This window comes from Heptranchias perlo, chromosome 2 (genome assembly GCF_035084215.1).
Source record: "Heptranchias perlo isolate sHepPer1 chromosome 2, sHepPer1.hap1, whole genome shotgun sequence".
NCBI classification, from domain to species: Eukaryota; Metazoa; Chordata; class Chondrichthyes; order Hexanchiformes; family Hexanchidae; genus Heptranchias; species Heptranchias perlo.
The window spans coordinates 159759348-159903526 of record NC_090326.1 but is presented as its reverse complement, the minus strand read 5'-3'; the positions used below and the strand labels follow the sequence as shown (position 1 = coordinate 159903526).

The window sequence follows — 144179 nt, the reverse complement described above, 5'->3', positions numbered from 1 at the left end:
AACTCCAGAGAGTATAGGCTCATTCTACTCAATCTCTACTCATAGGACAACCCTCTCATCCCAGGAATCAATCTAGTGAACCTTCGTTGCACCGCCTCTAAGGCAAGTATATCCTTCCTTAGCTAAGGAGACCAAAATTTGCACACAGTACTCCACGTGTGGTCTCACCAAAGCCCTGTACAATTGCAGCAAGGCTTCCTTACTCTTGTACTCCAACCTCCTTGTAATAAAGGCTAACATACCATTTGCCTTCCTAATTGCTTGCTGCACCTGCATGTTAACTTTCTGTGTTTTGTGTACAAGGATAACAGAGGGGCCAGGCTTTCCTTGTGGGGCCTGGAGGGGCACCCTGTAAGACTTGAACATAGAAGCTGAATTATGTGTGCATGCCCTGGTCCAAGTATTCCCCACCCTCTAATCCTGCTTCATCTGAAGATTCCACTTGGTCCTGGCTACAGGAGATCAACTAGTTCTTTTTTTTTGAGTTTTAGCTGGGTTTTCTTGGGAAGGAAGCTGACTCAGTGGAAGGCCCACATTCTACAGAATGAGTACACCACATCAAATAAAAAGAGATTAAAAAGAACCATTCTTCAAATGATTCTACCATTTGCTGCCGCTCACTGTGACATTTTCTAGGGCTCAAAAAAAAATGCACATTTTTTTCTCGAAATCTACGCTCTGCTAATGGATTGTGGGTTTGAAATGTACATTTCCTGAGTGAGAATGAACAAGAATCAGCCAATCGTGAAGCACATTATGAGAATGGCCTTTCAACCATTCTCAAGCAGTGAAGAAGCCACAGAACTACATTAATGTGGAAAAATGTATTAGTGGGGTGTTACATCGAGTTACATCGAAACTACAGCACAGAAAAAGGCCATTCGGCCCAACTGGTCTAAGCCAACGTTTATGCTCCCCCGAGCCTCCTCCCTCCCTACTTTATCTAACCCTATCAACACACCCTTCTATTCCTTTCTCCCTGCTGTGCTTATCTCGTTTCCCCTTAAATGCATCTATGCTATTATTCTCAACTATTCCTTGTGGTAGCGAGTTCCACATTCTTCCCACTCTTTGGGTAAAGAAGTTTCTCCTGAATTCCCTATTGGATTTGTTAGCAACTATTTTATATTTATGACCTCTAGTTTTTGACTCCTCACAAGTGGAAATATTTTCTCTACATCATTATCTTGAAGACCTCAATCGGGTCACTCCTCAGCCTTCTCTTTTCTAGAGAGAAGAGCCCCAGCCTGTTCAGCCTTTCCTGTGCGTGTAGCTGTGCAGGGCAGCATTTAATTAAAGTGCATAACTCATATCTGCATTAGACACACCACAAATTCTTTGGAGAGCTTTGTCCCATTCTTCAAACTATTTATCCCTGAACCACATGATCCCTCAACTGAGATGTTCAAGGAGCTAACTTTCTCCCAGACCACTGTTCCTGCCCCCCTTGGACTGGCCACTAGGAAGAGCACAAGAGTGGCACAGATCAGCTCAGCTTCCAATCTTTCCTTCCCTTCCTCCCTTTGCCCTCGGCTGTCAGCCTTGGCTCTGTGGTGGCATTCTCACCTTTGCAGTCAGAAGGTTGTGGGTTCAAGTCCCACTCCAGAGACTTGCATGCATAGTCTAAACTGACACTCCAGTGCAGTATTGAGTGAGTGCTGCACTGTCGGATGTGCCGTATTTCGGATGAGATGTTAAACAGAGGTCCCGTCTGCCCTCTCACGTGGACTTAAAGGTCCCACGGCACTATTTCAAAGAAGAGCACGGGTGTCCTGGGCCAATATTTATCCCTCAGCCAACATCACTAAAAACAAATAATCTGGTCATTATCTCATTGCTGTTTGTGGGACCTTGCTGTGTGCAAATTGGTTGCCGCGTTTCCTACATTACAACAGTGACTACACTTCATTAGCTATAAAGCACTTTGGGATGTTCTGAGGTTGTGAAAGGTGCTATATAAATGCAAGTCTTTCTTTCTTTAATGCTGGGTTATTCATGGTCAACTGGCTGTGCTATCAGCCTGTTCTTGCAGGCCCAAAAAGGCCAGAAGAGGAACAAAACTATGTCAAAATGCTGCCTCGGAGAATCACCTAGCTATGCGAGAAGCTGTGACAGGCGCTGTGGCAACCAAAGAGACGACGAGAGACCTCAATGGAGCAGAAGAGCCCTGAAGACGTCAGCAACTGCTGTTTGCAGGCCTCGTCAGGGACCAGGGCCTTCAAAGGTAGGTGCGTGGTGGTGAGGTGGGCCGGTGGGGGGACGGGGGACAAGATTAGAGGGATAAGGAGGTGGACATCGATGCCGTTACTGTTGCTATCGTGGGCTTACCACCATCTTCCAACGGGGAGTCCCGGGGACTGACGGAAATGGGGGCAGATGGGAGGGTAATGGCATTGAGGTTGGGTCCTTGCATTCCAGCATTTACATACAGCGGGTGGAGGGAAGGGCGACCAGTGGTGGTCCCGGTAGTGGGCGGGAGAGAAACGTAATTCAGGGCAGGAATGCGGCGGCAAACCCTGTCTCCCAATTTTTCAACCCCCTTTGCGCCACTCTCCCACTTGACTTTGGAGAGAATTTGGAGAAAAACCCAGCCACAGTGTGTAATGTTTGTGAGTTGGGTGCCTGTGATTGAGCAGGAAGGCAAAAGACATAACAAGAACAATGCTGAGATGCTGACATGTTGTTTCCACGGCTGCAGAGTCTAGAACTAGGGGGCATGGTCGCAGGATAAGGGCTCGGCCATTTAAGACTGAGATGAGGAGGAATTTCTTCACTCAGATGGTTGTGAATCTATGGAATTCTCTACCCCAGAGGGCTGTGGATGCTCAGTCGTTGAGTATATTCAAGGCTGAGTTGAATAGATTTTTAGACTCCAGGGGAATGTAGGGATATGGGGATCGGGCGGGAAAGTGGAGTTGAGGTCAAAGATCAGCAATGATCTGATTGAACGGTGGAGCAGGCTCGAGGGGGAGTATGGCCTACTCCTGCTCCTATTTCTTAAGATCATGCTAGCCCTGAGCTTGGGGGAGACTTCTGGTTTCATCGTCCCCTACTCCCTTGATGGCATCATGGACAATGATCATAGTATCATAGTAGGAACAGCACAGGATGAGGCCATTCGGCCCATCGTGCATGTGCCGTCTCTTTGGAACATCTTTCCAATTAGTCCCATTCCCCTGCTCTTTCCCCATAGCCCTATCATTTTTTTCCCTTCACATATTCACCCAATTCCTTTTTGAAAGTTACTATTGAATCTGCTTCCACCACCCTTTCAGGCAGCGGATTCCAGATCATTACAGATCGCTGCGTAAAAAAATGTTTCCGCATGTTGCCTCTGGCTCTTTTGCCGATCACCTTAAATCTGTGTCCTCTGGTTACCGACCCTTCTGCCACTAGAAACAGTTTCTCCCTATTTACTCTATCAAAACCGTTCATGATTTTGAACACCTCTATCAATTCTCCCCTTATCCTTCTTTGTTCTAAGGAGAACAACCCCAGCTTCTCCAATCTCTCCACATAACTGAAGTCCCTCATCCCTGGTACTATTCTAGTAAATCTCTTTTTCACCCTCTCTAAGGCCTTGACATCTCTCCCAAAGTATGGTGTGCAGAATTGAACACAATAGTCTAGCTGAGGCCTAACCAGTGCGTTATGATGCCCAGGGTGGTCTCCTCAAATAATGTCAAAGGCTTGTAATGCCTTGGTCCTCCTCCATCAGGCTGTGCTCCCTTTTATCTTGTGTTGTCTTGTACTGCAAGTCTTGAGATGTTGCTAATTTTACAGCTGCCCTTCTGTCTGATAGTAAATAAACATAACATCTAACATTTATTAGATAGTCACTAATAAATCCAATAGGGAATTCAGAAGAAACTTCTTTACCCAGGGAGTGGTTAGAATGTGGAACTCACTACCACAAGGAGTAGTTGAGGCGAATACTATAGATGCACATGAGGAGAATCTAGAAAAACACATAAGGGAAAAAGAAATAGAAGGATATGCTGATGGGCTTAGATGAAGAGGGGTGGGAGGAGGCTTGTGTGGAGCATAAACACTGGCACGGACCTGTTGGGCCAAATGGCCTGTTTCTCTGTTGTACATTCTATGTAATTCTGTGTAATAACATCTGAACTTGGGCTGACAAGTGGCAGGTAACACTTGTACCATATAAATGCCAAGTAATGACCATCTCCGACAAGAGAAAGTCCAGCCACCTCCCCTTGACATTCACCAACCACCATCGCCATCCTAGAGACACCACTGAGTAGAAGTTGAACTGGACCGGCCATATCAACAACATGGCTACAAAAGAAGGGCAGAGGGTGGGTACTCTGCGAAAAGCAGCTCACCTCCAGAGCCCTCAAAGCCTAACCACCATCTACAAGGTTCAAATCAAGTCACTCACCCGGATAGTGCAGCTGCAAAAATCACTCAAGGAGCTCAACACCATCCAGGACAGAGCAGTTCACTTGATCGGTGCCCCTGCCACTGGACTCAGTATTCACCCCTTCCATCACAAGGGGAACGGTGGCTGCAGTATATTCAATCTACACTGCAACATCTCACCAAGGTAACTTGGACAGCAACTTCCTCCCTCGTCTACCACCGAAAAGGACAAGAGCAGCAAAAGCTTGGAAGCAAGGAAGAACTTGTGTTTATATGGCACCTCTTTCACAACCTCAGGATGGGCTAAAGCACTTTATAGCCAATGAAGTACTTTGCAGTGCAACTACTGTTGCAATGTAGGCAAACACAGCAGCCAATTTACACACTGTGAGCAGTACTGCACTGGAGCATCAGCTTAGATTTTGTGCTGAAGGCTCTGGAGTGGGGCTTGAACCCACGGACTTCCTGACTACAAGGCAAGAGTGCTACCAACTGAGCCCCGGCTGACACTGTAAAGTTTGCTGCAGTGCTGGCCGCGTCCAGGTAAGCGTTCAGTAGGTGTTTCTCTCATGCCAGGACTGCACAGGAGAAGTTATTAATGGTTCAGCACAAAATGATTTGCAGGTTATGAGGTGTGCCTGCTTGAGGTAGGCACTTGACACCGGAAGTCGTACTCTAACCTGACCGATTCTCCGACCTGCTCTGGCCAGCAGCGGAGTGCACCCTGAGGTACGTCGCAGTGCACTTGCAGCTTCGGAAGGACGAGCAAGGTCGAAGGAGCAATGGGGAAGGCATATTTCAGATATTAATGACACTGAAAATCATTTGGTTTAAAAAAAGAAAATGTCTGTGACAGCAAGGTGGGTCCTTATTTTCGGAGACTGTGGCTTTTCAGTGTAACATCTTTCTTTAGTGATATATTGTTCATGACTCCACTCCCTTGGGGTGGGAAGAAGCTTGATGTATTGAAATGTCCAAAATGATATTTTTGAGCTCTGTGTCAAACAAGTGCCGTTTGGACCCATCAAAAAAAATCATAAAATAAGTCTCTTTCTTTGCCAGAGATGGCGTAGAGAAGGGAATTAGAAAATTGTCTTTTCACCTCTGAAACCCAGCTTTCAATCCAGGCTAGACTGATGTCCCTGATAGCGGACAAGGGTCTGATATAAAGTGAGTTCAGGCAGCTACAAACCAATTCCCAATGGACATAATACTATAATACAAAAACTGCCTTCAAATGTCACATAGTTGCTGACACTAATGAAATAATCCCCAAGAGAGGGGAGATGAGATAGGCTGAGCAATAGAGATGTTGCTCTATTAGATTGAGGTTCAGGCACTTTGCCTCAGTCATGTAGAAGGGCCAGAGTCACACTCCATTGGAACATAAGGGGAAGCTAGTTAAGTACATGAGGGAGAAAGGAATAGAAGGATATGTTGGACTTGAGTGTACAGGGCACAATTTCAAAATTTGCAGATGACACAAAACTTGGAAGTGTAGTAACTTGGAAGGTGGATAGTAATAGATTTCAAGAGGACATAGACAGGCTGGTGGATTGGGTGGACACATGGCAGATGAAATTTAATGCAGAGAAGTGCAAAGTGATACATTTTGGCAGGAAGGGCGAGGAGAGGCAATATAAACTAAAGAGTACAATTCTAAAGGGGGTGCAGGAACAGAGAGACTTGGGGGTATATGTGCACAAATCTTTGAAGGTGGCAGGACAGGTTGAGAAAGTGGTTAAAAAAGCATACGGGATCCTGGGCTTTATAAACAGAGGCATAGAGTACAAAAGCAAGGAAGTTACGTTGAACTTTTATAAAACACTGGTTCAGCCACAACAGGAGTATTGTGTCCAATTCTGGGCACCGCACTTTAGGAAGGATGTGAAGGCCTTTACTAGAAAGGTTCCATAGAATCATAGAATCATAGAAGTTTACAACATGGAAACAGGGCCTTCGGCCCAACATGTCCATGTCGCCCAGTTTATACCACTAAGCTAGTCCCAATTGCCTGCACTTGGCCCATATCCCTCTATACCCATCTTACCCATCTAACTGTCCAAATGCTTTTTAAAAGACTAAATTGTACCGGCAGCTCATTCCAGACACTCACCACCCTTTGAGTGAAAAAATTGCCCCTCTGGACCCTTTTGTATCTCTCCCCTCTCACCTTAAATCTATGCCCCCTCGTTATAGACTCCCCTACCTTTGGGAAAAGATTTTGAGGGATGAGGGACTTCAGTTACTGGAGAAGCTGGGATTGATCTCCTTAGAGCAGAGAAGATTGAGAGGAGATTTGATAGAGGTGTACATGAGGGGTGTAGATAGAGTAGATAGAGAGAAACTATTCCCATTGGTGAAAGGGCTGAGAACCAGAGGACACAGGTTTATAGTGATTGGCAAAAGAACCAAAAGCGACATGAGGAAAAAGTTTTTTACACAGCGAGTAGTTATGATCTGGAATGAGCTGCCTGAAAGGGTGGTGAAAGCAGATTCAATCGTGGCTTTCAAAAAGAAATTGGATAAATACTTGAAGGGAAAAAATTTGCAGGGCTACGGGGAAAGAGCGGGGGAATGGGACTAACTGGATTGCTCTTAGAAAGAGCTGGCATGGGCTTGATGGGCCAAATGACCTCCTTCTGTGCTGTAACCATTCTATGATTCTATGTTGATAGGATTAGATGATGAGGGTTGAGAGGAGGCTCGTGTGGAGTATAAACACCAGCATAGACCTGTTGAGCCTGTTTCTGTGCTGGAAATTCTATGTAATTCTATGTGTTTTACCCGACGTTCAGGTGTTTGATGTGCCTGGTTCTATTCCTCATCCTATAATGAAGGCAAAGCACACACAAAAAGAGAGACCTTTTACTGCGCTACAACAAGAAGGACAGCATTACAAATTGCTGATAAAGAAATAACTTGCCTTTCATCCTCCCAGGATATCCTGAAGCACTTCACACCTAAGGAATCACTTTTGAACTATTAGTAACATCAACAATTTGCACATGGCACAGTCCATAATGAGATAGATGACCAGTCCACCTGTTTTTTACAGTAATGCTGATTCAGGGAGGAATGTTGGCCAGGACACCTTGCTGTTTTCCTTTGAATAGCACCATGGGATTTCCTTTTTATTCCTCCTGAACAGATAGTGTGGGGCCTTAGTTTAATATCTCAGGTGACGATGCAGCACTCCCTCAGTGCTGCACTGAAATAGCAGCCTAGATTACCTGCTCAAGTCCTGGCGGGGGGCTTGAACCCATAGACTTTCTGATTCAGAGGGGTCAAGCATTACCAACGAGCCAAACTGACACTGTTAATACCAAACAAGTTGCCCTGTATTTGCGAATATTTGCCGGGGAAAAATTTGCAGGGCTCGTCCAAAGAGCCGGCATAGGCAAGATGGGCCTTATGGCCTCCTTCTATGCTCTATGATGATTCTATGATTTGTTTTCCTGACTAATTTGCCAGTTACTATGTTGTGATAATTAAAAGCGTGGACTTTTTGTATCGAAAGCAAAATGCTGCGGATGCTGGAAATCTGAAATAAAAACAGAAAATGCTGGAAAAGCTCATCAAGTGAGGCAGCATCTGTGGGGAAAGAAACAGAGTTAACGTTTCGGGGACCTGAAACGTTAACTCTGTTTCTTTCCCCACAGATGCTGCCTCACTTGATGAGCTTTTCCAGCATTTTCTGTTTTTATTTGAGGCTTCTTGTATTCCTGAATAACTTGGCGTCCCTGTCACTTAAGATAATATGCTCCAGGACTTTCATGATAAATGTTGCAACTCATCCTGCTGTTGATTACTTCCATTTTCAAAAGGGTATCATGACCCGTCTCTTTCAGAAGGTGATGGGCTCCACAGCTGCAGTGAACGTCACATAACCACTCGTGCATATGAGCTAACCGCTGCACGCTGCACAAGAATATCAGATAGTCACCAATAAATCCAATAGGGAATTCAGGAGAAACTTCTTTACCCAGAGAGTGGTTAGAATGTGGAACTCGCTACCACAAGGAGCAGTTGAGGCAAATCACATAGATGTATTTAAGGGGAAGCTAGATAAGCACATGAGGGAGAAAGGAATAGAAGGATTATGCTGATAGGGTTAGATGAAGAGGGGTGGGAGGAGGCTCGGGTGGAGCATAAATGCCGGCATAGACCAGTTGGACCGAATGGCCTGTTTCTCTGCAGTACATTCTATGTAATTTATAATATTGCAGTTAAATTGGGTTGAATTACAGTTTGTGACATATTCCCTTGGAAATTTGCTGGTGTCCATCCTATCCTTAAGGGAGGTGATCTCTCTCAACCTTCTAACCCTATTGTACTTTATAAACTTGTTAACCTTCTAACCCTATTGTACTTTATAAACTTGTTAACTTTCTAACCCTATTGTACTTTATAAACTTGTTAACTTTCTAACCCTATTGTACTTTATAAACTTGTTAACTTTGAAATCATTGACCACCTTAAAGTTCTGGTATAATCTATGATGGCCTGGACATTGGTTTTTGGCATGGCCATTCCACTGATGATCTTGCTGCCTTGGTTACACACCTCTGGAACTCTCCTCTTGATGTCTTTACTGTGGTTATCTCTAAGGCCTTTGACAGGATCTGGCACTGTCTACTTCTAAAGAAGGTAGTAGTCATACAGCCTCCCACCAAAGCCACGCTCAAGACTATCCTCGTACGACACTATGAACTTGCCATGGCAGAGTTATGAACTCATGACTTCTGGGTTGCTAGTAATGACTACCATAACTATGAGACAATTGTACCTGGTCAAAGTCACAACCAATGGGAGAAACCATTGGTTTCTAGTTGCTACTGGAAAGATAATTTGCTTTGCCTGCAACACAAAGGCATCTAGGATAATGATGATGTCTGTAACCGTCCAAGCTCAAGATATCACGGCATATATTAGTCTGAGTATCTAACTGGTGCAAACTGCCTCCTAGCCACGGAGAGGTCCTGACAGTGATCTAATGAAGCAGCAAAAAAGATCCTCAGATTAAAAGCAAAACTGCAGAATCTGCTGTAAATAATCAGTTACCATTTCCTGTGGAGGCCCTGGAGTGTGAGACTGAGTTCAATGCACAGTCCCTGAGTAATCCCCATCACTCGAACTCAGTATGTTAACTGAATTAACAAATGGGGTACTGACCATAAAAGCTGCTGGATTGTCATCAAAGCCCAGCTGGTTTCCTAATGCATATGAGTTCAAAGTGTCAGCCACGGCTTTGTTGGTAGTGCTCCTGCCTCTCAGACTAAAGGTTTTAGGTTCAAGTCCCACTCCAGAGACTTAAGCTCGTAATCCAGGTGAACAGTCTAGTGCAGTGCTGATGGAGCAATATACTGTTAGAGGTGGCCTGCTCAATATTGATCCTTCAACAACCTGTCACTAAAAACAGATTATCTGCTCATTCTCACATTGCTGTTTGTGGGAGCTTGCTGTGTGTAAACTAGCTGCTATGTTTCCTACTTGTACTTCATTGGCTATGAAGAGCTTTGGGATGTGCTGAGTTTGTGAAAGTTGCTATACAAATGCACCTCTATCTTTTTACTGCCAGAATGATTTCAATTTTCCTCACCTTTTCAGATAAATAGTTGCTACTGGAAAGATATTTTGCTTTGCTTGCAACACAACAAGGGCATCTAGGATAATGGTGATGTCTGTAACTGTCCGAGCTCAAGATACCACGGCATATATTAGTCGGAGCATCTAACTGCCTCCAAGCCACGGAGAGGTCCTGACAGTGATTTAACGAAGCAGCAAAAAAGATCCTCAGGTTAAAAGAAAAACTGCAGAATCTGCTGTAAATAATTAGTTACCATTTCCTGTGGAGGCCCTGGAGTGTGAGACAGAGTTCAATGCACAGTCCCTGAGCAATCCCCATCACTCTAACTCACTTTGCTTTATTACTTGTTATACAACGCCTGCACGGTGTTACAACAAAGAGCTTCCACTTACATTTTCCTTCAGCTTTTATCCCCTCCTCTCCTGAAGATGCTGGCTCTTGCCCGGGTCAGGGTCCACGGGCACTGCCACCCTCCGTTCTTCATCTAAAACTCTGCTGCCTGTGTCTCACCTTGCACCAAGTCCTGTTCACCCATCACCCCTGTGCTCGCTGACCTACATTGGCTCCCAGTCCAGCAATGCCTCGAATTTAAAATTCTCATCCTTATGTTCAAATCCCTCCATGACCTCGCCCCTCCCTATCTCTGTAACCTCCTCCAGCCCTACAACCCTCCGAGATCTCTGCATCCCTCAAATTCTGGTCCCTTGTGCATCCTCCACTTCCTTCGCCCAATTTATAACCCACTGTGTTCCAATTTGGATGTGAGCTGGTGCAGCTTGGAAGAGTTGATGTATAAGGGCTGTAAAATACAGGATATATTAAGGCTGATTGTGCGATATATGGAGGACACGTATGATATAGATGTCAGCCATGATTCAGTTGGTAGCACTCTTGCCTCTGAGTTAGAAAATTGTGGGTTCAAGTCCAGCTCCAGGGACTCAAGCACAAAATTTAGGCTGACAACTCCAGTGTAGTACTCAGGGAGTGCCGCACTGTTTGAGGTGCCGTCTTTTGGATGAGACGTTAAACCGAGGCCCTGTCTGCCCCCTCAGGTGGACAAAAAGATCCAACAGCCACTATTTTGAAGAAGAGCAGGGGCGTTCTTCCTGGTGACCTGGCCAATATTTATCCCTCAACCAACGTCACTAAAAAAACAGAATATCCGGTCATTATCACATTGCTGTTTGTGGGACCTTGCTGTGCGCAAATTTGACTGCTGCATGCCCTACGGTACAACAGTGACTACACTGTTGTAATGTAGGACACATTGGCTGTAAAGCACTTTGGGACGTCCTGAAGTCATGAACGGTGCCATATAAATGCAAGTCTTTCTTTTGACACATACTGAGGTCTCTAAAACAGCATGAAAAGGCCAGCTCCTCTGCTCCCTTAAGCTGCCAAATGCACCATGTTGTGTGAAATTAAGCTAAACGGGGCCGAAGTCGTGCAAATTAAATTTCCAGTCTATGCTGAGTTGGCTGATCTCCACCAGGTGGGCGTAGGGGTTGGGTGTTACAATTGGCCCCGGCACCTTAAGCTAAGGGAGAAATTAGCCAGGTTCCCAGCCTAAATTGCCATTCGGTCACCCTCACTGGCAAGTGGACGTCGGACAAGGTCAGGCTCGCCTGTGATACCCTCCACAGTTGAACAGGCTAATAAAGGAAGAGGGTCGACTTGAGTGGGGTGCCACTGAACTACCAGTGCTACTGGTGAAACAAAACCACGGCATGAGTCGGTAGCATGAAGAGAAGAGAAAACTGGAGGTGGGAACACGGGACAGTGTCAAATGACACATCACATGACAGAGGGACAAGTGTCGAAGCAAGCCAAGGAAATGAGGATATTGAATGGATTACGGTTGGTTATAAAAGCAAGAAAGGTAGAAAACCCTGTGAAGCTACCCCAAGATTACATTAGCAGATACCAGGCACTGTCTAACATTGCAGGAGAAAATAAGGTCTCAGAAGAAAAGGTAGTAACAAAACCAGAGAGGACAGCCTGGACTAGGACTTAAAGGGTTAAATTATGAGCCCAACGTGGACCAAGTCTTAAAGGGTTAAATCATGAGGACAGGTGGGCCAGGACTTAAAGAGTTAAATTATGAGGCCAGCATAGACCAGGACTTAAAGGGTTAAATTATGAGAACACCTGGACCAGGATTTAAAGGGTTAAGTTATGAGGACAGTCTGGACCAGGACTTAAACGGTTAATCAACAACATCCAGGCTTGGGCTGATAAGTGGCAAGTAACATTCGCGCCAGACAAGTACCAGGCAATGACCATCTCCAACAAGAGAGAGTCTAACCAACTCCCCTTGACATTCAACGGCATTACCATCGCCGAATCCCCCACCATCAACATCCTGGGGGTCACCATTGACTAGAAACTTAACTGGACCAGCCACACAAATACTATGGCCACAAGAGCAGGTCAGAGGCTGGGTATTCTGTGGTGAGTGACTCACCTCCCCACTCCCCAGAGCCTTTCCACCATCCACAAGGCACAAGTCAGGAGTGTGATGGAATACTCTCCACTTGCCTGGATGAGTGCAGCTCCAACAACACTCAAGAAGCTCGACACCATCCAGGACAAAGCAGCCCGTTTGATTGGCACCCCATCCACCACCTTAAACATTCACTCCCTTCACCACCGGCGCACTGTGGCTGCAGTGTGTACCATCCACAGGATGCACTGCAGCAACTCATCAAGGCTTCTTCAACAGCACCTCCCAAACCCGCGACCTCTACCACCTAGAAGGACAAGGGCAGCAGGCACATGGGAACAACACCACCTGCACGTTCCCCTCCAAGTCACACACCATCCCGACTTGGAAATATATTGTCGTTTCTTCATCATCGCTGGGTCAAAATCCTGGAACTCCCTACCTAACAGCACTGTGGGAGAACCTTCACCACACAGACTGCAGTGGTTCAAGAAGGAGGCTCACCACCACCTTCTCAAGGGCAATTAGGGATGGGCAATAAATGCTGGCCTTGCCAGCGACGCCCACATCCCATGACTGAATCTTTTAAAAATCGAGGTCTTTAAAATGATTAAGGGATTCGATAAGGTAGATACAGAGAAACTATTTCCTCTGGTTGGGGAATCCAGAACAAGGAGGCATAATCTTAAAATTAAAGTTAGGCCCTTTAAGAGGGAACATAGGAAGCACTTTTTCACATAAAAGGTAGTAGAAATCTGGAACTCTCTCCCTCAAAAAGCTGTGGACGCTGGGTCAATTGAAATTTTCAAGACTGAGATTGATAGATGTCATGCTAACTGGCCCATAGTTCCCTGTTTTCTCTCTCCCTCCTTTCTTGATTTGCGGGGTTACATTTGCTACCTTCCAATCCACAGGGACCGTTCTAGAATCTATGGAATTCTGGAAGATCAAAGCGAATGCATCCACTATCTCTACAGCCACCTCTTATAAAAGCCTAGGATGTAGGCCATCAGGTCCAAGGGATTTGTCGGCTTTTAATCCCATTAATTTCTCCACTACTTTTTCTTTACTAATGTTAATTACTTTAAGTTCCTCACTCTCATTAGAACCTTGATCCCCCATTATTTCCGGTATGTTTTTTGTGTCTTCTACTGTGAGGACAAATACAAAATATTTGATTAACGTCTCTGCCATTTCCTTATTCCCCATTATAATTATTAGGTGATATGGAACAAAGGCAGGTAAATGGAGTTGAGGTACAGTTGAGCCATGATCCAATAGAATGATGGAACAGGCTCCAGGGGCTGAATGGCCTACTCCTGCTCCTATGTTCCGAAGACAGCAGCCAGAGAAGAGGTGAAAAGTATAAAGGATGCACATGACCTTGAAACTGAGGATGGGCATAAAATGGAAGACATGAGAAACATATCTTCTCCAAACAAGACATCCCAAGTATAATCAATGACCATTATAAATAAGATGGAAGTCTTGGACAGCCTAATGGGCTCAAAATGTCCAGGGACAGAAAGCACCTGTCCCAGAGTGCTGAGAGAGACGAGGGAGGAGATTTGTGAGGGCATATGTAAGAGCTTCTACAAGTATGTAAAAAGGAAGAGATTATTAAAAGTAAACCAGGCCCCTTAGAGGCAGAGACAGGAGAAATTATAATGGGGAATAAGGAAATGGCAGAGACGTTAATCAAATATTTTGTATTTGTCCTCACAGTAGAAGACACAAAAAACATACCGGAAATAATGGGGGATCAAGGTTCTAATGAGAGTGAGGAACTTAAAGTAATTAACATTAGTAAAGAAAAAGTAGTGGAGAAATTAATGGGATTAAAAGCCGACAAATCCCTTGGACCTGATGGCCTACATCCTAGGCTTTTATAAGAGGTGGCTGTAGAGATAGTGGATGCATTCGCTTTGATCTTCCAGAATTCCATAGATTCTAGAACGGTCCCTGTGGATTGGAAGGTAGCAAATGTAACCCCGCAAATCAAGAAAGGAGGGAGAGAGAAAACAGGGAACTATGGGCCAGTTAGCATGACATCAGTAGTAGGGAAAATGCTAGAATCTATTTTTTTTTATTCGTTCATGGGATGTGGGCGTCGCTGGCGAGGCTTGCATTTATTGCCCATCCCTAATTGCCCTTGAGAAGGTGGTGGTGAGACGCCTTCTTGAACCACTGCAGTCCGTGTAGTGAAGGTTCTCCCACAGTGCTGTTAGGAAGGGAGTTCCAGGATTTTGACCCAGCGACGATGAAGGAACGGCGATATATTTCCAAGTCGGGATGGTTAAGGACGTAGTAGCAGAACACTTAGAAAATCATAATATGATTAGAGAAAGTCAACACTTTCCAACCTTTCCTCATAAGATAACCCCCTCATCCCAGGAATCAGTCGAGTGAACCTTCTCTGAACTGCCTGTAAAGCAATTATGTCCTTTCTTAAATAAGAAGACCGAAACTGCACACAGTATTCTAGATGTGGTCTTACCAATGCCCTGTACAACTGTAGCAAAACATCTCTACTTTTATATTCCATTCCCCTTGCAATAAATGACAACATTCCATTTGCCTTCCTAATCACTTGCTCGACCTGCATACTAACTTTTTGTGATTCATGTACTAGGACACCCAGATCCCTCTCTATCTCAGAGTTCTGCAATCTCTCACCATTTAAATAATATACTGCTTTTCTATTCCTCCTGCCAAAGTGGAAAAGTTCACATTTTCCCACATTATACTCCATCTGCCAATTTTTACCCACTCACTTAATCAGTATGTGGATGGCCCGACTAGAGAGGGGGCAAAACTTGACCTCCTCTTGGGAAATAAGGAAGGGCAGGTGACAGAAGTGTTAGTGAGGGATCACTTTGGGACCAGTGATCATAATTCCATTAGTTTTAAGATAGCTATGGAGAAGGATAGGTCTGGCCCAAAAGTTAAAATTCTAAATTGGGGAAAGGCCAATTTTGATGGTATTCGACAGGAACTTTCAGAAGTTGATTGGGAGAGTCTGTTGGCAGGCAAAGGGACGTCTGGTAAGTGGGAGGCTTTCAAAAGTGTGTTAACCAGGGTTCAGTGTAAGCACATTCCTTATAAAGTGAAGGGCAAGGCTGGTAGAAGTAGGGAACCTTGGATGACTCGGGAGATTGAGGCACTAGTCAAAAATAAGAAGGAGGCATATGACATGCATAGGCAGCTGGGATCAAGTGGATCCCTTGAAGAGTATAGAGATTGCCGGAGTAGAGTTAAGAGAGAAATCAGGAGGGCAAAAAGGGGATATGAGATTGCTTTGGCAGATCAGGCAAAGGTGAATCCAAAGAGCTTCTACAAATACATAAAGGGCAAAAGGGTAACTAGGGAGAGAGTAGGGCCTCTTAAGGATCAACAAGGTCATCTATGTGCGGAACCACAAGAGATGGGTGAGATCCTGAATGAATATTTCACATCGGTATTTACGGTTGAGAAAGGCATGGATGTTAGGGAACTTGGGGAAATAAATAGTGATGTCTTGAGGAGTGTACATATTACAGAGAGGGAGGTGCTGGAAGTCTTAACGCGCATCAAGGTAGATAAATCTCCGGGACCTGATGAAATGTATCCCAGGACGTTATGGGAGGTTAGGGAGGAAATTGCGGGTCCCCTAGCAGAGATATTTGAATCATCCACCGCTACAGGTGAGGTGCCTGAAGATTGGAGGGTAGCAAATGTTGTGCCTTTGTTTAAGAAGGGCGGCAGGGAAAAGCCTGGGAACTACAGACCAGTGAGCCTGACATCTGTAGTGGGTAAGTTGTTAGAGGGTATTCTGAGGGACAGAATCTACAGGCATTTGGAGAGGCAGGGACTAATTAGGAACAGTCAGCATGGTTTTGTGAGAGGAAAATCATGTCTCACGAATTTGATTGAGTTTTTTGAAGGGGTAACCAAGAAGATAGATGAGGGCTGTGCAGTAGACGTGGTCTACATGGACTTCAGCAAAGCATTTGACAAGGTACCGCATGGTAGGTTGTTACATAAGGTTAAATCTCATGGGATCCAAGGTGAGGTAGCCAATTGGATACAAAATTGGCTTGACGACAGAAGACAGAGGGTGGTTGTCGAGGGTTGTTTTTCAAACTGGATGCCTGTGTCCAGCGGTGTGCCTCAGGGATCGGTGCTGGGTCCGCTGTTATTTGTTATTTATATTAATGATTTGGATGAGAATTTAGGAGGCATGGTTAGTAAGTTTGCAGATGACACCAAGATTGGTGGCATTGTGGACAGTGAAGAAGGTTATCTAGGATTGCAACGGGATCTTGATAAATTGGGCCAGTGGGCCGATGAATGGCAGATGGAGTTTAATTTAGATAAATGTGAGGTGATGCATTTTGGTAGATCGAATCGGGCCAGGACCTACTCCGTTAATGGTAGGGCGTTGGGGAGAGTTATAGAACAAAGAGATCTAGGAGTACAGATTCATAGCTCCTTGAAAGTGGAGTCACAGGTGGATAGGGTGGTGAAGAAGGCATTCAGCATGCTTGGTTTCATTGGTCAGAACATTGAATGCAGGAGTTGGGATGTCTTGTTGAAGTTGTACAGGGCATTGGTGAGGCCACACTTGGAATACTGTGTACAGTTCTGGTCACCCTATTATAGAAAGGATATTATTAAACTAGAAAGAGTGCAGAAAAGATTTACTAGGATGCTACCGGGACTTGATGGTTTGACTTACAGGGAGAGGTTAGACAGACTGGGACTTTATTCCCTGGAGAGTAGGAGGTTAAGGGGTGATCTTATAGAAGTCTATAAAATAATGAGGGGCATAGATAAGGTCGATAGTCAAAATCTTTTCCCAAAGGTAGGGGAGTCTATAACGAGGGGGCACAGATTTAAGGTGAGAGGGGAGAGATACAAAAGGATCCAGAGGGGCAATTTTTTCACTCAAAGGGTGGTGAGTGTCTGGAACGAGCTGCCAGAGGCAGTAGTAGAGGCGGGTACAATTTTGTCTTTTAAAAAGCATTTGGACAGTTACATGGGGAAGATGGGTATCGAGGGATATGGGCCAAGTGCAGGCAATTGGGACTAGCTTAGTGGTATAAACTGGGCGACATGGACATGTTGGGCCGAAGGGCCTGTTTCCATGTTGTAACTTCTATGATTTTATGATTCTATGATCTATATCCCTTTGCAGACTCCTTACGTCCTCGTCACAACTTACTTTCCTACCTACCTTTGTGTCATCAGGAAATTTAGCAACCATACATTCAGTCCCTTCATCCACGTCAATGATATAAATTGTAAATAGTTGAGGCCCAAGCACTGATCCCTGTGACACTCCACTTGTTACATCTTGCCAACTTGAAAATAACCCATTTATGCCTACTTTCTGTTTCCTGTCAGCTAACCAATCCTTTATCCATGCTAATATGTTACCCCCTACACCATGAGCTCTTATTTTGTGTAGTAGTCTTTGATGTGGCACCTTGTCAAATGCCTTCTTGAAATCCAAGTACACCACATACACAGGATCCTCTATTATCCACGTTGCTTGTTACTTCCTCAAAGAACTCTAATAAATTAGTCAAACACGATTTCCCTTTCACAAAGCCGTGTTGACTCTGCCTGATTGCATTGAGATTTTCTAAGTGCCCTGCTATAAACTCCTTAATAAAAGATTCTAGAATTTTCCCTATGACAGATGTTAAGCTAACCGGCCTGTAGGTTCCTGCTTTCTGTCTTCCTCCTTTCTTGAATAGAGGAGTTACATTCACTATTTTCCAATCCAATGGGCCCCTTCCAGAATCTAGGAAATTTTGGAAAATTAATACCAATGCATCTACTATCTCTGCAGCCACTTCTTTTCAGACCCGAGGATGAAGTCCATCAGGACCTGGGGACTTGTCAGCTCTTAGTTCTAATAATTTTTTCAGAACCCTGGTGATTGTAAATGTTTTAAGTTCCTCCCTCGCTTTCACCTCTTGATTCACAATTATTTCTGGCATGTTATTTGTATCCTCTACAGTGAAGACGGATGCAAAATATCTGTTCAATTCATCCGCCATTTCCTTATTCTCCATTATTAATTCCCCAGACTCACTCTCTAGAGGACCAACGCTCACTTTACTTACTCTTTTCCTTTTTAAATACCTGTAGAAACTCTTACTATCTGTTTTTATATTTCTAGCTAGCTTTCTCTCATGCTCTAATTTCTCCCTCCTTATTATTCTTTTAGTCATTCTTTGCTTTTTTTTATATTCTGACCAATCTTCTGACCTGCCACTAATCTTTGCAGAATTGTATGCTTTTTCTTTCAATTTGATACTATCTTTAACTTCCTTAGTTAGCCACGGATGGTACAACCTTCCCCTAGTGTCTTTCTTTCTCACTGGAATGTATCTTTGCTGAGTGTTTTGAAATATCTCATTAAATGTCTGCCACTGCATCTCTAATGACCTATCCCTTAACCTAATTTCCCAGTTCACTTTAGCCAGCTCTGTCTTCATGCCCTCATAATTGCCCTTGTTTAAGTTTAAAACACTAGTCTTAGATTTACTCTTCTCTCCTTCAAACTGATTGCAAAATTCAATCATATTGTCATCACTGCTACCTAGAGGCTCCTTTACAATGAGGTTATTAATTAATCCTGTCTCATTACACATTACCAGGTCTATAATAGCCTGCTCTCTGGTTGGTTCTAGAACATGCTGCTCTAAGAAACTGTCCTGAAAGCACTCTATGAACTCATCTTCCAGGCTACCTTTGCCAATCAGATTCTTCCAATCTATATGTAGATTAAAATCACCCATAATTAGCACTGTTCCTTTCTCACAAGCCCTCATTATTTCTTCCTGTATATCTTGTCCTACAGTGTGGTTACTGTTTGGGGGCCTATAAACTACTCCCACAAGTGACTTCTTGCCTTTACTATTTCTGATCTCTACCCAAACTGATTCTACATCTTGGTCTTTAGAACTAAGGTCATTTCTTTCTATTATGCTCATGTCATCCTTAATTAACAGAGCTACCCCTCCACCTTTTCCTAGCTTCCTGTCCTTCCGAAATGCCCAACCATCTTCAGCTACTTCATCAATGACCTTCCCTCCATCATAAGGTCAGAAATGGGGATGTTCGCTGATGATTGCACAGTGTTCAGTTCCATTCACAACCCCTCAAATAATGAAGCAGTCCGAGCCCGCATGCAGCAAGACCTGGACAACATCCAGGCTTGGGCTCATAAGTGGCAAGTAACATTCACGCCAGATAAGTGCCAGGCAATGACCATCTCCAACAAGAGAGAGTCTAACCACCTCCCCTTAATGAAGCAGTCCGAGCCCGCATGCAGCAAGACCTGGACAACATCCAGGCTTGGGCTCATAAGTGGCAAGTAACATTCACGCCAGATAAGTGCCAGGCAATGACCATCTCCAACAAGAGAGAGTCTAACCACCTCCCCTTGACATTCAACGGCATTACCATCGCCGAATCCCCCACCATCAACACCCTGGAGGTCACCATTGACCAGAAACTTAACTGGACCAGCCATATAAATACTGTGGCTATGAGAGCAGGTCAGAGGCTGGGTATTCTGCGGCGAGTGACTCACCTCCTGACTCCCCAAAGCCTTTCCACCATCTACAAGGCACAAGTCAGGAGTGTGATGGAATACTCTCCACTTGCCTGGATGAGTGCAGCTCCAACAACACTCAAGAAGCTCAACACCATCCAAGATAAAGCAGCCCGCTTGATTGGCACCTCATCCACCATCCTAAACATTCACTCCCTTCACCATCGGCGCACTGTGGCTGCAGTGTGTACCATCCACAGGATGCACTGCAGCAACTCGCCAAGGCTTCTTCGACAGCACCTCCCAAACCCACGACCTCTACCACCTAGAAGGACAAGAGCAGCAGGCACATGGGAAAAACACCACCTGCACGTTCCCCTCCAAGTCACACACCATCCTGACTTGGATATATATCGCCATTCCTTCATCGTCGCTGGGTCAAAATCCTGGAACTCCCTTCCTAACAGCACAGTGGGAGAACCGTCACCACACGGACTGCAGCGGTTCAAGAAGGCGGCTCACCACCACCTTCTCAAGGGCAATTAGGGATGGGTAATAAATGCCGGCCTCGCCAGCGACGCCCACATCCCATGAACGAATTTTTAAAAATATTCAGGTTCTAGCCTTTGTTATCTTGCAGCCATGTCTCTGTAATGGCTATCAGATCGTATATATTTATTTCTGTTTGAGCTGTCAATTCATCCATTTTGTTACGAATGCAACGCACATTCAGATACAAAGCCTTTAATGCTGTCTTTTTACTATTTTTGCAACCTCTAGCCTTATCTGCTGGCGCACTCTTAAGTTTGCATGCTCTGTCCCTTCCTGCCACTCTCTGATTATCATTTCCCTTGTTGCTACCTTGCTCTCTTGCCTTGTCTTCTTTCTTTAATTTATCACGTCTTCCTTCATTTGATCCCTCACCCCCATTATTTAGTTTAAAGCCTTCTCTACTGCCCTAGTTATACGATTCACCAGAACACTGGCCCCAGCACGGTTCAGATGAAGCCCATCCTAACAGTACAGCTACTACTTTCCCCAGTACTGGTGTCAGTGCCCCATGAATCAAAACCTATTTCTTCCACACCAATCTTTGAGCCACGAATTTAACTCTCTAATCTTATTTACCCTATGCCAATTTGCTCGTGGCTCAGGTAATAATCCAGAGATTATTACCTTTTGAAGTTCTGCTTTTGAATTTAGCCCCTAGCTGCTCATACTCCCTAAGCAGCACCTCTTCCCTCGTCCTAAGTCATTGGCACCCACATGGACCACAACAACTGTATCCTCCCTCTTCCACTGCAAGTTCCTCTCCAGCCCAGAGCTGATGTCCCGAGCCCTGGCATCGGGCAGGCAACACAGCCTTCTGGACTCTCGTTCTTGGCTGCAGAGAACTGTGTCTATCCCCCTGACTATACTGTCCCCTATTCCCACTACATTCCTACTAACTCCCCCTGCTTGAATGGCTTCCTGTACCATGGTTCCACGGTCAGTTTGCTCATCCACCCTGCAGCTCCTGCTTTCGTCCATATAGGCTGCAAGCATCTCAAACCTGTTGGGCAATTGCAAAGGCAGAGGCTTCTCCATTTCTACCTTCTCGATCCCCTTACCTGCCTTGCTCGCAGTCACACCCTCCTGTCCCTGACCACTGACCAATTTAGATTACTTTATTCTAAGGGGTGTGACCGCCTCCTGGAACTGAATGTCCAGGTATTTTTCCCCCTCCCTGAGGTGATCTCATTGAAACGTCTAAAATTCTTAGAGGGTTTGACAAGGTAGATGCTGAGAGGTTGTTTCCCCTGGCTGGAGAGTCTAGAACTAGGGTAATAGTCTCAAGATAAGGGGTCGACCATTTAAGACTGAGATGATGAAAAATTTCTTCACTCAGAGGGTTGTGAATCTTTGGAATTCTCTACTCCAGAGGACTGTGGATGCCGAGTCGTTGATTATATTCAAGACTGAGATCAATGGATATTTGGACACTAAGGGAATCAAGGGTTGTAGGGGTACGGTCGCATAGTGGTTATGTTACTGGACTAGAAATCCAGAGTCATGAGTTCATAATCCCACCACGATAGTTGGGGAATTTAAGTTCAATTAATTAAATAAAATCTGGAATAAAAAAAGCTACTCTCGGTGATTGTGGCCATGAAACTACCAGATTGTCATAAAAACCCATCTGGTTCACTAATGTCCTTTAGGGAAGGAAAGCCTGCTGTCCTTACCCAGTCTAGCCTCTATGTGACTCCAGACCCACAGTAATGTGATTGATTCTTAATTGCCCTCTGAACTTAGTTGTCAAGAAGGTGGCAAGAAGGGATAGGCAATAAATGCTGGCCTTGCCAGTGATGCCCACATCCCATGAACAATTTTTTTTTTAAATGGGATATGGTGGGAAAATGGAGTTGAGGTAGAAGATCAGCCATGATCTTATTGAATGGCGGTGCAGGCTCAAGAGGCCACATCTCCGAGTTCTTATGTTCTTATGAGTCAGTGGTCACTGGGAAGATAGCAGGAGATTGGAAACACTCTAATGTGGTGCCTATATTCAAAACACATGATAAAACAGACTCAAGCAACTACGTGTGGACCTAAAGGATCCCATGGCACTATTTCGAAGAAGAGCAGTGGAGCTCTCCCCGGTGTCCTGGTCAATATTTGTCCCTCAACCAACATCACTGAAAGCAGATTATCTGATCATTATCTCATTGCTCTTTGTGGGATCTTGCTGTGCGTAAATTGGATACCATGTTTCTCTACATTACAATAGTGACCACACTTCAAAAAAAGCATTCCATTGCCTGTAAAGCGCTTTGGCAAGTCCTGAGGTCATGAAAGATGCTTTGTGTGTGCTGTATAACTAGTTATTTTTTACACTTTATTTATTCCTGTAAAAGCTCTTCCATTTTAGACTATGTGCAGCCTGTTGTTCCTGAACTGGACTCTCACTTCTGCTGACAAAAGACTGACTGGGAAGATGGTGAGGGAGATTGATCTTGTGCAAGGCAAAGTTTCAGTAAGTAATTTCCTCCAATGACTTGTTGAGTTCATTCAGTGTTAACAATTTTACAACACCAAGTTATAGTCCAACAATTTTATTTTAAAATCCACAAGCTTTCGGAGGCTTCCTCCTTCCTCAGGTGAATGTGGAAATGAAATCCTCAAACCTATCGCATTTATAAATCACAGAACAATGCCTGGTGATTACAGATAGTCTTTTCAACTGCCCGTTGCCAAGGCAACCAAAGTGTTCAGACAGATAGGTGTTACCTACAAGGCCACCGAATATACAAATGGCCAGAACTAAAAAAACAGATGATGTGGAGATGCCAATTAAAAAAACAGAGCGAGAGAGGCAGAAACATATCGACAGCAATTGACCCGTTATATTAAAAACCGATAACATTTGTTCGCTGGTGGGGTAACGTGTAGCGTGACATGAACCCAAGATCCCGGTTGAGGCCGTCCTCATGGGTGCGGAACTTGGCTATCAATTTCTGCTCGACGATTTTGCGTTGTCGAGTGTCTCGAAGGCCGCCTTGGAGTACGCTTACCCGAAGGTCGGTGGCTGAATGTCCTTGACTGCTGAAGTGTTCTCCGACTGGGAGGGAACCCTCCTGTCTGGCGATTGTTGCGCGGTGTCCGTTCATCTGTTGTCGCAGTGTCTGCATGGTCTCGCCAATGTACCATGCTCCGGGGCATCCTTTCCTGCAACGTATGAGGTAGACAACGTTGGCCGAGTCACAGGAGTATGAACCATGCACCTGGTGGGTGGTGTCCTCTCGTGTGATGGTGGTATCTGTGTCGATGATCTGACATGTCTTGCAGAGGTTACCGTGGCAGGGTTGTATGGTGTCGTGGACGCTGTTCTCCTGAAAGCTGGGTAATTTGCTGCGAACGATTGTCTGTTTGAGGTTGGGTGGCTGTTTAAAGGCGAGTAGTGGAGGTGTGGGGATGGCCATAGCGAGGTGTTCGTTGTCATTGATGACATGTTGAAGGCTGCGGAGAACATGGCGTAGTTTCTCCGCTCCGGGGAAGTACTGGACGACGAAGGGTACTCTGTTTGTTGCGTCCCGTGTTAGTCTTCTGAGGAGGTCTACGCGATTTTTCGCTGTGGCCCGTCGGAACTGTCGATCGATGAGTCGAGCGTCATATCCCGTTCTTACTGGGGCGTCTTTCAGCGTCTGTAGGTGTTCATCGCGTTCCTCCTCGTCTGAGCAGACCCTGTGTATTCGCAGGGCCTGTCCATAGGGGATGGCCTCTTTGACGTGGTTAGGGTGGAAGCTGGAAAAGTGGAGCATCGTGAGGTTGTCCGTGGGCTTGCGGTAGAGTGAGGTGCTGAGGTGCCCGTCTTTGATGGAGATTCGTGTGTCATTCAGTGAGTCACACAGTCCAGGAAAGCTCCCAGTTGAACTCCTGGTCAAATACTGAGTCTGCAGATCTCAGTCGGAGAACATTCAGAGGGGAGGGGGAGGGGGAGGGGGGAGCAGGGGAGCAGGGGCAGTCGGTATTAGCATCACTGATTAGGGAGGTGTATCCAGTAGCACCTGCTAGCAATCTTCACGTGTATCAGATTAGGGGTCTAGAACGAGGGCATAGATATAAAATTAAATGTGCAGCGCCATTCACGACCTCAGGATGTCCCAAAGCACTTTACAGCCAATGAAGTACTTTTTGACGTGTAGTCACTGTTGTAATGCAGGAAACATGGCAACCAATTTGTGCACAGCAAGATCCCACAAACAGCAATGAGATAAATGACCAGATAAACTGTTTTAGTGAAGTCAGTCAAGGGATAAGTATTGACCAGGACACCGGGGAGAACTCCTCTGCTCTTCTTCGAATCAGTGCCATGGGATCTTTTACCTCCACCTGAGAGGGTAGACTCGGTTTAACATCTCACCTGACAGTGCAGAGAGAGCAGGAGAAGTGTTTTTACACAGAGGGTTGTGAGGCTGTGGAACGCACTACCGGAGTTAGTGATTGAAACAGAGACTGTGGCTACAAGAGCAGGTCAAAGGCTGGGTATTCTGCGGCGAGTGACTCACCTCCTGACTCCCCAAAGCCTTTCCACCATCTACAAGGCACAAGTCAGGAGTGTGATGGAATACTCTCCACTTGCCTGGATGAGTGCAGCTCCAACAACGCTCAAGAAGCTCAACACCATCCAGGACAAAGCAACCCACTTGATTGGCACCCCATCCGCCACCCTAAAAATTCACTCCCTTCACCACCGGCGCACTGTGGCTGCAGTGCGTACCATCCACAGGATGCACTGCAGCAACTCGCCAAGGCTTCTTCGACAGCACCTCCCAAACCCATGACCTCCACCACCTAGAAGCACAAGGGCAGCAGGCACATGGGAACAACACCACCGACACGTTCCCCTCCAAGTCACACACCATCCCGACTTGGAAATATATCGCCGTTCCTTCATCGTCACTGGGTCAAATCCTGGAACTCCCTTCCTAACAGCACTGTGGGAGAACCTTCACCACACGGACTGCAGCGGTTCAAGAAAGCGGCTCACCACCCCCTTCTCAAGGGCTTTTGGGATGGGCAATAAATGCCGGCCTCGCCAGCGACGCCCACATCCCATGAACGAATAAGAAAAAAACTGTGTCAACACTTAAGAATAGGGTGCTTGAAGGGAATGCGAATAAAGGGATATGGGAACAGGGCAGGTGCCTAGAATTAGGACAACTGCTGGTGTGGAGGACAATCAGCCAACACGGACTGCTTGAGCTGAATGGGCTGCAGTCGGTGCTGCGATTCCTATGTAAAAACTCACCTGGCCAAACAAAAATCACATGGCTGAGTAAAACAGCCTGTTGCCAGACCAGGTAGCTGATAGTCCCGCCCTCTTAGTGTGCTGCCATTGGCGAAAGGCGAGGCAGCTTGGGCTGCTGACTGGTCATTGCCACTGTCAACCAAGAGGAGGAACTGTATACAAGAGTGACAGAGCCCAAACCTGGGCTCAGATCTCAGAGTGCAGTTAAAGGGAACAGTTTGTGAAACTAATACAAGATCAATATCAGAATCCCACCCTCCTGGGTGGTGTTTGTTGGGGGGGGTTTTTTTGTTGCAAAGTTATTTTAAAGACTTTTTTTTTTCAAAAAAAAAGAAAAATGTTTTTTATTTATTTTCCATCTGAAGCAGCACCTTTGCAGCGGAAGGAGGATTGTAAACCGGGAGGACTGGAGAATTGCTCCCGATCGCGCTGAACCTCCTCCCGGCGCCGGGAGCGTTGACCAGCGTGTGGACCGGGCGGGACTCGGAGCCAACGCCGCAGGCGGGGCGCAATGAAGTGCGGCCAAGTTTCCGTCCTACTCGCAGCCCTGCTGACCCAGTGCGGGATCCCCCGGGTAAATCCTTTTATTCACATTATAAAGTAACAGTTTAAAAACTCCGCTGGATTAAAAGCAACGCTTTTTTTTTCTTTCTGTTTGTATCTCCTTTTTTTTTAATATGCTAAAATACAGGGAGATCAGATTAAAAAGACAAAAATATAACTGATAATAAATAATCTGGAAACCGGTTAGTATGAGATTGTAACAGGGAAAAAGTGTTAGTTAATAAAACTAAATATATATTTTCAATCATTTTTGATTATTCTGCGATGATATTGTCTGGGAGATTTAGATTTTTTTTAAAAAGTGACTAAGGTTAATGCCTATCATTATTTTTAAAAATCGTTTATATATTTACAATTGTGATTCTTTTTTACAACTGGTGGGTCCCACTAATAACAATGTTTTCCCTTTTAAGGGGTATGACCGTTAACTTACTGTAGGTATTAAATTCGGATTTATAGTCTTTTGCAGCTTGTGGGAAAAGGTTTCTTTCGAATGGTACAATTCTGATCAGTACAATCGGTTTCAGTGACCCTGGGCTAGGGAAGGGGATAAAGCAGACAGGGTTACCCCACTCCTGATCACCCTCCGCTGGAAACTGTGTGAAAGTGGGATTGAGGGTAGGAAGGAGAGATGGGAGAGCTGAGCACACTCGTGAAACTGGAACTGAGTGACAAGTCAGTGCCTTGAGGAGGGGAGAAAATCGCAGAAGATTGCAACTTAATTGATCAAACACCATATTTTTATAAAAGCATAAAGTTTCAATGCTATGTTTAAAAAAATATATCGTTGAGACAATCATGTGTTTGGATAATTTTTTTTATATTCGTTCATGGGGTGTGGGCGTCGCTGGCAAGACCAGCATTTATTGCCCATCCCTAATTGCCCTTCTTGAACTGCTGCAGTCCGTGTGGTGACTGTTCTCCCACAGTGCTGTTAGGAAGGGAGTTCCAGGATTTTGACCCAGCGACGATGAAGGAACGGCGATATATTTCCAAGTCGGGATGGTGTGTGACTTGGAGGGGAACGTGCAGGTGGTGCTGTTCCCATGTGCCTGCTGCCCTTGTCCTTCTAGGTGGTAGAGGTCGCGGGTTTGGGAGGTGCTGTCGAAGAATCCTTAGAGAGTTGCTGTAGTGCATCCTGTGGATGGTACACACTGCAGCCACTGTGCGCCGGTGGTGAAGGGAATGAATGTTTAGGGTGGTGGATGGGGTGCCAATCAAGCGGGCTGCTTTACCTTGGATGGTGTCGAGCTTCTTGAGTGTTGTTGGAGCTGCACTCATCCAAGCAAGTGGAGAGTATTCCATCACACTCCTAACTTGTGCCTTGTAGATGGTGGAAAGGCTCTGGGGAGTCAGGAGGTGAGTCACTCGCCGCAGAATACCCAGCCTCTGACCTGCTCTTGTAGCCACAGTATTTATATGGCTGGTCCAGTTAAGTTTCTGGTCAATGGTGACTCCCAGGATGTTGATGGTGGGGGATTTGGCGTTGGTAATGCCGTTGAATGTCATGGGGAGGTGGTTAGACCCTCTCTTGTTGGAGACGGTCATTGCTTGGCACGTGTCTGGCGTGAATGTTACCTGCCACTTATAAATGGTAGTAGATTTGAAGCTAGTTTTTTTAAATGGTCAAGCTAACCGACGTGCTTTGGGGCATTGTTTGAATAGTTTGTGAATAAAAGGTGAGAGGTTAAGGTAGAGATTCCGATTGCCAAAGTTCACGTAGAACCATGGAATCACACAGCACAGAAGGAGACCGTTCGGCCCGTCATGCCTGTGCTGGCTCTTTGAAAAAACTGTCCAATCAGTCCCACTCCCCTGATCTTTCCCCATAGCCCTGCAAATGTTTCCTTTTCAAGTATTTATCCAATTCCCCATTGAAAGTTATTATTGAATCTGCTTCCACCGCCCTTTCAAGCAGTGCATTCCTGATCATAACAACTTGCTGCGTAAAAAAAAAAAAAATCTCCCTATCTTTTGTCAATTATCATAAAATGAAGATCATGGGTAAAGGTGCTGGACAATGAAACACTAACCCATAGAGACAAGGAGGCCCGGGGTAGCTCTACACTCCTGCGATCGCCATCTTTGCTCCGGTGTGTTAACCTGTCCAAAATAAAAACAGCGCACGTGCACATGTAGCACGAGCACGTTAAAAGTTTCTACGTGAGCTTTACCCGATTGGAATATGTGGCCTTGGTAAAGATGCAGCTTCTGACAGGACCCCCACCTCCTCCTGTGTTGTCTCCAGGTGCTGAGTGTGCATCCGGCCTGCGAGATCCTGCTGAAGATTACGCACCTTCACGAGGAGTGTCTCAGGCAGCTCGATGCAGACAATCAAAGCTCAGAGATAGGTGAGTGTACTGCGTGTGAGGGGGTGAAGGGGGGCATTGTAGCAGCGTCCCGAAAACACACTGATTGATACGGACAAGGGAAGGGCATAATGGGAAAGAAAGAAAGAGAGAGAGAACTTGCATTTGTGTAGCGCCTTTCATGACCTCAGGATGTCCCACAGCGCTTTACAGCCAATGAAGTACTTTTTGAAGTGTAGTCACTGTTGTAATGTAGGAAATGTGGCAACCAATTTGCGCACAGCAAGATCCCACAAACAATGTAATAATGACTAGATCGTCTGTTTTAGTGGTGTTGGTTGAAGAATAAATATTGACCAAGATACCAGGGAGAACTACCCTGCTCTTCTTCGAATAGTGCCACAGGATCTTTTACGTCCACCTGAGGGGGCAGACGAGGCCTCGGTTTAACACCGCATCCGAAAGACGGCACCTCCGACAGTGCAGCACTCCCTCGGAGAGAGAGAGAAAGCTCAGCAGATGCCTGTCACCGAAAGAGAAACCCTTGAATCGTTGGACGTTTTGAACCTCCCAGTAAGCCTCCATCTCACAGGCTATAGGGACACATTTCATTTCAACCGTGCAATGATTATAAACCCAGATAGATCGCAGGCAAAGACTGCAATTGCTTAATTGCCAGGTTGATTTATGGACAGCGACTGCACGTTAAATTTTAAATAAATACAAACAACTGGATTACATATTTTGTGACGTTGATGTGCTAGTCCAGGAGAGTTTTACATCTATTGCAGGAAGCAAAGTCCCATTCATTTAATTGCCCAGAGATATATCTATATACATATATATACGCATATTTTATATATACACACAATATGTCATATATTCACAACATTTTGTTTATATACAAACATTTTATATATACAAACATTTGATATATGTATATACACATATTTATATATACACACACATATGTATAATATCAACAATTTGCATTTATATAGGGCATTCAATATAGTAAAAACATCCCAAAAAGCTACATAGGAATGTTAACAGACAAAATTTGACACCGAGCCACTTAAGGAGATATTAGGACAGGTGACCAAAAGTTTGGTCAAAGAGGTAGGTGTTAAGGAGTGACTTAAAGGAGGAGCGAGAGGTAGAGAGGTGGAGAGGTAGAGAGGTTTCGGGAGGGAATTCCAGAGCTTCATAGAATCATAGAAGTTACAACATGGAAACAGGCCCTTCGGCCCAACATGTCCATGTCGCCCAGTTTATACCACTAAGCTAGTCCCAATTGCCTGCACTTGGCCCATATCCCTCGATACCCATCTTCCCCATGTAACTGTCCAAAATAGAATCATAGAAGTTACAACATGGAAACAGGCCCTTCGGCCCAGCTTAGGGTCTAGGCAGCTGAAGGCACGGCCGCCAATGGTGGAGTAATGAAAATCGGGGATGTGCGAGGGGCCAGAATTGGAGGAGTGCGGAGATCTTGGAGGGTTGTGGGGCTGGAGGATGTTGCAGAGATAGGGAGGGGGTGAGGCTATGGAGGGATTGTAGCACAAGGATGAGAATTTTAAAATCGAGGCATTGCCGGACCAGGAGCCAATGTAGGTCAGCGAGCACTGGGGCGATGGAGGAATGGGACTTGGTGCGAGTTAGGATACAGGCAGCAAAGTTTTGGATGAGCTCAAGCTTATGGTGGGAGACCAGCCAGGAGAGCATTGAAATAGTCAAGTCGGGAGGTAACAAAGGCATGGATGAGGCACGAATATATATATATTATATGTGTGTGTTTGTTTGTCTAGCCGTACAACAATCTGTATCTTAAAATCATACAGCACAGAAGACTTTGAAATAGCTACCCAATTAGTCCCACTCCCCCGCTCTGTCCCCAAAGTCCTGTAAATCTTTCCTTATTACTGCATTACTTACTGTTACCATTGAAAGATTCCAATAACTCCTATAAGACTGAATGGGAGCTTGCTGCTTCCTACGTACTGAAAGGTGACGGGCATCTGTTTTTTATTAGCAAGCAATATCGATCCAGGTGACACACACCAGACCTTTCATACCAGGAGTAATAAACAGGCCCTAACACTGGACGCAGATATTGCTGTCACCTCAGGAAAAATAATCCGCATTCCTAATCTTGAAATTTAAGGCGAATTATCCCTGAGCATGGGGTAGATGAATGACTGCTTTCTGTTTGTGCACAAGATTAGTTGTTTCCTGCTGGTTCAAATGTAAATCTCTGAGCTCAGACCAGGGAAGCTCCAAGTTCGATGTGCAGTCTGTGCTGTGTGAGCTGATATTATCCAGGGTTTCCTCTCCTGATCACTATCCAGTGACATACGTTGTCTGTCCGTGTCCGTGTCCGTCTGTGTCCGTGTCCGTGTGTGTGTGTATGGCGAGCGAGGGCAGGAAAGAGCTCAGTTGTGGAATAGCCTCAAGGCCAACGTACTTAATAGAAACTGGAGCAAGCTACTGGAAGCTAACGGGCAGCAATGAAAGTGTATGCTAGCAAAATGACTTCAGGCAGCAACGGAGAAACTAGCTAAGGAAAGAAAATACATGATGGGCCAGTTACTGCCTCTCTTACACCCTCCGTGCTGTGAAACTATTTCCATTGGGAGTTGTTCTGTGTTACCGGCCTGTTTGCCCTGTTGATACCGTTAGGAAATCCATGGTTCTGTTATGAACCTGTTAGGGTAAATCGGCTCGTAAAACAGAACAATGAATCAACAGGGTAAATCGGCTCGTAAAACAGAACAATGAATCTACCCCACCGTATAAACAGGGTAAATCGGCTCGTAAAACAGAACAATGAATCTACCCTACTGTATAAACAGGGTAAATCGGCTCGTAAAACAGAACAATGAATCAACAGGGTAAATCGGCTCGTAAAACAGAACAATGAATCTACCCCACCGTATAAACAGGGTAAATCGGCTCGTAAAACAGAACAATGAATCTACCCTACTGTATAAACAGGGTAAATCGGCTCATAAAACAGAACAATGAATCTACCCTACTGTATAAACAGGGTAAATCGGCTCATAAAAAAGAACAATGAATCTACCCTACTGTATAAACAGGGTAAATCGGCTCATAAAACAGAACAATGAATCTACCCTACTGTATAAACAGGGTAAATCGGCTCATAAAACAGAACAATGAATCTACCCTACTGTATAAACAGGGTAAATCGGTTCATAAAACAGAACAATGAATCTACCCTACTGTATAAACAGGGTAAATCGGCTCGTAAAACAGAACAATGAATCTACCCTACTGTATAAACAGGGTAAATCGGCTCATAAAACAGAACAATGAATCTACCCTACTGTATAAACAGGGTAAATCGGCTCATAAAACAGAACAATGAATCTACCCTACTGTATAAACAGGGTAAATCGGCTCATAAAACAGAACAATGAATCTAACCCACCGTATAAACAGGGTAAATCGGCTCGTAAAACAGAACAATGAATCTAACCCACCGTATAAACAGGGTAAATCGGCTCGTAAAACAGAACAATGAATCTAACCCACCGTATAAACAGGGTAAACAGGCTCATAACACAGATCAATGAATCTAACCCACCGTATAAACAGGGTAAACAGGCTCATAACACAGAACAATGAATCTAACCCACCGTATAAACAGGGTAAATCGGCTCATAACACAGAACAATGAATCTACCCTACTGTATAAACAGGGTAAACAGGCTCATAACACAGAACAATGAATCTACCCCACCGTATAAACAGGGCAAACAGGTTGCAAGCCATATTCGTGATTGTGTTCTGTTTACCTTGTTCATTCTGTAGAGTCGATTCATGGTTATGTTATGAGACTTTGCTTCCTGGCTCCCATGCTGTCTGGCATTGTTAGTGGTTCCCTATCTTCAGGTAGTGTCCCCTTCTCTTTCAAAAGCACCCACCTCCTCAAAAAACCTACCTTTGACCCCACCCCTGTCTTTGCAAACTACGGCCCCATCTCCAACCTCCCTTTCCTCTCCGAAGAGGTTCAAATTAAATTAAAGTGACTTAGAATCATACAATCATGCAGCATAGAAGAAGGCCATTCGGTCCATCGTGCCTGTGCTGGCTCTTTGAAAAAGCAATCCAGTTAATCCCTCTCCCCTGCTCTTTCTCTGTAGCCCTACAATTGTTTTCCTTTTCAAGTATTTATCCAATTCCCTTTTGAAAGTTACTATTGAATCTGCTTCCACCGCCCTTTCAGGCAGCGCATTCCAGATCATAACAACTCGCTGCATAAAAAAAATTCTCCTGATCTCCCCTCAGGTTCACAAATAAACAGGTGAAAATAAACATATCTGTGAGCCATGACTGTCACTGATAACTGGTTTTAATTACATTCTTTAAGAATTTAACAATATTTCAACTGAGGTACTGTTAGACCTAAAGACGCTCCCTTCCAACCATTTTACACCCCACCCAATTCTACGTTCCACTGAAGCCGATCCAATCCTGTCCGTTTACCACCAGGCGAGTTAGGTTCAAATTACCCTCCAGCTGTTTCCAGCGGTTGAGAGGTCTGGATTGAGGGGACGTAGATATGAGATTAATTGTATGAGATTTAGGACTGAGAGCAGGAGAAACATTTTTACACAGAGGGTTGTGAGGCTGTGAAATGCGTGACCAGAGTTAGTGATTATCTCGGCTCTCCTCCAATTCTGGCCTCTTGCGCAGCCCCGATTTTCACCGCTCCACCATTGGCGGCCGTGCCTTCAGCTGCCTAGGCCCTAAGCTCTGGAATTCCCTCCCTAAACCTCTCCGCCTCTCTACCTCTCTTCCCCCTTTAAGACGCTCCTTAAAACCTACCTCTTGGTCCCCTGTCCCAATATCTCCTTATGTGGCTTGGTGTCAATTTTTGTCTGATTACACACCTGTGAAGCAGCTTGGGACGTTTGACCACAATAAAGGCGCAGTATAAATTCAAGCTGTTGTTGTGATTGAAGCAGAGACAACGTCAATATTTAAGAATAGGTTATGTAGAATTGAAAGAAAGGGGAATAAAAGGATATGGGAACAAGGTGGGCACGTGTGATCAGGACTACTGCTTGTTTGGGGGATAAATGCCAACACTGACTAGTTGGGCTAAACGGCCTGTTTCTGTGCTGTGATTTCAGTGTAATTCTAAGTATAGAAATAGGTCCTTATGCCTATCCTAAATTTTCCCTAGGTGGCCCTGATCTTGTGCCCGCCTGACCTTCCACCTTGATGCACCTGAAAATATTGTTCTGGGTTTAGCTGCTCCAACCTGCTCAGTATCTTAAAAACTGCCCATTGGTCAAAGCCCGAAGGGACAGACATTAGCTTGGCATCCTACTTACTCTCCGAGAGGCTATGTTGCCAGGTCTGCTGTAAAAAAAACTATTGAGCATCAATCTGTCAGTCATGATTTAGCAGCGGACGCAGCAATAATGTAATATTTAATGCAGTGACACAGAGTTTGCTTGTTGAAGAGAGGGCAGGATTCCGAGCTCTTTACTCCCATATACCCAGGTCCCAGGTTCAGTGATTGACAGGTCTCAGTGTGAACAGTGGTGAAGGCTGTTCATTACAGTCAGACTCACGTCACCCTCTCTCCAAATGGAGCATAGGAACAGGAGGAGGCCGTTCAGCCCCTCGAGTCTGTTCCGCCATTCGATCAGATCATGGCTGATCTGCACCTCAACTCCATCTACCCGCCTTGGTTCCGTAACCCTTAATATCCTTTATCTAACAAAAATCGATCAAACTCAGCTTTGAAATTTTCAATTGACCCCCCCCCAGCCTCAACAGCATTTTGGGGGAGAAAGTTCCAGATTTTCACTCCCCTTTGAATGGGAATGGAAAGGAAATTTGCATCTTTAAAAAAGTTTTCCCATCTTCTTCCTTGAGGGCGTTGGGCACGGACTTGCCCTCCAGTGCCACGCCTGAGTGGCTATTCTTCATGTGCTCTGAGAATGACATGGAGTTTACAGCACAGAAACAGGCCATTCGGCCCAACTGGCCTGTGCAGCACAACCCGTGTTTATGCTTCACACGAGCCTCCTCCCACCCTACTTCATCTCACCCTATCAGCATATCCTTTCTACCCCTTTCTCCCTCATGTGTTTATCTAGCCTCCCCTTAAATGCATCTATACTATCTGCCTCAACCATTCCTTGTGGTAGTGAGTTCCACATTCTCACCACTCTCTGGGTAAAGAAGTTTCTCCTGAATTCCCTATTGGATTTATTAGTGACTATCTTATATTTATGGCCTTACGGCTTTATTTAGTTTTGGACCCCCCCACAAGTGAAAACATTTCTATGTCTACCCTACCTTCACAGTCTTAAAGTCCGCTTTCAGGTCACCCCTCAGTCTTCTCTTTTCTAGAGAAAAGAGCTCCCGCCTGTTGAGTCTATCCTGATCGTTATGAGAGACTAAACACTGCGTTTTGACTTACTCGACTGCGGAGGGCCACCATCAAGAATGATCCCATCCTCATCTGATAGCCACGTATATAGGGGTTACTGGAGCAAGAACCCTGACTGATTTCCACCTCCCCCCCCCCCCCCCCCCCCCCATCCCAACATACCCCTGACCCTGAGGTCAATTATTGGCTCAGTTAGCAGATAGCTTGCATTGGAAACAGAAGGTAGGGGATTGAAGTCCTACTCCAGGACTTGAGCACATGGCCTAGAGGCTGGCACGTTGCTGCAGTATTGAGGGAGTGCCGCATTGTTGGAGATACCTGTCAGATGAGATGTTAAGCCAAGGCCCCCTTCAGGTGGACGTGGAAGAAGAGGATGAAGATCTCTTGATGTCCTTCCTCAGCCAAATAAAAACAAGTAACCGTGACTGGTTGTATCATCATAGTAGGTACAGCACAGGAGGAGGCCATTCAGCCCATCGTGCCAGTGCTGGCTCTTTGAAAGTGCTATCCAATTAGTCCCATTCCCCTGCTCTTTCTCCATAACCCTGTAAATGTTTTCCCTTCAAGTATTTATCCAATTCCCTTTTGAAAGTCACTATTGAATCTGCTTCCACCGCCCTTTCAGGCAATGCATTCCAGATCATAACAACTCGCTGTGTAAAAAAAAAATGTTTTCCTCATGTCTGCCTCTGGAAGCAGTTTCTCCTTATTTACTCTATCAAAACCGCTCATGATCGTGAACACGTCGATCAAATCTATGTGAAGTGCATTGGGACGTGATTAGGGTGAGGTATAGCGCTGTATAAATGCAAGTTCTTTCTTCCAGTTACATAGAATTACATCGCAATTATAGCACAGAAACAGGCCATTCGGCCCAACAGGTCCATGCCGGTTTTTATGCTCCACACGAGCCTCCTCCCTCTCTAATTCATACCACCCTATCAGTCAACTCACCACAGACTGTGGACCAAGCCTAGGGCCTTCTTGGCCGCTCATTTTATCAGCTGCATCATCAGCAGTTGCAGAAAGTACTCACCGAGCAGGAGTGTTTATTTTAAATGTACTAGTTGACATCCTGTGGCAATGTGCACAGGAAATCACGACCAAAGGGGGTAATTTCAACCTGCCAACCCTCCAGGATTTGAAGAGTAATCGCCAGGACACTGCTGCGAGCAACACCCGGGGAGAAGAATCATAGGGGCATTAAACAAAATTGTGTTTTTAAAAAAAAGTTTACTTGAACACTTTCAATTATTAGTTGTAAAAATATTAACGCTGGGGAAAAAAAGGTGGTTTGACTGACAGTCAAGATTAATCTAATTAGGTAACGCAGGGGGGAATTTTAAACCCCCCCAGAACAGGTGGGAGAGGAGTGGGAGGGGGGTTAAAATTTCAAAAATGGGAAACCCGACCCCAACCCGCCTCCCACTTCCGTTTCGGGGGGTGGGGGTGGTGGGCGACTATCTCGCTCTGCAGAGGCGGGTCCGTCATTTAAATATTTTAATGAGGCTACTTACCTCAGATTTTATCAGCCTAATACACTTACTGCCTGCGGGCCGGGTTTCCCAGCGCCCTGGAAACCCAGCAGCTGCAGGGAGGCGAGACCGGCCGGGTCCAGCAGGTGAGTGCCTTTTCCAGCACTGCTTGTGGGCCAGGAGGAGCAGGAGTGCTTCCCCCCCCGGCAACTCAAGCTAACCCCCCCCCCTTGCAGTCGACCGCCCCTCCGGGCTTTCCGGTCATCCCACCCTTGACCTCCGATCTCCCCAATAACAAACGATTGAAAGCACGTTGAATTGTATCACAGTGCTGAGGTAAGCGATCACTGTGTAAACCTGATATTTAATACTTCGTTGAACTACGTACAAACTAGCCAACGAGGAACAGCTGAAAGACGTCAACTACAGACATTTGGCAAGTCTGAGCCACCCAGCTCATGGAAAAAAAACTCTCCCAGCTCTGAAATACTTGATTCCATTCCTGTCGCTGCTCTCTCTCTCTCCCCACCCTCGTCGCTCGCTCCTGGTTTTATATTTTACGCCTCCGATCTTCCCCCCGACCTCCATGATCTCTCCCTCCCGACCTCCCTCCCTCCTCTCTGCTCCCTGGCTGCGGCCTACCAGCGCAGGCCTTCCTGCCCGGCAGCCAGCCAACCTCTCAATCTGGCCGGGAAACGGAGACAAAAAAATTTAAATGAGGTCCTGCCGTTAAACTAGTAGGATCGTAGAATCTTACTGCACAGAAGGAGGCCATTCAGCCCGTCTGGTCTGTGCCCGCTCTTTGAAAGAGCTGTCCAATTTAATCCAAAAGCCAGCTTTTTCCCCGTGACCCTGCAAATTAGTCCGCTTCAACTACATGTCCAATTGCCTTTTCAAAGTTCCCATGGAATCTGATTCCACCAACCTTTCAGGCAGTGTGTTCCAGATCTTAACAAACAATGTGTGAAAAAAAACTCTCCTTACTTTCCCTCTAGTTCTTATGCCAATTATAGCAAATCTATGACCCATTTGCCAGAGAAAACAGTTTCTCCCTACTTGCTCTGTCAAAACTTCTCATAATCTTGAACACCTCTATTAAATCTCCCCTTAACCTTCTGTACTCTAAAGAGAACAATCCCAGTTTCTCGAACCTCTCCACATAACTGCAGTTTTTTTTTATTCGTTGATGGGATGTGGGCGTCGCTGGCAAGGCTGGCATTTATTGCCCATCCCTAATTTACCTTGAGAAGGTGGTGGTGAGCCGCCGCCTTGAACCGCTGCAGTCCGTGTGGTGACGGTTCTCCCCCAGTGCTGTTAGGAAGGGAGTTCCAGGATTTAACCCAGCGACAATGAAGGAACGGCGATATATTTCCAAGTCAGGATGGTGTGTGACTTGGAGGGGAACGTGCAGGTGGTGTTGTTCCCATGTGCCTGCTGCTCTTGTCCTTCTAGGTGATAGAGGTCGTGGGTTTGGGAGGTGCTGTCGAAGAAGCCTTGGCGAGTTGCTGCAGTGCATCCTGCGGATGGTACACACTGCAGCCACAGTGCGCCGGTGGTGAAGGGAGTGAATGTTTAGGGTGGTGGATGGGGTGCCAATCAAGCTGGCTGCTTTATCTTGGATGGTGTCGAGCTCCTTGAGTGTTGTTGGAGCTGCACTCATCCAGGCAAGTGGAGAGTATTCCTCATCCCTGGTATCATCCTGGTAAATCTCCTCTGTACCCTCTCCAAGGCCTTGACATCCTTCCAACAGTGTGGTGCCCAGAATTGAACATAATACTCCAGCTGAGGCCTAACCAGTGATTTGTAAAGGTTTAGCATGACTTCCTTGCTTTTGTATTCAATACACCCAAAAAGAGTTCGCAACCCTGTTTTACACCCCAGTGACTTCCGCGGGATGTAAAATTGGACAGGGTGTAAAACAGGCAGCCTATCTGATCCCGTCAGTTGCCCACCGGGGTGGGTTAGATTAAAATTAACAGCCAAGTGTAGACCACAAGTATATACTTGCCTTGGCGGCGGTGCAACGAAGGTTCACTAGATTGATTCCTGGGATGAGAGGGTTGTCCTATGAGGCGAGGTTGAGTAAAATGGGCCTTTACTCTCTGGAGTTTAGAAGAATGAGAGGTGATCTCAGTGAAATATATAAGATTCTGAGAGGGCTTGACAGGGTAGATGCTGAGAGCTTGTTTCCCATGGCTGGAGAGCCTAGAACTAGGGGGCATAGTCGCAGGATAAGAGGTCAGCCATTTAAGACTGAAACGAGGAGGAATTTCTTCATTCAGAGGGTTGTGAATCTTTGGAATTCTCTACCCCAGAGGGCTGTGGATGCTCAGTCATTGAGTATATTCAAGACTGAGATCGATAGATTTTTGGACTCGAGGGGAATCAAGAGATTTGGGAATCAGGCTGGAAAGTGGAGTTGAGGTTGAAGATCAGCCATGATCTGATTGAATGGTGGAGCAGGCTCGAGGGGCCGAATGGACTACTCCTGCTCCTATTTCTTATGTTGTTATGACCACGTGAAGCACGCACACGGGCCAGAAGCTAAGAACAGGCCACGGGAAATCAGTGGAAGAGGACGAGGAGCGATTCACACCAGACGGCAGAGGGCGACCAGACCAGTGGGCAAGCGGGGGGGCGGGGTGGGGTGCGGGTAGGCAGAGAAAAATACAAAATATATAGAATTAAAAAAGAAAACTGTACAACTTGAAAGGGAAGCCAGAAAAGCGACTTACCGAGGAAGAAAAAACTGTGCTTCAAAAAACAGAGAGTGCCCGAGAGAGAAAATTTTGAGATGCACTGCACAGCCATCAGATTGCACAGTTGCCGTGACAAAATTTACATCGGCAAGTCCCATTATAAATGTGAACATTGGAATTTATGATAGAGAAAATGTGTGACCAAAACAGGACAACAGGAAGCCAAGTGACGCAGACAGGAAGTGCGCAGCGAAATAAGATCCTTAATAAGTGACAGAAGTGCATAATAGGAGAAAGAAGAGCAGACCCTTTAAAATTAGAGCCAGGCCATTCGGGGGGGGGTGATGTCAGGAAGCACTTCTTCACACAAAGGGATAGGTCGAAGATCAGCCATGATCTGATTGAATGGCGGAGCAGGCTCGAGGGGCCGTATGGCCTACTCCTGCTCCTAGTTCTTATGTTCTTAAATCTGGAACTCTCTCCCCCAAAAAAGCTGTTGAGGCTGGGGGTCATTTGAAAATTTCAAAACTCAGATTGATAGATTTTTGCTAGGCAAGGGCATTAAGGGTTACGGAACCGAGGCGGGTAAATGGAGTTAAGATACAGATCAGCAATGGTCTAATTGAATGGGGGAACCGGCTCAAGGGGCTGAATGGCCTCCTCCTGTTCCTATAGATGAAGAGTCCACTCTATTTACTGGAGTAAAAGATGAGATATTTACATATTTGGGGCTAAAGGTGTGGAGGGGGATCATCTTATACACAGATCTCTCCCTATAGTTCCCCTGCTGAGGGAGCAATTTCTCTAAAGACAGCGGACTGTACTCTCGTCCCAGCTCCCACAAACAGCAATGTGATAATGACCAGCTAATCTTTTTTTTAAGTGAGGTTGGTTGAGGAATAAATATTGTCCAGCGGAGAACTCCACTGCTCTTCTTCGAGATAGTGCCCACGGGCTCTTTTACATCCACTTTGAGATGGCAGAGGAGGCCTTGGTTTAACATCACATCCGAAAGACGGCACCTCCGACAGTGCAGCACTCCCTCAGTACTGCGTTGCAGTATTAGCTTGGATTTTGTGCTCAAGTCTCTGGAGTGGGACTTGAGCCCACAATCTTCTGACTCAGAGGCGAGAGTGCTGCCCACTTAGCCACGGCCGGAGGTGGGCGCCCATCGGCTCCTGCAACCCCTTTGCCCCGCTGACACTTCCTCCCGATTCTGGTGCAGGCTCTGGCTGTTGATTTCAAATAGGAGAAGAGCCCGGAAGGATAGATGCAGGGCTGAGGTGATTAGGAATGGACAGTAGCAGCCTGGGCTAGGGCTGGGAGGGAGATTTTCATTTAAACAGCGTGGCGAACAGAGGAGCTGCAACACCTGAGGGGAGTGCAATGGACCAGGTGGGGAGAACAGAGAGAAAAGGTATCGGTGGACATAGAGGGGGCGATTTTAACCCCCAAGAACGGGTGGGTTGGGGGCGGGTAGGAGGCGAAAATAGTTTTTTTTTTGGATCGCAGTCACAAAATTTCCGGACTTTGCATTCCCAGTGGGAAGCCTGTACTTCTACCCGCTCACGTTAAACCCGGAGGTGAAGCCCGGGTTGCGGTCGTGACCCAAAAAAACCCAACTATTTCCAACTCCCGCCCGCCCTCAACCCACCCGTTCTTGGGGGTTAAAATTATCCCCAGAGTCTCAGAGCCCAGAAGGAGGCCATTCGGCCCATCGTACCTGTGCCGGCTCTTTGAAAAGAGCTATCCAAATAGCCCCGCTCCTCCCACCCCTACCCCATCGCCCTGCAAATCTTTCCTTTGTTCATCAGCCGGCTTGAAGACAAAAATTTTTGGCAGGGGTTTCTGTGGATTTTTGGGTGGAGGGGGAGCTGATTAAAGGCAGGACTAACGCCTCGATTTTAAAATTATCATCCTCATGTTCAAATCCCTCCATGGCCTCATCCCCTCCCTATCTCTGTAACCTCCTCCAGCCCAACAACCCTCCGAGATCTCAGCGCTCCTCCAATTCTGGCCTCTTGCACATCCCCAATTTTAATCGCTCCACCATTGGCGACCGTGCCTTCAGCTGCCTAGGCCCTAAACTCTGGAATTCCCTCCCTAAACCTCCCCGCCTCTCTACCTCTTTCTCCTCCTTTAAGACGCTCCTTAAAACCTACCTCTTTGACCAAGCTTTTGGTCACCCGTCCTAATATCTCCTTATGTGTCTCGGTGTCAAATTTTGTTTGATAATCGCTCCTGTGAAGCGCCTTGGGACATTTTACTGCATTAAAGACATTATATAAATGTTGTTGATTTGTACGTGAGTGTACGCAGTCGATCAGAAAGGATTCCAGATTTTTTTATCTTAACCTTATAGAATTATTCCTGTCAGGTAGTCACTTTACTGGAACTGGTGGTATTAAATGCAGCTGAATGAATACTTCTGACACTGCCCTCCCAGGTCAGTGTGGACAGGATTTCTTCTATAGATTGTATTGTGTGAGGTTCTCCACTTGTATATTCAGCCTGGCTGACATTTTGTTTGAAAATCGCTCCTATGAAGGATCTCGGGACGTTATAATACTTTTAAAGGGATGCACGTTGTTGTAATAATACACCATCCAAACGTTTACAAAGACCAGGATTTTTAAAATCGGAAAATGCCATTCTGATTACCGCTGCTAATTGGTGGGGACTTGGCGTAAAGGGCATCTCGAGAAGGAGATGTCAGTTGCACTTTGCTGTGCGATGGCGGCCTAGTCTGTGTCACTTCATTAACTCGCAGGCCGGGGGGGGGGTTTATTACTGTGGTATGTTTTGTTACAAAATGTGCAATTTCCTGTTTTGGCCTTTAAAGAAAATGCTAAAATGTCGGAAACCTGAAACATTCAGCAGATCAGGCAGCGTCTGCGGAGAAAAGAAAAGGAAGCAAGAACTTGCATTTGTATAAGCGCCTCTCACGATCTCAGGATGTCCCACAGCTCTTTACAGCCAATGAAGTACTTTATTGAAATGCAGCCACTGTAGAGAAATGCGGCGGCCATTTTGCGCACAGCAAGCTCCCACAAACAGCAATGTGACAGTGATCAGGTGATCTGTTTACAGCTGAGGTTGGTTGAGGGATGGGTGTTGACCAGGAGAACGCCACCGCTCTTCTCAGGATACAGCCTCGGTTTAGCGTCTCATCCGAATGACGGCACCTCCGACAGTGCAGCGCTCCCTCTGTACTGCGCTGGGAGTGTCGGCCTGGATTACGGGGAGAGGAAGGGAGCAGTGAAACAAAACACAAAATACTGTAGAGGCTACGGGCACCCACATGGGTCCTCGCTGTGCTGCCCTTTTTGTAAGATACGTTGAACACTCTACGTTCCGCTCAGGTCCCCGACCTGACCCCTTCTTCCGGTATGTAGATGACTGTATCAGGGCTGCTTCCTGTTCTCGCCCTGAGCTGGTGAATGTGGTCAAATTTGCATCTAGAATCATAGAATCATGGAAAATTTACGGCACAGAAGGAGGCCATTCGGCCCATCGTGTCCGCGCCGGCCGAAAATGAGCCACCCAGCCTAATCCCACTTTCCAGCACTTGTAGGTCTCGGCTCTTCAGGTGCGCATCCAGGTACTTTTTAAGTGAGTTGAGGGTTTCTGCCTCCACCGCCCTTTCAGGCAGTGAGTTCCAGACCCCCACCACCCTCCGGGTGAAAAAAAAATTTTCCTCATCTCCCCTCTAATCCTTCTGCCAATCACATTAAATCTATTCCCCCTGATTATTGACCTCTCTGCTAAGGGAAATAGATCCTTCCTATCCCCTCTATCTCGGCCCCCTCATAATTCCTGCCCCCTAATTCTCGTGAGGTCAGTGTACGCCAATCAGTGCGAGGCGGCAGCGGGTTTTGTGAAAGAAGCGGCTTTTGTGGAATGGGGAGCTCTTTACCCAGAATCCATAGCGGCAGAGAAACCCCCCTATCTCTGGGATTGAATGCTTGAATTTTTACAATACGTACAGTGACCATTTTGACAATAGGGACACCTGCAAGAAAAAATGGACAGCTGATGCCAGTCCCTAAGGTAATTTACAGGTTTCACTGTATATTTAAATAAGCAAATACGGCAAAGTTTATTTGACAGCAAAAACGTTCCCAGTTTCTAGTTCCATTCAGATCCATTCTATGTTGAAGTAAAAACTTCAAAGAGTCAGAAGAGACATGAGGAAACATTTTTTTTACGCAGCGAGTTGTTGTGATCTGGAATGCACTGCCTGAAAGGGCGGTGGAAGCAGATTCAGTAGGAACTTTCAAAAGGGAATTAGATAAATAGTTAAAGGGAAAAAGTTTACAGGGCTATGGGGAAAGAGCAGGGGAGTGGGACTAATTGGATAGCTCTTTCAAAGAGCCGGCACAGGCACGATGGGCCGAATGACCTCCTCCTAGTGTTGCCCCTAACATGATACTTCTGTTTAATTGAAAATTAAAGGGGTTGTGTGGTCAGCAATGCATCGAAGCACAACACGCAGTGCCTCAGACCCCCATGGCATAGGATTTACCTCTCCGTGCTTCAGCGTTCCTTATCTTAGCCTCATTCTTGTGGAGAGGCTCTAGTCAGAGCCAGGTACCATCCCACGATCACCAGGGTTTATATTCTGCTGCCAGAGGCCTGCATGCAGCAAGACATGGGCCTATGAGGTTAGGGTTGGCGTGCGGCCTTCGGACGGCAGAGATGAAAACGGGAAAGAAATGGAAAGCAAAAAAGGCAGGGACGAAAGAAACAGGAAGGAAAAGAAGAAAGGAAGGAGGAAAGGTAAAAAGAAGGACAGAAAGAACATAAGGACATAAGAAATAGGAGCAGGAGTCGGCCATTCGGCCCCTCGAGCCTGCTCCGCCATTCAATCAGGTCATGGCTGATCTTCGACCTCAACTCCACTTTCCCGCCCGATCCCCATATCCCTTGATTCCCTTAGTGTTCAAATATCCATCGATCTCAGTCTTGAAGGAAGGAAAGAAAGAAACAAGGCAGGAGACAAGAGTGAAAGAAACAAGCCAGAAAGAAGGATGGAAATGAGAAAGGGCAAGAAACAAGGAAGGAAAGATAATGGAAGAAAAGAAAGGGGGAAGAATGAAATAAACAAGGAAGGAAATAGAGAAGGCAACAAAAGAAGGGAAAAAAGGGATGGAAAAAAATCCTACAATGTTACAGCACAGAAATGGTCCATTCGGCCCATCAAATCTCTGCTGGCCACCTAGTTTAATCTCGCACTCCTGCCCTCTCTCCATTCCCTGTAATATTCCTCTTTTTTTCAAGCAACTATCCAATTCCTTTTAAAGAAAATAGACCCTGCTTCATAAATGGTTTGTGGCAAAGAGTTTTACATCTTAACCACTCTCAGTGTAAAGAATCTAGGAACATAGGAACAGGAGTAGGCCATTCAGCCCCTCGTGCCTGCTCCGCCATTTGATAAGATCATTGCTGATCTGTGATCTAACTCCATATACCTGCCTTTGGCCCATATCCCTTACTACCTTAGGTTGCCAAAAAGCTATCTATCACAGATTGAATCTTAAACTTGTGCCCTCTCACTGATCAGCAGAAACTGTCATGTTTTATCTTACAACCCTACGTAATCCTGAAGACCTCTATCAGGTAACTCCTTAACCGTCTCAGCTCCTAGTGAAGAAAGCCCAAAGCAGGAAGGGAAGAGGAAGGATAGAGAGAAAGAAGGATTATTTGACCGTCAAAACTAAGCTTGGGGGACTGAGTCTGCATGGGTTAGACAATGGTTTTTTCCCGCTCTGGGACATGGATTTAATTGCAGGGTTGGGGAAACTAACGTGTGGGGAACAGCCTGGTCATTAGCCCCTGTCAGCTGGCTGTAAGGGTACTATTTGAAGTGAGTTGGAGCAGTGTTAATCCAGTTTTTAGTAGGCATGACACAGGACAGAATGATCAATAATTTGGCATTCACAGGAACAGGAGGAGGCCATTCAGCCCCTCGAGTCCGTTCCGCCATTCAATTAGGTCATGGCTGATCTGTATCTTAACTCCATCTACATAGAATTACATACAATGTACAGCAGAAACAGGCCATTCAGCCCAACACGTCCATGCCGGTGTTTATGCTCCATCCAAGCCTCCTCCCACCCTACTTCATCTAATCCTATCAGCATATCCTTCTATACCTTTCTCCCTCATCCTAACCACTCGCTGTGTAAGAGATTTTTCCTCATGTCACCTTTGGTTCTTTTGCCAATCACCTTAAATATTTGCCCTCTGGTTCTTGACCCTTCTGCCAATGGGAACAGTTTCTCTCTATCTACTCTGACTAGACCCTTCATGATTTTGAATACCTCTACCAAATCTCCTCTTAACCTTCTCTGCTCTAAGGAGAACAACCTCAGCTTCTCCAGTCTATCCACGTAACTAAAGTCCCTCATCCCTGGAATCATTCTAGTAAATCTCTTCTGCACCCTCTCTAAGGCCTTCACATCCATCCTAAAGTGCGGTGCCCAGAATCGGACACAATACTCCAGTTGTGGCCGAACCAGTGTTTTATAAAGGTTCATCATGAGTTCCATACTTTTGTATTCTATGCCTCTATTTATAAAGCCCAGGATCCTGTATGCTTTCTCAACCTGCCCTGCCACCTTCAACGATTTGTGCACATATACTCTCAGATCCCTCTGTTCCTGCACCTTTTTCAGAATTGTACCATTTAGTTTATATTGCCTCTCCTCGTTCTTCCTACCGAAATGCATCACGTCACACTTTTCTGCATTAAATTTCATCTGCCACGTGTCCGCCCATTCCACCAACCTGTCTAGTTTTGTGTCATCTGCAAATTTGGAAATTGTGCCCTGTACACCCAAGTCCAAGTCATTAATATATATCAAGAAAAGCAGCGGTCCCAGTACCGACCCCTGGGGAACACCACTGTACACCTCCCTCCAGTCCGAAAAACAACGGTTCGCCACTACTCTCTGTTTCCTATTACTTGGCCAGTTTCGTATCCATGCTGCCACTGCCCCTTTTATTCCATGGGCTTCAACTTTGATGACAAGCCTATTATGCGGCACTTTATCAAACGCCTTTTGGAAGTCCACATACACCACATATTTATGGCTCCTAATTCTGGTCTCCCCCTGCAAACGGAAACATCCTCCCTACGTCTACCCTACGTCTACCCTACGTCTACCCTATGTCTACCCTATGTCTACCTGCATTGGTTCCATAACCCTTAATACCTTTGAATAACAAGTATCCCTCAATTGGAACCGAATTGCCAAACCCCACTCAGAGAGGCGACCGTACGGCTGGTCAGGAGACAAATGCCACTTCGGTGCAGTAGAGGGCGATCTACTGCACCAATGGGGTAGAACTTTAGCAACGTCCGAAAATGATGGACAATTAAAGACCGGCTGTTTCATCGAACCTGTCCCGCACAGTCGCATTGTAACTAATCACCCCCCGCCCCATGTTCCCACCCACCAGCAGCTATGTAATCTCCTGAGAGAGGCGAACAAACAGAGTTTTTACAAAAAAAACAAGGCCAACGCAAAAGAAATTCCTCTCTGATCCTGGAAACTTGATCAAAATGAGTTCCAGGAGACCAGACTGTTCACACGTCCACTGTGGTGCTTCACTGAAAATCCAGTGACTGGAGTCTCACATCTTGTATTCAGCATGATATCCCCGACAGTGCTACCCCAACATTGTACAGAATAACGATCGGCAAATAGCTTCAGAATACGCTGTGGCCAGAGCTTTATAATTACAGCTTCAGATGTTCGTTTACGCTGATATGTTTGACTGCAATATCCTAATGAAAGCCCCAGCTAATATCACAAGCCTTTATTTTGTTTGTATAATAATTGTGAATAATTAAGGTCGCCAGATGCTAAGGGTACGGTAGCATAGTGGCTATGTTACTAGACTGGTAATCTGGAGACCTTAGACGAATAATTTGGTGACATAAGTTGAAATCCTGCCACAGCAGCTGGGGAATTTAAATTCAGTTAATTAAATAAAATTTGGAATAAAAAGCTAGTATCAGTAATGGAAACTACCAGATTGTTGTAAAAACCCATCTGGTTCACTAATGCCCTTTAGGGAAGGAATCCTGCTGTCCTTACCCGGTCTGGCCCATATGTGACTCCAGGGGTCCAGTGTAAATATCCTATTTGTATCATTTCCCAATACAACAAAAGTGTTTTTCTTCCTTCCTTTCTATTTTTCAAAATGTTTTGGTGAATTTTAATGCTCATTATCCAGCACATTCCTGATATAATCTTTTTCTTTAATTAATTCATGGCATGTGGGCGTCACTGGCAGCGCCAGCATTTATTGCCCATCCCTAATTGTCACCACCATTCTCAAGGGCAGTTAGAGATGGGCAATAAATGCTGGCCTCGCCAGTGATGCCCACATGCCATGAATGAATTTTTAAAAAGATTATATCAGGAATGTGCTGGATAATGAGCATTAAAATTCACCAAAACATTTTGAAAAATAGAGAGGAAGGAAGAAAAACACTTGTCGTATAGGGAAATGATACAAACAGGATATTTACACTGGACCCCTGGAGGTCTCAAGATAGAAGAGTATTTGTATATTGCCTCAGGACCCCTACGCTGCCTTTACCTGGGAACTAAAATTCTCTGTGTGCTATTTTAGCAAAGTCATTGTAAGAAATAGCTTGCATTTACATAGCGCCTATCATGTCCTCAGGATGTCCCAAAGTGCTTCACAGTCAATGAAGTATTTTTGAAGTGCAGTCACTCCAATACTGTAGTCATATTTGCGCACAGCAAGGTCCCACAGACAGCAGTGAGGCATATGACCAGATAACCTGTTTCAGCATTGTTGGTTGAGGGATAAATGTCGGCCTCATGTTTTAGGGCCTAATATTTTTAAGGTCTAAAGTTTTTGTGGTCTAACGTTTTAGGGTCTAATTATTTTAAAGGCCTACTGTTTTCTTTTGCAGGATGCAGAGGAATGTGGGACAACATAACCTGCTGGCCTTCCGCCAAAGTTGGGGAGATTGTCGTGATGCCTTGTCCACTGTTGCCTGCCCTTTTCCTTGACCTTGAAGGTAACTCGAGCCACTTGCTGTCTTTGGCGCCCGTGTAATTTTATTCACTAATTCTTACCTAGTTGTCAGTTGGGCCCAGCTACAAAATGCCATAAAATGGTGGCTGAGCGCCCACACCTGCCTCTCGGAGAGCGCTCCCACCCTCCCGCCTACCACTGATGCCCCGCCTGTGACGAGGCACTCGCCATGTAGGCAACTCCGAGCAGCAGCTGCCATCCCATGACTCGGTCATCCCTCAGATAATGAAGCAGTCCGAGTCCGCATGCAGCAAGACCTGGACAACATCCAGGCTTGGGCTGATAAGTGGCAAGTAACATTTGCACCAGACAAGTGCCAGGCAATGACCATCTCCAAAAAGAGAGAGTCTAACCACCTCCCCTTGACTTCAACGGCATTACCATCGCCAAATCCCCCACCATCAACATCCTGGGGGTCACCATTGACCAGAAACATAACTGGACCAGCCATATAAATACTGTGGCTACAAGAGCAGGTCAGAGGCTGGGTATTCTGCGGTGAGTAACTCACCTCCAGACTCCCCAAAACCTTTCCACCATCTACAAGGCACAAGTCAGGAGTGTGATGGAATACTCTCCACTTGCCTGGATGAGTGCAGCTCCAACAACACTCTAGAAACTTGACACCATCCAGGACAAAGCAGCCCGCTTGATTGGCACCCCATCCACCACCCTAAACATTCACTCCCTTCACCACCAGCGCACTGTGGCTGCAGTGTGTACCATCCACAGGATGCACTGCAGCAACTCGCCAAGGCTTCTTCGACAGCACCTCCCAAACCCGCGACCTCTACCACCTAGAAGGACAAGAGCAGCAGGTACATGGGAACAACACCACCTGCACGTTCCCCCTCCAAGTCACACACCATCCCGACTTGGAAATATATCGCCGTTCCTTCATCGTCGCTGGGTCAAAATCCTGGAACTCTCTGCCTAACAGCACTGTGGGAGAACCGTCACCACACAGACTGCAGCGGTTCAAGAAGGCGGCTCATCACCACCTTCTCAAGGGCAATTAGGGATGGGCAACAAATGCTGGCCTCGCCAGCGATGCCCACATCCCATGAACGGATAAAAAAAATAACTCGGTGGCGCGTCGACGTGACCTCTCCGCCTGTTCCGCCAACAGTTTGCGCCGGAGAATTCCACATTCTAACCAACCTCTGCGTGAAGAAACACCTCCCCGAGCGCCCCTTTTAATTCTTTTTTATGGGGGGGGGGGTGCAGATTACCTTCAATTTGGGCCCTCTCGTCACCGTCCCACTGACCAGCGGGAACAAGCTATCGTACCGTGGTTTTGTTTGATTTTCGCACCGCGCGGTAGTTCAAAAAGGAAAATGGATTCCGCGGGATAGACTTTCAACATGGCGCCCGGGTGTAACGCTGGCGTGGCGGATCGGCTGCCCGTCTGGATAAGTCTACAACAGGCGGCTAATCCTTTTAAAGGGGGGAATTTGTCTTTTTTTTTGAAAAGGAGATTGAAAATAGCAATGGCCATCTCAGTCTAATGACATTCGCCCGTGAGGGGACATCTTTCATGCAAATCACTTCATGGTCGTCCACATTTACAACGAGCACCGAGGCAGACCTTCCATGGTGCTGCTCCCGCTGACTTAGAGGCTAAGCTGACGTCAACGGGTCCCAATCTGCTATTTGAACCTGAGGCCTGGGCTGGGAAAGCAGAGCAAACCTGCCGGGTTCAGGAGCCAAGGCCAGAAGAGGCCCAGCAGTACGTGGCTTTTAAATTTGTTTTCAGTTTCCTCTTGGCCGTTCCTCCCAAGCCCCACAAGGAAACCATGGGCCTCCATTGCCCCGTGATTTCCCCCCCCACCCCCCCCGGCCCCACCACCACCTTCACCCCACCAGGATCCCCTTCCCAAAGCACTTATCTTGTGCCAGGGACGGTTCCCCTGGGCACCTCTGTGGTGGCCTCCTCCCGCCCGATTCTAACAACTGGGCATCCACTTCCCGGCTGTTTTGGTTGGGAAGTCGGCAAGTGGCTTGTTAATGAGGCCCACTGTCAAACTCGGACGAGCCTCCTTGTTACCGCTCCTAGGCGGGCCGGGCCGTCAGTTTGCCGTGTTCCTACCCGGGAGTTAAAATTGAGCCCAGAGAAACTGTTTCCTCCGGTGGGGGAAGTCCAGAACAAGGGGACATAATCTTAAAATTAGGGCTAGGCCATTCAGGAGGTGATGTCAGGAAGCACTTCTTCACGCAAAGGGTAGTGGAAATCTGGAACTCTCTCCCCCCAAAAAGGCTGTGGATGCTGGGGGTCAGTTGGAGCTTTCAAGACTATGATTGATAGATTTTTGTTGGGTAAGGGTATCAAGGGATTATGGAGCAATGATGGGTAAATGGAGTTAAGATACAGATCAGCCATGATCTAATTTAATGGCGGAACAGGCCCGAGGGGCTGAATGGCTCCTGTTCCTATGTTGCTATTAGAAATGTTATTAATAACGGTAAATTTTCAGGATGGTAGGTCAAAGCTAGTTCACAAACAGATTTGATTGCTTGTTTTCTACGATGGCCATTTCCGATTTGGTCACTTCAAAAAACGATTGAGCAATTATGTTGCTCGTTTTTCTGCTGCTTCCTCATTCCACCTCAGCAATTAACAAATAAACCAAACGCTTTTGATTCATTCGCAGTTAGCCAGTCAGAAATCGGACTGGTAACGTGGCAGATAGGGCCTTATTTTTGTCCAATCGTTGATTTTGTCCAATGGCTGGGTGTCACATTACGTTACGCCTCGCTCCTAGCGCGAAGCCTCGCCTCGTCAGACCGGGAGTGCGGGCCACGCGATCCCTAATAATTCTCCGTCCATTCAAATAATCACGGGGATTAAAATTGGCAGTGTGCTCTCACAGCCAACGAGGCTTCACACCGGCGCCAGGATTTTGTAAAAATTTCCTTGTGATGCCTCGGAGACGACATTTAAAGGCCAAACACACTGAACCCAAGACATTTAATTATGACGGTTATGTCGTAACATGACAGCTTTTCAATGTCTATCAACAGCTTAAGCTGCTGAACAGCGGTGTTGGCCTGGTGTTGTACCATTATGTGGATGTGGTTTGAATGTTGAAAATTTCTGCCTTGCCAGCTGAATATTATTTTTGATAGAGCTGGTTTATGTACCGAGTCCTGCGTTCCTCCAATTCTGGCATCTTGTCCATCCCCCGACTTACTTCGTTCCACCATTGGCAGCCATGCCTTCAGTTACCTCGGCCCCGAAGCTCTGGAAATCTCTCCCTAAACCTCTCTCTTCCTTTAAGACCATCCTTAAACCTACCTCTTTGACCAAGCTTTTAGTCACCTGTCCTAATATCTCGTTATGTGCCTCGGCGTCAAATGTTTGTCTGATCACACTACTGGGAAGGGCCTTGGGACATTTTACTAAGTTAAAGGCGCTATATAAATACGGTTGAGAAAGGCACGGATGTTAGGGAACTTGGGGAAATAAATAGTGATGTCTTGAGGAGTGTACATATTACAGAGAGGGAGGTGCTGGAAGTCTTAACGCGCATCAAGGTAGATAAATCTCCGGGACCTGATGAAATGTATCCCAGGACGTTATGGGAGGTTAGGGAGGAAATTGCGGGTCCCCTAGCAGAGATATTTGAATCATCGACAGCTACAGCTGAGGTGCCTGAAGATTGGAGGGTAGCAAATGTTGTGCCTTTGTTTAAGAAGGGCGGCAGGGAAAAGCCTGGGAACTACAGACCGGTGAGCCTGACATCTGTAGTGGGTAAGTTGTTAGAGGGTATTCTGAGAGACAGGATCTACAGGCATTTGGAGAGGCAAGGACTGATTAGGAACAGTCAGCATGGTTTTGTGAGAGGAAAATCATGTCTCACGAATTTGATTGAGTTTTTTGAAGGGGTAACCAAGAAGATAGATGAGGGCTGTGCAGTAGACGTGGTCTACATGGACTTCAGCAAAGCCTTTGACAAGGTACCGCATGGTAGGTTGTTACATAAGGTTAAATCTCATGGGATCCAAGGTGAGGTAGCCAATTGGATACAAAATTGGCTTGACGACAGAAGACAGAGGGTGGTTGTAGAGGGTTGTTTTTCAAACTGGAGGCCTGTGTCCAGCGGTGTGCCTCAGGGATCGGTGCTGGGTCCGCTGTTATTTGTTATTTATATTAATGATTTGGATGAGAATTTAGGAGGCATGGTTAGTAAGTTTGCAGATGACACCAAGATTGGTGGCATTGTGGACAGTGAAGAAGGTTATCTAGGATTGCAACGGGACCTTGATAAATTGGGCCAGTGGGCCAATGAATGGCAGATGGAGTTTAATTTAGATAAATGTGAGGTGATGCATTTTGGTAGATCGAATCGGGCCAGGACCTACTCCGTTAATGGTAGGGTGTTGGGGAGAGTTATAGAACAAAGAGATCTAGGAGTACAGGTTCATAGCTCCTTGAAAGTGGAGTCACAGGTGGATAGGGTGGTGAAGAAGGCATTCGGCATGCTTGGTTTCATTGGTCAGAACATTGAATACAGGAGTTGGGATGTCTTGTTGAAGTTGTACAGGACATTAGTAAGGCCACACTTGGAATACTGTGTACAGTTCTGGTCACCCTATTATAGAAAGGATATTATTAAACTAGAAAGAGTGCAGAAAAGATTTACTAGGATGCTACCGGGACTTGATGGTTTGACTTATAGGGAGAGGTTGGATAGACTGAGACTTTTTTCCCTGGAGAGTAGGAGGTTTAGGGGTGATCTTATAGAAATCTATAAAATAATGAGGGGCATAGATAAGGTCGATAGTCAAAATCTTTTCCCAAAGGTAGGGGAGTCTATAATGAGGGGGCATAGATTTAAGGTGAGAGGGGAGAGATACAAAAGGGTCCAGAGGGGCAATTTTTTCACTCAAAGGGTGGTGAGTGTCTGGAACGAGATGCCAGAGGCAGTAGTAGAGGCGGGTACAATTTTGTCTTTTAAAAACCATTTGGACAGTTACATGGGTAAGATGGGTATAGAGGGATATGGGCCAAGTGCAGGCAATTGGGACTAGCTTAGTAGTATAAACTGGGCGACATGGACATGTTGGGCCGAAGGGCCTGTTTCCATGTTGTAACTTCTATGATTCTTTGATTCTATGAAATGCAAGTTGCTGTTTGTTGTGGAGTCACAATTTGGTGTCCTGTCCAAAATAACTAAAAACACAAAACATCTGCCTTCCAGCCAATGTCAGCAGGAACTGTACGAGCAATGGTTGGGCGGACCTGTCGAGCTCCTATTTTGCGGCCTGCGGATATAACACCAACAGCACGCCATCCAAAGAAGAGGTTTGTCTGCTTCCAATTACTGTTCCCAATTGCGCGTTCCCGCGGTCTCAAATGTCAACATGGCCGTGCGGCTCCCCTGCCGACGGCTGCTGCTCAGGAAAATCGCTCGGGGCCCCCAGATTTTCCCACCGTTTAAACGAACGAAAGGAAAATCGGGCACTTGGGGCCCGAGTCTTCCGACCAGCGCTCTCTGCAGGCGCTGCTCCGTGCTGGAACTGTTTAGCTGGCCGCCCTGGATGCCTGAAATTCTTTCCAGGGCTAGATGACATTGGACGTTTCCTCGGGAGTCCTTGTGGCGCAGGGCAAGAGCCATGCAAAAGTGGTCATTTTCACCCCTGTTATTCCCTCAGGTAAACGGGCACATTAATGACCAATTACTACTCCTAAGAATCTTGGGCTCACATATGAGGAATGGTCACTGCAGTGAAGTGACAGGGCATGAATTCGCCCCTCCTGTAGGCAGGGGAGAAAATTACAAAGGGGGATTCGAACAGCAGCTCCTTAAAGAAGGTATCTCATTCCATTTTCATTGGTCTGTCAGTCTGCTTAATAGGCACCCTTTCCACTAGCTTAAACATTCGCTCCCTTCACCACCGGCGCACAGTGGCTGCAGTGTGTACCATCCACAGGATGCACTGCAGCAACTCGCCAAGGCTTCGTCGACAGCACCTCCCAAACCCGCGACCTCTACCACCCAGAAGGACAAGAGCAGCAGGTACATGGGAACAACACCACTTGCACGTTCCCCTCCAAGTCACACACCATCCTGACTTGGAAATATATTGCCGTTCCTTCATCATCACTGGGTCAAAATCCTGGAACTCCCTTCCTAACAGGACTGTGGGAGAACCTTCACCACACAGTTCAAGAAGGCTCACCACCACCTTCTCAAGGGCAACTAGGGATGGGCAATAAATGCCAGCCTTGCCAGTCTCGCCCACATCCCAAGAATGAATAAAAAAAGACTACAGAGCATTAATTTAAGATCATCACCAAAAGTACAAAGGGAGAGATTAGGAGAATGTTTTTTTCATGCAGAAGTTCGTTAGGGTATGGAATGCCTGACCAGAAACAGTAGTTGAAGCAGAATCCATAATAGCTTCAAAGAGGGAAGTGGATAAATATTTGGGAACGAATGATTTTAAAGGGTTTTTGGCAGCGGAATGGGACTAAGTGGACAGCTCTTTCAGAGAGCCAGCACAGGCACAATGGGCTGAATGGCCTCCTTCTGTGCTGTAAAATACCATGATATTTTGTGGAGCATGTTTACATCGTTAAGTTGTTGATCACTTCTAGTAGGTTATAAAGATCCTGAGGTGGATTTTCCTCACAGTGACAGGGAGAGAAGCCCCCGCAGCAGTAGAAAATCCGGGCCTACCTGATCGACAAAAGCCTCACTTCAAAGGCAAAAGATTTTTCACAGGCAAAACATGAAAACTCCCGCCTGAGTTTTTTACAACGCTTGCTAAAAGATATATTGCATTGAGGATCATTTCTGCGGCTAGCTGGCTGAACTCATTTTCACTCGTGATGTGGAGATGCCGGTGATGGACTGGGGTTGACAATTGTAAACAATTTTACAACACCAAGTTATAGTCCAGCAATTTTATTTTTAATCCCACATTTTATTTTTAATCCCACATTTTCACTCAGCATTGAACTGGTAAAGTTTATATGTTTATTTATATATTCGTTAACCAGGCACACCTTGTGACCTCCAGTTCCCAGCGCCATTTTATTGATACTTATAACAAAAAGCAGTTTTGATGTGAAGCGCTTCCATTGCAGACTAGCAGCTGCTGAGTGTTCAGAGAGGTGATAAATAATTCTTCCTTTGTGTCCAAATGGCAATGTCAAGAGGCTGTGTGCTGTGCAAAGGTTCTGGGTCATTTTAGATATGTTTGCTGATAGCCAATGATACGTAATAACCCTTCCTGTTTAATAGCAAGCTAAACATACGTGTGTGTGTGTGTGTGTGTGTGTGTGTGTGTGCGCACGCGCGCAAGTTAAGATTGCCAAAAAAGGATAGAACAGGGTACTTTCTAAATGGTAAAAAGTTAAAAACAGTGGATGTCCAAAGGGACTTCGGGGTTCAGGTACATAAATCATTGAAGTGTCATGAACAGGTGCAGAAAATAATCAATAAGGCTAATGGAATGCTGGCCTTTATATCTAGAGGACTGGAGTACAAGGGGGCAGAAGTTATGCTGCAGCTATACAAAACCCTGGTTAGACCGCACCTGGAGTACTGTGAGCAGTTCTGGGCACCGCACCTTCGGAAGGACATATTGGCCTTGGAGGGAGTGCAGCGTAGGTTTACTAGAATGATACCCGGACTTCAAGGTTTAAGTTACGAGGAAAGATTACACAAATTGGGGTTGTATTCTCTGGAGTTTCGATGGTTAAGGGGTGATCTGATCGAAGGTTATAAGATATTAAGGGGAACGGATAGGGTGGATAGAGAGAAACTATTTCCGCTGGTTGGGGATTTTAGAAGTAGGGGGCACAGTCTAAAAATTAGAGCCAGACCTTTCAGGAGCGAGATTAGAAAACATTTCTACACACAAAAGGTGGTAGAAGTTTGGAACTCTCTTCCGCAAAAGGCAATTGATACTAGCTCATCAGCCATGATCTTATCAAATGGCGGAGCAGGCACGAGGGGCTGAATGGCCTACTCCTGTTCCTGTGTTCCTATGCCAACTCTGGTTGGCCATATTCCTGGAGGTTTCATCCCCTGACCACCCGCCTCCAACCGCCCCACCCAGTCAAACAGCCCTTTTCCTCATCTCCAATATTTTTATAGCTAATAAATGAAAGTGTCCAAGGAACATTTTTTTAAAAAAAAGACATTTTTTTCAATGTCCCTATGATTTCTTTTCTCCCGATTTTGCTCGTGGCAGTGTACGGGAGATTAATTTTCAATTCCTGGAAACTCCAGGACAACCCTGGAGGGTTGGCAACCTTAGTGTGCATGCGCAAATAAAATAGTCACAATTTTAATGAATTCACTCAACACTAGAGGACCCCTCGGCTCTTGTGTATTTTAGGCGGCAACAGACGGGCTCACCCCGAACATCGACAGCAGCCACAAAGAGCTTCTAATCTCCTCTCCGTCGGCCCCGTTTCACCCTGTGCAGATAAAAATGATTTGCGCTGGAAACTGGGACCGGAGAAGTGTTCAGGGCTTCAAATAAGACACTCGCAGTCTGGAGTTTCTCCTCCGTGCTCGGTCCTCCATTCTATGCGCTCCCTTTAGCTGCAGGACAAAGCTTTAGTGTGAGGCGGAGGTCGGGGGGGGGAGGTGGGAGGAGTCATTTTCAACTCAACTGATGGGGAGGATCGCTCGCCCATTGTAGCACCTGCTCAGACGATGGTATATGGGGTGGGGACGCGGGGGGGGGGGGGGTGGACGGGGGAGGGGTACATTTTCCAATTGGCAAAGTTTTTAGGTCTGAACACTTAGAGTGCTCGCACTGCATTTCTCTCCCTGCTAGTTTTAGGGAGATATTACCGCTTTAATTTTAAATAGATTCGGTAAGGCCCGCCTAAAATAAGCCCGTTACGGCGAGTTAAGACAGCCAGCGGATGAGGAAAATCAGACCCCAGGGTTTGAAATGCGGACAAGAGAAAGGCCGAGGTTGTCTCTTTGGCCAACAGTGGCCACAAATGGATTAGCGACGTCTGTGGAAAACCATCTTTCAGTCTCTTTAGCGGGCAAGAATTTAAGCCAGACTAAAGAAAGTCAGCCCAGTGTAGCATCACAAGTGAGGGCTGGAGATGAGTGCAGCCCGAGGACTGAACTCGCCAATTGACATTAAATTCATCCGATTGAGATGCTTAACAGGGTGGTGGATTGTCTTAAGTGGGTGAGGAAGGAACCAACTGGCACACCGCTTCAAGCAGCCGACCAGGGAGATTAGAACGGGCAACCCCAGCCCATTTAAGACACAAAGATTGGTGGCATTGTAAGCAGTGTAGATGAAAACATAAAATTACAAAGCGATATTGATAGATTAGGTGAATGGGCAAAACTGTGGCAAATGGAATTCAATGTAGACATTGAGGTCATCCACTTTGGACCAAAAAAGGATAGAACAGTGTACTTTCTAAATGGTAAAAAGTTAAAAACAGTGGATGTCCAAAGGGACTTAGGGGTTCAGGTACATAGATCATTGAAGTGTCATGAACAGGTGCAGAAAATAATCAAGAAGGCTAATGGAATGCTGGCCTTTATGTCTAGAGGACTAAAGTACAAGGGGGCAGAAGTTATGCTGCAGCTATACAAAACCCTGGTTAGACCGCACCTGGAGTACTGTGAGCAGTTCTGGGCACCGCACCTTCGGAAGGACATATTGGCCTTGGAGGGAGTGCAGCGTAGGTTTACTAGAATGATACCCGGACTTCAAGGGTTAAGTTACGAGGAGAGATTACACAAATTGGGGTTGTATTCTCTGGAGTTTCGAAGGTTAAGGGGTGATCTGATCGAAGTTTATAAGATATTAAGGGGAACAGATAGGGTGGATAGAGAGAAACTATTTCCGCTGGTTGGGGATTTTAGGAGTAGGGGGCACAGTCTAAAAATTAGAGCCAGACCTTTCAGGAGCGAGATTAGAAAACATTTCTACACACAAAGGGTTGTAGAAGTTTGGAACTCTCTTCCGCAAACGGCAATTGATACTAGCTCAATTGCTGAATTTAAATCTGAGATAGATAGCTTTTTGGCAACCAAAGGTATTGAGGGATATGGGCCAAAGGCGGGTATGTGGAGTTAGATCACAGATCAGTCATGATCTTATCAAATGGCGGAGCAGGCACGAGGGGCTGAATGGCCTACTCCTGTTCCTATGTTCCTATGTTCCATTCACCGAGCTGGAAGGGGTCACCTGCCAAGTAACATTTGGCGATACAGTAATTTAAGACACGACTTGTGGTAAGTGTAGCATGCTTGGTTCCCAAAGCTCTCCACCACTGGGGGTTTTCCTCTCCTCACCTGTCTGGGCCTGTTGTAGACTAATTGATAGAGATTGATCGCAATGATCAGTCAACAACTTTCATTATTGTTGTGTCACGACCAGGATGATAGAAGGTGAACTAGATGGACCTTGGTCTTTTCTCGTCTAGAAATTCTGATGTAAGTGTGAGCAAAACGGGGGACAAAATTAATGATATGCGCACATCTTTTCCCACTCAGAGAGAATTCTACAGAGCAGTGAAGACCGGTTACACCATTGGACACAGCTTGTCCCTTTTTTCCCTGACGGCTGCTATGATCATCCTTTGTATTTTCAGGTAGGGCATCGACTGCATTTTCAGCTCAGTGATGCTTCCTTTCCCAATTCTTTCCCACATTTCGGCAGTGACTACGTTTCAAAGGTACTTCGTCGGCTGTGAAGCACTTTGGGACGCCCTGAGGTCGTGAAAGACGCTGGATAAATGCAAGTTCTTTCTTTCTTTCTTTCCCAATCCCTGGCGGAGGTTCGGCCTGATGGGAGCGCACATTTGGGAATTCCAGCACCGAACTCAGTTTCAAAGCCCATGAAAATTTCCGTCCCTTTAATTAAAGTTAATTTTAATGGACAGAAGCGCGTTCGGGCGACAAATCGGGCGCCTGGATTCTCGGTATGTGCTCGCCATCGTATGAAGCAACAACAACTTGCATTTATATAGCGCCTTTAATGTAGTAAAATGTCCCAAGGCGCTTCGCAGGAGCGATTATCAAACAAAATTTGAGACCAAGCCACATAAGGAGATATCAGGACAGCTGACCAAAAGCTTGGTCAAAGAGGTAGGTTTTAAGGAGCGTCTTAAAGGAGGAGAGAGAGGTAGAAAGGCAGAGAGGTTTAGGGAGGGAATTCCAGAAATTAGAGCCTAGGCAGCTGAAGGCACGGCCGCCAATGGTGGAGCGATGAAAATCAGAGATGCGCAAGAGGCCAGAATTGGAGGAGCGCAGAGATCACCGAGGGTTGTAGGGCTGGAGGAGGTTGCAGAGATAGGGAGGGGCGAGGCCATGGAGGGATTTGAAAACAAGGATGAGAATTTTAAAATCGAGGTGTTCCCGGACCAGGAGCCAATGTAGGTCAGCGAGCACAGGGGTGATGGGTGAACGGGACTTGGTGCGAGTTGGGATACAGGCAGCAGAGTTTTGGATGAGCTCAAGTTTGTGGAGGGTGGAAGATGGGAGGCCGGCCAGGAGAGCATTGGAATGGTTGAGTCTGGAGGTGACTGGCAGGAGCGCTGCAGTTAACCCTTGTATCCCATCAACACATCACACTGAGTCAGCCAACCTTAGTGAGAGGAACGCTACAATTTGCCTCAGTACCTCTGGGTCAGGATGTGCAAAAAAAATAAATCACCTTCACTCCCGACCACGATCCAGGACTCCTTTTGTGGGCATCAGCTGACGACACAGGTGGGCTTTGGCTGTGATGCTGTACACGGTCAAATAGCCTGCTGGCTGTCGCACTTGAGTGAGGTATCATTGGAAGCCCCTCACCCCTCACTCAAAGGAGAAATGATGAGAGAAGCTGGAACCATAGAACGGTTAAGGCACAGAAGGAGGCCGTTCGGCCCATCGAGCCTGCGCGGATGGGGGCGGAGGATGCATCATGGGCTCCAATATGGCAGTAATGTTGTAGCGGAACAGCTGAGGCCACTCAAGTAGGATTTGATTGGCCATCGCGGTTGTCAATCAGCGCGCTCAAGCTGAAGGGGGGCTGGGAGGAGCTCCTGTTAAACACACAGGTGGGTAATTTTTGACTTTGGCCGATTGAAGTGAATTGAAATGAAAATGGGGAGAGATGCGTAACAGGCAGTTGATCAGATATCGCCCGTTTTACACTCTCGCCCACAGTCAACATTACCCCCACAGAATCCGCAACACAGAACCAGGCCATTGGGCTCAACTGATCTCTGCTGGTGCTTACACTGCACTGGTAAGTGTAGAATGCGGGATTTTTAAAAATAGGCTGAGGAACACCGGGTTAAAAGGGATTGGAATTCAAACATCTGCTGGTGGGAGAGTGAGAAAGCTGAAGAGGTAAAGTGCTGGACCAAAAAATGAGGAGAGGGAGACAAGTTCCTGGGTGAGAGGAATTAACAGCCGGTATCTCTAACAGTGCAGCACTCCCTCAGTACTGCTGCTCTGACAGAGCAGCGTTCCCTCGACTGCCCCTCTGACAGTGCAGCACGCCACATCTGACATTGCAGCGCTCCCTCGGTACTGCCCCTCCGACAGCGCGGCGCTCCCTCGGTACTGCCCCTCCGACAGGGCGGCGCTCCCTCGGTACTGCCCCTCCGACAGGGCGGCGCTCCCTCGGGACTGCGCCTCCGACAGGGCGGCGCTCCCTCGGGACTGCGCCTCCGACAGGGCGGCGCTCCCTCGGGACTGCGCCTCCGACAGGGCGGCGCTCGCTCGGGACTGCGCCTCCGACAGGGCGGCGCTCGCTCGGGACTGCGCCTCCGACAGGGCGGCGCTCGCTCGGGACTGCGCCTCCGACAGGGCGGCGCTCGCTCGGGACTGCGCCTCCGACAGGGCGGCGCTCGCTCGGGACTGCGCCTCCGACAGGGCGGCGCTCGCTCGGGACTGCGCCTCCGACAGGGCGGCGCTCGCTCGGGACTGCGCCTCCGACAGGGCGGCGCTCGCTCGGGACTGCGCCTCCGACAGGGCGGCGCTCGCTCGGGACTGCGCCTCCGACAGGGCGGCGCTCGCTCGGGACTGCGCCTCCGACAGGGCGGCGCTCGCTCGGGACTGCGCCTCCGACAGGGCGGCGCTCGCTCGGGACTGCGCCTCCGACAGGGCGGCGCTCGCTCGGGACTGCGCCTCCGACAGGGCGGCGCTCGCTCGGGACTGCGCCTCCGACAGGGCGGCGCTCGCTCGGGACTGCGCCTCCGACAGGGCGGCGCTCGCTCGGGACTGCGCCTCCGACAGGGCGGCGCTCGCTCGGGACTGCGCCTCCGACAGGGCGGCGCTCGCTCGGGACTGCGCCTCCGACAGGGCGGCGCTCGCTCGGGACTGCGCCTCCGACAGGGCAGCGCTCGCTCGGGACTGCGCCTCCGACAGGGCAGCGCTCGCTCGGGACTGCCCTCGAGTCTCAGTCTGGATTTTGTGCTCAAATCTCTGGAGTGGAACTTGAACCTACAACTTTCTGACTCGGAGGTAGGAGTGGGACCCACTGAGCCAAGCCTGTCACTGACACCTTCGATGAAGCTTGAGTATGAATGGAGGGTGAAGATCAGCTCCAAGAAACAGAAATAAGGGACTGAGTCAAAACTGTCATAATGCTGAGTACAAGTGAAAGGAAGGGGAGAGACTGCTGGAGAAATCAGAGGGTTGAACAGATGTGTAAATATAATACATTCCTCACTTTTAGATTACAAGTGCAAACCTGCTAAAATAATGTACTACTTCAGTACCTGTTTGGTGCTGTGTATTTTCAAGCGTTCGCAGGTAAATGTTTGCATTTATGTACAAATAGATATAAAAGCTTTTGAGGAACTGTGCCAGCAGGGGATATTTGGTTGATTTCAAACAAGGATAGGAATGGAAATTAAGATCATATTACACATATAATCATCTTAACACAGGGGTTAGCATTCTTTATTATCGGGAATCTAAGGTGGAGGCTCGTAGGGCCTGATAACGGGAGCCTTGGATTCTGAAGTACAACAGGAGAGCGGGCAAGCTGGAATATAGGCCTGGAGAAGGCGACAGAGGGCGGGTGTAGACCTAGAGGAGGTTACAGAAGGCGGGGTGTTGGGCTGGAGGAGGTTACTGAGGGTGGGTGTTGGGCTGGAGGAGGTTACAGAGGGCGGGTGTTGGGCTGGAGGAGGTTACAGAGGGCGGGTGTTGGGCTGGAGGAGGTTACAGAGGGCGGGTGTAGACCTAGAGGAGGTTACAGAGGGCGGGTGTTGGGCTGAAGGAGGTTACAGAGATCGGGTGTTGGGCTGGAGGAGGTTACAGGGGGCAGGTGTAGACCTAGAGGAGGTTACAGAGGGCGGGTGTTGGGCTGGAGGAGGTTACAGAGGGAGGGTGTTGGGCTGGAGGAGGTTACAGAGATCGGGTGTTGGGCTGGAGGAGGTTACAGAGGGCAGGTGTTGGGCTGGAGAAGGTTACAGAGGGAGGGTGTTGGGCTGGAGGAGGTTACAGAGGGAGGGTGTTGGGCTGGAGAAGTTACAGAGGGAGGGTGTTGGGCTGGAGGAGGTTACAGAGGGAGGGTGTTGGGCTGGAGGAGGTTACAGAGATCGGGTGTTGGGCTGGAGGAGGTTACAGAGATCGGGTGTTGGGCTGGAGGGAGTTACAGAGGTCGGGTGTTGGGCTGGAGGAGGTTACAGAGGGAGGGTGTTGGGCTGGAGGAGGTTACAGAGGGCGGGTGTTGGGCTGGAGGAGGTTACAGAGGGCGGGTGTTGGGCTGGAGGAGGTTACAGAGGGCGGGTGTTGGGCTGGAGGAGGTTACAGAGGGCGGGTACTTGAAAGGATTTATAAATGAAGATGAAGATTGTAAAGTCAATGTGTTGAGGGGCCAAGACCCAGTTGAGGTTATTAAGAACAGGAGTGATCAGTGAGCAGGACTTAGCTCTGTCCACCTCAACTCATTAACAACTCAACACGTGCAGATTGCCTGCCAGATTACCCTGTCTACATGCCCTGATGTGATATTGAGCTTATTTTTGAAACTATCTCCTCAATATGGGCCATTTATGCGACATATTTGATTGGGAATTGCAATGCGCCAGCACTAACCAGTGGCCATTCTTTTTCTGCAGGAAGCTACACTGTACACGGAATTACATCCACATGCACCTCTTTATGTCCTTCATCCTGAGGGCAATCGCTGTCATTATCAAGGACTTTGTCTTGTTTGAAGGTGGTGAATCAGACCATTGCTCCATGGTTTCAGTAAGTACAGAGTAGCAGAAGTCTCTTACTGTCAAACCCAACTTGACCGCTCGTTAAAGGGGAAGGAGAGTCTCAGGGGAAAATAATTTTTGTTCAGTCTACTTTTAATTGACAGTTTCTTACTGCAAGGAGATCCAACAGGCCAGTTATCCCTTCCTATTTGGCCACTTCATGATCTTACCAATAGGAAGCTGCCCGGTGCAGAGCGGCTCCCATGACTATAATGAGGTGACAACTTCAGACCAATCTGGGAGCTAATCTAAAGCCTCCTGATCCGGAAACACAGAAACATAGAAAATAGGAGCAAGAGTAGGCCATTCGGCCCTTCGGGCCTGCTCCGCCATTCAAAATGATCATGGCTGATCATCTAACTCAGTACCCTGTTCCCGCTTTTTCCCCATATCCCTTGATCCCTTTAGCATTAAGAAATATATCTATCTCCTTCTTGAATACATCTAATGAATTGGCCTCCACTGCCTTCTGTGGGAGAGAATTCCACAGGTTCCCCACCCTCTGAGTGAGGAAATTTCTCCTCATCTCGGTTCTAAATGGCATACCCCGTATCCTGAGACTGTGACCCCTGGTTCTGGACTCCCCAGCCATCGGGAACATCCTCCCTGCATCTAGTCTGTCTAGTCCTGTTAGAATTTTATATGTTTCGATGAGATCACCTCTCATTCTTCTAAACTCTAGTGAATATAGGCCTAGTCGACCCAATCTCTCCTCATATGTCAGTCCTGCCATCCCGGGAATCAGTCTGGTAGACCTTCGTTGCACTCCCTCCATGGCAAGGACACCCTTCCTCAGATAAGGAGACCAAAACTGCACACAATACTCCAGATGTGGCCTCACCAAGGCCCTGTACAACTGCAGTAAGACATCCCTGCTCCTGTAATGAAGGCCAACATACCATTCACCTTCCTAACTGCTTGCTGCACCTGAATGCTCGCTTTCAGCGACTCGTGTACAAGGACACCCAGGTCTCGTTGCACCTCCCCTTTTCCCAATCCATCAGCATTCAGATAATAATCTGCCTTTCTGTTTTTACAACCAAAGTGGATGACCTCACATTTATCCAGCTGGAAGCCAAGGATTTTTATTTATTTATCCTCTATCATTTTTCATTTTTTGTTTTATTAAACTTTTTATTTGAGAAACCTAGGTGAAAGGTCAGTTGGCACAGGACACGATCCAGGTTGGAAAGAGTACGAGAGCTGATGAGACAAATCATGAGATGGTGGGTGGTTTGGTAGGGGGCCAAACCTGGGTTTTGAAAGCCCTGTAGATTCGCAGCAAGAAGCAAAGTCTCGGAGGGTTCAGGAATTCCACGGCTTGGAGGCTTTGGGAAAGAGTGAGCTGTGGCTGAAGATGCTGCAGTGAGTCTGGACTTCAACACAGTGGGGATACAGGGAGGAAAAGGAAGATATAGGACAATGTTATTTGGAGCTTAGAACGAACAACAGACGAATGCTTAGAGGAGCAACGATGATAAGAGATGAAGGAACAGGATAGGAAAAAGGGCAAATTCCCAGGCGTACATCTTGAGGACAACAGGAAGGACACCATCAGGACCAGTCCAGAGAATGAACGATTTCATAGTATTGAGTGGGATAAAACTCAACTGTGAGTGGCATTGTAATCAGTAAGATTGTCAGGGCTCCTTTCTGACAGGTCGGAAGGACTGAAAGTGTAGGAATTGGAAATGGCGCACGCTGGCATAAAGGGACAACGACGGAAGGCTGTAGTCAAACTAGAAAAGAGGAGACTGAGGGGTGACCTGATAGAGGTCCTTTAAGATTATGAAAGGGTTTGATAGGTTACAGAAGATGTTTCGAGTTGCGGGAGAGACCAGAACTAAGGGCCATAAATATAAGATAGTCACTAATAAATCCAATAGGGAATTCAGGACAAACTTCTTTACCCAGAGAGTGGTTAGAATATGGAACTCGCTACCACAAGGAGTAGTTGAGGCGAATAGCGTAGATGCATTTAAGGGGAAGCTAGATAAAGACATGAGGGAGAAAGGAATAGAAGGATATGCTGTTGGGTTAGATGAAGTAGGGAGGGAGGAGGCTCGTGTGGAGCATAAACACCGGCGTGGAACTGTTGGTCCAAATGGCCTATTTCTGTGCTGTACATTCTATGTAATTCTGTGTAAAACTTATAGAGTCATAGAGAGTCATAGAGTTATACAGCACGGATAGAGGCCCTTCGGCCCATCGTGTCCGCGCCGGCCATCAAGCCCAGTCTAATCTAATCCCATATTCCAGCATTTGGTCCGTAGCCTTGTATGCTATGGCATTTCAAGTGCTCATCCAAATGCTTCTTGAATGTTGTGAGGGTTCCTGCCTCCACAACCCTCTCAGGCAGTGAGTTCCAGACTCCAACCACCCTCTGGGTGAAAAAGTTCTTTCTCAAATCCCCTCTAAACCTCCCGCCTTTTACCTTGAATCTATGCCCCCTTGTTATAGAACTCTCAACGAAGGGAAAAAGCTCCTTAGTATCCATCCTATCTATGCCCCTCATAATTTTGTACACCTCAATCATGTCCCCCCTCAGCCTCCTCTGCTCCAAGGAAAACAAACCCAATCTTCCCAGTCTCTCTTCATAGCTGAAGCGCTCCAGCCCTGGTAACATCCTGGTGAATCTCCTCTGCACCCTCTCCAAAGCGATCACATCCTTCCTGTAGTGTGGCGACCAGAACTGCACACAGTACTCCAGCTGTGGCCTAACCAGTGTTTTATACAGCTCCATCATAACCTCCTTGCTCTTATATTCTATGCCTCGGCTAATAAAGGCAAGTATCCCATATGCCTTCTTTACCACCTTATCTACCTGTTCCGCCGCCTTCAGGGATCTGTGAACTTGCACACCAAGATCCCTCTGACCCTCTGTCTTGCCTAGGGTCTTCCCATTCATTGTGTATTCCCTTGCCTTGTTAGTCCCTCCAAAGTGCATCACCTCGCACTTTTCCGGGTTAAATTCCATTTGCCACTGTTCCGCCCATCTGACCAACCCATCTATATCGTCCTGCAGACTGAGGCTATCCTCCTCGCTATTTACCACCCTACCAATCTTTGTATCATCAGCGAACTTACTGATCATACCTTTTACATTCATATCCAAGTCGTTAATGTAGACCACAAACAGCAAGGGACCCAGCACAGATCCCTGTGGTACCCCACTGGCCACAGGCTTCCAGTCACAAAAACAACCTTCGACCATCACCCTCTGCCTTCTGCCACTAAGCCAGTTTTGTATCCAAAGTGCCAAGGCACCCTGGACTCCATGGGCTCGTACCTTCTTGACCAGTCTCCTGTGGGGGACTTTATCGAAGGCCTTACTGAAATCCATGTATACCACATCCACTGCGTTACCCTCATCCACACGCCTAGTCACCCCCTCAAAAAATTCAATCAAATTAGTCAGACATGATCTTCCCTTGACAAAGCCATGTTGACTATCCCTGATTAATCCTTGCTTCTCCAAGTGGAGACTAATTTTGTCCTTCAGAATTTTTTCCAATAATTTTCCTACCACTGATGTTAGGCTCACTGGCCTGTAGTTCCCCGGTTTTTCCCTACTCCCCTTCTTGGAGGTTCTTTTGCTGATTCAGGGGGTGGGGCGGGGAGCGAGGAGAGGGAAAGCTAAATTATTCCATTGCAGTGATTCGAATATCTCAGCAGCCTATCGCAAGGAATGTTTTTATATTTTTCATTTGTCGGTAATTAAATCCAGTGCGAATGTGTTGTGAAGTGACATCTTTTGGCAAAGGGGCAAATTACTCCTTTGAAGAGAAATTCCAAGCGTGAAACATTATCCTTATTTTTCTGCGTCTGAAGAGAAATCTGGTATCTGTTATTTTCTTAACCCTGCCCGGGTCCACTGCTGGAATTAGTGAGCGTTATGCCCAGGTTCCCTGTTGTTTTGAGTAAAGGACAAGTCCAGGTTCACTGGGGGGGGTGGGGTTTTAGTGCGTGGAGTGTCATTCACCATTTACAAGGAATGGTGAAATGGACATTTGACCCAACAATGCTCATGGTCTGGTCATTAAGTGTCTCGTTGCAGCGTGGGCAAGTTGTAGTTTTTCTGTTATAATTTGTTCTTGGGATATGGGCGGTACTGGAAAGGCAGCGATTAATGCCTATCCTTAATTGCCCTGAGGGAGTTAAGAGTCAACCACAGAGTGTGGGCTGGATTCACATCATGACCAGATGAAGGTAGGCTTGGCAGGGCTTCCTTCCATGAAGGACTTAAAGAAACCAATTGAGTTTTTACAACAATCCAGCAGCTGTCACAGATCATTTTTCCACATATTACAACATTTATTGAATTAAATTTAATTTCATAACATGCTGTGGTGGGATTTGAACTCACATTCTATGGGTTACTAGTCCAGTACCACAACCACTAAGCTACTCATACCCACAGCAGGGCTATGTTTGTGAGGCCAGACCTCAGTGCAGGCCTTTGCTGTGTCGTTGTCTCTTCCTCCTCGCTCACTCTTGCTCCTGATTTCATTCCTGAACGGCCTAGCTCTAATTTTAAGACTATGTTGCCCCCTTGGACCCCACCAAAGGCAGTAGCTTCTCTGTATCCACCCTATCAAATCATTTTATCATTTTAAACACCTTGATTAGATCACCCCTCAATCTTCTAAACGCAAAGGAACACAACCTAACTTTATGCCGCCTGTCGTCATAATTTCTCCCTTTGAGCCCCGGTATTGTTTTGGTGAATCTGTGCTGTAAATCTCGGGCCAATATATCCTTCCTGAGGTGCGGTGTCCATAACTGAACTGGGACGAGGTCTGATCCCAAAAACACGGGTGAAAATCCTGTAACTCCATGTAATTAAAACGGAATTTGATTTATTCAGTCACTGGAAAACCGGGCCTTGCTCATTGCTTATCCCTCATACACTGGGGATCAGCCATGATAGTCTTCTCTCTGAGCTCTCCTCGCGGCTTGTACGAAGATACAAAGTTTACGGGCAGGAAAAGAGTTACATGATGGATTCTTGTCACATTATGGCCAGAATATCATGACCAGATACTTCCTCCCTCTTGCTTGTACTTGGTTGTTTTTTTTTCTGCCCCCTCTGGTGTGGTGTCCAGAACTGAACACAGTCGTCCATAGACTGGGATAAAAGCTGGAACTGCACAGCTGTTCCGTTGGCAATCTTTAGGGAGAGAAGACAGGCTGGGGTTTTGGGTATGAATCCTTCGCCAGAACTGGAAATTGGAAAATAAGCAACCCTCCTTTATAGGGCCGAATAAAACGAACGAGGGAAATGAATATAGGAACAGGTGGAGGCTGTTCAGCCCCTCGAGCCTGTTCCGCCATTCAAATAGATCATGGCTGATCTGTATCTTAACTCCATTTACCCGCCTTGGTTCCGTAACCCTTAATACCCTCGCCTAACAAAAATCTATCAATCTCAGTTTTGAAATTTTCAATTGACCCCCAGCATCAACAGCTTTTTGATGGGGAGAGAGTTCCAGATTTCCACTACCCTTTGTGTGAAGAAGTGCTTCCTGACATCACCCCTGAACCGCCTGGCTCTAATTTTAAGGTTACGTCCCCTTGTTCTGAGTCCCCCCACCAGAGGAAATAGTTTCTCTCTACCTACCCTATCAAATCCTTTAGTCATCTTAAACACCTCAATATGTCACCCCTTAATCTTCTATATTCAAGGGAATACAGGCCTACTATATGCAACCTGTCCTCGTAATTTAACCCTTTTAGCCCCAGTATCATTCTGGTGAATCTGCACTGCACCCCCTCCAAGACCAATATAATCCTTCCTGAAAGGGGCGATTAAAAGCAAAGAGTCAAGCCTGCCCTTTCCGCAAGTTTATTAATATCCTCTTGCATTTTGACAGATTCCGCCTTTGTATTAACCTCACCCCCCAATTTGGTGTCGTCTGCAAATTTTGAAATTGTACTTCCAATTCCCGAATCCAAATTGTTGGTGTAAATTGTGAACAACCGTTGTACGCTACCGATTGTTCCGTGCGCCACGGAGTGTTTAGTTTATTGGGAACTATTTGTGCAGGTACGTTCCTTCAGTTTGAGTTACGCATTTATGACCCACTTAGAGCAAGCGACAATCGAGTGTGGGATTACATCGGTGGAGAGTGAGCAATGAAGCTGTCACTTACTGCAAGGAGACACATCGTAAATCGGCAAAAACGATTCTCCAGCACTTTATGAGCGAGTTGGAATGTCCCAATAACTAAGCCGCAGCTTTAAAATCACCCTCTACCTAATCTCTTAGAATGAATGCATGTAACCCCCCCATCCCCCTTAATGGTGTCAGCCTCAGCTCAGTGGGTGGCACTCTTTCCTCTAGAGTCATAAAGGTTGAGGGTTCAAGTCCCACTTCTGAGACTTAAGCACAAAATCTAGGCTGCGCGGTACTGAGGGAGCGCAGCACTGTCAGAGGTGCTGTCTTTTTGGATGAGACATTAAACCGAGGCCCCATCTGCTCTCTCAGGTGGACGTAAACGATCCCATGGCATTATTTCAAAGAAGAGCAGGGGTGGCCTGGCCAATATTTATCCCTCAACCAACATCCCTAAAACAGATTATCTGGTCATTTATCGCATTGCTGTTTGTGGGAGCTTGCTGTGCGCAAATTGGCTGCCACCTTTCCTGCATTACAACAGTGACTACACTTCAAAAGTACTTCATTGGCTGTAAAGCGCTTTGGGACATCCTGAGGTTGTGAAAGGCGCTATAGAAATGCAAGTCTTCCCTATTTTCTTTCAGTTACAGTCAAAACTGGCGCTGAAAAGCTATCAGTTGAAGGCTGTCGGAGGCCAGTTTATTGTCACTTCAGAACAGTATCGCACGATTCACGGGACGGTACGTCATCGAATTATTTTGGAAGTTCTTTTTACTTCCCTCCCTCCCCCCCCCCCCCCCCCCCTCCTCAGTCCGCGTTCCTCCAACAGAAATGTTCTCCTCCACTCAGCTGTGACTGTTGCTATAAGAGTCCAGTTCCACGAACACCGGCAAACTCTTCTGGGACTTCTCCCTCAGATGTGAACCGTGGGTTTCGGCCGACTCTTTAGCCGAAGCTCGGTCCTGATCCTGTCCTATCCTGAAGTCCACTCGTGCGCGGTTTGTACCAGGAGGTTCTGGACACACAAACCGTGCCTGAGTCTCTCGTTTCTCTGTATTTTTCTCTTTGGTTTTCTCTTTTTTTTAATCCATTTGCTTCAAGACCTCCTCTTCAGCCAATCCAACGTCCACTTTCAGAGCCAGCTCTATGTTGGTCAAAATCCACCCTCTCAATTGGCTGAAAACCCCAAATCCATTCGCCCCCCGCCCCCCGCCCCCCACCGGCCAATCAGTAGATGAGAGTATCGAACTTTGACCTGGGAGTATCATAAGAGCCAAGGGTCATTTCTTTTTATCGGAGGAATCCAAGAAGCAAAAAGCAAAGAACGAAATAACTGTCTGGACATGGTGCCTCACTGGCAGTGGGTGGGCAAAGTAAGTACATACAAACATACGAAATTGATGGGCAGGAAACGACCAGCTGGTCCACTAAGCTTGCCCCATGCCATGAATGCCGGACCATCATGGCTAACCACGTCCTTAGCACCCTCGACCTCCCACCCTCCACACCCACCCCCACAGCCAGCTAATCTACTGGGAGAGGCAAAAAACAGAAAAAACCCAGAGCCAATAAGGGGAAAAAATACTCTGTAAAATTCCTCTTCGACCCCCACAGGCGATCGAAACCAGTCCAGGAGATCACCTGGACTGAGTGTTATTTATAAAAACACTTACCTTCTATATGATGCGATCTCTGCCCCAGTCAGGAACAGGTCCAGCTCACTCTTAAAGCACCCAACACATCAGCCGGCAACGTATTCCAGAGGCTCACTACTCTCTGGGAAAAGAAGAACCATCTAACATCCAGTCTATTCCTACTCTTAAATAGTTTAAACTCATGTCCCCTGGTCCTCCCCAATCTGTTAAACTGGAATAATCTATCAATAAGCACGCTATCCAGCCCTTTAATTATTTTCTAGACCTCTAACAGGTCACCTCTAAGTCTATGCTGCTCTTAAGAACATCAGAAATAGGAGCAGGAGTAGGCCGTACCCCTCGAGCCTGTTCCGCCATTCAATCAGATCATGGCTGATCTTCTACCTCAACTCCACTTTCCCGCTCTATCCCCATAATCCCTTGATTCCCTTCATATCCAAAAATCTGTCGCTCTCAGTCTTGAATATACTCAACGACTCAGCATCCACAGCCCTCTGGGGTAGAGAATTCCAAAGATTCCCAACCCTCTGAGTGACAAAATTTTTCCTCATCTCGGTCCTAAATGGCCGACCCCTTTTCTTGAGACTATGTCCCCTAGTTCTAGACTCTCCAGCCAGGGGAAACAGCCTCTCAGCATCTACCCCGTCAAGCTCTCGAAGAATTTTATACCTTTCAGTGAGATCACTTCTCATTCGTCTAAACTCCAGAGAGTATAGGCCCATTCTACTCAATCTCTCCTCACAGGACAAGCCTCTCATCCCAGGAATCAATCTCGTGAACCTTTGTTGCACTCTAAAGTAAATAGGTTAAAAAGTAACCTTGTCAGAAACTCTACGGTTAGGTCTGTGAAAACCACACGAAAATTATCCTTTTGGTTCTCCTGGAGACCATATTCAAACAGTCAAAATTTTTATATTTGATGTTCCAGAGTCCCACTCCCACTGCTCTTTCCCCAGAGCCCTGCAAATTTAACCTTTGCAAGTATTTATCCAATTCCCTTTTGAAAGTTACTATTGAATCTGCTTCCACCGCCCTTTCAGGCAGTGAATTCCTGATCATTAACAACTCAATGCGTAAAAAAAATTCTCCTCATTTCCCCTCTGCTTCTTTTGTCAATTACCTAAATCTGTGTCTTCTGGTTACTGACCCTCCTGCCACTGGAAACAGTTTCTCCCTATTTACTCTATCAAAACCCTCCATGATTTTGAACACCTTTATCAAATCTCCCCTTAATCTTCTCTGCTCCAGGGAGAACAACCCCAGCTTCTCCAGTCACTCCACCTAACTGAAGTCCCTCATCCCTGGTACCATTCTAGTAAATCTCTTCTGCACCCTCTCTAAGGCCTTGACATCCTTGACATAAATATACATTTCTCCCCTCCCCCCACCCCCCCCCAAGAGATGTTGGGTTCATATAGGAACATAGGAACAGGAGTAGGCCATTCAGCCCCTCGTGCCTGCTCCACCATTTGTTAAGATCATGACTGATCTGTGATCTAACTCCATATACCTGCTTTGGCCCATATCCCTTAATACCTTTGGTTGCCAAAAAGCTCTCTATCTCAGATTTAAATTTAGCAATTGAGCTCGTATCAATTGCCGTTTGCGGAAGAGAGTTCCAAACTTCTACAACCCTTTGTGTGTAGAAATGTTTTCTAATCTCGCTCCTGAAAGGTCTGGCTCTAATTTTTAGACTGTGCCCCCTACTCCTAAAATCCCCAACCAGCGGAAATAGTTTCTCTCTATCCACCGTATCTGTTCCCCTTAATATCTTATAAACTTCGATCAGATCACCCCTGAACCTTCGAAACTCTGGAGAATACAACCCCAATTTGTGTAATCTCTCCTCGTAACTTAACCCTTGACCGGACAAGCCCTCATTTTAGATTTGGTAGAGGTGTTCAAAATCATGAAGGGTTTTGATAGAGTAAATAAGGAGAAACTGTTTCCAGTGGCAGAAGGGTCGGTAACCAGAGGACACAGATTTACGGTAATTGGCAAAAGAGCCTGAGGCAACATGAGGGAAAAATTTTTTATGCAGTGAGTTGTAATGATCTGGAATGCACTGCCTGAAAGTGTGGTGGAAGCAGATTCAGTAGTAACTTTCAAAAGGGAATTGGATAAATATTTGAAGGGGAAAAAATTGCAGGGCCATGGGGAAAGAGCAGGGGAGTGGGACTAATTGGATAGCTCTTTCAAAGAGCTGGCACAGGCAAGATGGGCCAAATGGACTCCTAGTCGCTCTGCATGGTTCAATCATAGTCGAGTGAGCTTCAGATTGTTCCAACAGAGGGAATTGCTAGAATTAATAGAGGAGTGCACTCTTGGGAATGGCCGCACAAACCAAAATGTAGTAAACGAAGATACCTGTGTACTTCCCGGTGTCCTTTAGTCACTTTGCGTTGCTCTGCCATGGCTCAGTTGGTAGCCCTCTCGCCCCTGAGTCAGAAGGTTGTGGGTTCAAGTTCCACTCTAGAGACTTGAGCAAAAAATCTCGGCTGACCCTCCCAGTGCTGCATTGTCAGAGGTGCTGTCTTTCAGATGAAATGTTAAACTGAGGCCCTGTCTGCCCTTTCATAGGGAATAGGAGCAGGAGTAGGTCATTTGGCCCTTTGAGCCTGCTCTGCCATTCAATATGATCATGGCTGATCCTCTATCTCAATACCATATTCCTGCTCTCTCCCCATACCCCTTGGTGCCTTTTGTGTCTAGAAATCTATCTAGCTCCTTCTTAAATATATTCATTGACTTGGCCTCCACAGCCTTCTGTGGTAGAGAATTTCACAGGTTCACCACCCTCTGAGTGAAGAAATTTCTCCTCATCTCAGTCCTAAATGTCCTACCCGGTATCCTGAGACTGTGACCCCTCGTTCTGGACCCCCCAGCCAGGGGAAACATCCTCCCTGCATCCAGTCTGTCTAGCCCTGTCAGAATTTTATGTTTCAATGAGATCTAAACTCGAGTGAATACAGGCCGAGTCGACCCAATCTCTCCTCATACGACAGTCCTGCCATCCCAGGAATCAGTCTGGTGAACCTTTGCTGCACTCCCTCTATGGCAAGTATATCCTTTCTTAGGTAAGGAGACCAAAACTGCACACAATACTCCAGGTGTGATCTCACCAAGGCCGCGTATAACTGCAGTAAGACATCCTTGCTCCTGTCCTCAAATCCTCTTGCAATGAAGGCCAACATACCATTTGCTGCGCCTGCATGTTTGCTTTCAGTGACTGGTGTACAAGGACACCCAGGTCCCTTTGTACATCAACATTTCCCAATCTATCACCATTTAAATCTCAGATGGATGTAAAAGATCCCATGACACTATTTTGAAGAAGAGCAGGGGAGATCTCCTCAGTATCCTGGCCAATATTCATCCCTCAACCGACATCACTAAAACAGATGATCTGGTCATTTATCACATGGCTGTTTGTGGGACCTTGCTGTGCGCAAATTGGCTGCCTCGTTTCCTACATTACAACAGTGACTACACTTCAAAAACTACTTAATTGGCTGTAAAGCGCTTTGAGATGTCCTGAGGTTGTGAAAGGCGCTATATAAATGCAAATTCTTTCTTTCTTTCTGTAAAGCCTGGATTTTTTCCTCCGCTCTCCAACCCCTAATCAGGCAGGATAGCGGCAGGAACAATGGAGGAAATCGGGCGGCGAGGCCTACCACCATCTCTCCACGCCGACCTTGATTTTCCTGCCCCCCTTTCCCCTGCCAGGACTGCCCACGGGGAGGCAGGGCCCGAGTTCCCAGTCTATTACCCTCCTGTCTGCCCCTCTTACTGCCGCTCTCTGGGACTACCTGGGGTAGAGGTGGGAATGCCCTAAACTGTGAGAACGGAGGGAGAGGGCCTTGCAGTGGTCTCTCCTCTCCCTCCAGTTCAGCCCCAGACACCAACCTCAAAGTTTGCAGATGACACGAAACTCGGAAATGTAGTAAACAATGTGGAGGATAGTAACAGACTTCAGGAGGACATAGACAGACTGGTGAAATGGGCAGACACATTGCAGATGAAATTTAACGCAGAGAAGTGTGAAGTGATTCATTTTGGTCGGAAGAATGAGGAGAGGCAATATAAACTAAATGGTACAATTTTAAAGGTGCAGGAACAGAGAGACCTGGGGGTGCACATACACAAATCTTTAAAGGTGGCAGGACAAGTTGGGAAGGCTGTTAAAAAGGCATATGGGATCCTGGGCTTTATTAATAGCCATGATGTGGAGATGCCGGTGATGGACTGGGGTTGACAATTGTAAACAATTTTACCACACCAAGTTATAGTCCAGCAATTTTATTTTAAATTCACAAGCTTTCGGAGACTTCCTCCTTCCTCAGGTAAATGTTTCAGGAGCTCCTTGAAGCCTACGCATTTATACATATAGAACAGTACATGGTGTTTACAGACTGCCCCTGCAACTGCCCGTTGCCAAGGCAATCACCGTGTTCAGACAGAGAGGTGTCACCTGCAGAACCCCCGAATACACATTCAACAAAAAAACAAACAGGGAAAAAAAAACAGAGAAAAAAAACAGAGAGAGGCAGAAACATCCGGAAGGCAGAGAGAGCCAGCAAATGACCCATTATATTGAAAACAGATAACATTTGTTCGCTGGTGGGGTAACGTGTAGCGTGACATGAACCCAAGATCCCGGTTGAGGCCGTCCACATGGGTGCGGAACTTGGCTATCAATTTCTGCTCGACGATTTTGCGTTGTCGTGTGTCTCGAAGGCCGCCTTGGAGTACGCTTACCCGAAGGTCGGTGGATGAATGTCCATGACTGCTGAAGTGTTCCCCGACTGGGAGGGAACCCTCCCATTTGGCGATTGTTGCGCGGTGTCCGTTCATCCGTTGTCGCAGCGTCTGCATGGTCTCGCCAATGTACCATGCTCTGGGGCATCCTTTCCTGGCGAGACCATGCAGACGCTGCGACAACGGATGAACGGACACCGCGCAACAATCGCCAAACAGGAGGGTTCCCTCCCAGTCGGGGAACACTTCAGCAGTCATGGACATTCATCCACCGACCTTCGGGTAAGCGTACTCCAAGGCGGCCTTCGAGACACACGACAACGCAAAATCGTCGAGCAGAAATTGATAGCCAAGTTCCGCACCCATGAGGACGGCCTCAACCGGGATCTTGGGTTCATGTCACGCTACACGTTACCCCACCAGCGAACAAATGTTATCTGTTTTTAATATAATGGGTCATTTGCTGGCTCTCTCTGCCTTCCGGATGTTTCTGCCTCTCTCTGTTTTTTTTCTCTGTTTTTTTTTCCCTGTTTGTTTTTTTGTTGAATGTGTATTCGGGGGTTCTGCAGGTGACACCTCTCTGTCTGAACACGGTGATTGCCTTGGCAACGGGCAGTTGCAGGGGCAGTCTGTAAACACCATGTATTGTTCTATATGTATAAATGCGTAGGCTTCAAGGAGCTCCTGAAACATTTACCTGAGGAAGGAGGAAGTCTCCGAAAGCTTGTGAATTTAAAATAAAATTGCTGGACTATAACTTGGTGTTGTAAAATTGTTTACATTTATTAATAGCGGCATAGAGTACAAAAGCAAGGAAGTTATGCTAAACCTTTATAAAACATAGTTAGGCCTCAGCTGGAGTATTGTGTTCAATTCTGGGCACCACACTTTCGGAAGGATGTCAAGGCCTTAGAGAGAATGCAGAGGAGATTTACTAGAATGATTCCAGGGATGAGTGACTTCATTTATGTGGAGAGACTGGAGAAGCCGGGATTGTTCTCCTTAGAGCAGAGAAGGTTATGGGGAGATTCGATAGAGGTGTTCAAAATCTTGAACAGTTTTGACAGAGTAAACAAGAAGAAACTGTTTTCAGTGACAGACAGATTGGTAACCAGAGGACACAGATTCAAGGTGATCGACAAAAGAGCCAGAGGCGACATGAGGAAAAAAATTTTACGCAGCAAGTTGTAATGATCTGGAATGTACTGCCTGAAAGGGCGGTGGAAGCAGATTCAATAGTAACTTTCAAAAGGGAATTGGAAAAATACTTGAAGGGGAAAAGTTTACAGAGCTATTGGGAAAGAGCAGGGGAACGTGACTAATTGGATAGCTCTTTCAAAGAGCTGGCACAGGCACGATGGGCCAAATGGCCTCCTCCTGTGCTGTACCTCCTATTAGATTTCATCGGGGTTCTTCTGCCCCTTTAAGTGGCCTCTTATCCCTCCGGAATTGCTAGATGAAAAATGACCAAGGTCCATCTAGTTTGCCTTCTACCACCCTGGTAGTCGTATGATACAACGATAATAGAATTGTTAACTATTCATAACAATCAATCTCTATCAATTATTCTACAGCAGACCCAGAAGTGGGGCAAAGAAAACCCCCAGTGGGAACCATAGGTCTAAAGTAACCCGTTCCTCCCAAGCATGTTACACTCACCGCATGTCGTGTCTCAAATTACTTCATTATCAATTTTCTGATAGAAAAAAAGTGTCAAAACTCTACTGGAAACAAACTTTTAGTCAAAGAGAGCTCCTCTGCCTCTTGGGGATGCTGCTGATTCAGGAGGCACCGTCCTGGGCGCTAGCACAAGACAGAAAGTCCATTCACACCAGCTGATAGTTTACATTTAAAATAATCTGTTCATTTTTTGTTTTCGAGTCGCTGAATGTAATTGTGCCTGATTGCGTCCGGTGATCAGTAGGGCTTCAAATGTCCTCTGGTTTGCCACTGCCTGGATGATTGTTAAAAAAGAGGAAAACAATAGGTATAGTTATAGCATGACTATAGACAGAGATAGTGAAATACTCCATTGGTTCCTGTGCTAGTAGGAGTATGGAAATGCCATCTGAGGAAAGCAACTGGCTTGGCTCTGGAATAATGGAGGTAGATATTACGGAGTTTTGCTTGACCGCCTTTGGAGAAATTTTGTATAACTTTCCTTCAAGTAATTAAATGAATGGGCTAAAGACCAGGCTAGGGCAGATTGTACAAGGTCCATGGTAGGAGATTAAATGAATGGGCTAAAGACCAGGTTAGGGCAGATTGTACAGGGTCCATGGTAGGAGATTAAATGAATGGGCTAAAGACCAGGCTAGGGCAGATTGTACAGGGTCCATGGTAGGAGATTAAATGAATGGGCTAAAGACCAGGCTAGGGCAGATTGTACAGGGTCCATGGTAGGAGATTAAATGAATGGGCTAAAGACCAGGCTAGGGCAGATTGTACAGGGTCCATGGTAGGAGATTAAATGAATGGGCTAAAGACCAGGCTAGGGCTGATTGTACAGGGTCCATGGTAGGAGATTAAATGAATGGGCTAAAGACCAGGCTAGGGCTGATTGTACAGGGTCCATGGTAGGAGATTAAATGAATGGGCTAAAGACCAGGTTAGGGCAGATTGTACAGCATCCATGGTAGGAGATTAAATGAATGGGCTAAAGACCAGGCTAGGATAGATTGTACAGGGCCTGTGGTAGGAAGTTAAATTCATGGACTAAAGACCGGGCTAAGGCAAGGTGTACAGGTTCTGTGGAAGGAGATTAAATGGATGGGGTAGAGTCTATGATGGGGGCAGATTGTACAGGGTACAGAGTGGACTAAAGTCCATGCCAGAGCAGATTATGGAGGGGCTGCAGAAGAAGATTAAATGGGTGGAGTAGAGGCCAATTTAAGACAGAAAGTACAAGGTCTATAGAAGGACAAAGCTTGATGAGCCAAGTTACCATTTCTTGTTCTTCCCCAAACTTGACTAGAAGATTACTCATTTCCATTGTAATGTATTTCTCTCTTCACCTCAGGTTGGCTGCAAAGCTGCAATGGTGTTCTTTCAATACTGCATCATGGCAAACTTCTTCTGGCTTCTTGTGGAAGGGCTGTACTTGCACACGTTGCTGGTTATATCGTTCTTCTCGGAGAAAAAGTACTTCTGGTGGTACATACTAATCGGTTGGGGTATGTACATGTTACCTAAGGTCAACAGGTCAGGATGTTAATTTTTTCTGGCTCCCATTTGTCATTTGGAGCCATTCTGGTTATTTGTGTTTGACGTTCACAGGATTGTAGAGAGCTGCAGGTCCTCAAAGTGTACTTGAAGCCTTAAGATGGACGCTCATTGGCAAATGAGTACGGTAATGTTGTGGTTATGGATTAACCAGAGGCCTGGATTAATAATCCCGTATGAACCTGAGTTCAAATCCCACCGTGGCCCTTTGAGAATTTGAATTCAGGTTAAAAAAAGATTCTGGAAAATTAAAAGCTGGTATCAATAAAAATGACCCTGAAGCTGTCAGATTGTCATTTAAAAACCCAACTGGTTTGCTAATGTTCTTTTAAGTGAGGAAAGCTGGCGCCTTTACCCGGTCTGGCCTACATGTGACTCCAGTCCCACACCAACGTGGTTGACTCTTAACTGCCCCCTGAATTGGCCGAGCAAGCCACGTAGTTGTATCAAATTGCTAAGTAGGCCCACCACCGCCACCTTCTCGGAACAACTAGTGGGATGGGCAAAAAATGCCGGCCTTGCCCACATCTCGAGAATTAACAAAAGGAAAACAGGATCTGGAGGGTTAAAAAAATCTAGGATAATTCCCCTGATGGCTCAGTAAGTTTATCCAGTGCATGGTCGAGCCATGTAAATCAGGAAGATCCCAGGTTTCATCCCAAGTCTGTAGTGAGTGGGGGCCTCAGCCCTCATAGATTAGGAAGGGGAAATCAGCCAGGGTCCTGATCCATGACCAGGTTTGAAGTGCGTGCGTGAGGTTTTGAAATTTGTAGGGTTTGTTACAGAATGTCTCACCACAACATACGACCGACCTAGTTATGACCAAGGGATAACCTTTACTATATTTAAATCACCAGTCAGAACTAGAAGGTTGGGGGGGGGTCAATAAGCAATATTACGGGGCAGATTTTCCTCTTTTGCCTTTGGGCATTAAATGAGGGTGCTGCATGGTACTGGACTAGTAACCCAGAGGCAAATCCCACCGTAGCAAATTATAAGAACATAAGAAATAGGAGCAGGAGTAGACCATCCGGCCCCTCGAGCCTGCTCCACCATTCAGTAAGATCATGGCTGATCTTCAACCTCAACTCCACTTTCCGGCCCGATCTCCATATCCCTAGAGTCCAAAAATCTATCGATCTCAGTCTTGAATATACTCAACGACTCAGCATCCACAGCCCTCTGGGGTAGAGAATTCCAAAGGTTCCCAACCTTCTGAGTGAAGATATTTTTCCTCATCTCAGTCCTAAATGGCCGAACCCTTATCTTGAGACTATGCCCTCTAGTTCTAGACTCTCCAGCCAGGGAAACAACCCCTCAGCATCTACCCTGTCCAGCCCTCTAAGAATTTTATATATTTCAATGAGATCACCTCTCATTCTTCTAAACTCCTGAGAATATAAGCCCATTCTATTCAATCTCTCCTCATAGGACAACCAAGTAGCCCTATAACTGTCAGAAGTGCCACTGTACTGGGATCGGAGGTGCTGTTCCTACACAAACATAGAGAAAAGATAAATCTGATTCCATCTTTTTTATGAAATTGAATTTAATAAATCTGCTCATTTCTGGGATGACAGAAGGAAAGAAATGACTGGATTGCTGTAAAAAACCAATTGCTCCCTTAGAACGCCAGTCAAAGTGGTTTCTTGAACCGCTGCAGTCTGTGTGGTGACGGTTCTCCCACAGTGCTGTTAGGAAGGGAGTTCCAGGATTTTGACCCAGCGACGATGAAGGAACGGCGATATATTTCCAAGTCGGGATGGTGTGTGACTTGGAGGGGAACGTGCAGGTGGTGTTGTTCCCATGCGCCTGCTGCTCTTGTCCTTCTAGGTAGTGGAGGCTATGGGATTGGGAGGAGCTGCCGAAGAAGCCTTGGCGAGTTGCTGCAGTGCATCCTGCAGATGGTACACAATGCAGCCACGGTGCGCCGATGGTGAAGAGGGTGAATGTTTAAACCAGTGGATGGGATGGTGATTAAACGGACTGCTTTGTCCTGGATGGTGTCTGAAGTAAAGTCATCTTTAATTCTCTTGACAGGGACTCCAATGCTGTTTATTATCACTTGGACCATCGCTAGAGTTCATTACGATGATGTTGAGTGAGTGCACTCTTTTCCATCTCGTAGAAAGCAGCTTCGGTTTTAGGAGGGATTTTCGACTTCTGCCCAAACCAGGCCCGACGTCAGCGTCAGGCGGGCAGCCCAAACCATTTTCTGGTTCGGGCCTCGCATGAATACAAGCGGTCAGTTGCAGAGGGCGCCTCTAACCGGGCGACAGCTGCAAGATGGTGAAACATCAGTCGGCTCCTACCCTGAGGAACCTGGCAGGTCAGGCCTTGGCGGGGTGGTGGGGGGGTGGTGGGGAGGGGGAGAGCATGGGCGGGGAGCGGGCTGGCGTATTTCTGTGGAGCCAGGAGGAGGAGGACTCTTGATCATTCTGGCCCCACAAAATGAAAAGACAAAGAGTTTTGGGATCCTTCTGTGGAGCGTTGTATCAGGCGGGCCTTGTGTGTCTAAGGACTAGCCAAGGATTCCCTCCCCCTTGATTTCCCTCTGCCAACCGCCTATTTTTCAGGCAAGAAATCACTGCCCCCCTGGCTTATAAAAATGTTTTAAACCCATACATATTAACCCTCAAAGCACCCGTTTATCCACTTACCCAGATGATAAACAAGGGGAGTTCTCCCCGGTGTCCTGGCCAATATTTATCCCTCAACCAACATCACTAAAACAGATTATCGGGTCATTATCTCATTTCATTATCTCATTCCTGTTTGTGGGAGCTTGCTGTGCGCAAATTGGCTGCCGTGTTACCCTACATTACAACAGCGACTGCATTTCAAAAAGTACTTCATTGGCTGGGTCGCTCTGAGGTTGTAAAAGGCGCATTATAAATGCAAGTCTGTCTTTCTTTTTATCTCTCTCTCCCGGTTAACACCTACCCACATACTTTACTGTTGGGGGAGGCAGTGGGGGGGTTGGGAGGGGAGGGATTCTCCAAAACTTCCCTAATGGTATTGGTGGATAGTTACGATTTACCCAGTAACCAGCGCTGACTGTCTGACTGGAGTGAACAACAGACCAAGAACCAGGGGAAGAAGACTGGCGGCCCAGGCATTTGTAAGTTCCCACAATAACTTACAAAGTTCATGAAATGAGTAAGCTGGCCTGCCGACCTGTGTTTGAGTTTAGCTGATCTCAAGCAGAGTGGTGCTGTGACTGGCCTCAGCGCCCATGGATTAGAAAGGAGAAATCACCAACAGCAACTTGCTGTTGTGCCTTTATATAGCGCCTTTAACGTAGTAAAACATCCCAAAGCGCTTCACAGGAGTGATTATCAAACAAAATTTGACACCGAGCCACATAAGGAGGTATTAGGACAGGTGACTAAAGGCTTAGTCAAGGATTTTAAGCAGCGTCTTAAAGGAGGAGAGAGGTAGAGAGGCGGAGAGGTTCAGGGAGGGAATTCCAGAGCTTGGGGCCTAGGTAGCTGAAGGCACGGCCGCCAATGGTGGACCGATTAAAATCAGGGATGCGCAAGAGGCCAGAATTGGAGGAATGCAGAGATCTCGGAGGGTTGGAGGGCTGGAGGAGGTTACAGAGATAGGGAGGGGAAAGGGATTTGAAAACGAGGATGAGAATTTTAAAATCGAGGCATTGCTGGACCGGGAGCCAGTGTAGGTCAGCGAGCACAGGGGTGATGGGTGAACGGGACTTGGTACGATTTAGGATACGGGCAGCAGAGTTTTGGATGAGCTCCAGTTTTTATTGGGTGGAAGATTGGAGGCCGGCCTACCCGGTCCTGACCCATGACCAGGTAAGAAGCGCGTGTGTGTGGCTGTATATGTGTGTGTGTGTGTGGGTACACACGTGTGTACACACATCAGCGTGCAGAGGAAAGCAACTGTCAAGGGCATTGTGTGTGGCGTGGGCGAAGAGATTTGCGTTTGACCTAGCTCAATAATGTCAGGTGTAAATTGCTGTCTGGGGTTTCTGTGGGACCATTGAGTCTAAGCTGGCTTCACTGATGAATCATTCTTTACCTTTCCAGATGTTGGCACAGTATTGACTCTCCATACTGGTGGATCATTCGCGCCCCGATTCTAATATCCATTTTGGTAAGGGGGCACCGTTCATATATATTACTGTTAAGGGAGGAGTTTTATCGCCCGGGCTGGAAGCTGGCAGGGCCTGCAGTGGGAGGCCCGGTCCATTTTAACGGCTCATTAACTTCCCGCCAGCCAGCTGCTCTTCCAAGACGGGCATCCAGAGGCAGCTCGCAGGCTTTGAGCCTATGAGGATCAGGTGGCCTGGCGGCCAGCAGTCAGGATAAGTCGCACGGGGAGAACATAAGAGCATAAGAAATAGGAGCAAGAGTAGGCCATACGGCCCCTCGAGCCTGCTCCGCCATTCAATCAGATCATGGCTGATCTTCGACCTCAACTCCACTTTCCAGCCCGATCCCCATATCCCTTGATTCCCCTAGAGTCCAAAAGTCTATCGATCTCAGTCTTGAATACACTCAATGACTGAGCATCCACAGCCCTCTGGGCTAGAGAATTCTAAAGATTCATAACCCTCTGAGTGAAGAAATTCCTCCTCATCTCAGTCTTAAATGGCCAACTCCTTATCCTGAGACTGTTCTTTCTATGTCTATAACAGCTTTATATCAGGTGCCCATCTGTCATGCTGCAAATGTCACACTTCAAAGTGTCAAAAATACCATTAAAAATAAGAAAGACAGTCATTTCCTGCTGGTTTTCCTGACCTAGATAGCTTGGCAATTTACAAGCACCTGCCAATCTACAGAAACATCCCTCAACAATTAGCCTCTAATTGATCTCAGGATGTGCCTATGTGGACCACCTCTCCACAGGGAGTATCTGCACTTTGGCCTTAAAGGGGCAGGTCATGCTGAACCCAATATTTTGCACTGTAAAGTCGGCGTGTATCAGACGCAGGGCGTTTGGAAAATTGGGTCAGTAGGCATGGGTTTTTCTTAAGGCGTGTTTTTCCTGCTTTGATAATAATATGGGGCCAGAGTAATCAGGCGGAAGTCCTACTCGGAAGAGGAGAATTCCGCCCCCCCCCCCCCCCACCACCCAATCCCTCACATGCTGTCTCTAGCAGCGTAAAATACAAATTTAAAAATTCAGCACAGACGAGAAAGTATGTTATGTTACCACCTTGCTGCTGCGTTGAAGTGTGTTACTACCTTTTAAAAGCTGCTACCTCACCAGATACTTCACCCACACACGCGGCCTGCTCCCTGCGCCAACCTGCGTACGGAGCACGAGCAAATTGTGGAAATACGATGACTCACAACATCCACGAGGTCATCCTTTCACTCAAACAAAAAAGTGCACTCCTAGCGCAGTTTAATCCGGGCCCACCGACTCCCTACTCTACCCTGAAGTTTCACCTTGGCAACTGGGCGTCACAACTGTGCTGCAGACCCCAGACTGCCCGTGAAGTCAGCTCGTGTGCTGAAATAATGAGAGAGCGCCAATAAAAGCTTCCAGCGTGACTGCTCCCGGTTATATGTGGATGAAAGTAACCTCGTTTTCCCTCTTTAGATAAACTTTATTCTCTTCATCTGTATCATTCGAATACTGGTACAGAAACTCCATTCGCCAGATGTCGGACTGAAGGAATCCAGCCAGTACACGTAAGTGTTCTTCTTAATACAAGAATATAACTGTGTCACCACACAGACTGCAGCGGTTCAAGAAGGCGGCTCACCACCACCTTCTCAAGGGCAATTAGGGATGGGCAATAAATGCCGGCCTCGCCAGCGACGCCCACATCCCATGAACGAATGAAAAGAAAAAGCCGTGGCTCGGGTGGTGGCACTCTCGTCTCTCAGTCAAAAGGTCATGGAGTTCGAGTCCCACTCCAGAGACTTGAGCACAAAATCTGGCCTAGCACTCCAGTACCGAGGGAGTGCTGCACTGTGGGATGTGCTGTCTTTTGGATGAGACGTTAAACTGAGGCCCCTTCTGCCCTCTCTGATGGATGTAAAAGATCCCATGGCCACTCTTCGATGAAGAGCAGGGGAATCCTCCCTGATGTCCTGGCCAATATTTATCTCTCAACCAACATCACTTTGCAGTTAGTGGGATCTTTCTATGTGCAATTTGGTTGCCACATTTCCTACTTTACAACTGTGACTACACTTCAGAAAGTACTTCATTGGCTGTTAAGCACTTTGGGACGTCCTGAGGTCGTGAAAGGCGCTATATAAATGCAAGTCTTATATGTTTGTACAAAGTAGTCTGACACAGAGACTATCGGTGCCTGAGGGACGAATGAGCCAGCGGTGGCCTAAACTGCCAGAGCAAGAGACTTTACTTGTGATCTTTTTTCTTTCCCCCTTTGAACAGGAGGCTTGCGAAGTCGACTCTTCTGCTGATTCCTCTATTCGGAGTCAATTATATTGTGTTTGCATTCTTCCCTGACAACTTTAAAGTGGAAATAAAGCTGGTATTTGACCTCATTCTAGGATCCTTTCAGGTAAGATTCCGATGGTTCCCCGCGCACCGTCACAGCACCCTAGTTCCATAAACTTGAGCTCATCCAAAACTCTGCTGCCCGTATCCTAACTCGCATCAAGTCCAGTTCTCCCATCACCCCTGTGCTCCCTGACCTACATTGGCTCCTGGTCCGGCAATGCCTGGAATTTAAAATTCCCAAAGCTCGTGTTCAAATCACATCCATGGCCTCACCCCTCCCTATCTCTGTAATCTCCTCCAGCCCTACAACCCTCCAAGAACTCTGCGTTCCTCCAACTCTGGCCTCTTGTGCATCCTTCTACTGGTCCATGGCACTACACGTTGAAGCTTCAATGTACTGTGTCATTATAGAACCATAGAAAAGATACAGCGCAGAAGGGGGCCATTCGGCCCATCGTGTCCGCGCCGGCTCGAAGGACAACCAGGTGTCCATTCTAATCTCACCTTCCAGCACCCAGTCCGTAGCCCTGCAGCTTACAGCACTTTAGCTGCATGACCAGGTACTTTTAAAAAGAGTTGAGGGTCCCTGCCTCTACCACCAATTCGGGCAGCGAATTCCATACACCCACCACCCTCTGGGTAAAAAAGTTTTTCCTCATGTCCCCTCTAATCCTTCCACCAATCAGCTTAAATCTATGTCCTCTAGTTCTTGAACTCTCCGCTGGGGGAAACAGGTACTTCCTGTCTACGCTATCTGGGCCCCTCATAATTTTGTACACCTCAATCAAGTCACCCCTCAGCCTCCTCTGCTCCAAGGAAAACAACCCCAGCCTATCCAATCTCTCCTCGTAGCTGCAATTTTCAAGCCCTGGCAACAATCTTGTAAATCTTCTCTGCACTCTCTCCAGAGCAATTACACCCTTCCTGTAATGTGGTGACCAGAACTGCGCACAATACTCCAGCTGGGCCTTACCAGCATTTTATACAGTTCCATCATTACATCCCTGCTTTTGTATTCTATACCTCGGCTAATAATGGAGAGCATTCCGTATGCCTTCTTCACAACCTTATCTACCTGTACTGCCACCTTCAGGGACCTGTGCACATGCACTCCAAGGTCTCTCACTTCCTCTACCCCTCTCAGTATATTCCAGTTTACTGCATATTCCCTTTTACTGTTTGCCCTCCCTAAATGCATTACCTCACACTTCTCCGGGTTAAACTCCATTTGCCACTTTTCCACCCACTCCACCAACCCATTGATATCTTCTTGGAGTCTACAGCTATCCTCTTCACTATCAACTACACGGCCAAATTTTGTGTCGTCTGCAAATTTTCCAATCATGCCCCCTACATTCAAGTCCAAATCATTAATAAATACCAAAAACAGCAAGGGACCCAACACTGAGCCCTGTGGCACACCACTGGAAATGGATTTCCATTCACAAAGACATCCATCGACTTTCACCCTTTGTTTCCTGTTACTGAGCCAATTTTGGATCCAATTCACCACATTTCCCTGTATCCCCTGGGCTTTTACCTTTCTGACCAGTCTGCCATGTGGGACCTTGTCAAATGCCTTACTAAAATCCATGTAGACAACATCCACTGCACTACCCTCATCAATCCTCCTTGTCACTTCCTCAAAGAATTTAATCAGATTTGTAAGTCATGACCTTCCCCGAACAAATCCATGCTGACTATCCCTGATTAAACCTTGCCTTTCCAAGTGACAGTTTATCCTATCTTTCAATATTAATTCTAATAGTTTGCCCACCACCGAGGTAAGACTGACCGGCCTATAATTGTTCACCCTTTCCCTCGTATCCTTTTTAAACCATGGTACTACGTTTGCAGCCTTCCAGTCCTCCGGTACCTCCCCTGTATCTAGTAAGGATTGGAAAATGATCCTTAGAGCATCCGCTATTTCCTCCCTGGCTTCCTTCAATAGCCTGGCCCTGGTGACTTATCAACTTTCAAGAATTCCAGTCCCTCTAGTACTTCCTCTCTCATTATGTTTACCTTATCCAATATTTCACACCTCTCCTCTTTAACTACTACGTCCGGATCATTCCTTTCCTTTGTGTATACGGAGACACAATATTCATTTAAAACCCTACCCACATCCTCTGCTTCTACACACAAGTTACCCTTATCAACCCTGATAGGTCCCACCTTTTCCTTAGCTATCTTGTTGTTCTTAATGTACTGATAAAACATCTTTGGGTTTTCTTTAATCTTACTAGCTAATATTTTTTCATGCCCTCTTTGCTTTCCTTATTTCCTTTTTTACTGTACTTTCTATACTCTTCTAGGCTTTCTGCAGTATTTAGTTTTCTGTGACAGTCATAAGCTTTCTTTTTCTGCTTTATCTTGCCCCGTATACTTCTAGACAAGCAGGGGGCTCTAAATTTGGCAGTGCCACCCTTTTTCTTTGCGGGGACGTGTCTGCATTGTACCCGCAGAATTTCATTTTTTAGTGCCTCCCACTGGCTTGCCACTGATTTCTCCTCAAGTAGTTGTGTCCAGTCCACTTCTGCCAAATCACCTCTTAGTTCTGTAAAATTTGCCTTCCCCCAATTTAAAATTATACTCTCCATAAAATCAACCTCTTAAGAAAAAAGTCAGATCATTTCTTTCCTTTAACCCCTGGATCTGAGAATGACGCAGAACCCAGTCCTGAGTTTTGTTACATGAGCTTATGTAGGACCCGAAAAGATGACAACAATCCATCTGATCTAACTACACACTCTCTCTCATTGCCTTTCATCGCTTTCTCCACAAATACCTATCCAAATCCCTCTTGACACATACCATCTCCAGTGTCTCCCTGGACAGTCTGTTCCATATCTGTTGATCAGAACTCCATCCACCACCTTAAACATCCACTCCCTCCACCACCGGCGCACCGTGGCTACAGTGCGTACCATCCACAGGATGCACTGCAGCAACTCGCCAAGGCTTCTTCGACAGCACCTCCCAAACCCACGACCTCTACCACCTTGAAGGACAAGGGCAGCAGGCACATGGGAACAACACCACCTGCACGTTCCCCTCCAAGTCACACACCGTCCCAACTTGGAAATATATCGCCATTCCTTCATCGTCGCTGGGTCAAAATCCTGGAACTCCCTTCCTAACAGCACTGTGGGAGAACCTTCACCACACGGACTGCAGCGGTTCAAGAAGGCGGCTCACCACCACCTTCTCAAGGGAAATTAGGGATGGGCAATAAACGCCGCCCTTGTTAGTGACATCCGTGTCCGGAGAATGAATAAAAAATATATATATATTCACCACCCTCTGTGTAAGATAGTTAGATCTAAATTCTTCACCTTTGCTCCTCTGAGCTTTTGTCCATGCATCTAATGACAGAGTTTGTGGTTATGTCAATCACGTAGATAAAGTTTAATCTAGCCATTAAAATCTTGCTTACAGTTGTTGACGGATCAGGTCTCTTTGTTATCAGTTTTTTGCGATGGTTTCAATATGTTAAATAGTGGATTGTATCTTGCTCAAATGATGAAATATTGTCCTTGTGATAAAAATGGTTTCCACTTGTTATTTTCCATAGGGTTGCATTGTGGCAGTGCTCTACTGTTTCCTGAATGGGGAGGTAAGAGAAATCATGAGACAAGCATTGCGTGCTACTTATATATAAGCGTAAGTGCACTTCCTGTCTATTAGACTCTACTTCTGAGCATCACATTTTTTGTCACAGTTTATATCAACCTTTTTCAATTATAAATTCATATGTCCACAGTTATCAGTGGAAATGCCTATGTAAACTTGTCACGCTGTAATTACACCCTCCCAACAGTGGTGGCACTGTAGTATGTGAGTTTTGCGTCTCTCAGCTCCTCACCCTGGACTGCACAGAAACACCTATACTCCAACCAACTCTACTTCTCTGCTTCCCAAATTGGCATAAATTTTGCTTTATGAGTATAAATGATAACATAAAATATTATGTAAAAATACGAACAGATTATGTGACTTTAAACTGGGTACCGAATAACATCTGCACACCTGGCTCAATTGTTCCCACCCCTCTAAGCCCACCTCATCCTTGAGACAATACCTGATCGGGACTCTTTGTGCGCAATGCCACAGGACATCAACTGCCATTATATTTAAAATCTTGTATCGCTGCATATTTCCTGTCCACAACTTCATTTCCTCTTGTCACGATTTTTGGTCACAATTTTTATGTCAACATTTACCATTGGAATTAGTTATGCAATCTGATACAATGCAAATTTTCTATGTAATCAGCTCCGGGTGACGCTGTAGTTACAGGCTGCAGCCACTAGGTGGAGCTGTAGCTCCACTGTATCCTCTGCGCACCATGAGCAATGCCACGGGAGATCTGCTAGTATATTAATAATAATGAAAAGACAGTATCTAAAAATGTTGTGTAGATTATTTCTTTTATTTTGTCAAGCTTCATTTTAATTTTTTGAGTTTTAGTTCCTGCTGACTGACTGCTTATACACTCCAATCTCTGACCCCACAAGGCCTTTGCTGTGTTTCCTCTGTTTCCATGCTTTCTGTTGGACTCTTTTCAGTCAAAATAGTCGCTGCAGCTACTATATCCGTGGCTCAGTGGGTAGCACTTTCACCTCTGGAGTTAGAAGGTTGTGGATTCAATCCTCACTCCAGAGACTTCAGCACATAATCTAGGCTGTTATTTTAATGCTTCACTGTCAGAGGTCTGCTCTTTTGGACGAGACATTAAACCAAGACCACGTCTGCCCTCTCAGGTGGACATAAAAGATTCCATGGCACTATTTCAAAGAAGAGCAGGGGAGTTCTCCCCGGTGTCCTGGCCAATATTTATCCCTCAACCAACATCACTAAAAACAGATTATCTGGTCATTTATCACATTGCTGTTTGTGGGATCTTGCTGTGTGCAAATTGGCTGCCGCATTTCCTACATTAAAACAGTGACTACACTTCAAAAAGTACTTAATTGGCTGTAAAGCACGTTAGGGCGTCCAGAGGTCGTGAAAGGCGCTATATAAATGTAAGTTCTTTCTATCTTTTCTTTATTCCAACGCTCTACGAATATTCCAACTGATGGGATGCCAGATGTTTTTATTAATTGGTGGAAATATGACAGGAGGAAAATAATCTTCAACCTTTCAGTAAATTCTCTCCCTGGACAAACCACTTCCTCCACCTCCCAAATCCAACTCCCTTTTTGATTCCATATTGTTCCAGACATTGGCCTAGATTTTTGTCTTCTGTGCTCTGGCGTAGAGTTTCGATCACGCCCCACTCCCCCACCACCCCTCTCACCTAGCACGCCCATTGAAAATTTTAGCATGTGATTCCCACAATTTTCCATCCAAGATGGCAAATCATGGGCAGCACTTGCCCAGTTTTCTGATAGGCGTTCCCAGTGGGCGAAGGTCCACACTAGGGCACTGACGCTCATAATTCTAAGCCATCTCCTGGACAATGTTCAAAGAGATTGTCGGCAGAGATTGTCCAAATGTCTCTTCATAGGGTCACTTTTGGTTCATCGTAATAATTTTACTGTGATTATTAGATTTTTTTTTTATATGACAAGATGACTGCACTTTCCAGAAGCAGTAAAATAACTTTCATTGGCATAAATTTTTGGATAATGTTGTTTACAGGGGACTGGGGCTTAAAGGGTTAAATTATGTAACTTGTATTCCCTTGAGTTTACACATTTTAAGGAGTGATCTAATTGAGGTGTTTAAAATGATAACAGGATTCGATAGGAAAGACAAAGAGAAATTATTTTCCCTGGTGGGGAATCCAGAACAAGAGGACATAATCTTGAAATAGAGCTAGGCCGTTCTGAAGTGAAATTAGAAAGCACTTTTTTATACAAAGGGTAGTGGAAATCTGGAACTCACTCCCCCAAAAGGATGTGGATGCTGGGGCTTTCAAGACTGAGATCGATAGATTTTTGTTAGGTTGGGGTATCAAGGAATGTGAAGCAATGAGGTTGAGGTACAGATCAGCCATGATCTAATTGAATGGCGGAACAGGCTGAAGGGGCCGAATGGCCTACTCCTTTTGCTAATTTTTTTAAAATTCATTCATGGGATGTGGGCGTCACTGGCAAGACCCAGCATTTATTGCCCATCCCTAATTGCCCTTGAGAAGGTGGCGGTGAGCCACCTTCTTGAACCGCTGCAGTCCGTGTGGTGAAGGTTCTCCCACTGTGCCGTTAGGAAGGGAGTTCCAGGATTTTGACCCAGCGACGATGAAGGAACGGCGATATATTTCCAAGTCAGGATGGTGTGTGACTTGGAGGGGAACGTGCAGGTGGTGTTGTTCCCATGTGCCTGCTGCTCTTGTCCTTCTAGGTGGTAGAGGTCACGGGTTTGGGAGGTGCTGTCGAAGAAGCCTTGGCGAGTTGCTGCAGTGCATTCTGTAGATGGTACACACTGCAGCCACAGTGCGCCGGTGGTGAAGGGAGTGAATGTTTAGGGTGGTGGATGGGGTGCCAATCAAGCGGGCTGCTTTGTCCTGGATGGTATCGAGCTTCTTGAATGTTGTTGGAGCTGCACTCATCCAGGCAAGAGGAGAGTATTCCATCACACTCCTGACTTGTTCCTACAAAGGTGGAAAATCCGCCGAAAAGACTCTTCTGTTTGAAAAAATTATTGTAATCAGAATTGTTAATTTTGTTGTATTGTCATCCGCGTATAGGTTCAGTCCGAACTGAAGAGGAAATGGAGGCGATGGCACATTGAGAGGTACGTGGGAGGCGACTTGAAGTACCACCATCCTTCCATGGGCAGCAATGGGAACAATTGCACCACACAGATCTCGATGCTCACCAGGTGCAGTCCTAAGACCAGATCTTCAAGCTTTCAAGCCGAATCTTCCATTGCGTGAAGCACCGAACCTTGACGGTTCATTTGAACTTTTAATACCCACACAAATCCCGAAAACGAATTTTAAAAAAAACACAGTGAGGCTTTGCACCACCGAGTTGATTTTGAAACCTAGTTTTCCTGGAAAAATGAAGCAAACATCCCCGACAAATGTGAATTGCACAATATTTCCTTTCTGAGAATTGCCATGGTGAGAAGGTAGGACAGTCATCTTCAGATGGGTCAAGATTGGCAATGAAGACAGTGGTCATTTACTGCAAACCAAATCCAAAAAGATATCGATGACTGAGTGGCTAATGGACGCAGTTAAATTATTGTGTAATTAACCTGGATTTAAGATGCAGAAACAAAATGCTAGGTCACAGCTTTGTTCTGTAAAATGTTTTTCATTTTAGTCAATCTGTTTTTCCACAAGTTAATGCAGATATCAGGGAGTGTGACATTGGGACATACAAACTGAAGCCAGGCTAATTCTTATTCGTATTATTCCTTCCACAGTCCATATTTCTTGAATTGGCTTGAACAATTTTATCGATTTCAATCAATCAAACAATTGTATAAAAAGCAGATTTTTTTTCTCTAACACTTTTACCCAATTTATTGTTGTAATATTGGTGATTTTCAATAACTCAATAGGGGCTGGTTGGGTTAGCACGCTGCCCTATCATCTCTGGGATGTGCTTCAGTTCCAACTTGGATTGATGTGTTAGAAGTCTCGCAGCTGACACCCATACGATTTGAGAAATCTCAACCTCTTTATTTTTGAGAACCCTAAGTGAAAGACCAATAGCCGATAGAGCGGAAACCACAAGGTTTTGCTCCCGTTACTGACTGCTGTAGCTCAGTGGGTGGCACCCTTGCCTTCTTAGTCGGAAGGTTCATGGGTTCAAGTCCCATTCCAGAGGTTTGTTCACAAAATCTAGGCTGACATTCCCAGTGCAGTGCTGAGGAGGTGCTGTTTTTCAGATGTAATGTTAAACTGAGTGTCCCTCTGCCCTCTCAGGTGGATGTAAAAGATCCCATGGCATTATTTTGAAGAGCAGGGGAGTTCTCCATGGTGCCCTGGCCAATATTTATTCCTCAACCAACATCACTAAAACAGATTATCTGGTCATTTATCTCATTGCTGTTTGTGGGATCTTGCTGTGCGCAAATTGGCTGCCTCTTTTCCTACATTGCAACAGTCACTACACTTCAAAAAAAGTGTTTCATTGGCTGTAAAGTGCTTTGGGACATCCTGCAGTCATGAAAGGCGCTATATAAATGCAAGTTCTTTCTTTATCATAAAGCTTCACTAGGTACAGGTAGGGAGCACCTGACATGGTAGCCCCATCTCCAATTCGCGCTTGCATCTAGCAAAGCTCTGTGCTATGATAATATAAACAGCGCAAATCGGCACTATATTTACACTCGCATTCAAAGAGGCCACAAGGATGACCGTTGTTGCAGTGTGTCCTTCTGAGGTCAGAGTTCAAGCAGAGCAGGAATTTTACTCTGCACCTACATTGATATTCTGGCTTCATCAAGTGGGCTGGAGAGCCCTGTTCATCCAAACCCATCTTGTGACCTGATTAGAGGTAACTCTTGTGTCGAAGGCATCAGCATTTAGTCAAAAACAATTTATTAATACTTTGTGAAAAGAAAAATAAAAATTCAGATGAATGACCATAGGTGTAAGAGCCCATTTGTTGAAGGAAGTTGCCCTTGGTTATAAAGAACAAACATGTTTTTACTAAGAAGAGATGAAATCTGCTGATATTTTGGTTCCCAAGATCCATGCCTGTCTTCAGTCAATCTATGTGTGAAAGTGAAAGTAATAGTGTCTATCAATCAACTTAATGACCATTTTGTAAATAGGCATCATTGTCCATGGAACATATAATTGTCATGTTAATTCGTTTTGCAATGAATGTACCTTTTTTCTTGATGCCATGAAAGCTAATTGTAAATACCAAAGTAGAGTTCCTTGTATAAAGTTTGCCCTTTACTGTACATTGAGGTTAGGATTGAGGCTGCTGGAGAACAGGACCTTCTAAATCAGTGCGGTGAACACCAGCAACAACTCATTACTTCTTCAGCATTCTGCTGACGACATAGCCTCAAATTAAAACTGCAACGGGATACTCATTGAAGTGATGCCTTCAATCAACCGAGCGTCAGTGCGGTGAAGCACAGACATGCGTGTTATGTCGACACAACGTGGCGTGTTAGTGTAACCCACTAACGTTGGACTCCTTTCATAATGGCAGCTGAATGTAGCGGGTAAAAGCCACAACGCACTGCGACATGTTTCAATGAAGGCGGTCGCTACAAGGGCTGAGGTTCCATTCCCCATTCCAGACCACTTTGAGCTGTAATTATCAAACAAAAATGTTGCTCTTCATAAAAGACTACGACAAAATGATGACAAGTTATCAGCGTCTTCTGTCATTTCTCAGCTGACTGCAGAAGGAGAATTCTGAGCCTTGGTCTGGATCTCAAAAGGTCATGGATGAAATATTGGTGAGCAACGCAACAAACTCCCAACTTCTAGACTATTTTGAAAGTCGTTTAATAAGTCTAAGTCTTGTCGCTTTGTGACTTGCGTTGGTGAATGTCAATTTTATATTTTCAAACTGGTTGAAGATATGATGATAAGAGTTCGATCTATGTAAAAGGATGGACTTGTTGGGCAAACTCGCATTGTTCTTAAGCATTTCGCTACTGTATCCGTATAACCACTACTCTTTTTAAAAAACGGCATGCGGGACCCTGGGCTTTATTAATAGAGGCATAGAGTACAAAAGCAAGGAAGTTTTGCTAAACCTTTACAAAACACTGGTTAGGCCTCAGCTGGCGTATTGTGACCAATTCTGGGCACCGCACTTTAGGAAGGTTGTCAAGGCCTTGGAGAGGGTGCAGAGGAGATTTACCAGAATGGTACCAGGGTTGAGGGACTTCAGCTATGTGGAGAGACTGGAGAAGCTGGGGTTGTTCTCCTTAGAACAGGGAAGGTTAAGGGGAGATTTGATAGATCGTGTTCAAAATTATATGGGGTTTTGATAGAGTAAATAGGGAGAAACTGTTCCTCCTTATTTACTCTTATCAAAATCCTTCATAGGAATGAGTTGTTTTTCACGCAGCGAGTTGTTATGATCTGGAATGCACTGCCTAAAAGGGCGGTGGAAGCAGATTCAATAGTAACTTTCAAAAGGGAATTGGATAAAAACTTGAAGGGGAAAATTTACAGGCTATGGGGAAAAAGCAGGGGAATGGGACTAATTGGATAGCTTTCAAAGAGCCAGCACAGGCACGATGGGCCGAATGGCCTTGTTCTATGCTGTATGATTCTAGAAGGGTCAACTAGGAGCATCTTCAATGTGATTCTGTTGGAACATCAGGGGGGTGGGGGGGGGGGGGGAAGAGTGAGGAAAAAGGCCAATCAGCCCATCAAAACTCATCCCTCCAACAAGTCAAGTGGTAAATGTTATGATTTAATGCAGACGGTGCAGAGACTCCTGCAATGAGAGAGCGTATCAGGAATGTTGCTGCGGAGGCCCGTGTGTTCTGATTTTCTCCATCCAATTCAATGAACAAAAAAAATTGTACAGGGTGTGCAGCCCCCCATGCCCGAATTGCCTGGAAAGCTCTCAGTCAGCACTGCTATCTTGTAAATTTACCCCTAACTCCTATCATGGCATCAATTGAATAACCCCAGTGACCTTTTTTTTGCCTCATTTAGCCTGCTTGGCCAATTATTCCACACATTCTTCATTCATAGGAACAGGAGCAGGCCATTCAGCCCCTCCAGCCTGCTCCGCCATTCAATCAGATCATGGCTGATCTGTACCTCAACTCCATTTACCCGCCTTTTGCTCCATATCCCTCGATAACACTTACCCAACGAACATCTATCGATCTCAGCCTTGAAAGTTTCAATTATTGGCCCCCAGCATCCACAGCCTTTTTTTTTGGAGGGGGGGAGATAGTTCCAGATTTCCGCTACCCTTTGTGTGAAGAAGTGCTTCCTGATTTCGCTCTTGAATGGCCTCATTCTAATTTTAAGGTGGTATGGTCAAAGGCAGCTTCAACTCCAGGATCCGTTAGAAATGGCCCTCCCCAGGAAGAGGCAATCTCTGCAGTCGGTTTTCTCTATGTCTGAACCATGTTTATTATGTATAATTAGCCAGTGGAATGTAAAGCTGTATGTAACATTTGTTCCTAAATGCAAAAACAGCTTGTGAAGTAAACGTGCTGTTCTAAGTGCCCAACGTGTCTTCATTTCTGCTCAGTTAGTTCCCTCGTGGAGCAAGGGCCAATTGCTGATTATATTTAACCAGCCAGCTTTAAAAGCAATAGAAGATGTACAAATGTATTTCACAATAACCCAATTTGATTCCTCTTTGGGGACAATTTTAACACCCCCACCCCCGGTGGGCAGGGAGTTAAAACCGAGTAGTTCAGTTACCCACTCCGAATTCACCCCTTTCCCATCGGTTACGATCTCAACCTGAGGCGACCACATAGGGAAGGGGGGGCCTCCTGAATTTACGCAAATCGTAAGAACATAAGAAATAGGAGCGGGAGTCGGCCAAACGGCCCCTCGAGCCTGCTCCACCATTCAATCAGATCATGGCTGATCTTCGACCTCAACTCCACTTTCCTGGCTGATCCCCATATCCCTTGATTCCCCTGGAGTCCAAAAATCTATCTATCTCAGCCTTGAATATACTCAATGACTGAGCATCCACAGCTCTCTGAGGTAGAGAATTCCAAATATTCACAACACTGAGTGAAGAAATTCCTCCTCATCTCAGTCTTAAATGGCCGACCCCTTATCCTGCGACTGTGCCATCTAGTTCGAGACTCACCAGCCAGGGGAAACAACCTCTTAGCATCTACCCTGTCAAACCCCCTCAGAATCTTATATGTTTCAATGAGATCATCTCTAATTCTTATAAACTCCAGAGTATAGGCCCATTCTACTCAATCTCTCCTCATAGGACAACCCTCTCATCCCAGGAATTAATCTAGTGAACCTTCGTTGCACCATCTCTAAGGCAAATATATCCTTCCTTAGATAAGGAGACCAAAACTGCACACAGTACTTCAGGTGAGGTCTCACCGAAGCCCTGTACAATTGTAGTAAGACTTCCTTACTCTTGTACTCCAAACCCCTTGCAATAAAGGCCAACATGCCATTTGCCTTCCTAATTGCTTGGTGTGCCTACATGCTAACTTTTTGTGTTTCTTGTGCCAGGACACCAAGTCTCTCTGAACACCAACATCTAATAGTTTCTCAACATTTAAAAAATATTCTGTTTTTCTATTCTTCCTACCAAAGTGAATAACCTCACATTTCCCCACATTATACTCCATCTACCCCCTTCTTGCCCACTCACTTAACCTGTCTATATCCCTTTGCAGAATCTTTGGGTTCAATTTTAAAATCAAATTGGGGGCGGGGGGGGCTGCGAGAATGGTGAAAATCCCGAGCGGGTTTGGAAGCCGGCTCCAACCTGCCGATTCCGAGTTCCCCACTGACGGGCCTGTGTGCGCAGGCTTCCTGAATCCGGAAGACCCACCGGCAATTAAAGCCGGCGGGACGATAGTTAAAGAACTAAATGTACCTCATTGAGGTACATTAGCTACTTTATTTCTGACGTAGTAGGTAGTTGAAACGATTATAAACTTACCTGGGCGGCTTTCCCACAGCTTCTTATTCATACCTGGTTTCACCAGGCGTGAAGGGCCAGATCAGGCAAAAATAAACAAAATAAATTAAATAAAAAACCATTGCCCAAAGTTAAAAAACAAAATAAACCTACTTTTCCACCCTGCTCTGATGTCCGATGTCTCCCTCTCCGATGTCCCCCTCTCCCCCCGATGTCTCCCTCTCACTCTCTGATGTCTCCCTCTCACTCTCCGATGTCCCCCTCTCCCCCCGATGTCTCCCTCTCACTCTCTGATGTCTCCCTCTCACTCTCCGATGTCCCCCTCTTCCCCCGATGTCTCCCTCTCCGATGTCCCCCTCTCCCCCCGATGTCTCCCTCTCACTCTCTGATGTCTCCCTCTCACTCTCCGATGTCCCCCTCTCCCCCCGATGTCTCCCTCTCACTCTCTGATGTCTCCCTCTCACTCTCTGATGTCTCCCTCTCCCTCCGATGTCTCCCTCTCCGATGTCCCCCTCTCCCCCCGATGTCTCCCTCTCCCCCCGATGTCTCCCTCTCCCTCCGATGTCCCCCTCTCCCCCGATATCTCCCAGATGTCCCCCCTCCCCCCGAAGTCTCCCTTTCCCCCGATGTCTCCCTTTCCCCCCGATATCTCCCTCTCCAATGTCCCCCTCTCCCCCCAATGTCTCCTTGATGTCCCCCTCTCCCCCTGATGTCCCCCTCTCCCCCCCCCGATGTCTCCCTCTCCGATGTCCCCCTCCTCCTCCGATGTCTCCCTCTTCTCCCGATGTCTCCCTCTTCCCCCGATGTCCCCCTCCTCCTCCGATGTCCCCCTCTCCCCCTCGATGTCTCCCTCTTCCCCCGATGTCCCCCTCTCTCCCCGATGTCTCCCTCTCCGACGTCCCCCTCCTCCCCCGATGTCCCCCTCCTCCTCCGATGTCCCCCTCTCCCCCTCGATGTCTCCCTCTTCCCCCGATGTCCCCCTCTCTCCCCGATGTCTCCCTCTCCGATGTCCCCCTCCTCCTCCGATGTCCCCCTCCTCCTCCGATGTCTCCCTCTTCTCCCGATGTCTCCCTCTTCCCCCGATGTCCCCCTCCTCCTCCGATGTCCCCCTCTCCCCCTCGATGTCTCCCTCTCCGATGTCCCCCTCCTCCTCCGATGTCTCCCTCTTCCCCCGATGTCCCCCTCTCTCCCCGATGTCTCCCTCTCCGATGTCCCCCTCCTCCTCCGATGTCCCCCACTCCCCACCCGATCTTCCCCTCTCCCCCCCCCCCCACCGATCGCCCCACCAATCTTCAGCGTCCTCCACTCTCTGTTCCAGTGCTGGATGACGTCTCCCTCTCTCCCCCCCCCCCCCCCCCCCAACCCCCACCTTCGGCGTTGCAGCTTCTGTCGGCAGCCAGCCTGTTGGAAAAGGTAAGTTTTTTTTATTTGGATTTGCCACATGTATCTTCAGACCCCCCCCCACCACCACCGCTGCCATCCCGCCACCCTTTTAAAATTGAGCCCTTTGTGTCCTCCTCACAGCTTACTTTCCCACCTCGCTTTGTATCATCAGCAAACTTGGATACATTACACTCGGTCCCTTCATCCAAGTCATTAATATAGATTGTAAATAGCTGAGGCCCAAGCACTGATCCTTGTGACACCCCACTAGTTACAGCCTGCCAACCTGAAAATGACCCGTTTATCCCTACTCTCTGTTTTCTGTCCTTTAACCAATCCTCAATCCAGGCTAATATATTACCCCCAACCCCATGAGCCCTTATCTTGTGTAACAACCTTTTATGTGGCACCTTATCGAATGCCTTTTGAAAATCCAAATGTACGACATCCACTGGTTCCCCTTTATCTACTCTGCTAGTTACATCCTCAAAAAACTCTAATAAATTTGTCAAACATGATTTCCCTTTCATAAAACCACATTGACTCTGCCTAATCATATTATGATTTTCTAAGTGCCCTGTTACCACTTCCTTAATAATGGATTTCAGCATTTTCCCGATGACTGATGTCAGGCTAACTGGCCTGTAGTTCCCTGTTTTCTCTCTCCCTCCTTTCTTGAATAGTGGGGTTACATTTGCTACCTTCCAATCCACTGGGACCGTTCTAGAATCTAGGGAATTTTGGAAGACCGCAACCAATGCATCCAGTATCTCTGCAGCCACCTCTTTTAGAACCCTAAGATGTAGGCCGTCAGGTCCAGGGGATTTATCGGCTTTTAGTCCCATTAGTTTCTCAAGTACTTTTTCTCTACTGATAATTATTTGAAGTTCCTCACTCTCATTAGCAGGGATCTCTATATATCTGTCTCTCAATATTTCTATGCCTGTATTCCTCTGTACCTTCTCTTCCTGCCCCGCACCATTACCTCCGGAGTCCCCCAAGGATCTATCCTCTACCTCATATACATGCTGCCCCATCATCAGCATGTGGAGATGCCGGTGATGGACTGGGGTTGACAATTGTAAACAATTTTACAACACCAAGTTATAGTCCAGCAATTTTATTTTAAATTCACAAGCTTTCGGAGGATACCTCCTTCCTCAGGTTCACCTGAGGAAGGAGGAAGCCTCCGAAAGCTTGTGAATTTAAAACAAAATTGCTGGACTATAACTTGGTGTTGTAAAATTGTTTACAACCATCATCAGCAGACATGGGGTCAGCTTCCACCTTCCTCTGCACTTGTGTGTCTTCCTCCTACTCTCTCCGTCTTTCTCTCCGCACTTCTGCTCCCTCTTCCTCTGCTTGTGTGCCTTCCTCCTACTCTCTGTGTACTTTCGTCTCTGTGTTGCTCTCTTGCTTTGCGTTGGCCTGAACCCAAGATGTCCACTTTCTTTAAACGCACAGCTGCGGTTAGACAGTGCCGGCGGAGCTCAGCTCACCCGCAGGTATCACACTGCTGACAGCTTGTCACTTCTGCATTTTCAAAGGCCAGAGGATTTATACCTTAGGAGTGATGCAGACAGACAGCACGAGTGATTTACAAAGATAAATGAGCATCACAGCACGAGTGAGTCAGGAGTCAACCAGCAGCAATAATTCCGCATTGACAATGTGATATCAGCATCTGTGGCCGTGATTTTATCATTCATATTGGGTCCACTATAGATCAAAGGCTATGGACTGCAGATCGTTAACCCTTCGAGTGACAGGGATCCAGCTGCTGTTGGGCTGCAGGAGCTCCTGATGAACAGCTGTGCTGTAGCCAGGTCAGTCATCCAAATCTCTGCTTTCCATTAGAAGAAGGCTGAGGTGTGGCTCAGTGGGTAGCACTCTTGCCTCTGAGTTAAAAAGTCACAGGTTCAAGTCCCACTTAAGTATAAAATCTAGGCTAACACTCCAATAGTTAGGGAGTGCTACACTGTCTAGAGGTGGTGTCTTTCAGATGAGACATTAAACTGCGCTCTCAGGTGAAAATAAAAATCCCATGGTACTATTTAAAGAAAAGCAGGGGAGATCTCCCCAGTGTTCTGGCCAATATTTGTCCCTCAATCATCACCTAAAACACATGATCTGGTCATTATTAGATTGCTGTTAGTGGGATCTTGCTGTGCACAAGCTGGCTGCCATATTTCCTACATTACAACAGTGATTACCCTTTATAAGTACTTCATTAGCTGTAAAGTGCTTTGCATTGTCATGAAAGGTGCTATATAATTGCAAGTTTTTTGAACCAATGAAATCCTCGTTTTTTCCAAACCTGCTCCTGCCTCCAAAATGGATGGATTAATATAGCGCCTTTAAGATCCTCATGGTGTCCCAAAGTGCCTCACAACCAATAAATTACTTTTTCAAAGTGTAGTCATTGCTTTGTAAACAAACACGGCAACCAAATTTCACACAGCAAGGTCCCACGGACAGTAATGTGATAAACGACGAGGTAATCTGTTTTCGTTGGTGTTGGTTGAGGGGTGAACGTTGACTGGGGCACTGGGAGAACTCCCCTGCTCTTCTGCAAATAGTGCAGTACATTTATCAGTGTTGAATTATACCTGGCCTATCTAAAGTTAAATTGACAGAGGAAGGGAAGTCTTTTTAATTCATTCTTGGGATACAGGTGTCGCCAGCAAGGGCGGCATTTATTTCCCATCCCTAGTTGCCCTTGAGAAACGAAGGCTCCGGATTTTGAACCGCTCCAGTTCTTGTGGTGAAGATCCTCCCACAAAGCTTTTAGGGAGTTCCAGGATTTTGACCCAGCGACGGTGAAGGAACGGCCGATATATGTCTTCGTTTGGATGGTTTGTGTCTTGGAGGGGAACTTGGAGGTGATGGTGTTTCCCATGCACCTGCTGCCCTTGTCCATCTAGGTGGTGGAGGTCGTAGGTTTGGGAGCTGCTGTCAAAATGGAGGTAAGATGAGATGAATCAAGAAATAGTAACAAGCTGAAACCAGACTTGGGTTCTAAAAGCCTCAAGACTGTCGACCCATCAGGATGACCACAGAGTAGTGCAGCAACAGTGAGGCTTGATTTCAATGCAGTAAGGACGCTGGGGCAGGAAGGGTGTGTTGACAGTGGTTCAAGAAGAAGGCCCACCACCACCTTTTCAAAGGCAACTAGGGACGGGCAATAAATGCCGTCTTTGCCAGTGACGCCCACATCCCAAGAATGCAATTTCTTTTTAAATCCCAACCGAGCCAAGCTGACAGGGTAACTTTGAATAGGTTCAGATGAGGAAGGCCCTTTTGTCCTTCCAAAGTACAAACCCCTAACTACAGCTTCTCCTAATGCCTATCTGAACGGGTGGGTGTATTTGAAAATCGGAGCCGTGAGTCCCTGCATTCGATCAGCGACTCATTAGCCGGCCTGGGAAGCAGGCACTTGTGCCATTTTACATTGAAAGAAAGAACGTCAGGTCATTGAATCACAGAATCGTACAGCGCAGAAGGAGGCCATTCAGCCCATCGTGCCTGTGCTGGCTCTATGAAAGAGCTATCCAATTAATCTCACTACCGTGCTCTTTTCCCCAAAGCCTAGCAATTTCTTCCCCTTCAAGTATTTATCCAATTGCCTTTTGAAAGTTACTTTTGAATCTGGTTCCACCGCCCTTTCAGGCAGTGCATTGCAGATCATTACAACTCACTGCGTAGAAAAAATGTTCTGCTCATCTCCCCTCTGGTTCTTTTTCCAATTACTTTAAATCTATGTCTTTTGGTTAACGACCCTTCTGCCAGTGGAAACAGTTTGTCCCTATTTACTCTATCAAAACCCCTCAAGATCCTGGATGCTCCATTTTCTTTTAATGATTCTGCATCTTTATGCAAATCCCTGTTCAGCTGGTTTTGTTAGATTTGGTATCCAAATTTATTATGCGGAACCCTCTCAATTATTCACACCTCCATTTCCCAGTATAAATACTTATCTGTACACAGGTACAGATTCTATCCCTTGAGGTGTGTTTTGTAAACCTCCACTCTCTCACTGATTAAACTGCCATGTAATTTACTGTGGCAAGGTATCAATATTTCATGGAGTAAGAAAAAATTGCAACAATATAGCCCCGCCGTCCGCAATCACATCTGTGTGTAATGAGCCTTCATTTCATCTTCTCTCACTGGCAGCGGGAGGAAGATTAGTTACCCACAGGTTGTTTAGTTCCATTTTGATTGCTATTACTTTCCTTGACATAGTGCAGCATGCAACCATAATACGTCTCACTTAAAGCAGCACTGTAATCCTATATAAAAACAGAAGCTCAGCAAGTGAGGCAGCATCTGTGGAGAAAGAAACAGAGTTAACGTTTCAGGTCGAAGACCTTTCGTCAGAACTGGAAGATGTTAAAAGAGTTAAAGTTTTTGAGCAAGTACAGAGGCCGGGAAAGGTGGGGGGGGTGGTGAGGGAGGAGAGGGGAGGAAAGAACAAAAAGGGTGGAGGGCACGATTAAATGACAAAAGGGATGATGGTGCAAGGCAATTAGGGATGGGCAATAAATGCCGGCCTCGCCAGTGATGCCCACATCCCATGAACGAATAAAAAAAAAGGCAAGGAAGGTGGTAATGGGACAGGTTAAGAAACAAAAGATTGGTCGGTAGCAGCTGTAAATGGCAAATTGTTCTTTCCTCCCCTCTCCTCTTTCCCTCACTCTGTACTTGCTCAAAAACTTTAACTCTTTTAACATCTTCCAGTTCTGATGAAAGGTCTTTATTTGACCTGAAAGGTTAAATCAGCATTTTCTGTTTTTATTTCAGATTTCCAGTATCTGCAGTATTTTGTGTTTGATTTACTGTAATCCTATAGTAAGGTCAGCAATTATCGTGGCATCATTTAGAATCATAGGAAGTATCAGTACTCTTTCCTCTAATGGGGGAATCATGAATCACCATGGCAGTGCTGTAGTGACTGGGAGTCACCCATGAGCTCCTCTATAATGCTGCTAATCCTATTTACCTCACAATCACCTCAACACCCTATTTATTACCAAATGATCTCATCAATAATCCTATTTTTTACCCAGTGATTGCCACAATAATCCTATTTATAAACTTATGACCTCAATAATCCTATGTATTGTCTCACAATCTTCACCACAATCGCATTTATATCTCTATGATATCCTCAATAATTCTACTTATTTGCTTGACAAATTTGCTTGAGTTCTTTGAGGACATAACGTACAGGGTGGATAAAGGGGAACCAGTGGACGTAGTGTATTTAGACTTCCAGAAGGCATTCGACAAGATGCCACATAAAAGATTATTGCTCAAGATAAAGAATCACTGGATTGGGGGTAATATTCTGGCATGGGTGGAGGATTGGTTATCGAACAGGAAGCAGAGAGTTGGGATAAATGGTTCATTCTCGGACTGGCAACCAGTAGCCAGTGGTGTTCCGCAGGGGTCGGTGCTGGGTCCCCAACTCTTTACAATCTATATTAACGATTTGGAGGAGGGGACCGAGTGTAAAATATCAAAGTTTGCAGATGATACAAAGATGGGAGGGAAAGTGGAGAGTGAGGAGGACATAAAAAACCTACAGGGGGATATAGACAGGCTGGGTGAATGGGCGGAGATTTGGCAGATGCAATACAATATTGGAAAATGTGAGGTTATGCACTTTGGCAGGAAAAATCAGAGAGCAAGTTATTATCTTAATGGTGAGAAACTGGAAAGTACTGCAGTACAAAGGGATCTGGGGGTCCTAGTGCAAGAAAATCAAAAAGTTAGTATGCAGGTGCAGCAGGTGATCAAGAAGGCCAACGGAATGTTGGCTTTTATTGCTAGGGGGATAGAATATAAAAACAGGGAGGTATTGCTGCAGTTATATAAGGTATTGGTGAGACCGCACCTGGAATACTGCATACAGTTTTGGTCTCCATACTTAAGAAAAGACATACTTGCTCTCGAGGCAGTACAAAGAAGGTTCACTCGGTTAATCCCGGGGATGAGGGGGCGGACATATGAGGAGAGGTTGAGTAGATTGGGACTCTACTCATTGGAGTTCAGAAGAATGAGAGGCGATCTTATTGAAACATATAAGATTGTGAAGGGGCTTGATCGGGTGGATGCGGTAAGGATGTTCCCAAGGATGGGTGAAACTAGAACTAGGGGGCATAATCTTAGAATAAGGGGCTGCTCTTTCAAAACTGAGATGAGGAGAAACTTCTTCACTCAGAGGGTAGTAGGTCTGTGGAATTTGCTGCCCCAGGAAGCTGTGGAAGCTACATCATTAAATAAATTTAAAACAGAAATAGACAGTTTCCTAGAAGTAAAGGGAATTAGGGGTTACGGGGAGCGGGCAGGAAATTGGACATGAATTTAGATTTGAGGTTAGGATCAGATCAGCCATGATCTTATTGAATGGCGGAGCAGGCTCGAGGGGCCGATTGGCCTACTCCTGCTCCTATTTCTTATGTTCTTATAACCCCATGATCTCTTCAATAATCATATTTATTACATAATCTAATAATCCCATTTATTATATGATCTCTTCAATAATCCTATTTATTATATGGTCTCCTCAATAATCCTTTTGATAACCCCCTTCTTATTCCATTGCCCATCATTAGCACTATCTTGATTACACATTATTTTCTGTTTACCTCCCGTGTTTCTTTTCTTCTCTAATTAGTTCACCTTTTGGCTGTTTTCATTACTTTTCAGCCCAACCACCATATCCTGGGAATGTTGTAAGGTTTCAAGCGTTTTTTTTGTGTTGATAACATCACGAGGAAGAGAAAGTGTCCCCTTCCACTTCAATTCAAATGTATTTCCATGGATACAAATTGATGTAATATGGTAGCCTGGTGGTGCCACTAGACTAGTAACCCTGAGTTCAAATCTCATTCATGAACCCTTAACAGCCGATGACCTGAAGCCACCTGCTTGGCGGACAATAGATTGATTGTTGATGGGCTTATATATATTTTTGGCTATATTGCCCGTGTCTAAACTGTTCTGATATATACCTGTCTTTTGCTGAACTAAGCCACCTGAAGTGAGATTTGTGTATTTGGAGAAATCTGTCACTAAATAAACAATTAATTCTTTAAATGAATCTATTTATTGGTGTGGTTAACTGTACTGAAGCCTAAGATACGAATCCCCCCTCCTTGGTTAGTGAAGCATAGTCTGGTTCGCCAGTGATAGCGGCCAGTCGGGAGATACCTGAGTTAGAAGTTCTCAGGTCCCGGCCCAATCCGCCGTGGCACATCCCAATGAGCTAGCATTTTCGTTCTGCTTTCCTTTTACGATAATTGCAGAAACATTTGCAATGCAGTATTTTATTGACAGAATGCCTTTAATTGTCATTATCGTGTTGTCATATTGTTACAGAGACATTGAAATCTCATTGCTGTTGACTCTCGTTGGTCATTGATCTGTACGTTTATATCAGGAGCCTCAAATAGCTCATTTACCTGAAAATTGGAGACTACTGGTTTGCGATGCATTGTGCTCAGAGTAATGCAACCAACAGAACTCATGTCCATCTATAATATATTCCTGCACATTCACATAGCAGTACATGTGGTAGATTCCCCAGGAGTCTAATGTAATTGTCCTGCAAACGACTGTGCACATAGAGAAACATTAGACATCTCTTTTGAGAGAGTGCAGCAGTTCATTTAACCCTTTTTTTAATACTTTGCTGACTCCAGGGTATTCAAAATGTTATTTTGCCTGAATAAAATTATCTTTGTGCCATAATTTATTCAATTGAAAAACACCGTTTTTTTTTCAATCTCGAGACATAGCCTCAATGAATCTCAGTACTTGAAAGAGTAAATCTGTCAAGTCGTCAACTCCTCCACTTAAGGTGATTTGTTCAGGATTTGATGCTACAGCCACAGCTATGAATATCTTCTAAACGGAGACAAATCCAACCAACTTCTCCCAAGCTCCAGAAACATAGAGAGAGAAATGGGGCCATTCTAAGGGGTATACATGGTACTGGTACTGGACCAGTAACACTATGGTCAATAGTTCAAACCTAACCATAACAGCTTGTGAAACTGTATTGAATAAAGCTGGTAGGAGCACTGGGGAAGAGGAGAATGACCGTGAAGGCTGCCTGAATGTCATAGAAGCCCAATTAGCTCATGAACGTTCTTCAGGGAAGGGAAGCTGCACCTTCTAACAGCCTGGCCTATAGGTGACTCCAGTCCCCATGTTATGTAATCAATTCCAAATGCCCCCTGAAGTGGCCTAGCAAACCAACTCAGTTGTAAAACAATTGCTAAGAAGGTCCCCAGCCACCTTGTCAGGGCAACGAGAGATGGACAATAAATGCTGGTCTTCCCAGTATCACCCACCTCATAACTTCTACAGCAAGGGACGATGGGCTCGAGTTCAGAATAGACAACTTAGGTTTAACTGTTTCATGAAGAACATACAGAACAGATGCAGTATGAGTGAACGCTGTCTCCTGAAGGCCTTTCAAATTAGAAACTAATTACAGCATAATGTGAGGAATCTTACAACACCAGGTTATAGTCCAACAATCTAAAATTGTTGGACTATAACCTGGTGTTGTAAGATTCCTTACATTTTTCCACCCCAGTCCATCACCGGCATCTCCACATCATAGCATAATGTGAAATCAATGACATGCCAATAGAAATCTGATCCTCTGTGCAGATTGATCTGAAACAATCATCACTCAGCAGCGGTGTGTCAATAGCAGATCTCGCCTCTGAGTCAGGATGTTATAGGTTCAAATCCCACTCCAGGGACTTGAGCACATTATCTAGGCTGATTACAATTGTGACGACACTTCAAAAGTACTTCATTGGCTGGAAAGCGGTTTGGGACGATGTCCTGAGGTCAAACGTTCAGATTTCTCATCTACGTGCTGCCCCTCGGCGACATCATCTGAAAACACAATGTCAGATTCCACATGACATACGACACCCAGCTCTACCTCACAATCACCTCCCTCGACCCCTCCACAGCATCTGATTTGTCATGCTGCTTGTCTGACATCCAGTACTGGATGAGCAGAAACTTCCTCCTATTAAATATTGGGAAGATCGAAGCCATTGTTTTCAGCCCCAGCCACAAACTCCATTCCCTAGCCACCGATTCCATCCCTCTCCTTGGCCACTGACTGAGGCTGAACCAGACTGTTCGCAACCTTAGCGTCCTATTTGACCCTGAGATGAGCTTCTGACCACATATCCGCTCCATCACCAAGACTGCCTACTTCCACCTCCGTATTATCGCCCATCTCCGCCCCTGCCTCGTCCCATCTGCTGCTGAAACCCTCATCCATGCTTTTGTTACCTCCAGACTCGATTATTCCAATGCTCTACTGGCCACCTGTCTTCCACCCTCCGTAAATTACAGCTCATCCAAAGTTCTGCTGCCCGTATCCTAAGTCCCGTTCACCCATCACCCCTGTGCTCGCTGACCTACATTGGCTCTTGGTCCGGGAACGTCTCAAATTTAAAATTCTCATCCTTGTGTTCAAATCCCTCCATGACCTCGCCCCTCCCTATCTCTGTAGCCTCCTCCAGCCCGACAACCCTCCGAGAACTCTGCATTCCTCCAATTCTGGCCTCTTTTTCATCCCCAATTTCTTTTGCCCCTCCATTGGGGGCAGTCCCTTCAGCTGCCTACGCCCTAAGCTCTGGAATACTCTCCCTAAAACTCTCCGCCTCTCTACCTCTCCTCCTTTAAGACGCTCCTTAAAACCTACCTCTTTGCCCAAGCTTTTGGTCACCGGGTCCTGACATCTCTTTATGTGGCTCGGTGTCAAATTTTGTCTGTTAACACTCCTGTGAGGCGCCTTGGGACGTCTTACCACGTTAAAGGCGCTGTATAAATGCGAATTCTTTCTTTTTCTTTTCTAGGTGGAGGTCCAGCTACTCTCCCGTGACATTGTCAAAATGTGGATGTAATTCACAACAACGTAGCCGTGCTAGGACTAGGGAGGTGCCTTCTAAAGGCCGAGCGATGCAGATTGTGGGGTTGGGCGGATGTGCCACAGTTTCAGAAGATCGACTGTTCAACTTTCCACCCTCTCCCTCCATGAGGGCCCTGGCTTATGATGGAGCAGAGTTCCCCAGGCTCTGGGGGACTGACCAAAGAGCCATTCTTCATGGATGAGTCCAGGCAGATGCTGTGTTATCAGAAAGGTCCTACCGCCACTCAATAAACCTCTGGCTCTCTTTTCATTTGCGCCCAGACAATGATTGAGAGGGGAGCAGGAGGGGAGCAGTTCCCTCCACTCTTTACAAAGTTTGGAATCACAGGCCAACATTGAGAAGTGTTGCCTTAGACGCAGGAAACTGATAGAAAGCACACCTTCCCCACCCCACCCCCACCTACAACTGTTCACATACAGACTTTAATTTTAATTTGGGTATTTTCCAACAGACATGAAAGCTAATTCTCATCAACCTTGAAATGTTGCTTTGTAATATTGTCACAGAAACACTTAACAACGACAATGACAACTTGCACTTATATAATTCCATTAAAATAGAAAAACATCCCGAGGTGCTTCACAGAGGCGTAATCAGACAAAAACAGACACCCAGGTAAAGAGGGAGATGTCAGGAGGGGGCGACCAAAACCTTAGTCAAAGAGTTGGGTTTGGGCTGATTTCGCCCATTGGGCGCTAACATCGACGAGCAGGATTCATGGGTCTTGTTGGACGAGGAATCGCAGGCCTGCAGCCCCTGAATTCCATCTGACCAGCGCTCTCTGTGGGCGCCGCTCCTCGCTGGGAGGGTTCAAGATTATCCCGACCAGCACTCCCTGCCGATTCCACACACAGGCAGTGACTGTTCACTAATTCAATGGAGTTGGGATCCAACTATTTTCGGAACATTAGGAACAGGAGCTGGCCATTCAGCCCCTCGAGCCTGTTCCACCATTCAATTAGATCATGAGTGATCTGTATCTTAACTCCATCTAGCTGCCTTGGTCCAGTAACTCTCAATACCCTTACCTAACAAAAATCTTATCAACCCCAGTTTTGAAATTTTCAATTGACCCCCAGCCTCAACAGTTTTTTGGGGGGAGATCATTCCAGATTTCCACTCCCCTTTGTGTGAAGAAGTGCTTCCTGACATCACCCCTGAATGACCTAGCTCGAATTTTGAATTTTCCTTAACTGGTGACCTGCATTAGACAATCTCCACAAAAAGGTGAATGTTAGTCTGCCACAAATAGGCCGTGACAGGATGATGAGATGGGTTCACTGCGAGCCGCAGTAGTAAAATTACCCAACCTTAATGTACACAGTTTTGTTTTCCTCTACAAACAGCAGCAATAAATTACAGGCGTGATAGGAGCACTGAGGATTGGCAAGCTGTTACTGCTTTGAATTAACGACTCCAACAATGCTAGGCCTTGTTGATCAGTTATTGATCAGGTGGGGATGATGCGGCCTACTAGTATAAGAACAGACATTCCTGTAGATTAAACAGTTACTTGTCTGTGTACAGCTACAGGCACTGTGAGCTGTCAGGCTGTGGAGTTTTACTTGGAGTTGGTGCAGTTGGTCGCTGCCTTTGTCCCTTCCGACACGGCGTGCTTGGCCAGCTCCACCCGGGCAGCAGCAGGCGCACGGTGGTCTAGATCTCCCGGGAGATGATGGTGAGGAGCTTGTTGTAATGGGCCAGGCGGGAAGCCTCACCCGCGATACGCTCGAAACTAATTGGATCGCTCTTTCAAAGAGCCGGCACAGGCACGATGGGCCGAATAGCCTCCTTCTGCACTCTATGATTCGATGACTCCATAATGGACTCCATTCAAATATACTGAACATAGTGCTAGTGGACTCCTCCATCCAAGAGGCCCGTTTGGCACGGCCCCCCAAAGACACAGAAAGCAACATTTGTGAAACCTGATCATGTCACATAACTGTTCTGTGCGACAGAATAATATTTCTTCCATGGAATGTAAGGCCACCCATGGAGTAAAATTACAATTATTGTAATAGCTGTAAGACTGAAATGTTACCGAGTTAGAAAGGAGCTGAATCTGTAGTTGCCCACCTGCACTTCATGACAGCAGGGACCCACACAGCACTGACTGCTCACCTCATTCTGACCCATGTCCAATCTTTCCCCAGGGGCACTACCGCATTCAGACTGTTCTTCAGGGCTGCAGATAGCCTTACAGTAGGGCTTTAGTTGGATATATTCCTGGAGGTTTCATCACATGACCTCCTGCCTCCAAACGCACCCCTCCCCCCCACACTCCCACTATTGGTCGCCCGACACGTCCATCCTCGCGGTGCTCCGCCTTCCCACGGCCAATCGGAAAGCAAGCAGACTCTTCGTTACCCGATTGGATGATTCTTGACTGTCAGTCGAACAGCTCTTTCTCCCTCATGTCCGATATCTTTAGAACTAATAAAGAACAAGCTAAACACAATTTGTTTAAATGCCCCTGTGATTTTTTTTCTCCCGGGTGTTGCTCGCAGCAGTGTCCTGCAAATTAATCTTCAATTCCTGGAGACTCCAGGGCAATCCTGGAGGGTTGGCAACCCCTATCTTACAGTCAAGTTTTATTGCCGATCTCCCCCTTGTTTGGTGATGCTAAACTGGATTAATGGAATTTCACCTCAGCTGGAGAAGGGTGAGCATTCTTGCTTGGCACAGCTGCAGGACAGGAGCTGCTATCACTACTTACTTGATGCCACTTTAATAATGAATCAGAAATACCCAGACGCCAAAGCCTGTAAATCATTCTTGACAGCGTCAGTCTCATCTGACCTCATGCCATGTTTATACTGAAATAGATTTCCATTCCCTTTGTGGACGTGGATGTAGAGTTTCTGAGCAGAATGCGACATTTAGCAGCCTAGCTAAGATTGGCAGTCTCAGAGGAACGCAGTGTCCCACCGTAGCAAAAGGTTCGGTCACTGCAGGAACCTTCAAAGGAAGGCGGTTGTATCGAAACATCATAAAGGAGGCTCCTTCTTTGGCCTAATGGGTACAGGCACAGCCTGTGTGTGGTATATTTATGCCAGAAGGACCCAGGTTCAATTCCAGCTCAGTGTTGAGTTAACTGCTAATGGTGGTACAGGTATGGCAATTAACTAGCTTGCTAATTGCTGACCATTTCAGCAATGTGGATGTGAGATTGAACTTGGATGTGATGCCCTCCATAGTCAAATAACCTACCTACTGAAACCCATATATAAAAAAATAAAATGGCTGCTCAGGCAAGAAGCTGCAGGGCAGCTGGTGCCAGTGCAACTATACACTAGCACAAGTCAGTGCCTTCAGGAGAGGACACGAAAACAGTACAGAGGTGGCTCAGTGGGCCACGCTCTCGGCTCTGAATCAGAAGGTCACGGGTTCAAGTCCCACTCCAGAGGCTTGAGCACAAATTCTAGGCTGCCGCTCCATGTGCAGTACTGAGGGAGTGCTGCCCTGTCAGAGGTGCTGTTTTTCCTGATGAGATGTTCAAACCATGTCCCGGCCTGCCCGCTCAGGTGGGCATAAAAGTTTTCATGGCACTGTTTCCAAGAAGAGCAGGGGAATTCTCCCCGGTGTCCCGGCCAATATTTAACATTTATCCCTCAGCCAACATCACTAAAAACACATTATCTGGCAATTGCTGTTTGTGGGACCTTGTGGGACAAATTGGCTGCTGCATTTCCTACATTACAACAGTGACTACACTTCAAAAGTACTGAATTGGCTGTAAAGCGCTTTGGGACGTCCTGCAGCCATGAAAGGCGCTATATAAATACAAGTCTTCTTTATTACAGTAGTGTAGTAGCTATGGTACTGGGCTAGCAACCCAGAGGTCAAGAGTTCAAATCCCACCGTAGCAGGTTATGAAATTAATTTCAATAAAACCTGTAACCTGTGGAATGACGCCAGAAAAAATGATTGTCATAAAATCCCAGGTGGTTCATTAATGTCTTTCAGAGAAGGGAAACCTGTCATCACTACCTGGCCTGGCCTACACCTGATTCTAGTCCACACACTCCTGGCTTCACTCACCTACTTTGGCTCCTGGTCCACCCCACAACATCTGAAATTTAGAATTCTTGTCCTCATGTTTAGGTCCCTCCGAAGCCTCGTTCCTCATTATCCGTTGTCACGTTGCACTAATGGCCTCCGCCTGGGAGGACTTCTCTAGGTTACTTTTAGATCCCGTGACGTGCAATGTTGTGACCGTTATACAAACACAATGAGACCCAGATATCCATGGTATACAAGAAGCTTTATTAAACACAAACCAGCATGTACAACAGCACAGTAAGCAAGCGGTCAAAGGAATACACTTACAATCAAGACGGCAAAGGAGAATCCAAAGAGCTTCTACAAATACATAAAGGGCAAAAGAGTAACTAGGGAGAGAGTAGGGCCTCTTAAGGATCAACAAAGTCATCTATGTGCGGAACCACAAGAGATGGGTGAGATCCTAAATGAATATTTCACATCGGTATTTACGGTTGAGAAAGGCATGGATGTTAGGGAACTTGGGGAAATAAATAGTGATGTCTTGAGGAGTGTACATATTACAGAGAGGGAGGTGCTGGAAGTCTTAACGCGCATCAAGGTAGATAAATCTCCGGGACCTGATGAAATGTATCCCAGGACGTTATGGGAGGTTAGGGAGGAAATTGCGGGTCCCCTAGCAGAGATATTTGAATCATCGACAGCTACCGGTGAGGTGCCTGAAGATTGGAGGGTAGCAAATGTTGTGCCTTTGTTTAAGAAGGGCGGCAGGGAAAAGCCTGGGAACTACAGACCGGTGAGCCTGACATCTGCAGTGGGTAAGTTGTTAGAGGGTATTCTGAGAGACAGGATCTACAGGCATTTGGAGAGGCAGGGACTGATTAGGAACAGTCAGCATGGTTTTGTGAGAGGAAAATCATGTCTCACGAACTTGATTGAGTTTTTTGAAGAGGTAACCAAGAAGATAGATGAGGGCTGTGCAGTAGACGTGGTCTACATGGACTTTAGCAAAGCCTTTGACAAGGTACCGCATGGTAGGTTGTTACATAAGGTTAAATCTCACGGGATCCAAGGTGAGGTAGCCAATTGGATACAAAATTGGACTGACGACAGAAGACAGAGGGTGGTTGTAGAGGGTTGTTTTTCAAACTGGAGGCCTGTGACCAGCGGTGTGCCTCAGGGATCGGTGCTGGGTCCGCTGTTATTTGTTATTTATATTAATGATTTGAATGAGAATTTCGGAGGCATGGTTAGTAAGTTTGCAGATGACACCAAGATTGGTGGCATTGTGGACAGTGAAGAAGGTTATCTAGGATTGCAACGGGATCTTGATAAATTGGGCCAGTGGACCGATGAATGGCAGATGGAGTTTAATTTAGATAAATGTGAGGTGATGCATTTTGGTAGATCGAATCGGACCAGGACCTACTCCGTTAATGGTAGGGTGTTGGGGAGAGTTATAGAACAAAGAGATCTAGGAGAACAGGTTCATAGCTCCTTGAAAGTGGAGTCACAGGTGGATAGGGTGGTGAAGAAGGCATTCAGCATGCTTGGTTTCATTGGTTAGAACATTGAATACAGGAGTTGGGATGTCTTGTTGAAGTTGTACAAGACATTAGTAAGGCCACACTTGGAATACTGTGTACAGTTCTGGTCACCCTATTATAGAAAGGATATTATTAAACTAGAAAGAGTGCAGAAAAGATTTACTAGGATGCTACCGGGACTTGATGGTTTGACTTATAGGGAGAGGTTGGATAGACTGAGACTTTTTTCCCTGGAGAGTAGGAGGTTTAGGGGTGATCTTATAGAAGTCTATAAAATAATGAGGGGCATAGATAAGGTAGATAGTCAAAATCTTTTCCCAAAGGTAGGGGAGTCTATAACGAGGGGGCATAGATTTAAGGTGAGAGGGGAGAGATACAAAAGGGTACAGAGGGGCAATTTTTTCACTCAAAGGGTGGTGAGTGTCTGGAACGAGCTGCCAGAGGCAGTAGTAGAGGCGGGTACAATTTTGTCTTTTAAAAAGCATTTGGACAGTTACTTGGGTAAGATGGGTATAGAGGGATATGGGCCAAGTGCAGGCAATTGGGACTAGCTTAGTGGTATAAACTGGGCGACGTGGACATGTTGGGCCGAAGGGCCTGTTTCCATGTTGTAAACTTCTAAGTGATTCTACAGGCACCTCATGGACAACCAGTACTCCCACGTCGGGGCGATAAACCTCTCGCTTGGAGTTAGAATTTGGCTCCAAGCCATGGGTGCCACACCTCTCTGACTCTCTGCTGGGTCCTAATGTCCTCACTGTTCTGACCTTCCCAACTCTTCTGGGTCTGTGTCAGATTTACAACCACCTCCCCCCCGAAATCTGCGTTCCTCTGACTCCGGTCTCCTGTGTACCCCCCTTCCTTTGCCCCACTGTTGACAGCTTCACCTTTAGCCGCCTAGGTCGCACTCTCTTGAATTCCCTCACTAAAACCCCGCCATCTCACACCTCCCTCTCCTCTTTTAAGACCCTCCTTTAAAACCCACCTTTCTGGCCAAGCTTTTATCACCCTTCCTAATCGCTCCTTTGGCTCAGCATCTGATTTTCTTATGCCTCTTTGAGGTGCTTTGAGACATTTTTCTACCTAAAGGCACTGTATAAATTGTTGTTGATGATGATGATGATGAAGATGAAGAACGAGAGTATTTCATCCGATTCCATTGCCTGTGAGACGGTCCTTGATTCACTCCTGCCATGAATAATGGCCACCTCTCAGCATCACTGCTGCAACATCCTACTTATATTGCTCTGTAATATCTGCATGTGAAGGTGTGTAGCTAGGTGCACATTGTCACTATCTCCGGTTCAGAGTTGACAGTCACAATTGATCAGTAGCGCCAGGCTGCCAGAACGTTAGCTGGGCTAGTAAATTTAACAGGTTAGAATTCCTTTGGAAAAAAAATGAAGCTTCCCAGTGAATTCTCCGAGATCTCTGTACAACCATAGTTTTGTCTCATCAATTGTTATAAAAAAAAAAGCTCTGCAAGGCCCATTGACGTCCATGCCTGAATTCCCTAAAAGCTACAAAAATAATTCAGAAGTCTAATGGAGTGTTGGCCTTTATCTCAAGGGGGCTGGAATACAAAGGGAAGGAAGTTATGTTACAGTTATATAAAGCTTTGGTTAGACCCCATTTAGAGTACTGTGTTCAGTTCTGGGCACTGCACCTCAGGTAGGATATATTCGCCTTGGAGGGGATGCAGCGCAGATTCACCAGAATGATACCCGGGGCTAAAAGGGTTAAATTATGAGGACAGGCTTGTATTCCCTTGATTATAGAAGATCAAGGGGTGATCTAATTGAGGTGCTTTAGATGATTAAAAGAGGTTTGGTACCTTAATTAATAAGGTAGATAGAGGGAAACTATTTCCTCTGGTGAGGGAATCCAGAACAAGGGGCCATAACCTTAAAATTAGAGCATGGCCATTCAGGGTGATGTCAGGAAGCACTTCTTCACACAAAGGGTAGTGGAAATCTGGAACTCTCTCCCCTAAAAAGATGTTGAGGCTGGGGGTCAATTGAAAATTTCAAAACTGAGATTGATAGATTTGTGTTAGGCGAGGATATTAAGGGTTTTGGAACCACGGTGGGTAGATGGAGTTAAGATACAGATCAGCCATGATCTAATTGAATGGCAGAACAGGCTCGAGGGGCTGAATGGCCTACTGTTCCTTTATTCCTTTTGAAGTCAGTGTTGTTATGTAGGGAAGCACGGCAGCCAAATTGCACATAGCAAGGTCCCACAAACAGAAAATTAGATAAATGACCAGGTAATGTGCTTTTGATGGTCTTGTTTGAAGGAGAGATGTTAAAAAAAAGAAAGACTTGCAATTACATAGCATCTTTCATGACCTCAGGCCACCCCAAAACGCCTAACAACCGACAAAGTACTTTTGAAGTGTAGTCACTGCTGCAACGTAGAGAAAGGCAGCAGACAATTTGCGCACAGCAAGATCCCACAAACGGCAATGTGAAAATGACCAGATAATCAGTTTTTTAGTGGTGTTGGAGGGATAAATATTGGGCCAGGACACTGGGGAGAAATCCCCTGCTCTTATTCAAAATAGTCTCATGGGATCTTTTCTGTCCACTTGAGAGGGCAGAACAGACACCTCCCTGCACTTTGAAAATTCCTGGGGATCTTTTACATCCGCCTGAACGGATAGACAGGTCTATCCAAAAGACGGCAGCTCCAACGAAGCAGCCTTTCCTTACTACTGTACTAAAGTGTCAACCAAAATACGTGCTCAAATCTTAGAGTGGGACTTTAACCCACAGCCTAATGCCTCAGATGCAAGTGCTACAATCGAGCCCAACTCACACCTACCCGTGGGGCAGGGGAGTGGGAAAAATCCGAGCCCCCCCAGTGGCAGGTCAAGCCGTCCTAGCTGACGAGTCAATCATCAACAGCACCGTAGAGTACCGTGCACTATGAAGCAGGAAATGGGGTGTTTTTAATGTGGCCTCCAGAAGACCAACCGATTACAAAATATTGCCCCAGAGCTGAAGTATTTGAGGTGAAATAACTCAATGGGTCAGGTTTTTTATAAAACGTTAGGGCCGCTAAAAATAGGCTAGTCATCCCGCTGATTGTAGAAATGACTTGTGCGTTGTTAATGCTGTTTGAAGCCATTTCAAACCTCACCCTTTATCAAACGTCAAAACGTCAACATGAATGAGCGTAGGAAACAACATTCACATTTATTAGGCTCAAAACATCACTTCAGCATCCAAATGTAATCAGTAAACAGTAATATGGCATAAATATAGAGGACCAATACAGCAGCTTAACGTCTGAAAAGAGTATGGATAGTGCTGCGTTAAAGATTGCTCGCAATGGAATATGTCTGTGGAGCCTAAATCTGAATCCCCATACTCCAGTACGATATAACATCACTGCTACACTCCATACCTGACCTACAAGTTAGCACATTACGACAAGTGGATTAGAAAGTACCTTTTTACAGCCACGATACCCACGTCAGTGAATGGGTAGGGGATATGGTGAGAGTGAAGGATGGGGGGCTGCGGGGAGAGCGGAATTTTAAGCCCTACCATAGGGTTGCCAACCCTCCAGGGTTGCCCTGGAGTCTCCAGGAATTAAAGACTAATCTCCAGGTCACTGCTGCGAGCAACTCCGGGAGAGAAATCACAGGGGCAATAAAGAATTGTGTTTTTAAAAAATTTTCTTTGAACAGTTTTGTTTATTAGTTTTAAAAATATTAGGACATGGGAAAGAAGGCTGTTCAACTGGCAGTGAAGAATCATCAATCAGGTAATGTAGAGTCTATTCACTTTCAGATTGGCCATGGGAAGGATGTGCCCCAAGAGGATTGATGTGTTGGGTGACCAATGGCGGGAGTGTGGGGGCGGGGTGGTTGGCGGCAGGAGGTCATGTGACGACACTTCCAAGAATATGTCCAGCCAGAGTTGGCAACACCAGCCTCCTAGTTCACAATGGACCGTTCTCAGAGGATAATATGAACAGACAGACAGTGCTCAGTACCACAGACAGTGTGTCTGAGATTGTACACAAGGAATCAGAGTCATTAAGAACATAAGAACATAAGAAATAGGAGCAGGAGTAGGCCATACAGCCCCTCGAGCCTGCTCCGCCATTCAACAAGATCATGGCTGATCTTCTACCTCAACTTCACTTTCCTGCCCGATCCCCATATCCCTCGATTCCCTTAGAACGAGGGGGCATAATCTTAGAATAAGGGGCTGCTCTTTCAAAACTGAGATGAGGAGAAACTTCTTCACTCAGAGGGTAGTAGGTCTGTGGAATTTGCTGCCCCAGGAAGCTGTGGATGCTACATCATTAAATAAATTTAAAACAGAAATAGACAGTTTCCTAGAAGTAAAGGGAATTAGGGGTTACGGGGAGCGGGCAGGAAATTGGACATGAATTTAGATTTGAGGTTAGGATCAGATCAGCCATGATCTCATTGTATGGCGGAGCAGGCTCGAGGGGCCGATTGGCCTACTCCTGCTCCTATTTCTTATGTTCTTATGAGTCCAAAAATATATGACCTCAGCCTTGAATATATTCAACAACTGAACATCCACAGCCCTCTGGGGTAGAGAAGTCCAAATATTCGCCACCCTCTGAGTGAAGAACTTTCTCCTCATTTCAGTCCTAAATGGCCGACCCCTCATCCAGAGACTATGCCCCCTAGTTCTAGACTCTCCAACCAAGAGAAACAGCCTCACAGCATCTACCCTGTCAAGCCTTCTCAGAATTTTATATGTTTCAATGAGATCACTTCTCATTCTTCTAAATGCCAGTGACTATAGGCCCATTCTACTCAATCACTTCTCATAAGACAACCCTCTCATCCCAGGAATCAGTCTAGTGAACCTTCGTTGCACCGCCACCAAGGCAAGTATATCCTTCCTTAGGTAAGGAGACCAAAACTGTACACAGTACTCCAAGTGAGGTCTCACCAACGCCCTGTACAATTGCAGCAAGACTACCTTACTCTTGTACTCCAAACCCCTTGCAATAAAGGCCAACATACTATTTGCCTTCCTAATTGCTTGCTGTATCTGCATGTTAACTTTTGTGTTTTCGTGTACAAGGACACCCAAATCCCTCTGAACACCAACATCTAATAGTTTCTCATCATTTAAAAAATATTCTGTTTTTCTATTATTCCTATCAAGGTGAATAACCTCACATTTCCCCACATTATAGTCCATCTGACACCTTCTTCCCCACTCACTTAACCTGTCTATATCCCTTTGCAAACTCTTTGCGACCTCCTCACAGCTTACTTTCCCACCTAGTTTCGTATCATCAGCAAACTTGGGTACATTACACGCGGCCCCTTCATCTAAGTCATTAATATAGATTGTAAATAGCTGAGGCCCAAGCTCTGATCCTTGTGGCACCCCACTAGTTACAGCCTGCCAACCTGAAAATGACCCGTTTATTTCTACACTCTGTTGTCTGTCCATCAAGGCAGCATTTGACCGAGTGTGGCACCAAGGAGCCCGAGTAAAACTGAAGTCAATGGGAATCAGGGGGAAAACTCTCCAGTGGCTGGAGTCATACCTGGCACAAAGGAAGATGGTAGTGGTTGTTGGAGGCCAATCATCTCAGCCCCAGGACATTGCTGCAGGAGTTCCTCAGGGCAGTGTCCTAGGCCCAACCATCCTCAGCTGCTTCATCAATGACCTTCCCTCCATCATAAGGTCAGAAATGGGGATGTTTGCTGATGACTGCAAAGTGTTCAGTTCCATTCGCAACCCCTCAAATAATGAAGCAGTCCGAGCCCGCATGCAGCAAGACCTGGACAACATCCAGGCTTGGGCTCATAAGTGGCAAGTAACATTCGCACCAGATAAGTACCAGGCAATGACCATCTCCAACAAGAGAGAGTCTAACCACCTCCCCTTGACATTCAACGGCATTACCATCGCCGAATCCCCCACCATCAACATCCTGGGGGTCACCATTGACCAGAAACTTAACTGGACCAGCCATATAAATACTGTGGCTACAAGAGCAGGTCAGAGGCTGGGTATTCTGCAGCGAGTGACTCACCTCCTGACTCCCCAAAGCCTTTCCACCATCTACAAGGCACAAGTCAGGAGTGTGATGGAATACTCTCCACTTGCTTGGATGAGTGCAGCTCCAACAACACTCAAGAAGCTCGACACCATCCAAGATAAAGCAGCACGCTTGATTGGCACCCCATCCACCACCCTAAACATTCACTCCCTTCACCACCGGCGCACTGTGGCTGCAGTGTGTACCATCCACAGGATGCACTGCAGCAACTCGACAAGGCTTCTTCGACAGCACCTCCCAAACCCTCGACCTCTACCACCTAGAAGGACAAGAGCAGCAGGCACATGGGAACAACACCGCCTGCACGTTCCCCTCCAAGTCACACACCATCCCAACTTGGAAATATATCGCCGTTCCTTCATTGTCGCTGGGTCAAAATCCTGGAACTCCCTTCCTAACAGCACTGTGGGAGAACCGTCACCACACAGACTGCAGCGGTTCAAGAAGGCAGCTCACCACCACCATCTCGAGGGCAATTAGGGATGGGCAATAAATGCTGGCCTTACCAGCGACGCCCACATCCCGTGAACGAATAAAAAAAAAAATTAATCAATCCTCTATCCATGCTAATATATTACCCCCAATCCCATGAGCCATTATCTTGCATAACAACCTTTTATGTGGCATCTTATCTTTTGAAAATCCAAATATACTACATCCACTGGTTCCCCTTTATCTACCCTGCTAGTTACATCCTCAAAAAACGCTAATAGATTTGTCAATCACAATTTCCCTTTCACAAAACCATGTTGACTCTGCCTAATCATATTATGATTTTCAAAGTGCCCTGTTACTACGTCCTCAATAATAGATTCCACCATTTTCCCGACGACTGATGTCAGGCTAACTGGCCTGTAGTTCCTTGTTTTCTCTCTCCCTCCTCTCTTGAACAGTGGTGTTTACATTTGCTACCTTCCAATCCACAGGGACCATTCTAGAATCTAGGGAATTCTGGAAGATCACAACCAATGCATCCACTATCTCTGCAGCCATCTCTTTTAGAACCCTAGGATTTTTTTTTATTTGTTCATGGGATGTGGGCGTCGCTGGCGAGGCGGGCATTTATTGCCCATCCCTAATTGCCCTTGAGAAGGTGGTGGTGAGCTGCCTTCTTGAACCGCTGCAGTCCGTGTGGTGAAGGTTCTCCCACAGTGCTGTTAGGAAGGGAGTTCCAGGATTTTGACCCAGCGACGATGAAGGAACGGCGATATATTTCCGAGTCGGGATGGTGTGTGACTTGCAGGGGAACGTGCAGGTGGTGTTGTTCCCATGTGCCTGCTGCTCTTGTCCTTCTAGGTGGTAGAGGTCGTGGGTTTGGGAGGTGCTGTCGAAGAAGCCTTGTCGAGTTGCTGCAATGCATCCTGTGGATGGTACACACTGCAGCCACAGTGCGCCGGTGGTGGAGGGAGTGAATGTTTAGGGTGGTGGATGGGGTGCCAATCAAGCAGGCTGCTTTGTCCTGGATGGTAGGTCATCAGGTCCAGGGCATTTGTTGGCTTTTAGTCCCATTAATTTCTCCAGTACTTACTCTTTACTAAAATAATTGCTTTAAGTTCCTCGCTCTCATTAGACCCTTGGTTCCCCATTATTTCTGATATGTTTTTTGTGTTTTCTACTGTGAAGTCAGATACAAAATATTTGTTTAACGTCTCTGCCATTTCCTTATTCCCCATTATAATTTCTCCTGTCTCAGCCTCCAAGGGACCAATGTTTACTTTCGCTACTTTCTTCCTTTTTTACATACTTGTAGAAGCTCTTACAATCTGTTTTTATATTTCTTGCTAGTTTATAGTCTATTTCTCTCATTTTATCCATTTTCTGGTCATTCTTTGCTGGTTTCTAAAACTTTCCTAATCCTCAGGCTTACTACTCTTCTTGGCAACATTATAGGCCTCTTCTTTTAATCTAATACTACCTTTAACTTCTTTAGTTAGCCAAGGGTTGATCACATTTCCTGTGGAGTTTTTATTTCTCAATGGAATGTATATTCATTGAGAATTATGAAATATTTCTTTAAATGTTCGCCATTGCTTATAGAATCATAGAATCATAGAAGTTACAACATGGAAACAGGCCCTTCGGCCCAACATGTCCATGTCGCCCAGTTTATACCACTAAGCTAGTCCCAATTGCCTGCACTTGGCCCATATCCCTCTATACCCATCTTACCCATGTAACTGTCCAAATGCTTTTTAAAAGACAAAATTGTACCCGCCTCTACTACTGCCTCTGGCAGCTCGTTCCAGACACTCACCACCCTTTGAGTGAAAAAATTGCCCCTCTGGACCCTTTTGTATCTCTCCCCTCTCACCTTAAATCTATGCCCCCTCGTTATAGACTCCCCTACCTTTGGGAAAAGATTTTGACTATCGACCTTATCTATGCCCCTCATTATTTTATAGACTTCTATAAGATCACCCCTTATCTACCGTCATATCCTTTAATTTAATTTCCCAATCAACCTTAGCCAACTCGCCCCTCATACCTATGTAATTGGCTTTGTTTAAGTTTAAGACTCTAGTTTCGAACTTAAGTACATCGCTCTCGAATTCAATGTGAAATTCTATCATATTATGATCACCGTTCCCCAGAGGATCTCTTACTATGAGATTACTAATTAACCCTGTCTTACTATACAAAACAAGATCTAAAATGACCTGTTTCCTGGTTAATTCCATGACGTATTGTTCTAGGAAACTGTCTCGAATGCATTCCATGAACTCGTCCTCCAAACTACTTTTGCCAATTTGATTTGCCCAGTCTATATGAAGATTAAAGTCCCCCAATGCATTACTTTTATTACAAGCTATTATTTCTTGATTAATACTCTGTCCAACAGTATAACTAGTGTTAGAGGGCCTATAAACTACTCCCACCAGTGTTTTCTGCCCCTTGTTATTTCTTACCTCCACCCATACTGATTCTACTTCCTGATCTTATGAGTCAAGATCCTCTCTCACCGCTATCTTTATGTCATCCTTTATTATCAGGGCAACACCCCTCCTTTACTATTGTGTCTGTCTTTTCGAAAATGCATTATTTTTAATTCGTTCATGGGATGTGGGGGTCGCTGGCGAGGCCGGCATTTATTGCCCATCCCTAATTGCCCTTGAGAAGGTGGTGGTGAGCCGCCTTCTTGAACCGCTGCATGTATCCATCCCCCATTATCATTTACAGGAGTTTTCAAATCTTGGTTTGGAGGAGGGGGACTCATTTTCCATTGCTTCAGACCAAAATAACTTGATTCTTTATTTCCTTCTATCTCATTGTTGGTCGCAATTAATAAGTGTCACTCATTCCGAAATCCAAAACCCCATGAGGTTGAGGCAACAGCAGAGAATTGGATTTCCATCTGAAACGATACTGAGGTTTGGGCCTTGTTCAGAACATAGTATTTACATCACAGAAACAGGCCATTCGGCCCATTGCTCCATGCCGGTGTTTATGCTCCACATGAGCCTCCTCCCTCCCTACTTCATCTAATCCTATCAACATATCCTTCTATTCCTTTCTCCTTCATGCATTTATCTAGCTTCCCCTAAAATGCATCTATGCTATTCATCTCAACCACTCCTTGAGGTAGCGAGTTCCACATTCTCACCATTCTCTGGGTAAAGAAGTTTCTCCTGAGTCCCGTATTAAATCCCACCAGTGAGCTGCGGGCACCAAACGGGTGCCACACCACCGGTCGCCGGTCGAGGGAGGACGACAAATCATCTGGCACCCATGCTGAGCAAGTCTACTCCCAGGGGGGGAGGCGATCGTCTCCGGTGTGGGCGGGAGCCTCAGATGGGCTGGTAGTGGGTCAGAGGTTTTTTAAGGGCCCAGGAGGGCTCACAAAAATATGAAACTAAAACCTTCCTCAGCCGTTTGCTGAGTGGGCGCTCAACGCCTGGCACAACTAGGGGGAGCGTGCACGGCGTGCCCTCTGCCCATTTGTACCTGAATTTTGCAATCGGAGTCCTACAACCACCATAGGACCCTGACTTTCATATTTAAGCACGTGGCTCGGTGGGTCGCACTCTTGTCTCTAAGTCAGAAGGTTGTGGGTTCAAGTTCGGCTCTCGAGACGTTAAGCACATAATCCTGACTGAACCTGCTAGCGGAGTGCTGCACTGTCGGAGGTGCCGTCTCTCGGATGAGACATTAAACTGATACCCTGCCTGCCCTCTCAGGCAGGCATAAGAGATCCCACAGCCGCTATTTCAAAGAAGAGCAGGGGAGTTCTTCCCCGTGTCCCCCAATATTTATCCCCCAACCAACTAAAAGCAGATTATCTGGCCATTATCTCATTGATGTTTGTGGGATCTTGCTGTGCATAAATTGACTGCCGTGTTTCCTACATTACAACAGTGACTACACTTCAAAAAAGTGCTTCATTGGCTGTAAAGCACTTTGGGACGTGCCTGTTACAGGCGAGCGGGCTGCTCGCCCATTTACAGGCCCACCTGAAAGTTGCATCAGGGCATCAATGGGGCAAGAATAGGCTCCTCCTCAATGTTCAACTGCCAGCTGCCCACTTCTCAGGCGAGAAATGGGCGGCCATGAGCTGAATAAGAACATAAGAACATAAGAAATAGGAGCAGGAGGAGGCCACGTGACCCCTCGAGCCTGCTCCGCCATTCAATAAGATCATGGCTGATCTTCGACCTCAACTCCACTTTCCTGCCCGATCCCCATATCCCTTGATTCCCCTAGAGTCCAAAAATCTATCCGTCTCAGGCTTGAATGTACTCAGCCACTCAGCATCCACAGCCCTCTGGGGTAGAGAATTCCAAAGATTCACAACCCTCTGAGCAAAAAAATTCCTTCTCATTTCAGTCTTAAATGGCCGACCTCTTATCGTGAGACTATGCCCCCTAGTTCTAGACTCTCCAGCCATGGGAAACAACCTCTCAGCATCTACCCCGTCAACCACCCCCCACCTCATAATCTTATATATTTCAATTAGATCACCTCTTACTCTTCTAAACCCCAGAGAGTATAGGCCCATTCTACTCAACCTCGCCTCATATGTCAATCCTCTCATCCCAGGAATGAATCTAGTGAGCCTTCGCTGCACCGCCTCGAAGGCAAGTATATCCTTCCTTAGATAAGGTTCGGCCACAACTGGAGTATTGTGTCCAATTCTGGGCACCGCCCTTTGGGAAAGATGTGAAGGCCTTAGAGAGGGTACAGAAAAGATTTACTAGAATGGTTCCAGGGATGAGGGACTTCAGTTATGTGGATAGATTGGAGAAGCTGGAATTGTTCTCCTTAGAGCAGAGAAGGTTGAGAAGAGATTTGATAGAGGTATTCAAAACCATGAAGGGTCTAGACAGAGTAGATAGAGAGAAACTGTTCCCATTGGCAGAAGGGTCGAGAACCAGAGGATACAGGTTTAAGGTGATTGGCAAAAGAACCAAAGGCGACATGAGGAAAAACTTTTTTACACAGCGAGTGGTTAGGATCTGGAATGCACTGCCCGAGGGGGTGGTGGAGGCAGATTCAATCATGGCCTTCAAAAGGGAACTGGATAAATACTAGAAGGAAAAAAAATTGAAGGGCTACGGGAAAAGGGCGGGGGAGTGGGACTAGCTGGATTGCTCTTGCCACCCAGAGCCAGCATGGGCTCGACTGGCCGAATGGCCTCCTTCTGTACCGTAACCATCCTATGACTCTAAAAGGCTGATGGCTCTCCCATTGCACAAGCAGCGTTTGGACCTGCTATAGTCTGTATATAAAAAAAACATTGTTCAACTGCGATGATTCACTACTGGATAGCCCTGCTGTTCAATGGAGATGTTTAAAACCCTGCCGATCCCTTACAACGCAGTTGAGAAGCGAGATAAGCAACTGTGCGCAGAGTGAAGTGGTTTATCAATCGGTGCTTATTTTTTCCCGCACAATAGCCGTCAGAAGAAGTCACATCTTTTGAGCAGGATTGGCTGTGCCGATAAGCAGCATCTTCCAGAGCAACAGCAACCAATTCTGTCACATGTGAGAGCACTTTGATTTCTTTTCATGTCTTAATCCCTCTATAAGAAAGTTCCCTTTGAGCGTTTATCTACGAAAGTACCAGAAGCTAGTCCTTTGTCAGGTTGATTGGCACTGAATCGCAAAGTGCAGTGTATAATAAGCGATCCCCGTGGAGCTATTCTGTCACAAAATTGAGTTCACTCAGGCAATTGCTCAAAAAAGATGACATTCCAGACCTGTTTTCTAAAATAAAAACAGTAAATGCTGGAAAACACTAAGCAGGTCAGGCAGCAGCGAGGGTAAAGTTAATACCATGACATCTCTTTCGATGAATGACGTATTTTACAATTGTTAGTGTCACCTAGCAATTCTGCTCTGGAGTTTTTATGTGAAGAGAGAAACAGAGTTAGTGTTTCAGGTCGATGATCTTTCATCGGAACTGGAAGAAATTAGAGATTAATCAGTTTATAAGTAAATACAGAGCCAGGAAAAAAGGCAGGGGGGGGGAGGGAAAGAACAAACAGTAAAGGTCTGAGATAGGGTGGAGGGGCAGGAGTGATTAAATGACAAAAGAGATGATGGTGCAAGGCAAAAGGGGGTGATAATGGGACAAGTAAAGAAAGGTGTAAATGGAAACAGCAGAACCATTAATAGCACCTGCTGTCCGAGAAAATGGGAGCAGTGGTTGTGATTTAAAGTTGTTGAATTGAATGTTGAGGCTGGAAGGCTCCAAAGTGCCTAATCGAAAGAATAAAAACTCCAGAGAAGAATTGCGAGGTGGCACTAACAATTGTAAAATACTTAATTCACCGAAAAAAACGTTGTGGTATTAACTTTGTCCTCACCGCTGTTGGCTGAAGACGTGCCCCATTGCTTCGTGACGGGCACTGCAACTGACGGGCAGCCTTCCAAGTGACTGGCATTCAACCTAATGCCTCACACACGGACTGCAGACTGTCCCAATGTTGGCCATGGCCTTGGGTTGGCAGACTATGCCACCTGATTGACCATTGAGTTGACCAGCTTGCTACCCTCTTCATATCACCACTTACCAAGCATTGATCAGCTAAAGAAAAAATAAAAGTAGCTTTTTTTTTACCCCCCTCAATCATTTTGTTTTCCTAACTTGCACCAAGTCCCGTTCCCCCATCACCCCTGTGCTCGCTGACCAGCAACGTCTCGATTTTAAAATTCTCATCCTTTTTTTTTAAATCCTTCCATGGCCTCACCCCTCCCTATCTCTGTAACCTCCTCCAGCCCACCAATCCTCCGAGATCTCTGCGCTCCTCCAATTCTGGCCTCTTGCGCATCCCCCGATTTTCGTCATTCCACCATTGGCGGCCGTGCCTTCACCTGCCTAGACCCTAAGCTCTGCAATTCCCTCCCTAAACTTCTCCGCCTCACCACCTCTCTCTCCTCCTTTAAGACGCTCCTTAAAACCTACCTCTTTGACCAAGCTTTTGGTCACCTGTCCCAATATCTCGTTATGTGGCTCGGTGTCAAATTGTGTTTGATAATCGCTCCTGTGAAGTGCTTTGGGATGTTTCGCTACGTTAAAAATATAAGTTGTTGTTGCTTGACAAAAAAACTATCCAACTGGGGGTAGTGGAGGCAGATTCAATCATGGCCTTCAAAAGGGAACTGGATAAGCACTTGAAAGGAAAAAAATTGCAGGGTTACGGGGATAGGGCGAGGGAGTGGGACTAGCTGGATTGCTCCTGCATAGAGCCGGAGCGAACTCGATGGGCCGAATGGCCTCCTGCCATGCTGTAACCTTTCTATGATTCTATGATTCTATGAACTCCTTTTTTGAATTTTCCAACACTCTCCATAGACTCATAGGCCAATAGTGCACCCCCCCCCGCCTCACCCCACCCCCTAATAAATACCAAGAGTGCAACCGAAGGGCCCATAAATTGGACTGGGATTCAGCCTCAGGAATGGGAAGATTTTGGTCTTCACAGCCAGGGTGCATTAATCTGGTGGATGAGAATGTCCCCCCATTACAGAACCTGCCTGGATTTCATTGCATTGATTTCATTGGAACGAAAATCGAAGGGGCTTGTGTCATGGGCGGCCGATCCCCTCCTCCAGATTACTGCCCACGCTGGGAAGTCAAATGTTCACTGCACTACGTTGTACATAGAATCATAGAATCTTACAGCACAGAAGCTCTTCAACCGGGCAGGCATCACAGCCAAGCCTGATCCCCCTCCTCACCTGACACCAACTCCTGCACGCTTTCAGCTGCGGTCGCTCGAGAGCAGGAACCTGGCTGATTTTCCAATCCCTCCCGCCCCTCCGCCCCCCCCCACCTGACCCCAGAGACACTGAAGCCAATTGCAATGGATCAGCTGCTGCAGAGGTTAAGGAGTTGAAGCTGGGACAGTCTTTAATTTATGGCTCAGTGCTACACATGGCAGTGTCTTCACCCAGTAGGGGAAGCTCAACAACTTTTTACAATTAAAATATAGAATCATAGAATGATACAGCACAGAAGGAGGCCATCCGGCCCATCGTGCCTGTGCGAGCCCTTTGAAAGAGCTATCCAATTAGTCCCGGCTCTTTCCCCACCCTGCCAATTTTTCATTTTCCTTTTCAAGTATATCTCCAATTCCCTTATAAAATCAGCCCTATAAGGTTTTATCGTGCCCTTGAGTGTTATGTATTTTCTGGTAGCACCTTTTAACGGGGAACAGTCTTCCTGGAGAAGGTGTTTGGCAAAAGTTTCATTATTTGGGCAAGGATCACAGAAGAGTCAGGGAATTGGATAAATATTTGAAAAGGAAAGATTTGTGGGGCTACGGGGAAAGAGCGGGGAGGCGTGGGACTAATTGGACAGCTCTTTCAAAGAGCCGGAGCACAGGTACGATGGGCCGAATAGCCTCCTTCTGTGCTGTAAGATTCCATCTGTCATTTTTCCCCAAGATAATGTCATCTGAAAGCGATGAGTTTCAGTGTGATTCGTGTCGCTGCATCGCCAGTTCGCAACGCGAAAATAAACCGAGCAGCTATCTCTCTCCGTGAAAACGGCACCTCTTTAATGCTGCAACTATAAGAAGTTGTGAAGAACAGAACGGAGAGATTATACTCGTTGGGAAAGGCTGAAGAGGCTGAGGGGTGACCCGATAGAGGACTTTAAAATTATGAAAAGGTTTGATAGGGTAGACGTAGAGAAGATGTTTCGTCTTGTGGGGGGAGTCCAAAATTAGAGGACACAAATATAAAATAGTCACTAATAAATCCAATAGGGAATTCAGGAGAAACTTCTTTACCGAGAGTGGTGAGAATGTGGAACTCGCTACCACAAGAAGTAGTTGAGGCGAATAGCATAGATGCATTTAAGGGGGAAGCTAGACAAACACATGAGGGAGAAAGGGGTAGAAGGATATGTTGCCAGGGTGAGATGAAGAGAGGTGGGAGGAGGCTCGTGTGGAGCATAAACGCCGGCATAGAGCGGTTGGGCTGAATGGCCTGTTTTTGTGCTGTAAATTCTGTGTCATTCTATGTAAAAACTTTAGCCGCCTTAGGTCTGAGAAAGTTAAAAATCCCACTTCATTTTTATTTTAACCAGAGGCTGAAGAAGTGAATTTTGTCATTTGATTGAACCGGGCGGCCAGAGCAGAATAGAAGGGCCTGAAAGCTGCTTGTGTTTGACTGATGGATCTATTGTTGGCCGGCCCTGTGCTTGTCGATGGAGGGCACGCTCTGAGAATTCCTGAAGAATGGATATTAGTCCACCGGCAATTCAACTTATCAGCTCCGGCCAGATTTATGGATGGAGATAACCTTAGCTGCTTCTCACTTGGTTTTCGAAAAAAAAGCCAGCAGCAGACAAAGGCGAATTGATTGCAGGCGGTGATCGGCTCGTCAATAAAAGCTAGCTTCCAACTTGAGAGAGTTCTTACCCAATTGGTCACATTCAAGAGATTTAATGGGCTTTCGGAACGAGGGCTGCTACGCCACAGGCTGATCGGAAATTATTTCAAAGGTCCTCAATCTTTAGGAGCCCTAGACAGCCATGGCATGGAGTTGAAACAGGTCTGTGCACTGAAGAAATGTTAATAGCTTTGCCCTCCGCCAACAGCTCACTGGGTCAGTAGCGCACTGGCCAGTCTGGTGCTGAGTATCGTTGCCAACTCTGGTAGGAGGCATTCCAGGGGGTTTCATCACGTGACCTCCCGCCAAAAACCGCCCCGCCCCCTCGCACTCACGCCATTGGTCGCCTGACAGGTTCATCCTCGCAGGGACACCGCCTTCCCTCACGGCCAATCGGAAAGCAAGCAGAATCTTCGTTACCCGATTGGATGCTCCTTGACTGTCGGTCAAACGGCCTTTTTATTCTCCCCATCTCCAATATTTTTATAACTAATAAACAAAAGCGTGCAAAGAAAATTAAAAAGTCCCACAATTTTTTTATTTCCCCTGTGATTTTACTCCTGGGTGTTGCTCACAGCAATATCCTGGAGATTAGCCTTTAATTCCTGGAGACTCCAGGGCAATCCTGGAGGGTTGGCAACCCTGGTATTGAGCTATACGGACCAACAGGTCTCAGGTTGTAGGAGGAAGGAAGTGGGGTGGAGTGGGGTGGGAGTGGGGTGGAGTGAGGTGGAGTGGGATGGAGTGAGGTGGAGTGGGGTGGAGTGAGGTGGAGTGGGATGGAGTGGGGTGGAGTGAGGTAGAGTGGAGTGGAGTGAGGTGGAGTGGGGTGGAGTGAGGTGGAGTGGAGTGGAGTGAGGTGGAGTGGGATGGAGTGGGGTGGAGTGGGGTGGAGTGAGGTGGAGTGGGATGGAGTGGGGTGGAGTGAGGTGGAGTGGGATGGAGTGGGGTGGAGTGAGGTAGAGTGGAGTGGAGTGAGGTGGAGTGGGGTGGAGTGAGGTGGAGTGGAGTGGAGTGAGGTGGAGTGGGATGGAGTGGGGTGGAGTGGGGTGGAGTGAGGTGGAGTGGGATGGAGTGGGGTGGAGTGAGGTGGAGTGGGATGGAGTGGGGTGGAGTGAGGTGGAGTGGAGTGGAGTGAGGTGGAGTGGGATGGAGTGGGGTGGAGTGAGGTAGAGTGGAGTGGAGTGAGGTGGAGTGGGATGGAGTGGGGTGGAGTGGGGTGGAGTGAGGTGGAGTGGGATGGAGTGGGGTGGAGTGGGGTGGAGTGAGGTGGAGTGGGATGGAGTGGGGTGGAGTGAGGTGGAGTGGAGTGGAGTGAGGTGGAGTGGGATGGAGTGGGGTGGGAGTGAGGTGGAGTGGGGTGGGAGTGAGGTGGAGTGGGGTGGGAGTGAGGTGGAGTGGGATGGAGTGGGGTGGAGTGAGGTGGAGTGGGATGGAGTGGAGTGGAGTGAGGTGGAGTGGGATGGAGTGGGGTGGGAGTGAGGTGGAGTGGGGTGGGAGTGAGGTGGAGTGGGGTGGGAGTGAGGTGGAGTGGGGTGGGAGTGAGGTGGAGTGGGGTGGGAGTGGGATGGAGTGGGGTGGGAGTGAGGTGGAGTGGGGTGGAGTGAGGTGGAGTGGGATGGAGTGGGGTGGAGTGAGGTGGAGTGGGGTGGAGTGGAGTGGAGTGAGGTGGAGTGGGATGGAGTGAGGTGGAGTGGGGTGGAGTGAGGTGGAGTGGGATGGAGTGGGGTGGAGTGAGGTAGAGTGGAGTGGAGTGAGGTGGAGTGGGGTGGAGTGAGGTGGAGTGGAGTGGAGTGAGGTGGAGTGGGATTCAGTGGGGTGGAGTGGGGTGGAGTGAGGTGGAGTGGGATGGAGTGGGGTGGAGTGAGGTGGAGTGGGATGGAGTGGGGTGGAGTGAGGTGGAGTGGAGTGGAGTGAGGTGGAGTGGGATGGAGTGGGGTGGGAGTGAGGTGGAGTGGGGTGGGAGTGAGGTGGAGTGGGGTGGGAGTGAGGTGGAGTGGGATGGAGTGGGGTGGAGTGAGGTGGAGTGGGATGGAGTGGAGTGGAGTGAGGTGGAGTGGGATGGAGTGGGGTGGGAGTGAGGTGGAGTGGGGTGGGAGTGAGGTGGAGTGGGGTGGGAGTGAGGTGGAGTGGGGTGGGAGTGAGGTGGAGTGGGGTGGGAGTGGGATGGAGTGGGGTGGGAGTGAGGTGGAGTGGGGTGGAGTGAGGTGGAGTGGGATGGAGTGGGGTGGAGTGAGGTGGAGTGGGGTGGAGTGGAGTGGAGTGAGGTGGAGTGGGATGGAGTGAGGTGGAGTGGGGTGGAGTGAGGTGGAGTGGGATGGAGTGGGGTGGAGTGAGGTAGAGTGGAGTGGAGTGAGGTGGAGTGGGATGGAGTGGGGTGGAGTGGGGTGGAGTGAGGTGGAGTGGGATGGAGTGGGGTGGAGTGGGGTGGAGTGAGGTGGAGTGGGATGGAGTGGGGTGGAGTGAGGTGGAGTGGAGTGAGGTGGAGTGGGATGGAGTGGGGTGGGAGTGAGGTGGAGTGGGGTGGGAGTGAGGTGGAGTGGGGTGGGAGTGAGGTGGAGTGGGATGGAGTGGGGTGGAGTGAGGTGGAGTGGGATGGAGTGGAGTGGAGTGAGGTGGAGTGGGATGGAGTGGGGTGGGAGTGAGGTGGAGTGGGGTGGGAGTGAGGTGGAGTGGGGTGGGAGTGAGGTGGAGTGGGGTGGGAGTGAGGTGGAGTGGGGTGGGAGTGGGATGGAGTGGGGTGGGAGTGAGGTGGAGTGGGGTGGAGTGAGGTGGAGTGGGATGGAGTGGGGTGGAGTGAGGTGGAGTGGGGTGGAGTGGAGTGGAGGAGTGAGGTGGAGTGGGGTGGGAGTGAGGTGGGAGTGAGGTGGAGTGAGGTGGAGTGAGGTGGAGTGGAGTGGAGTGAGGTGGAGTGGGATGGAGTGGGGTGGAGTGGGGTGGAGTGAGGTGGAGTGGGATGGAGTGGGGTGGAGTGAGGTGGAGTGGGATGGAGTGGGGTGGAGTGAGGTGGAGTGGAGTGGAGTGAGGTGGAGTGGGATGGAGTGTGGTGGGAGTGAGGTGGAGTGGGGTGGGAGTGAGGTGGAGTGGGGTGGGAGTGAGGTGGAGTGGGGTGGGAGTGAGGTGGAGTGGGGTGGGAGTGGGATGGAGTGGGGTGGGAGTGAGGTGGAGTGGGGTGGAGTGAGGTGGAGTGGGATGGAGTGGGGTGGAGTGAGGTGGAGTGGGGTGGAGTGGAGTGGAGGAGTGAGATGGAGTGGGGTGGGAGTGAGGTGGAGTGGGGTGGGAGTGAGGTGGAGTGAGGTGGAGTGAGGTGGAGGAGTGAGGTGGAGTGGGATGGAGTGGAGTGGAGTGGGGTGGGCGTGAGGTGGAGTGGGGTGGGAGTGAGGTGGAGTGGGGTGGGAGTGAGGTGGAGTGAGGTGGAGTGAGGTGGAGGAGTGAGGTGGAGTGGGGTGGGAGTGAGGTGGAGTGGAGTGGAGGAGTGAGGTTCGATAAAATGAAATCTTTTTTTTAAATTCTCCTCAGAAAAGACAGGTATTTCTCTCTGCAATCTGTTTTGAGCCATGTGTCCAGCCCTGCCCTACCTTTATAAAAGCAATAATCTACAGGATTTAACTCTCAACTAGTAGTTTCAGGAAGACAAAGAATTTAATTTCCAATCTGAGTTTGGTCAGTCGGTTGCAGGTACAGAAGCAGTGCTAACAAGATGTAAACAGAACCCCCGGGCAAATCACTGTGGGCCAGTCCATAATGCTTCATGAACACAGCATGAAACTTTAAACTGTATGAGATGAGGTTCACCTGCCAGATTTTTCTGGACTATATATGGTGCGGGGACATTTTTGATTCCTATTATTTTGGTATAAGTTCCATCTCATCATCATCAATAACAACAACAGTAATAACAACTTGCATTCATATAGTGCCTTTAACGTTAAATAAAACGTCCCAAGGCGCTTCACAGAGACGTAGTCACAGAAAAATTAACATCGAGCCAAAGAAGGAGACATTAGATGGGGGTGACTAAAAGCTTGGTCAAAGAGGTGGGTTTTAAAGAGGGTCTGAAATAAGGAGAGAGAGGCAGAGAAGTTTAGGGAGGGAATTCCAGAGCATAGGGCCTAGACAGCTGAAGGAACGGCCGCCAACAATGGGCCGAAGGGATTAGGGGATGCACCCAGCAGGAGGAGACACGCTGTGTTGAGGCAAAATGTTATTGAAAGTTATCTACATCGGGAGAGAGTTTCCTCTGGTTACTGTTTATAGGGCGGAGGTGTGGAGATTGACTCTGATCATAACTTCTAGTGAAATCACAAACCAGTTTTTAAAAAATGAATACGTGTACAATTTTACTAGCAATAGCGAACATTGGGAATCTTCCCACTTACAATATCACTGACAGATAGGCCTGGAAATTACTATAGCAACCAGATATCTTCACCCCCTTTTAGTTCTACATATTATTTTGGTGGTTCATTGCTTGGTAAAACTACCAAAAATACTAAGCCATAATTTGCTGGAGCAGGGCATCTCCCGTTAGTTAGACTTGCCCTTGCAGTTTAGGTTTTCACATTTTTTGCGTGGCAAGTTGCTGAAAGTGCGAGCTGATAACGGGGCAGTGAGGGAAACAGGGCATGTGGGACCTGAGTGAACAGGGCCAGCAACTGGGTATCTCCTTAATCAATCAGATTGAAGGATTGGGAAATTAACAGCACAAGGATTGAGAAGGGAGTGTAAATTAGAGTGGGTGAATTCAATGTCAACTCAGGTACAGAAAGAGAAATAAAGAGAGGGAAAGAAAGATTGGAATAAGAGAAAGAGTGAAAGAGACAGAAAGGAAAAGCTTTTAAAAATGTTAAATTTTAAATTTTACATTTCACATTACACCTGCCTATGACGGGTGTAATGACTGACATCGGTCACTAAAGGGTGGGGGTTTTTTCTTATGTTTTTTTAAATATGCCTCCTAGTTTTTCAAAATCTGACAATCTTCTCAATCCCTTCATAATTTTGAGGTCACATTGAACTTTTCTCTTTACCAACAAATGGCAGCCAAACTCCTTTAATGTTTCCACGTAACAGTGGTTCGTAAGACCTGATATCATCTCTGCTGCCCTGTACTGCATCCTCTCAGGGCCAATAATATCCCTTCAATGGTATGTTGACCAATACTGCACACAGGACTCCATATGGGGTTATTTCACCTCTATTGATTTTTATTCTCTCCCTTTATTACAGTTTCCTGTTTGCCTTTTTTCACTGCAGCTGTACAGTTTCAATGATTGTTCCCCATTAACCCCCACATTTCTCTCCTATCAACACCCTTCATGACTGTGCTATTCAACACATTGGGGTCGATTTTCACTGCCCTCGCCTGGCGTTAACGGGTCGATAACGGCCTCAAAATGAGATCGGGAAGCCTTACCCACCCACCCCACCCACCGTTAACACCCGCAATGCAGCCAGCTCCATTTTGAAAGGGACCTACTGCCCAGTGACGAAAACAGGACTCCCATTTTGGGTCAGAGCCTGTGCCGTGAGCACTCCGAACCAGTTCTACGGGAGATGGAACTGAAGAGGCCCGCCAATGTTTGTGGGCCGCTGCTGATCTGGGACCCCCCCACCCTCCGCGATCGAGACCCCACATCCACCGCAACTTACCTTGCTGGAGACCAACCCAGACGGAGCTTGGAGCCTCATTCCAGCGAGCTACCTGTTTGGCGGCCCGCAGCTCACCTGCCAAATCTAAATGAGGCCGGGGTTTCAGAATAGCTGGGGGCCTCTTCGCCACCGGAATGGGCGGCCGGCCAGTGCGCTCCACTGATCGGTCACCCAAATGGTCAAATTTGACCCATGCTACTTATTATGCTCCCATATTCATTGTCTACACTCAACTGCACTCACCATCTGCTGACCCAGTTTCCGAAACAATCCAAATCCTTCTGGAACGGGTTACCTTCTTCCTCTTTACTTGCCCTGCCTCCAACTTTAGGACCATCTACAAACCTACCATGGGTTCCTAACACTACAAACCCCAGTGAAGAATTATCAGAGAGGCCAAAGAGAAAATGAGAAAACGAGACCATCGGCAAAAGGCCACCGAGATAAAAGTTTTCCCTTCAACTCATCTCCTCCAGGCCCAGAATCATACAGCATAGGAACAGGCCATTCAATCCTATCAAGTATTTTTCTCCAGCTGAGCCACCTAGCGCGATCCCACACTCTCACTTTCTCCTTATACCCTTTAATAGTCTGAGTGTGATCCCACACTTTCTCCTTATATCCTTTAATAGTCCTGGTGTGATCCCACACTTTCTCCTTATATCCTTTAATAGTCTGAGTGTGATCCCACACTTTCTCCTTATACCCTTTAATAGTCCTGGTGTGATCCCACACTCCTGCTTTCTCCTTATACCCTTTAATAGTCCTGGTGTGATCCCACACTTTCTCCTTATACCCTTTAATAGTCCTGGTGTGATCCCACACTTTCTCCTTATACCCTTTAATAGTCCTGGTGTGATCTCACACTTTCTCCTTATACCCTTTAATAGTCCTGGTGTGATCCCACACTCCTGCTTTCTCCTTATACCCTTTAATAGTCCTGGTGTGATCCCACACTTTCTCCTTATACCCTTTAATAGTCCTGGTGTGATCCCACACTTTCTCCTTATACCCTTTAATAGTCCTGGTGTGATCCCACACTCCCGCTTTCTCCTTATATCCTTTAATAGTCCTCATTTTTGGGACCTATCCGATTCCCTTTTAAAATAATTTATTGTCAGTGGCAGAAGATTCCAAATTGTAACCACCCTGGGGGTAATTTTGACTTTGTGCAATTGTGTAAAATGGGTGATAGCGATTTTGATTCCTGTTGACTTCAATGGAGAGGAAAATCAGGAGACATGTAAAACAGGGCTGCCGATTCGCTATCACCTGTTTCACACAATCGCACAAAGTCACAGTTACCCCGCTCTGTGTAAAGATTTTATTTTTCTACACTCTTATTTTTCTTTATTGATCATATTACATAGAATCATGTGAAGGCCTTAGAGAGGGTGCAGAAAAGATTTGCCAGAATAGTTCGAGGGATGAGGGACTTCAGTTACATGGATAGACTGGAGAAGCTGGGATTGATCTCCTTAGAGCAGAGAACATTAAGAGATTTGATAGAAGTGTTCAAAATCATGACCGGTTTGGATAAAGTAAATAAAGAGAAACTCTTCCTATTGGGGAAAGGGCCGAGAACCAGAGGACACAGATTTAAGGTGATTGGCAAAAGAGCCAGAGGCGACATGAGGAAAATCTTTTTTACGCAGCGAGTACACTGCCTGAAAAGGTGGTGGATGCAGATTCAACGTGGCTTTCAAAAAGGAATTGGATAAATATTTGAAGAGAATGAAATTTGCAGGGCTATGGGGAAAGAGCAGGGTAATGGGACTAACTGGATTGCTCTTACAAAGAGCCGGCACAGGCTCGATGGGCCGAATGGCCTCCTTCTGTGCTGTAACCAATCTCTGATTCTATGATTACGTGTGTGTCCTCTTGTTAACACGTTGTCAACCATTGGAAACAATCGATAACTGACCTATGAAAGAATTGACTGTTTAACGGAAAGATATTTAACATTTGCACAGTAGAAGGTAGAAGATCAACCATGATCTTACAGACTGGATGCAGGGAGGATGTTTCCTCTGGCTGGAGGGTCCACAACGAGGGGTCACAGACTCAGGATACGGGGTAGGACATTTAGAACTGAGATGAGGAGAAATTTCTTCACTCAGAGGGTGGTGAACCTGTGGAATTCTCTACCACAGAAGGCAGTGGAGGCCAAGTCACTGAATATATTTAAGAAGGAGCTAAATGGATTTCTAGACACAAAAGACATCAAGGGATATGGAGAGAGAGCGGGAATATGGTACTGAGATAGAGGATCAGCCATGATCATATTGAATGGCGGAGCAGGCTCGAAGGGCCGAATGGCCTACTCCTGCTCCTATTTTCTATGTTTCTATGAATGGCAGAGCAGGCTCAAGGGACCCTATGGTCTGCTCCTATTTCTTATGTTCTTATGAATGGAATATCTTCATTCCTTGTTTTGAATCCTCAATTTCCAGGCTCAGGAACATTAGGATCAGGAGCAGGCCATTCAGCCCCTCAAGCCAATTAGATCATGGCTGATCTGAACCTCAACTCCATTTACCCGCCTTAGCTCCATACCCCTTGATACCGTTACCCAACAAAAATCTATCGATCTCAGTCCTGAAACCCTAATTGTCCCCCAGCATCTACAGCCTTTTGGGGGGGGAGAGAGACTTCTTGTACTGCCAGTACACTGCAGCTGGAAGATGCATGACAGAGTGCTTAGCAAACCTTTCTTCTACTTCTTTACAAACAAGCAGTGCAACATTCTCAACACATTCTCATAGCATTTGTTTTAATATGAGAAAGGCAGGAAGACCCAGAAACATGTGAGAACGCCAGGATTGAAAGGAGAAGGTCAGGTAAATCAGGGAGTGGTGATTAGGTGGTGCCAAGCTATAGTTCTAAAAGCCTCAGGGGAACACAGAGCAAGGTAAATAATTCTGCTGTTCGGAAGTCCTGGGAAAGAATGAGTTACAACAATGCAGGCTGATGGGGGATAAATTCAAAACAAAACTAATCCCCGGAAACAATATTTCAGTGAGTGAGTGATCAATCTATAGAACAGGTGGAAGCAGTTAGTATTTATTCATTCAAATGCAAATTGGATGGATTGCTATCAGAAAATAACATTTTGTGATACAGTATGTGAGTAATTTAAGATATGACATGGTAAGTATAGCTTGCTTGGGAGGAGAAAGGTGACTTTGGAGCTATGGGCCTTTGGACCTCCCATCTTCCACCCTCCATAAACTTGAACTCATCCAAAACTCCGCTGCCCGTATCCTAACTCGCACCAAGTCCTGTTCACCATTACCCCTGCGCTCGCTGACCTACATTGGCTCCCAATCCAGGAAAGCCTCGACTTTAAAAATTCTCATCCTTGTTTTCAAATCCCTCCATGGCCTCGCCCCTCCCTATCTCTGTAACCTCCTCCAGCCCTACAACCCTCTGAGATCTCTGCGCTCCTCCACTTCTTGCCTCTTGCACATCCCCGATTTTAGTCGCTCCACCATTGGCGGTCGTGCCTTCAGCTGCCTAGGCCCTAAGCTCTGGAATTCCCTCCTTAAACCTCCCCGCCTCTCTACCCCTCTCTCCTCTTTTAAGACGCTCCTTAAAACCTACCTCTTTGACCAAGCTTTTGGTCACCTGTCCTAATATCTCCTTATGTGGCTCATGTCAAATTTTGTTTGCTAACGCTCCTGTGAAGCTTTACTACGTTAAAGGCGCTATATAAATGCAAGTTGTTGTTATTGTTGTGGTTCCCAAAGCTCTCCATCACTGGGGTTTTCCTCACCTCATGTCTGGGTCTGTTGTAGACTAATTGATTGAGATTGATTGCAATGACTAGTCACCAACTCTATTATCGTTGTACCGTGTGACCAGGATCGTAGAAGGCGAACTAGATGGTCTTTTCTCACCTAGAAATTCCTAAATTCCTAATGCAGTGACAAGTCTTGATTTCAACACGGACAGAGAATGTTGGACTGAATATTTCGAGCGTAGGAGGGACAAGACGGGAAAGTTAAGAAAAGCAATGGCCATAGTGCCAGCGATAGGGAGAGAAGACAGTGCAAATGGAAAGGGAGAGGGTGTAAGCTACAGGTGAGAGAAGGATCAGTTATCAGATGGCTTGGACATAGTATCATCACACAGAAAATGCTCTTCTGATTCTGTTCCTTTCCCACGCAGAAGGAAAAGATTCCTGAATACTTTTTCACCAAGACAATGCCCCTTCGGTGCATGGATGCCATTGGCCCCGCCCTTATCAGTCTTCTCCCGATCACTAGTCCTGATATTATAGTTAATATAATGTGTGACTAATAGAGTGAACAGAAAATCTTTATTAATTTCAGCCCGAATCCAGCCATTAGAAACACATCAACCTTTTCAAATGGGGGAAAAGGACAATTTGTGATGGAGCGACGGAGGCTGATGCAGGTGTAAGACGTGCAATAAAATATCACATTCGTGGTAACTCATCTGTCGAGAACAGCCCAAGTCCGTCTATTTATAAATCGCGGCGTCCGAGCCTGACATCTCAAGCTGTCCCTAACAGAATTAGATTCATTATTTCATACTGTAACTAAAGAGCGAATCAGAGCATTGTTATCAGTGCCAAATCTTTAATTATTGGAAATAGTTTTGTTTATTTTAAAATGGCGGCCCCCTTTTCTAACCTCTAATTCCTACAAATTCCTTTTTATATTCTCTCCAAATCTTCATCCTCTCCAAATCTTCATCCTCTCCACTCCACTCCTCCAGGCCAGGACTCTTCCTGAAGTAGAGTTCTGCTGGCAGCCTTCTGGCACCTTTTCCCAAGCGGCCACTCTCCCTGACTCAGTCTGGACGGTGAGCTATTCCACCATGAGTATCTTTCACACACGCCCTCATACGCGCTGCTCTGTTCTTTCCCAAGGCAGACTGAGAAACACTTACTGAGACCCGAGACATAGAATCATAGAATCATACAGCACAGAAGGAGGCCATTCGGCCCAACCTGCCTGTGCTGGCCCTTTGAAAGAGCTATCCAATTAGCCCCATTCCCCTGCCCTTTCCCCATAGCCCTGCAATTTTTTCCCTTCAAGTATTTATTCAATTCCCTTTTGAAAGTTACTATTGAATCTGCTTCCAGCGCATTCCTGATCATAATAACTCGCTGCGTAAAAAAATTCTCCTCGTCTCCCCTCTGGCTCTTTTGTCGATCACCTTCAATCTGTGACGTCTGGTTACCGACCCTCCTGCCACTGGAAACAGTTTCTCCTTATTTACTCCGTCAAAACCATTCATAATTTTGAACACCTCTATCAAATCTCCCCTTAGCCTTCTCTGCTCTGAGGAGATGATAACTGAAGTCCCTCATCCCAGGTATCATTCTGGTAAATCTTCCACTCTAAAAAGACAGAAGGTGGAATTTCCGCTAGGGCTGGAGTAAGGAAACCAGCCTTTCCAATCTAGTGGGCATCACTTCTGGCCCTTGGTGAGGGATCTGCACCTGTTTCATCCAATCGTACAGTACGCTCGGGCACCAGAGGCAGAACTGGCAGGATTGGCACTGAGTGGCATCATTCAGCCAGTCCCACCTGATTCCCGGACATCGCCAGCAAAGGGGACAGGTGCAAGAACCGTCCATTCCCATTCTTTCCGCAAACCCCAGCGCAGCCAAAGTGGGATGGAGACCCGGCGTAACCGTCGTTCAGTCCGCAAGCCTGACCCTGAGCTTCCGGTCGCTTGCCACTTTAATTCTCCGTCCCACTCCCGCTCTGACCTCTCTGTCCTCGGCCTCCTACACTCTTCCAGTGAAGTTCAGCACAAACTCGAGCAACAGCTCCTCATCTTTCTACTCAGCACTTTGCAGCCTTCCGGCCTTAAGAACACAAGAACATAAGAAATAGGAGCAGGAGTAGGCCGTACGGCCCCTCGAGCCTGCTCCGCCGTTCAACAAGATCATGGCTGATCTTCGACCTCAACTCCACTTTCCTGCCTGATCCCCATATCCCTTGATTCCCCTAGAGTCCAAAAATGTATCTATCTCAGCCTTGAATATATTCAATGACTCAGCATCCACAGCCCCCTGGGGTAGAGAATTCCAAAGATTTACAACCCTCTGAGTGAAGAAATTACTCCTCATCTCAGTCTTAAATGGTCGACCCCTTATCCTGATACTATGCCTCCTAGTTCTAGACTCTCCAGCCAGGGGAAACAACCTCTCATCATCTACCCTGTCAAGCCCCCTCAGAGTATTATATGTTTCAATGAGATCACCTCTCATTCTTCTAAACTCCAGAGTATAGGCCCATTCTACTCAATCTCTCCTCATAGGACAACCCTCTCATCCCAGGAATTAATCTAGTGAACCTTCGATGCACCGCCTCTAAGGCAAGTATATCCTTCTTTAGCTAAGGAGACCAAAACTGTACACAGTACTCCAGGTGAGGTCTCACCAAAGCCCTGTACAATTGTAGTAAGACTTCCTTACTCTTGTACTCCAACCCCCTTGCAATAAAGGCCAACATGCCATTTGCTTTCCTAGTTGCTTGCTGTATCTGCATGCTAACTTTCTGTGTTTTTTGTACGAGGACATCCAAATCCCTCTGGACACCAACATTTAGTAGTTTCTCACCATTTAAAAAATACTCAGTTTTTCTATTCTTCCTGCCAAAGTGAATAACCTCACATTTCCCCACATTATACTCCATCTGACACCTTCTTGCCCACTCACTTAACATGTCTACATCCCTTTGCAGGCTCTTTGTGTCCTCCTCACAGCTTACTTTCCCACCTAGCTTTGTATCACCGGCAATCTTGGCTACAATACACTTGGTTCCTTTATCGGAATCATTAATATAGATTGTAAATAGTTTAACAGTGAGTTTAATAACTTTAGACCTTAACCGCCGTTCCCACTTTCTCTCGGAGAGCAGCTGTTGGCAATGGAGAGTGGGCTGGTGCTTGGGGTGGGGATCCCCTATCGGTACACGGCTGGCAGGATGGTTTGTACCCCTGGGGTCTACCCACCGTTCCCCGCCACATTCCCGGGCCATGGGAGCCATCTCTTTGCCAGATTTTTCATGCCTCCCTCCCCCTCTGCTATTCTGCTGTTGCTATTTAAAGCTCTTGCAGACCCATCTTTTGTTTCTTTACTTGTCCCATTACCACCCTTCTTTACTTTGCACCATCATCCCTTTTATCATTTAATCACTGCTGACCCTCCACCCTATCGCAAACCTCCCCTTTAGCCTGCCCCACCTTTTCCCTGGCTCTGCGCTCTGTTCATTTCCAACATCTTCCAGTTCTGACGAAAGGTTCATCGACCTGAAACGTTAACTCCGTTTCTCCCTCTGCAGATGCCGCCTGACCTTGCTGAGTGTTTTCAGGGTTTTCCGTTTCTATGACAGATTTTCTGCGTGGTCCGATGAGGCGAGGTCCCTCACATGACGCTTGCGGAGAATCGC

At 46.5% G+C, this 144179-nt stretch overlaps 1 protein-coding gene across 1 annotated transcript; it reads left to right on the top strand.

Annotated features, from left to right (window-relative positions):
• The first annotated feature begins 26267 nt into the window (after window positions 1–26267).
• On the top strand, window positions 26268–93710 carry vipr1b (vasoactive intestinal peptide receptor 1b). Its single transcript, XM_067999401.1, has 13 exons — window positions 26268–26330; window positions 28569–28671; window positions 48193–48300; window positions 53519–53622; window positions 58814–58911; window positions 63385–63517; window positions 79079–79232; window positions 81322–81382; window positions 83334–83400; window positions 84859–84950; window positions 85666–85795; window positions 89309–89350; window positions 92429–93710. Exons 1-13 carry the CDS (start codon window positions 26268–26270, stop codon window positions 92615–92617), a joined length of 1344 nt encoding a protein of 447 aa, XP_067855502.1. The 3' UTR covers window positions 92618–93710.
• Window positions 93711–144179: the final 50469 nt, after the last annotated feature.

What these genes read in the sequence shown, in the direction of transcription:
- vipr1b (XM_067999401.1), top strand. Translation starts at nt 26,268, where the DNA reads ATGAAGTGCGGCCAAGTTTCCGTCCTACTCGCAGCCCTGCTGACCCAG. An exon ending in CCTTTTCCTTGACCTTGAAG is followed by an intron (nt 48,301 to 53,518) that starts GTAACTCGAGCC and finishes TCTGCCTTCCAG; the next exon opens with CCAATGTCAGCAGGAACTGT. An exon ending in GTACATACTAATCGGTTGGG is followed by an intron (nt 79,233 to 81,321) that starts GTATGTACATGT and finishes TTCTCTTGACAG; the next exon opens with GGACTCCAATGCTGTTTATT.